The sequence below is a fragment of the Lampetra fluviatilis genome, chromosome 13, assembly GCF_964198595.1.
Source record: "Lampetra fluviatilis chromosome 13, kcLamFluv1.1, whole genome shotgun sequence".
In the NCBI taxonomy this organism is placed as follows: Eukaryota; Metazoa; Chordata; class Hyperoartia; order Petromyzontiformes; family Petromyzontidae; genus Lampetra; species Lampetra fluviatilis.
This window is the reverse complement of record NC_136287.1, coordinates 2,707,320-2,842,451: the sequence shown is the minus strand read 5'-3', so window position 1 is coordinate 2,842,451 and position 135,132 is coordinate 2,707,320. Positions and strand designations below refer to the sequence as shown.

At 48.5% G+C, this 135,132-nt stretch overlaps 5 protein-coding genes and 1 non-coding gene across 11 annotated transcripts; 3 read left to right on the top strand and 3 right to left on the bottom strand.

The window, feature by feature from the left end:
- Positions 1-21,761: 21,761 nt before the first annotated feature.
- LOC144935414 (cholesterol 25-hydroxylase-like protein 1, member 2) lies at positions 21,762-22,966 on the top strand. Its single transcript, XM_078862019.1, has one exon. The coding sequence runs from the start codon at positions 21,921-21,923 to the stop codon at positions 22,857-22,859; it is 939 nt and encodes a 312-aa protein (XP_078718145.1). The 5' UTR covers positions 21,762-21,920; the 3' UTR covers positions 22,860-22,966.
- A 4,874-nt stretch (positions 22,967-27,840) lies between these two features.
- Positions 27,841-41,465, bottom strand: LOC144935413 (ATP synthase F(1) complex subunit alpha, mitochondrial). The gene is made up of 12 exons (XM_078862018.1): positions 41,312-41,465; positions 39,488-39,566; positions 37,589-37,758; positions 35,222-35,395; positions 34,561-34,727; positions 33,772-33,920; positions 32,715-32,866; positions 31,927-32,151; positions 30,579-30,686; positions 29,369-29,513; positions 28,654-28,804; positions 27,841-28,066 (listed from the first exon to the last, which is right to left on the bottom strand). The coding sequence occupies exons 1-12, from the start codon at positions 41,372-41,374 to the stop codon at positions 27,985-27,987; spliced, it is 1,665 nt and encodes a 554-aa protein (XP_078718144.1). The 5' UTR covers positions 41,375-41,465; the 3' UTR covers positions 27,841-27,984.
- A 765-nt stretch (positions 41,466-42,230) lies between these two features.
- On the top strand, positions 42,231-55,299 carry TRMO (tRNA methyltransferase O). Of its 5 annotated transcripts, none has more exons than XM_078862012.1 (7): positions 42,231-42,370; positions 43,295-43,550; positions 44,208-44,368; positions 45,143-45,317; positions 45,927-46,084; positions 52,579-53,055; positions 53,571-55,299. In XM_078862012.1, the coding sequence occupies exons 2-7, from the start codon at positions 43,444-43,446 to the stop codon at positions 53,819-53,821; spliced, it is 1,329 nt and encodes a 442-aa protein (XP_078718138.1). In that variant the 5' UTR covers positions 42,231-42,370; positions 43,295-43,443; the 3' UTR covers positions 53,822-55,299. The 5 variants fall into 5 exon arrangements, with proteins under 5 accessions (XP_078718138.1, XP_078718137.1, XP_078718139.1 ...); XM_078862011.1 differs by having other exon boundaries at positions 42,231-42,562; XM_078862013.1 differs by having other exon boundaries at positions 42,231-42,693.
- Positions 42,511-42,583, top strand: TRNAR-UCG (transfer RNA arginine (anticodon UCG)). Its single transcript has one exon. It is a non-coding gene; the product is annotated as a tRNA-Arg (tRNA).
- Positions 55,300-55,355: 56 nt separating the features above from the next.
- Positions 55,356-76,504, bottom strand: RGS7BP (regulator of G protein signaling 7 binding protein). The gene is made up of 6 exons (XM_078862017.1): positions 75,123-76,504; positions 60,395-60,561; positions 59,246-59,376; positions 58,131-58,281; positions 57,524-57,594; positions 55,356-56,486 (listed from the first exon to the last, which is right to left on the bottom strand). Exons 1-6 carry the CDS (start codon positions 75,240-75,242, stop codon positions 56,392-56,394), a joined length of 735 nt encoding a protein of 244 aa, XP_078718143.1. The 5' UTR covers positions 75,243-76,504; the 3' UTR covers positions 55,356-56,391.
- A 7,877-nt stretch (positions 76,505-84,381) lies between these two features.
- RNF180 (ring finger protein 180) lies at positions 84,382-114,045 on the bottom strand. Of its 2 annotated transcripts, XM_078862009.1 has the most exons (8): positions 113,783-114,045; positions 104,816-104,935; positions 104,276-104,380; positions 102,600-103,532; positions 100,996-101,082; positions 97,991-98,216; positions 96,999-97,136; positions 84,383-93,946 (listed from the first exon to the last, which is right to left on the bottom strand). In XM_078862009.1, exons 2-8 carry the CDS (start codon positions 104,918-104,920, stop codon positions 93,753-93,755), a joined length of 1,788 nt encoding a protein of 595 aa, XP_078718135.1. In that variant the 5' UTR covers positions 104,921-104,935; positions 113,783-114,045; the 3' UTR covers positions 84,383-93,752. The 2 variants fall into 2 exon arrangements, with proteins under 2 accessions (XP_078718136.1, XP_078718135.1); XM_078862010.1 differs by lacking the exons at positions 104,816-104,935; positions 113,783-114,045 and having other exon boundaries at positions 84,382-93,946; positions 102,600-103,452; positions 104,276-104,344.
- Positions 114,046-135,132: the final 21,087 nt, after the last annotated feature.

The window sequence follows — 135,132 nt, the reverse complement described above, 5'->3', positions numbered from 1 at the left end:
ACTGATTTTTTTTACATAACAGCTGACTGTGCATAGCACACGTGACTAAACCTCTGGGTAAACATGTTTACAAACCGCCCTTAAGTGTTTTGGGGCACAGCTACTTATGTAACATTCTCGACATGCATGTTAAAATATAAACATTTCTTGTCAGTACCTCTACAGCACCTCATTTGGGAATCACATTAACAGGTGAAACGCTAGAATGAGACCAGAGTCTTTACCGCTTTACGTTTAATCAACACTCCCTCTCCTGCACCTCACCAATGTCATCATCTGCCCGCTCTCCTCACCACTCCCACGTATTAGCATTTATTGTAGAAAAAAATCGGCAGTAATTTATATACTTTTCACAATTTCAACTTATACCCTTTTTTGTTTACGTATTCATTTTAAGTGATTTGATTACAATTTCCTATACTTTGCACTCCAATAGTTGTTTTGTGTTGTTTGTTGTTGTAACGTTCTGACCCACCTCCTACTGGACACCTGTGAAAGAAAAAAGCTTCATAGCTCATCGGGTTTCTCCGTGGATAAATAAAAATTCTGATTCTGTCTCTTGCCGTCATCACTCCCTGACGTCCACCTCACCCATGTCGCGTGACCTCATCACCCTTCAATGTCCAGTGACATCACCCCCCCCCACCTCCTCATCCTTCTCCTCCTCACAACATCACCCCGATCTTTGCGTGACGCCAGTCCTCCTCTCCCCCAACAACCCCAGTGTCTCTAAGCTCATCAGCTCCTCTCCCATCAGCCCCTTTCCCATCAACCCCTCTCCCATCAACCCCTCCCGTCCATCTCACCATCGTGGCTAAACTAAACCCACCCCCAACTCTCCACCCACCCAGACAAACGCGCGTTGATTCGTGGTAAAACACAATCTCCAGCCCTTGTCAGTCTGCGTCTGGACCAAGGCCTCCCAATGCTGTTTCAGTCATGGGGATTTAACCAAACTTTACCGTATTTCACCAGTGTGGTTAGTCACCGTTGTATGTTGAATTTCTTTCGCACCGTACGTAGCCAACCGTGCTCATCGGAGGTGCTGAGTTCAGTTTGGTAGTTTCCAGACAATTATATTTTTTGGAAAAAGAGAGCGAGCCAAATACATTGAGGGTTTTTTATACGTTGAAAACCAGTTCTCATTTTCTGTTCATATTTCAACCGAAGGTGGTGCTTGGGATTTTTTAGACGGGGTCATAGGCGTGCAACTTTAATACGAGTAACCCGCAGCGAGTGTCACAATCTCGCAACACGCACAGGCGTGTCTCGCTTAACGTGCGAGATACGTTTCCGCGAAGATTGCTGGGTCAGTGAAAACTGGTTAAACGATCATCGTTTTCTCATTGTCCCACATGTTAAATGCTGAGCTACGTTTCAGCCTCAAAGATATACCACTCTTAAACAACATTTTAAACGTGATAAATACAATTTATTATTTGAAAATAAAGTAGTAAAACATAAAATGTAACGCCACACATGAAGAACCACAGCGAAAGATGCCCTGTATGGCCTTAACAGACTGTTGGGGCAAGTGCCGTTAGCGAGCACCTATAAAGGCCGGCACGGCACACGAGGGGTGGGTGGCCAACGCCACACCCAGCCGCCTTTTGTCTCCATAGTGGCGATATTTACACACCGCACTAGCTACTAATTTGAGGCTGAGTTGACCTAGGAGAGGCCCAGGACCAGTTTACATAATCGTCACTGGTATTGGCTGTGAGCAGACATCGAACTGGAGTTCGCCGGGTTCGTAGCGCCTTGCGCGAACCGCTACACTACCGCTCCCCACACCTAAGCCCCCGTGCCGTCCACCCATTACAGTGACACCATGAAGCCCCCTTCCCCCACACGACCAAACACGAGGCAATCACATGACGGCTGGTAAACAACCAGCTGCGAGACACCATGGCGCCCCCTGCCGCCAAGGGACACATTTTTATCGATCAAATCTCTGCTCGATAAGCAAAACATTTTGCTCATTTGACGAGCAAATGGGTCTCAGATGAAATTTCTCTTTGTAGCGAATTTTCGGAGAAAGAACGCTCGTTAAGCGAGCCACACCTGTACTGGATAAAACTGGGTTATTAGAAAAAACATGATATGTTTAAATTTGGTAGCCTTCAAAAAAATTCAGTTCCAACTTTTAGAATTCTAAGTAAAAAAAATAATCATTTACGCGATCTAACCCAAAAAACTCTTTTGTAAATGTTTGGATTACCAAATTTGTATGTTTTAAACCTGATGTCATGAGTAGATTCAGCATCCTCCAAAGCACAGTGCTGCCCATTGTAACCCCAATGCTGCCCGCTGCTGCCCACTGCTGCCCAATGTTGCTCGCTACAGCCCAAAGCTCATGCTTCTCACAATTGCCCACTGTTGCCCAATGCTGCCCACTGCTGCGCCAATGCGTTCAAATACTGTCGAATGTTTCCCAATTCCTGCCCAACATTGTCCACTGATTCCCACTGCCGCTCACGCTCTGGCATTTATTGAGCCCCTTGACAAAACACGTTACCTTGGCGACGCCTCGAGTTACTGGGCCGTGATGCCTTAGCCCATGGCATTGTTTGTTGCGGTTGCACCCGATTCAAGAGCCGAATGGCTCACAGGGCTATACCTAATAAATGAACTTGAACTTGATACACAGTATCATGGCGAAATGTATTCTACACCTTGATAAAAAAAAATATAACAATCAAATTGGCCGGCAAAGAATGTCTTTTATTTAGCTTTTCTGCTTTTTTCATTATGACTGAGACAAGATAACAGTCATGTCATTTCCACGATTACACTTGTTTACTCAGAAAAAAAGCATCTCAGTGAGTCTCATGATGCTGCTTCAGGGAAGCCCTGCAATGTATTTGCAGTAGGGAGTCATGATATCTATGAATATTCCAAATGAGTAATTTGCGGATATTTTTATTATTGTATTTGTCATCTTTTGACCATGATGCTGGCACACATTGTCGTATTCTTGCGAATGATGTCACGGGATCTCTAACGGCCACTGTGAAGCAGATGGCGCGGAGTATTTTTACGGATAATAAAACCCGCAGGATTTACCAGGGCGGCCGCTGGATTTGAACCGTGAACCTCTCTGCAACAAGCTATGAAAGCGCTTCCGCAAGACAGCCCACATCACCATTCACGTGGAGGAGAATGATCCCAGTCATGGAAATGTTGAATTTCCACTGCTGGCTCTGATCTTCAAAGATGACCAATTCTAGCTTGAGCAGCGACTCTCAAAGAAAACCAAACCAAAGTAATTTATTCCGTATGCAGCAAAAATAAAGGTTTAAATTGTGCCTTCGATATTAAAGAAGCGGATTCCATCCACACGTATATCTCTCTCGCCACCTGGTGGCCACACGGGTTTCTCTGCAGCAAACGCTACATCAACAGCAACGAGTTCAGCGAGATGAGCGTCAGTGCTGCTTTACAACTCCACCTGGTGTAATTAATTAGGTAGTGGCGTAACATGGCATCCGTGTGACCTTCGGTGACACAGCACTGTACAGAGTGGTCCAGATGTCTTGTGACCAGCAATTAATTGACTCCAAACTTTTTTTCCTTTGCAAATTAATCTATACTCTTTGGTTCTTTCGGCAAAGTAAAGTAGGTATGGACATTTTTTAAATCTATGTTTTAAATAAACTTTACTTTAAAAAATATTAAGTGTTAGAGCATTAAATGGGCGTCACAAGACATCTGGACCACCATGTACTGTAATGATGTTGAGGAGTGGAGTGCTGACGTCGGGTCACACTCACCTCGGGGGAAATGCCGTCAAGGAAAAGTGACGTCATGCCACCCGGGGTATTTGAGGGGAGACCCGTGACATAGACGGGGTCTTCGCGGTGAGCCAGGAGAGTGAGTGTTAGGGGAGTAGGGGGCTCCGGGATAGAGGGTTGAGAGCCAGGCTAAAGGGCTGCTTTACCCGGCTGGCCGCGTTGGATGAACCCTCGGTCAGTGCTGTGGGAAGAGCCTGATAGCCTGGTAGGGTGTAGGGAACTCCCAGTACCCTTCCCCTGGGGAGATTAGTTCATAACTTTGTGTTAACCCCTTCCCCCGAGTTAGGCGCAAGCCCTTAAATAAAGAGTTGGTGTCAGCCCCTACACGACTGGCTTCAGCGTCCTTCTTACCACGCAACAACTGGTGTTAGAAGTGGCTTCCGTACGCGCGGAAATGTCAAAATCCGGCGCGAAACGGAAGACCATGCCTGGCATACCTCCGGTGGGGGAGGACGAAGCTGCGGCTGGCCTGGCGGTGACCCCAGAGTTCGGGGTCCCAGAGATGCGGCGACTGGGGGAGCCGCGGCGCCACCAGCCGGCGTCTGGCGCGACATGGCGGCCCAGTTGGAGCTGCTCCAGTGGTCGGTGGCGCAGCTTACCGTCGCGCTGGCGGAAGTGGGAGCGTGCACACACGTCGCGGGCGGGGGGACGCGCGATCATCGTGATTTGGCCGACGTCGCGCCTCCCACCACAACTCAGGCTCCCGCCATTTTCGTACCTGCTGCGCCGGAGCAGGGCGCCGCCATTTTTTCCGCAACGCCGCCGGCGGCCGCCATTTTTTATGCGCCGCCACTGGCGGGCGCCATTATTCATGCGTCGCCGGAGTCGGGCGCCATGTTTTATGCGACGCCACCATGACAGGCGTCATGGCGGCACCCATGAGCGCCGCCGCTCCGTCCGTCGCCGTGGACGTCGCGGCGGGCTCGCCGCGGACCAGGGTCGTGGGGGCGGCTGCGGCCGCCGACGCTGATCAGGGGGCGATGCTGCCGTCGCCTGCCGGGGCCGCCGGGGCTCCAAAATCGGGCGCGGGGGCTGCGGCCGCGCTGACGCCGGCGACCGCCGCTACGGGTGGGTGTGCACCGGGGGATGGGGCGGCTCACCTACGGCTGCCTCGGCTGCCCCCTCACGCGCCGTTTGTGGCTAAGGGTGGGGACTGGGCGGACTTCCAGGCCCGCTTCGTGGTGGCCTACCAGTCTGTGCGCTGGCCGGAGGATGAGGCCCTACTAGCTCTGCCCACATGCTTGGACGCTAGGGCCTTGCAGACCTTCTTGGGCATTCCACCAGCGCTGCAGTCCGCCTTTGATCAGATGGCTGAGGTGTATGAGCCACCATCCGCGACGCGACTCAAGTTTACGGCGCGCCGGCGTGAGGAAGGGGAGTCGCCTCTCGCGTTTCACTGCTCCCTCCTTGCGCTGGCTCGGGCCGCATACCCCGACGTGGAGGGGGCCGCGATGGACTCCCTGGCGTTGGACAGGCTGCTGGATCTCACGGGGGAGTTAGGAGTCGCTCTGTCCATCGCGCAGAGTCCAAAATTACGTCGCTGGCCGCCGCCCAGAACATACAAACTCAACTGGCGCTGCGGCGCCCTCCGGCGATGGCGGCGTGCGCGGGTGCCCCGGCACCTGCGGATGTGGTGGCGGCCTGGGAGGAAGAGGCCCTTGCGGCAGCGGCGACCTACGATCGCCGCGGGGTCGGCGGATCTGCTCGCCGGACAGGGGCGGGGCGAGCGGCTCCTTCCCGTTCGCAAGTCCTGGGGCGGGTCACTTGCTTCCGTTGTGGCCAGCTGGGTCACTTTGAGAGGGAATGCAACAACGCCCCCGGAGCCTACACCAAGGCCTCACCTCCCGCAGACATCCCTCCAGCGGCGGGACCTCCCGGGCACCAGGCAAGTCGCGATGCATCCATCGCACGGCCGCTCCCTTCACCTCAGGCATCTCGCGGGGTTAGGGTCCATCTTCACAGGCCCATCTCTGGGGGGTCCGACTCGGGGTCCGCGGGAGTGCGGTCGACGACTGGCTGACCCAGACAGACTCGCCAGTGGCGGGCCCTCACGCATCGCGTGGTGGCCGGTGCTGCCGGGTCCTCGGCCGTGCTGGGGCGCGTGCAGGGGGTCGAGGTACGGATCCTGGTGGATACGGGGGCGTCCGCCACCATGGTGTCTGAGGCCATTTTTCGATTGCTGCCGTGCAGTGTGGGGCCGTTGCGGCTGGTTCGGGGGGCGTGCGTGGCTGCGAACGGGAGAAGCCTGGGTATTTTGGGCCATGTCATTGCATCTGTGGCGATCGGGGAGATCGCGTTGCGGGGACCCGTGTTGGTCTCCAAGGCTTTGGCAGTGCCATATCTATTGGGCACGGATTTTTTGGCCAAAATGCCCGTTCGGATCCTGGTCGACCAGGGGTGCGTTGAAATGCCGTCGGGGAACAGACTGCATTTCCTGCAGTCCCCCTCTGTGGTGGCTCCCTTGGCCGCTAGTGTTCGTGCGCTGACCACGAAATACGTGACAGTCCCACCCGGGTCACAGATCCTACTTCCCCTGAGGCTGCACGGCCCGCTGATGTTGGAGTCCCCGGAGACAGGCATCCTCCTGTCTCCCTCCAATTCTTTTTCAAGGTTCGACGGGCTGGTGGGTGCTTTCACTGCAGTGGCGGCGGGCCAGGATCTTATTTTTGCAGGTCCTAAATTCGGGGCCCACGCCGATCGCTGTCCCTGTTGGTGCGGTGTTGGCTCATGCCACCCCAGGCCCTCCTCCCGACGTCCGGAGGACGCCGGGAGGGGTGGTCGTGGGTGTGCTGCCCGTGGGGAGGGCCGATGCATCGTGGATTGATGCGTTGTGCACCGAAAACACCTCGTTGTCCTCCAAGGAGCGCCAGCGGCTCCGCGATTTCATCGTCAGGTTCGCCGATGTGTTCAGCCAGGGTAAATTCGATTTGGGACGTACCACTCTTCTTGAACACCATATTGACACGGGCGACTCTGCCCCTATTCGGCTGAATTCACACCGCTTTAGCTCAGCGGAAAAAGATCATGTCCGCTCTGCAGTCGATGACATGTTGGCGGCGGACATTATCTCCCCTTCCACTAGCCATTGGGGAGCCCCCCATAGTGCTAGTCAAGAAACGGGACGGGAGTCTCCGATTCTGCGTCGACTTCCGTAAGTTAAACAAGATTTCGGTGGCCGATGCGTACCCTTTGCCTCGCATGGATGATTCCCTCAACGCCCTCTCGGGTGCGCGGTTCTTTTTGACCCTCGATTTGTTTTCGGACTTCTGACAATTGCCACTGGATGAGGCCTCCAAACCCAAGACCGCGTTCCGCATACCCCAGGGGCTGTTTCAATTCAATCGGCTTCCTATGGGTCTTCATTCGGCCCCAGCCACCTTTCAGAGCCTCATGGAATTGGTCCTGGCAGGGCTGTAGTGGGATTCTTGCTTAATTTACTTGGACGACGTCATCATTTTTGGTCGTACGTTTGACGAACACTTGCAGCGGTTGGAGGCAGTGTTCGCCAAAGTGCACGCCGCGGGCTTGAAATTCAAACCCCAGAAATGCCATCTGCTGCAACCATCAGTGAAGTATTTGGGCCACATTGTGAGTCCATCAGGTGTGGCCACGGATCCGAAAAAGACTGCTTGTGTCCGGACGTGGCCGACTCCTACATCTGTCGTTGAGGTTCGTAGCTTTGTGGGCTTCGCATCGTACTATCGCCGGTTCGTCCGGAATTTTGCGACCATTGCGAAGCCACTGCACGCACTCTCTGCCATAGGATAGAAATTTCGCTGGGAGAATAAGGAGGAGGCCGCTTTTGCGGCGCTTCGTACGGCCTTGGCAGACGCGCGGCCTCTGGGGTACCCGGATTTCTCCCGGCCATTCCTCCTCGACACCGATGCCAACGATATGGGCATCGGGGCTGTCCTGGCTCAGGTTGTCGATGGGGTGGAACGAGTGGTGGCCTATAGTAGCCGCGTTTTGTCCCCCACTGAGCAGCGGTACTGTGTGACCAGGAGAGAGCTGCTGGCCATTGTCTTCTTCATCCAATTGTACAGGCCATATCTGTATGGTCGCCGGTTTACCGTCCGGACCAACCATGCAGCCCTGCAATTAACCAGCCCTTGGGTCAGCTGTCCCACTGGCTCGAGGTGCTCCAGGAGTACCCCTTCGATGTCATCCATAGGAAGGGGACTCTGCATGGGAATGCGGATGGCCTTTCCAGGCGGCCCCTGGAGGGCGAGTGCACCTGCACCCTGGGTTCCAGCCTCTGTAAGGCCCCAGTGGATACCGCGGCCCAGTTGTTTGCATCGGCCGAAGCGGCGCCCGCGCCGGGTGTGGCATTGTCTGTGGATTTTGGCCTGGGGCTCCCCCGGGAGGTATGGTCCCAGATGCAGATGGAGGATTCCTCTCTGCTGAGGCTGTGATGCCGTGTGGGGACTAAGGGCTGGAGCTCGGCTCCGTCGGTTGCCCCGGAGATCGCCATTCATGATGGCCTCCTCATGCGTTAGGATGCCCAGTTGGAACGATATTGTGTGGTGGTGCCCATTGGCTTGCGAGGTAAGTTGACCCGGGCCATTCACGAAAAACTTATGCACCTCGACTACCACAAGACCCTGTTGACCCTTAAGCGGGACTACTATTGGCCGGGCGTGGAGGATGATGTGGCGCTCATTTTGAAGGGTTGCCATGACTGTGCGCGGAGGAAGGCCCCAGTTGGTCAGGATCGGGCCCCGCTGCAGTCCATCCAGGTTTCTCGTATAAATGAGCTCGTGGCGTTCAATATCTTAGGGCCCTTCTCTGCATCCCAACGGGGACACAAATACCTCTTGGTGGGGGTGGAATACCTCACACGTTGGCCCATGGCATGGCCCCTGGTGGACCAATCGGCTTCGTCCATCACGGAGGCATTTGTACAAAGGTATGTTCTTGATAAGGGGGCGCCAGAACGACTCTTAACTAATCAAGGGCGGAATTTTTCTTCACGATTACTCAAGGAGGTCTGTGACCTCCTTGAGACGAAGAAGGTCAGCACCTCACCCTACCATCCCCAGTCCGACGGGATGGTAGAAACTTTGAACCGCACACTCACGTCTATGTTGTGCCATTACGTAAGCACGTCCCAATTGGACTGGGACCTGTTCATTCCAGGGGTACTGGCCGCGTACAGGATGGCCCCACATGCCTCGACGGGGTTTTCCCCCTTTTACCTGATGTATGGGAGAGAACCCGAGCCCCTGGTGCTTGTCCAACTGGACCTCGGTGCAGGCAAGAGGGGTTCCTCCATTCCCCTTCTGATGAAGGTAGCGCTTGATCGCCTGTGCGAAGCACGTCAAGCGTCCGTGGAGCGCTTGCCAAAACATCAGGCGAGGGGTCGGTCATGGGAAGAGGGCCAGTTGGCGTGGCTGCACTGCCCTCAGGTGCCAGTGGGCACCTCCCCTAAATTACATTGGCCATGGCAGGGCCTCATTGAGGTGGTTGGTGTCCGCCGGCCTCAGTGTGTCCGGATCCGGTTGGGCCGGCGCCACTGGACCGTGCACCCGTCGCGGCTCAAGCGGGTGGCGCTGCCCGCCTTCTTTGATTCATCCCCAATTCCGGGACGGCCGGCGGTGGACGCGTCCGATGGGCCGGGTCCTGGGGGTCGGGAGGATGTCTCAATTACCTTGCCCTCCTGTGTGCCCCCAGAGCTACCGCCGTTGATGCCGCCGTCGGCGGACCCGCTGGGGGAGGTCCTTGGGGAGGCCCAGTCTCCGTCCGGACCACCGCCGGTTACAGGGATGGACGCCGCAGGGAGCGGTGGGCCGCCGTTGGAGGCGCCTGTTGCGCTGCCGCCGAACGGGTCACCTACGGCGCCTTGCCCTGGCCTCGGACCATCTGGGCCGCCCGCTCCATGGGCCGACACCGAGCGTGGGGACGGCCCAGCGGCAGGCACGCTCTCGCGGGGCAGGCGCATACGCTGAAGGACGGCAGAACAGTCCTCGGCCGTCCCGCTCGTCGCTACTCGCTGTGCCGGGTGGCGGCTACGCCCCGCCCCCCGCCCTGTGTTGCACCGGCTTGTCCTAATGTTTCGTTCTTCTAGCAGCCGGTCGGGCTCAGTTTTTTTTACAGGGGGGGGGGGGGGCGGGTGATGTTGAGGAGTGGAGTGCTGACGTCGGGTCACACTCGCCTCAGGGGGAATGCCGTCAAGGAAAAGTGACATCATGCCACCCGGGGTATTTGAGGGGAGACCCGTGACGTAGACGGGGTCTTCGCGGTGAGCCAGGAGAGTGAGTGTTAGGGGAGTTGGGGTCTCCGGGATAGAGGGTTGAGAGCCAGGCTAAAGGGCTGCTTTACCCGGCTGGCCGAGTTGGATGAACCCTCGGTCAGTGCTGTGGGAAGAGCCTGATAGCCTGGTAGGGTGTAGGGAACTCCCAGTACCCTTCCTCTGGGGAGATTAGTTAATAACTTTTTGTTAACCCCTTCCCCCGAGTTAGGCGCAAGCCCTTAAATAAAGAGTTGGCGTCAGCCCCTACACGACTGGCTTCAGCGTCCTTCTTACCACACAACAATTGTATCGGTGTAACAGCACCTTTTCCACTATTGAACTCATGTTGGTATAACAATTTTATGGGATTTAGTGCCCTCAACAGTAAACTATGACATTTAGTTTTTCAATATATTTCATCATCATAATCAGCCTTGATCAGTCCACTCCTGGGTGAAGGCCTTCACTTACGATCTCGCAAGTACAACAATCCATCCAAACCTCTGAACACGACCTGGTTGGTATTTATGCACGATAAAAATAACAATAAATAAATAAATATTTGCTTAAAAGTAAAGAAAAATTATACTCGGATAGAATTATTCACCGATAGTGGTGCAAAAGCACAACGATAACGCTATAATTTGTCAATAACGCCACTTTCTCAAAGGACAAAAACATAACAATTGCGTATTATGTTTTTGTTTTATTATTTTTGTTTTCCTCTTTTTAACGAATGTGTTGAGTTTTTTATATTGTGGTTAACGTTCAGCCAGTATGAGTATTCATGTATAGCTTTAATAAAACAATAATACTACTGTATTGGTGCTGAGGCATTTTCAAGTTCAATGTTTTCCAGACCAGTTATGAAACGTTTAAAAATACCGAGTTTGCAAATCATTGCTGCTCAGCAGGATTGTAAATTTGTCAATGAAAATAACTTGCAAAGTCCTTTCATTTGTTTGTGTTACTCTCCTAAATTGAGTCGTCGTTTGCCGTTGTGTCTTTGACGTCTCCTATTTGGCCTTTTTTTACGTGAATTTTTTTCCCCACGTAAATATTTTCCCCTTTCGGCCCTGATGATGTGTGGGCATTCATGTAGCTCTGGTTTGTAAGGGATTATTCATAAATCATGCCCATTGTTGCGAAGGGGCTTTGTCTGCCTTAAACTATGTAATTGCAAATAAATACAGCGCTGTGCAAAAATAAACCAAGCATTTTGTGATGTGTAGACAAAATCAAAACTTTTCGGCTGTGTGCTCTCTATTCTCATCTACTACAGTGCAGTTAGATATGTACTGGAAAAGCTTTAAAGGTGTTCATGTCCCCGAGCTCTCAATGTCCTGATAGTGCATTGTCTTTGTGCTGTTCGCCTTTTAGCGTCCTCTGGTCTAACACTGTTTGAGACTTGGCTCTATAGAAAGCTGTCCCTGGTGTGGACCAATCAGTTTCAAAGACAATGCATATGTAGGGCTTGAGTATAGCGAGCCTCGCATCCCCCGCCTCTGTGGCTGTGCGAGCAAGCACAGTACAGTGGGGTGATGTGAGGTAATGCTTGTTGTTGTGGCTTTAGGCGAAGTGGGTCGTTAAGAGTTGAAACAGGTGTCAGGGTAGCCGGGAGGACACAGGCCAGTGATTGGCTGAAAAGGTAATTGGGCATTAGCGGGCGTCGCTCTGGCGCGAAAACAAGGCCACGTGACACGGGGGGGCCAGGGGGTGAGCTATAAGCGGGGGGTAGAGATAATTAGGGAGATTAATTGGTGTGGGGATATAAGCCAGAGCGCAACGGAGAGAAGGGAGTCCTGGACGAGTTGGCGTCGTGGATGGAGCTGCAGTAACGGTGCCTGGAGAGTCGCAGAGCAAGTGATAGTAGGGTAAAGCGTAGAGAGACAGTGTTAGTAGAGTAAAGCGAAGAGAGACAGTGGTAGCGAGAACGCAGTGAGCAACCAGGGTAGCCATGCATCGGAAGGATGCAGAGTAGGAGAAACCGTAGAGACGACAAGCGTAGCGATAGTGAGGTAGAGAGGCGCGGAGCGACGCGGAGCAGAGTGAGGGCACGGAGAGACGCGGAGCGGTGGCGCAGCAGAGAGACGCGGAGCGGTGGCGCAGCAGAGAGACGCGGAGCGGAGCGAGGCCGCGCCGAGACGCGGAGCGGTGGCGCGGCGAAGGTGGACTCTAAGAGGAAAATAAAGAGAGAGAAAGACAACCCTTGTACGAGTCCTACACATATACTACCAGAGCATGTTTTTTTGTTTGCATGTTCACCACAAGTATATGTGGTTAATGCAGATGTAGTGGGTAAGCAGGGAGAGCGAGACTTGCTGGAGGCAACACGTTTTTATTATAACTAAGGGTACATAACACAAAGGGGTAACGGCCCCTTACACCCGATACCCTTAGGAGGTAGCCCCTCTGGACTAATGTGCCCTCACTCTGGTTATAGCTCTACCCTAGACTGGTAAGCTCTGAACCTGACCCTAGCCAGGGGTTTGGGTTCTGCCTTTGGGCTCTTCACTTCAGGTCTTCAGAGTGGTTCTTCAGATCCCCAGGTCTTCAGGTGGACGATGACTACTTGACCCGTTCAGAGGTCCGGCTTTTATACCCGTTCCAGAGTTTCTCCGCCCCTAGCCACACCTTCCTTCTCGAACTCTCTAGGGGGCCCTGGAATGTAACGGCATCCCCCCCCCCCCCAGCCCCCCTCTTGGGGTCTGGGGTCCCTGGTGGCCCAACGGGCCGTCTCATCCCACCTATCCTGTCTACCACCCTCTGTTGGCATATGTCCGCTACTGTAGGTAAGAATCACAGCAGAGGTCGCAAACGGGTTTTGATTCCTTACCCGTACCCGTACCCGGCCACACCAGGGTCGCAAACGGGTACCCGTACCCGGCCGGGTACCCATACGCTACCCGTACCCGAAATGAGTGACAAATGGTTACTTACCGATGACTCACGGCCTACCCGTACCTGTACCCGGCCGCACCAGGGTCGCAAACGGGTACCCGTACCCATACCCGGCCGGGTACGGGTAGCCGGGTATCGGGTAGGGTACGGGTATCGGGTACCCGGTTGCGACCTCTGCTACACAGACATGATTCCTTGCAAAAGGTTTAAGTTTTGTGTTTTAACATCTTAACACAACTGTTTTATTGCCAGAAAGGGTAACACCTATTCTTATATTTTGATACTGGCAAGAGAGGTTCCATGATGTGTTAATGATTGTTAGACAATTCGAATTTATTATTAACAAGTCACCGATAATTATCTGGCATGTATGATATTCTTAAAAAAAAAATAGTGGTCAGCTTCATACATATTGGCTGTCTGCAAACGCTGATTGAAGACGCTTTTGTGCGTATCAATTCATGTCCATGTTGACGTGTGGTACCTTCGCGCAAATGTGGTTTTCATGGCGTAAAAAAACGACCGGCCCTGTGGACGTCACGAGTGCAAAGTTGCGTGCTTAGGTCAGATCGGACGATAGCGGCTGTGGTTTATTGCCTTAACATGCTGGCAATCAGTTCTTCAACGTGGCCATAAGGCTCTCGGGTTACTCTAGGATATGCCCTGGAGTAATCCTTTCGCCCTACCAGCGCGGCAGCACTCCGTGCAAGGAGAGCAACCCCCATCCAAACGTCACCATCGACGCCAACCAGAAGCAAACGAAAAGATAACTTTTTTTGGGGGGTAATTCGGTAAAACAAGAAATAACCACCCCTTCAATATTTTGTGAAGCATCAACATATCTTGGGGCCGACGTCGCTCAGTCTTCTGCATTCCCCGTGCACACCAGACGTATATTTGTGTATGAACGAGGAGTAACGTAGACACTAACGTCGTCCCAAAAACTTGGTAATGGACTATTGACTTATTCATACAGTATGCTGCCCATGCATGTTTTTCATGGACTCCTGAAATTCCTTTTGAAGACAACAAAACAACAACCAGAGTTCACCGCATTGGCGAGATGTTAAATACGTCGCCTGGTATGCAGGAGGTCGTGGATTCGATTCCGATCCTGACGATGTCGAAATATTTGGAGTTTGCATTGTTCTCCCCGCAGCCGCGTGGATTTTTCTTCGGGTCCTCCGATTTTCCCCCTCCACATTTAGAAACGTGCATTTACAGCATTAGACCGCTACACATTTCCACACGATGAGCCACTTCGTTGAGCTATTATTGATCGCCAGGTCGCTTCTTAAAAAAAGAGATTTTTTTGCTCAGTGGGCTTTACCTGGTAAAATAAAAAAGAAACTAGATTTGAAGCTTTCGTGACTGCATGGATTCATACTTTTTGGTTTTTTCGGTAAAGTCACGTAGGTAAAAACAAACAAATAAATAAATAAAACAAATGAAAACAACTAAATTAAATCACGACGTTTCGGGAGCAACACAAGCGTCCTTCTTCAGGTGGGGACAACGTGATTTAATGGAGTTGTTTTCATTTTTTTTTACCTACGTGACTTTACCGAAAACAACAGAGAGTATAAAAAAATCTTAGTTTAATAGTTAAGATGCAGGTGTTTGAGGCAAGAATATATAATGCCTGTGTTACTGAACAGATTCGAGAATTGGACTCCAACATTAAACAATGCAATGCAATAACGTGCACAATATTTCACGCGCGTAAACGACTGTGACCGACGTAGGAAGCGAAGCTGAGTCTCGCTCGAAAGCCACGCGAGAGATGTGTGGGGGCTTTTAGCGTCTTCAAAGTCGGTGTGAGTGTGAATGCTGTGCGTGTTCCAGCAGCGCAACGGCGCTCCAGACGGCGGGGACTGACACGGAGAGACGGCGCCCCGCAGTGGCCACGGTCCTGGCTCTGGGTGTAGAGGACGAGGAGGTTGTGAGTCGCGCTGCTGCTGCTGCTGCTGTGGAGGAGGAGCTGTAGTGCAGGGTGACAGGAGCTATAGTGCAGGGTGACATGAGCTGTAGTGCAGGGTGACAGGAGCTGTGGTGCAGGGTGACAGGAGCTGTAGTGCAGGGTGACAAGAGCTGTGGTGCAGGGTGACAGGAGCTGTGGTGCAGGGTGACAGGAGCTGTGGTGCAGGGTGACAGGAGCTGTGGTGCAGGGTGACAGGAGCTGTGGTGCAGGGTGACAGGAGCTGTGGTGCAGGGTGACAGGAGCTGTGGTGCAGGGTGACAGGAGTTGTGGTTCAGGGTGACAGGAGCTGTAGTGCAGGGTGACAGGAGCTGTATTGCCGGGTGACAGGGGCTGTAGTGCAGGGTGACAGGAGCTGTGGTGCAGGGTGACAGGGGCTGTAGTGCAGGGTGACAGGAGCTGTAGTGCAGGGTGACAGGAGCTGTAGTGCAGGGTGACAGGAGCTGTAGCGCAGGGTGACAGGAGCTGTAGTGCAGTGTGACAGCAGCTGTGGTGCAGGGTGACAGGAGCTGTGGTGCAGGGTGACAGGAGCTGTGGTGCAGGGTGACAGGAGCTGTGGTGCAGGGTGACAGGAGCTGTGGTGCAGGGTGACAGGAGCTGTGGTGCAGGGTGACAGGAGCTGTGGTGCAGGGTGACAGGAGCTGTGGTGCAGGGTGACAGGAGCTGTGGTACAGGGTGACAGGAGCTGTGGTGCAGGGTGACAGGAGCTGTGGTGCAGGGTGACAGGAGCTGTAGTGCAGGGTGACAGGAGCTGTAGTGCAGGGTGACAGGAGCTGTAATGCAGGGTGACAGGAGCTGTGGTGCAGGGTGACAGCAGCTGTGGTGCAGGGTGACAGGAGCTAATGTGCAGGGTGACAGGAGCTGTAGTGCAGGGTGACAGGAGCTACGGTGCAGGGTGACAGGAGCTGTGGTGCAGGGTGACAGGAGCTGTGGTGCAGGGTGACAGGAGCTGCGGTGCAGGGTGACAGGAGCTGCAGTGCAGGGTGACAGGAGCTGTGGTGCAGGGTGACAGGAGCTGTGGTGCAGGGTGACAGGAGCTGTGGTGCAGGGTGACAGGAGCTGCGGTGCAGGGTGACAGGAGCTGCAGTGCAGGGTGACAGGAGCTGCGGTGCAGGGTGACAGGAGCTGCAGTGCAGGGTGACAGGAGCTGTGGTGCAGGGTGAAAGGAGCTGTGGTGCAGGGTGACAGGAGCTGTGGTGCAGGGTGACAGGAGCTGCGGTGCAGGGTGACAGGAGCTGTGGTGCAGGGTGACAGGAGCTGTGGTGCAGGGTGACAGGAGCTGTGGTGCAGGGTGACAGGAGCTGCGGTGCAGGGTGACAGGAGCTGCGGTGCAGGGTGACAGGAGCTGCGGTGCAGGGTGACAGGAGCTGCAGTGCAGGGTGACAGGAGCTGTGGTGCAGGGTGACAGGAGCTGTGGTGCAGGGTGACAGGAGCTGTAGTGCAGGGTGACAGGAGCTGTAGTGCAGAGTGACAGGGGCTGTGGTGCAGGGTGACAGGAGCTGCAGTGCAGGGTGACAGGAGCTGTGGTGCAGGGTGACAGGAGCTGTGGTGCAGGGTGACAGGAGCTGTAGTGCAGGGTGACAGGAGCTGTGGTGCAGGGTGACAGGGGCTGTGTTGCAGGGTGACAGGGGCTGTAGTGCAGGGTGACAGGAGCTGTAGTGCAGGGTGACAGGAGCTGTGGTGCAGGGTGACAGGAGCTGTGGTGCAGGGTGACAGGGGCTGTGGTGCAGGGTGACAGCAGCTGTGGTGCAGGGTGACAGGGGCTGTGGTGCAGGGTGACAGGAGCTGTGGTGCAGGGTGACAGGGGCTGTGGTGCAGGGTGACAGGAGCTGTAGTTTCAGGGTGACAGGAGCAGTGGTGCAGGGTGACAGGAGCTGTGGTGCAGGGTGACAGGAGCTGTGGTGCAGGGTGACAGGAGCTGTAGTGCAGGGTGACAGGAGCTGTGGTGCAGGGTGACAGGAGCTGTAGTGCAGGGTGACATGAGCTGTAGTGCAGGGGGACAGGAGCTGTGGTGCAGGGTGACAGCAGCTGTGGTGCAGGGTGACAGTAGCTGCATTGCAGGGTGACAGGAGCTGTAGTGCAGGGTGACAGGAGCTACGGTGCAGGGTGACAGGAGCTGTGGTGCAGGGTGACAGGAGCTGTGGTGCAGGGTGACAGGAGCTGCGGTGCAGGGTGACAGGAGCTGCAGTGCAGGGTGACAGGAGCTGTGGTGCAGGGTGACAGGAGCTGTGGTGCAGGGTGACAGGAGCTGTGGTGCAGGGTGACAGGAGCTGTAGTGCAGGGTGACAGGAGCTGTAGTGCAGAGTGACAGGGGCTGTGGTGCAGGGTGACAGGAGCTGCGGTGCAGGGTGACAGGAGCTGTGGTGCAGGGTGACAGGAGCTGTAGTGCAGGGTGATAGGAGCTGTAGTGCAGGGTGACAGGAGCTGTGGTGCAGGGTGACAGGGGCTGTGTTGAAGGGTGACAGGGGCTGTAGTGCAGGGTGACAGGAGCTGTAGTGCAGGGTGATAGGAGCTGCGGTGCAGGGTGACAGGAGCTGCGGTGCAGGGTGACAGGGGCTGTGGTGCAGGGTGACAGGAGCTGCGGTGCAGGGTGACAGGAGCTGTGGTGCAGGGTGACAGGGGCTGTGGTGCAGGGTGACAGGAGCTGTGGTGCAGGGTGACAGCAGCTGTGGTGCAGGGGGACAGGGGCTGTAGTGCAGGGTGACAGGAGCTGTAGTGCAAGGTGACAGGAGCTGTAGTGCAGGGTGACAGGAGCTGTAGTTCAGGGTGACAGGAGCTGTGGTGCAGGGTGACAGGAGCTGTAGTGCAGGGTGACAGGAGCTGTAGTGCAGGGTGACAGGAGCTGTGGTGCAGGGTGACAGGAGCTGTAGTGCAGGGTGACAGGAGCTGTAGTGCAAGGTGACAGGAGCTGTAGTGCAGGGTGACAGGAGCTGTAGTGCAGGGTGACAACAGCTGTGGTGCAGGGTGACAGGGGCTGTGGTGCAGGGTGACAAGAGCTGTAGTGCAGGGTGACAGCAGCTGCAGTGCAGGGTGACAGGGGCTGTGGTGCAGGGTGACAGGAGCTGTAGTGCAGGGTGACAGGAGCTGTGGTGCAGGGTGACAGGAGCTGTGGTGCAGGGTGACAGGAGCTGTAGTGCAGGGTGACAGGGGCTGTAGTGCAGGGTGACAGGGGCTGTAGTGCAGGGCGACAGTACCGACTAGAGATTTGGTGGACGACCGAAGCAAGAGACGTGTTGGCACAGGCAGGAGGAGATTCTGTGTTGGCTTGCCCTGTTGGTGATGGGAAGCCAGTGGAGGGAGCAGATGGAGGTGAGCGAATCTCAAACTGAGGATGTGAAACACCAAGTAAGATGCGGGCGATTACCGTTTTTACAAACTTTGGAGTTTCTTGAGGTTTTCTCGATGGAGATCGCATTAGGGACGGAGTTGCAACAGTCGAGGCGAGACCCGATTATGCTGCACGCAAGGCGCTTGGTGAGTTCAGTGGCGATGGGTGACTGGGGTGGCAGTTGCAAGATCTGACGATGAGTGGCTTGGTGGAGCTGTCAAAGGACATGCGCGTTGCTCGTAACAAGAACTCGTCTTTCGTGTTGAGTTTAGTTTGCCCCCCCCCACACACACTCCGATGAGCACGGTTGGCAACGTACGGTGCGAAAGAAGTGCAACATACATACGTTCAATAATGATACAAAAAGTATTGGCAGATTACAACAAAATGCCCGAAACACGTAATACAGAAGGACCATTCGCCAAAATGTCGCCTGTTATGTTTTCTTTTCTTTTCAGAGGCAGCACAAATGTGTAACGTTTTTCTTCTTCTAATAATTTGTGCCAATGCGCCACTGCCAAGCCAGTCTCGCGCACTTGTTTTGTTGGGGCTTTAAATTGGCACGGCACCTGTGCACAGAAAGAGTGAAACCGCTGATTGGATGCCACGCATACATTAAGCAAATTAATGTACGCTGACAAAGGACCGCGTTGAAGCACGAATGGCATCACGTTTCACTTGGGACGATGTGGGGGGGGGGGGTGAAACCGAACTCGATGGCTCTCTGTTCCTCCCTAGACGGGTCGTGTGTCTCGATCTACATTCATCATCGTCGTCAGCAATCGCAGCACGGAGGCCCTGCTTTGTTAATGTTTAAATGTTCCCGACCCTAGCAAAAATAAAATCTAAATGTAAATCTGCGCACCAGCGATAGCACCAATGGCTGGATGTGCAATGAACTCATGGACTCAACCGAAAGTTTAATATTTGCTAAGAACTGTACAGTCGAGTTTTCGAAATGCTAGACGCAGCAAAGCTCGGCCGTGATGAATCTTTTATCATGGAGGGTGACGTGCAAAAACGTTGCGTTGAAGTGGGCGATCGTTTACCCGAAAGCTCATGCCAATCACTATTCACGCAGCCGCTACACAACGCGGTGCCGTTTACACTGCTGTGACACTGGACCCTGAACCCAGAGTTCAACTCCTAGCCAAGGCTAGTCCACGGCGGCGAGCGATATCTGATCGGATCACGGACAACCGCCTTCATCCAGTAGAGGATTGTCATAGGGCTGCAAATATATCTATTCAAGTCGTATTGGTACGTACATAATGTATTTACAGTTCTGATGCCATACTACTTTTGCTTAATTGGAATGTGTGTCGTTCCCACGTAGAAATCGTGATAAGGTTATGAAAATAATGTAGAACTTGTCACGTGCACAGTTTTGGTTTATTATTCATCCTGAGTGTGAGAGAGAGAGAGCGCTTCTGAGGTGCGGGAAACTACCGTAGAGTACTTCGTGTCGGAGGTATGTGCCTGTAAATTATGTAGTCTCTACTGATGGTTAAACACAGCTGGGGGGGAGGGGTTAAGAATGGGAGGGGGGTTAAGCAATGGGGGGGGGGGGGTTAGAAATGGGGGGGCGGGGTAAAGAAATTGGGGGGTTAGAAATGTGGGGGGGGGGGGGTTAGAAATGGGGAGGGGTTAAGAAATGGTGGGGTTATAAATGGGGGGGGGGTAGGAAATGGGTGGCGGTTAGAAATGGGGTGAAGGGGTAAGATATGGTAGGGTTATAAATGGGAGGGGGGAGGTTTTAAGAAATGGTGGGGTCATAAATGGGGGGGGGGGGTTAGAAATGGGGGGGAGGGGTCAAGAAATGGGGGGGGGGGGGTGGTTTAGAATCGGCGACCTCCGGATGACATGTCCAGCGTGCTAACCCTGACATCCCTGCCAAGATAAACCAAACGTCACCAAAGCAAGTTTATTTTAATGACGACACAATTTTACATTGAAAAATACTGTACGTTTAAAGATCAAAACATATTTAACCTTGCATGCGAGATTAATGCATAACCTCGTTGGCAATGGCTGTTGCCAAGATCGCAACTTTTCTCTCAACTAAACCACCCATTGTGCCCATTTGGCAGGGCACGAATGGTCGTTTGTTCAACTCGAATTCGCACGGATGTCGCCAGGGAAACCGCAGCTCGCTTCTGCTTACACATTTAAATCACCTAGCACCGAACACCAACAAACATTAGTCATACGCGCTGATGACAAAATGTAATCATCGTCATCAACCGCCATGGTCAATCCACTGCTGGATTCGTGCCTTCTCCTCCTTGAGTCGTCGTCGTCGTCATCCCTTGGGGTCCTGTGCTGCTCCTGCACGTGGACTTAGCTCGTCGCTCCACCCATCCCTCGGACGAGCCGTCTCCTTCGCATTGCACCTCAGGGTGCTCCAAATGCGCGGTCCCCAGGACATCTGGACCACCCTCTAGCAGGAGCTCAATTCACATTCTATTCATACTCGTTGGTTCTTTCGGTAAAGTCACGTAGATGAATTTTTTAATATAAAATTGTATTTAATTTTTCATTTTTTATTTAAATTTTTCATCTACGTTACTGTACCGAAAGAACCAAAGAGTATGGATCCTTGCAGTCACGAAAACTTCAAATCTATAATTCACATTCTATCAGCGCGTATAATACGAATTGGAACACCAACAAAACCTGCGCACATACAAAATTAATTTGCAAAATACTGTAAACTATCTTGATTTGAAGCTTTCGTGACTGCAGGAATCCATACTCTTTGGTTCTTTCGGTAAAGTCACGTAGATGAAAAATAAAAATAATAATACATTTGTATTATTAAAACAAATCATTCTTTTTTAATTTTTCATCATAATAATAACATTTTATTATTTTTATTATTATTTTTCATCTACGTGGCTTTACCGAAAGAACCAACGAGTACTCTAAACTATACTAAATGTAATGTGCCTACGCACGGTTAATAATCGGCCATGATATATCCACTGCTGGAGGAATGCCTCCCAAAGCCGCCACCACCACCTCTGGTGGCCTGGCAATGTCAATCCACCTGGAGCACGAGTCGATTTCATGGCTTCATAGTCCCAGGATTATAGCTTCGGAACCATGATATTTGCCAGCGATATGCGATTAACTTTAAACGATACCATCCCGTTAAGTGCATTCGTGCACTTTGCAAATAAACACACCGGGAGACGAAACACAAATGTCATGTTTGCTTGCATCTAAATATGTCTTTTTAAACACGTAGCAAAAAAAAGTAGCATCAGCAGGAATATTGTCCGAAAGCAACCCCTGTCGTGACCAGCAGTACACTCAGTGCCCAGCGCACGCACGCAACCATACACCACGCGTCCTGCATTCCACTATGCGAACATCCCTTTATCAGCACAAAGGTTGCAATGGTCAGATTTCTAGCAATCAGGGTCACACCTCTAAACCGATTGTTTCAAGGTCGTTTAGCCAGAAAGAAGGGTGGGGGGAGGGGGGGATCACACAGAGGTTCGAAAGTATATAACGCTCATTCGCTACAGGCATTAGGTCGTTGATCCGCCCTCCCCGCGATGATGTCAGCCGCTCTCGAGTGACGGTGAGCGCATATATAGTAGGTGGTTGGTTGGATGCCCGTTGCTGAGCCACGCCGAGGAAATACGACAAGACGCGCAAAGCCACCGCGCCGTGCGGAGAGAGATGGAATTCCTCAAACTCAACGAAAGCGACTGGCTGAGCCGCTACTACGCCAGGAAATCGGTGCTGCAGCCGGCATGGGACCACCTGCGCCTCAACTACACCGACCAGCTGCGCTCTCCCGTCTTCCCGGTCGTCTTCAACGTCGCCTTCTACGTCTTCTGCTGCCTCTGCTACATGCCCTGTAACCTGCTGGGCAAGCGCTGGGCTTTCGTCCACCGCTACAAGATCCAGCAGAACACTCAGCCCACGAGCACGAACTTCGCCAAGTGCTTTTGGCTCACCATGTACAACCACTGCATCTTGATCTTCCCGGCCGGAGTGGCCCAGTGGTACTGGAGGCCACCGATACCCCTGCCCGAAGAGGCGCCGAACCTCGGCGACTTAATAATGGGCGTTGTGGGGTGCCTGCTCCTCTTCGACTTCCAGTACTTCGTGTGGCACATGGTGCACCACAAGTTCCGGTGGCTCTACAAGACCTTCCACGCCGTGCACCACGAGTTCATGTCGCCCTTCTCGTGGTCCACGCAGTACCTGGGCTGCTGGGAGCTCTTCGTGGTGGGCGCCTGGACCACGATCGACCCCGTGCTGCTCCAATGCCACCTGCTCACCACGTGGGCCTTCATGGCGTTCCACGTGTACACCTCGGTGGAGCAGCACTGCGGCTACGACTTCCCCTGGTCGACGCGCCACTGGTTGCCCCTCGGCCTCTTCGGCGGCTCGCTCCACCACGACATGCACCACCAGAAGCCCATGTCCAACTTCGCGCCGCACTTCAGCCACATGGACAAGATCTTCGGGACCTTCTCCGAGTGCGTGCGCATCCCGGAAGGCGAGAAGCCCATCCAGGATACGCACGCCACGGTGCATTCGTACGACAAGTCCGAGTTCAACTTGATGCAAGTGTTTGGGAAAACTGACGAGGAGAAAAAACTGGCTTGAACCTTTTTGGCTCCGACATCGGCAGCAGCAGCACACCCCACCCACCCCCCTCCCTCCATGAGCACGGTTGGCTAAGTACGGTGCGAAAGAAGGTCAGCATACATACATAGAGGTAGCAGCACGTGATTTGCGGCTATAGATTCAGGGTGAGAAGGAACATTAATTCGGCCTGAGGTCTTCTCAGATTCGGGCGATGACTCGTCCCACGCGTGCACTAATTGGTGAATGGAACACCAAAGGCAACGTGTGCGATGGTGACGATGGTGATGATGGTGACGATGGTGATGATGGTGATGCACCAGTGCTGGACTCCCACCAGATCGGTTCTGTTGAGAAACTGTGTGGGCCGCGTGCGTCAGTTTTGGCGGAGAAAGCACCGACAACGACGACGAAGATGATGAAGATGATGACGACGACGATGATGCTGTGGCCGGCGCCTTTCAATTTCTCAACGAATCTACCTGATTACGCGTTAGCAACCGCGGGACCGGACAACCCAGAGCTGGAATTCATTGCCTCCTCATCCTGGAGCTACGATCCGTGCCACTGTTGCTCAAATGCTCGCAAGAAGTGACCCTTGCTCGGGTTGCTGAGAGGCAGCCTCTTCCTGAAATGCACAGTTATATGACGTCTCGAAAACGCAGTTCTCAGATTGCGTAGGGGGTTGTAAGTGGGTTGTTTTATTCGTGAAAGTGTAAAGTAGCAAGCAGCGCTGCTGAGTAATGTGAATGTTTAAATATTCGATTAAAATCCGAGTGGACAGATCTGATGCCGCACTGCATAGCGGCAGTGAACATATGATGTAGCAATCTCTACTGATGCGATTATGTGAAAATGTGTTCCTTCAGTAAATACCGATTTTTTAAGTGTATGTGAAACGTGTACACAAACGACATTGTTTTTACACCATCAGTACTGGCATAATACTACAAGTAAAATTGTAACGCGTAGGCTTTAGCGATCATTATTATGATTCATAATTTTTTTTAGTTCAGGTCGCGTGAGTAAAATGTGTGTCGTACACCCTCCTCTACCCGATACAACCAATTAATAAAGTTGTCACGTGAACAAATGTGTCAGTGTTTTACTATTTCAGCAGCGCACCAGTATGGGTACCCGATAGTTAAATACGTGTGGAGGGGCGCCACGGTGGCTAGGAGATGTTAACTACCTCGCCTGGTGTACAGGAGGTCGTGGGTTCGATCCCGACCCTGACGCCTGCTATATATTTGGAGTTTTCGTGTCTCGCTCTCTCATCATCATCACGGTGGCCAGGAGACGTTAACTCCCTCGCCTGGTATAGCAGGAGGACGTGGGTTCGATTCCGACCGTGACGCCTGCTGCTGTATATTTGGAGTTCGCATATCTCTCTCCCTGTGGTCACGTGGATATTCTCCGGGTCCTCCGGTTATTCCATCCACGTTTTGAAACACGCGTTTAGAGTATCTGGCTGCTAAACATTTCCCGATGATAAGCCATTTCGTTGAGCGATCATTTGTGGCCATGGTCGATTCTGAAAAGCACTATTATAGCTCAGTGGGCCTTACCCGACAAAATAAAAATATTTAGTTGTAGTGAGTTAACCTAATTACCATTTTAATTGCGCGGTTTAAATTGTTAATGGAGGATAATTTGCCATACAGCGTCCCTGGATGTTTTTTTTAAGGCGCCTTCAAATAAATGAAGTTTGGTTGATGGAGAGAAGGGCGGCTTGCATTTCAGGGGGCTCTCGTCTCCTTACCAAGTCAAAACAACGTGTCTAGTAGTAGCTCGGCAGTTTGCGTTTGGTGGTCACGGAGCCAGGTGTCGTGGACTGTGCCATGTGAGCCTGAAGCTTGGCGAGAGAAAACCAAAACCCCGTTAAAGTTATGGTGACGCGCTCCACCGTGGACTACTGGTGCCATCGCTTCATTGACTTTTGTTTCAAAATGCACGGCAGTGACATCACTTAAACGCTTTTAAAAGGCACACTTTAATGGCAACTTTTAAACAAATACTTTTTCATTAATGAAGCTTCAAAACCTGTCGTCAGAAGGCACGATGAATTGTAAGCTATTGACAGCATTAATATAAATATCGACCGTTAACCCGAGTACAGGCCAACGCAATCACATTTAGAAAGAATGATTAAAAAACTCCTCCACTCATATATGTTGAACTTCTTTTGCGCCGTACGTAGCCATCCGTGCTAATCGGAGGTGCGGGGGAAGGACAACAAACTAAACACAAAAAACAGCTCCAAAGAAATTCGTTTTCAATTTAGATTAACATTACCCTTTGGTTCTTTCGGTAAAGTCACGTAGAAAGCAAATTAATTAAATAATAGAATACGACGTTTCGATTGCAACACAAGCAACCGTCATCGGGTAGAACTAAATTTGAGAGAGAGACAAAACACAGACACACACAGACATACACACAAGCAGAGAGAGACAACACAGAGACACACAGAGAGACACACACAACATAGACACAGAGACTCAATGCCTCTGTGTCGAGGCCTTAAATAGAGAGAGGGGGGGGTGCAGAGGTGGGTCTGTTAGATTAACATTTTTTATATTTCTGGCCCTCAAACGTCAAGTGGCAGACAGAAGGACCCTTCGAGTTTAAAACTACATCCATTGCCATTCCACCACAGCAAAGCACTGTACTAAGAGAATACAGCCCTTTATATTCTGCAGATTATGCTATTGCGCGTTTCCCAACCAATAACATTCCAACTGGGCAGTCAGCATCACGTCACAAAGCAAAGACATTTTCACTTGAAACTCCTGCTGGAGAGCGGTCCTCACCATCCTGTTAAAGAACATGTCACGAACCTACTGCCCTCAGTGACTTCAACAGGGCTGGCTATTCCACACAAGGGGAATGACACTTGTTTTTATCACGTGCCAAACATTTTTTTTTAATGGCATATGGTGACTATCTTTTTTGTATGTGATGGCAAGTCACTAGACAAATTATGGTACACTGGGGAGGCCAGATTAGGGGTTTGGTTGACCCAAACGCAGATTTGAACCCAGATTCTCAACGGTGCCACCTGTCAAGCTCAAACGCAAGCAGCGTGCAACGAAACTGTCAACGGTTACTTTAACGACCCCAGCGGCGATAAGCTCACACGCGTTAGCAGTGGGCGCAGTGCAAAGTTTCATTTGGAAAAGCGATAAAGGATTTATTTGTAGTTTTTCTCTTTCGTGTAGCCGTGCCGTTATTGGGCGTGCACAGCCAGTGGGACACACGCTTCACATCCATGGACTGCAGCGGCTTGGGGCCCAGTTGCGTAGGGGCAGGGGGTGCCTTGCCCCCCCCTCCCGCCTGGTGACCAAAGCTACGAGTTGGTGGGACCCCCTTGACAAGCATCCATGTTTTCAAAAGCAGTTAAAAAAAACTAATTTTTTTTAAACGCTGTTTAAATGTATTTTTCTGAAATGCTTTCATTGACGTTCCACGTTTTACTTTCATTTAATACGAGCGGTAATGTTGGGTTTCCAATAATCAAATATTGAAGGGCCCCAATCTTGATTTGAAGCATTCGTGACTGCAGGAATCCATACTCTTTGGTTCTTTCGGTAAAGTCACGTAGGTAGAAATAAATCACGTTTTGATTGCTACACAAGCAATCATCATCAGGTGGGAAAACCACAGCAAGAAAATACATTCCTGCAGAGGGAGCTGGTAGGAACGTTGGGTTGCTCGGTCAACGGCGGCGTGGTGTATTCCGCAAATATGCCCGACTGAGGGCAGGCACAAGCCAGCGTGAGTAGGTTAAACGTTGAGTTTTATAAGGGCACCACGGGGTGACCAGCCCCCCACCCAGCCCCTCCCCACCCCCACCCAGCCCCTCCCCACCCTCCCCACCCAGCCCCATGCTCCTCACCCAGCCCCTCCCTGCACGACGGACACAATAATCCCCGGTGGGCTGGTGTAACCAGGAGGTTCCAGTAAAATTGTTTTTGCTAAAGTGGGAGAGCTCGCTCGCTCTCCCACTTTAGCAAAAACGTTTATTGTAGGCCCCACCTGACCGATTGCCGCACCCCTTGAGCCGATGATGTCGTTACTACCCGAGTGGGCAGCACTGTTTAATTCGTTGTCATGGCCCATACAAGCCACACCACACTACCGACAACGGAGTTGATGAGTAGAATGGCAAATAGGCATTCACGTATCAAAAAACACCGTTCCGACGGATTAGCGTTCGTCACCCAGTGCGCGGAGCATTCTCAACCACGTGCAGGAGGGATACCTGTAACCCGGATGACAAGTTGGAGGCAGTGGCCTGCACTCCACGATCAGCAAACAGGGCAACTACCGACTCTGAGAACTCGGTGGGCGAGGGGACGACAACTATCAGGAAGCCACTGGAGCCATGCACTTTTAAATCTAGGCCGAAAAATTATTTCTTTAAAACTGCTTTGTGTATTTTGTTTGATGTCCTTCCGCCGCACCTCCGATTAGTACGGTTGGATACATATGGTGCAAAAGACGTTTAAAATGCATTACATAAACCTTGGTATAATTCTGCACGCACAACAATTTTGCTGGAAAAAAGTGTCACATTAGACATGAGTAGGCAGTGTGAATAGGCAGTTGGAGCAAATAATTGATTAAATGTGTCAATTCTATTGGCCAATATACCAATAAGAATAACAAGAGTTTAATATTCTTTGAGTCTTTCGTTAAAGTCACGTAGAATTTTTTTACAAAAAAACTACGTTTCGATCGCAACACAAGCAATCGTCATCAAGAGAAAAAAGACGTCGCGATCGAAACGTCGTAGTTTTTTGTAAAAAAGTTTGTTCTAAGTGACTTTACCATGAGACCCAAAGAATATTAACTCCTGCAGTCACGAAAGCTTTTAAGTCAACATTTAAGAGTGTTTTATATTTATATACGTGGAGTTTTAGAATGGAGCCCAACTGATTTATATCAATGTCACTTAAGTCACACAATCCAACCAACAAAAACCACCAACAACACACGGTTCACTGTAGGTAAAGTTTTATTTTGCTTTCCTTCCGCACATAAATAGTCGGGTCTCATATGACAGACGTGGTGCGTGTCTGAAAATTGGCTTGAGCTCCTTTCGAGGAAACTCTTCGGCAATGTGTTCCACATGTGCATGCGATCAAGCCTCGAATGTGGACAGGAAGGACGTCACGATCTGCTTCAGCTTCACGTCTGTCGCGTCGGAGATCTTACCCTCAGTCCTGACAGCAAGAGAAAAGAAAAGGTTAAAAAATGTTGTGGACGTTATAAGTGTCACCAGGAGATGTGCAACGATTCACGATTTCGGTCCAAGAATCCGTTCCCTGAAGCTCGTTTGTCCCATGCCGTTTGTTACACCGGCGCGATGGTAACATCAGCTTATAATCTGCATGTAATGCTGAATTTCTTTCACAATTGGCATAAAATGTGAATAGATTCTTACGAGCAAATTTGGGAGTGTAAGATCAACAACACTATAACCTCCGATTAACACGGTTGGATGCGTACAGTTTGAAAGAAGTTCAACATACAAACATATAACCCAAAGAGGAAACACATTTTTTACCTTTAAGAATGGAATTTAAAAGGGAGTTTTATTAATTGCAACCTCAACGATTGCTCTGCAATATCAAACAATATTAGTACCACGCCCATTTTGAAGGTCACTCCAAAGACACAATGCACGACAGTGGACACATTATAAGACCGACGCATTAAAAACGACGAGACTCGCTCTCATTCCACACGACAAGAACGCGCGATCCAAATGGTCATCTCAAACGTGAACCTGGCGTCTGTTAGGACCTACCGGATGGTGGCGAGCACCTCCTTCTGCTGGCTCTGGATGTGCAGCAGGAAGGCGCTCTCGAACTTGGTGATCTTGCTGGGCTCCAGTTTGTCGAGGTAGCCACGCACGCCCGCGTAGATTATTGCCACCTGCTCCTCGATGGCCATGGGAACTGCTCGCAGTGCGGAGAAACGAGGGGAGGGGGTAGGGGGGTGAAACAAACGGTAGGGAGTTAACGGCACAGACGGTTGGGGGGGGGGCGTTCCATGCTTGTAATACATATGCATTAATTCCACATCTCCATTTGTTAGCAAGAAGTCCCCTTCACTTTCACAGCACCACAGTGGCGAGATGTTAACTCCCACGCCTGGTATGCAGGTCATGGGTTTTGATCCAGACCCTGGGTTTGCATGTCCTCCCCGTGGTGGTGTGCCTTTTCTCCGGATCCTCCGTTTTTTCCCCCTCCACATTTAGAATTATCATGTGTTTAGAGAATCCGGCTGCTATAAATTTCCACATGTTAAGCCACCTCATTGAGCCATCATTTGTTGCCAGGGCACTTCTGAAAAAGAGCTGGAGAAAGCTCAGTGGGCCTTACCTGGTAATACAAGAATAGTTTTATCGTTTATAAAAAACACAGCATTCCCTGGAACTCTTGAACTCCCCCCGCACGGCTCGGTCCAGCTTGATGGGGGGGGGGGCAGGTGATGCAGGGGATTTGATGCAAGGGACGCACCGTACTGGCCCTGCTTGAGCAGCTCGGTGAGACGCACGCCACGGTTCAGCAGCTGCTGAGTGGACGCGTCGAGGTCCGAGCCGAACTGGGCGAAGGCGGCCACTTCACGGTACTGGGCCAGCTCCAGCTTCATGGAGCCGGCGACCTGGGGCAGACGGGGAACGCGCGGATGTCAACGCACACCGCCCGTTCCACGCCGTGGACGACGTAGAACTTCCGCTCTCACGCGAGCCATGCAAATGTCCCGCGGGCAGCGGCGGTGGCCGGCACCAAGCCTCTCGTCTCCGCATCGGCGAAGTTTTACACGGCACACGACGATCAAAGTGGGGAACTTATGGGCACACAGGCCGGGATTCATCCCTCCTGGCCTGCAATTCATGTTAATCCGTCAATGCAGGCATCTAAGCCGCACCAATCGGGTACTAGAGCGGAATGTCTTTGACATGGCAAGAACACCGTTTATAATTTTTTTGCAGTCAGTCACTTGTGACAAGACAAAAAAGTGACCAAGGTGTGTGTAAATTATTGGCCTCCCTTTAGAGGTATTTGTAAGTCCCTATATGGCCCTCGGGACGGGTTCACAAAAAATTTGCCTCCGTTTACCCATAGCTCGGGCATCACGGCCATGTTGCTAACCACTGCACAATCTTTACTGCCACCTGGTGGTAGGCGACTTGAAGTACCACAACATACCTTGCAAGCGCCACAAGTGTCTCAAATAAAACGTATCGGCGCCATTTGTTGTTGTTAGATGCGATATTCAGTGATGAAATTCCACTACGCCACAAAGACACTGCACTCCTGTTGTCAGATACCCAGGAATCTACTGGATATCTCTGAAAAATAACTTTATAGCTCATCGGACTCCTCCAGTGTAAATAATTCTGATGCTGAGTCCACTGCTGGATGAGGGCCTCCCCATGCCGCGTGGGAGATATTTGACCATCTTTCGCCATGCTGATCAGTGCGGGCTTATAAAGGTGCGGAGCACGGAAGGGACATAGCATAGCACAAATCCATACGCCATCCTCTACTATCCACCACGTAGCCCATCGGCAGCATATACCTCGTGTCTATATTCATGGTGGTCGCCCATTCAAGGCAATAGCAAGATATCCACCATGCCTAGCTTCCGAGAGCCGATGAGATTGGCTGCGATGCGGGTGATTTGGTTGTAGCCGTTGCTCTGAACACATCGGGGATAATTCACCTGCTTCATGGCCTTGGTTTGGGCAGCCGATCCCACACGCGACACGGACAGACCGACGTTGATGGCTGGCCGGATGCCCTTGTAGAAGAGCTCGGTCTCCAGGAAGATCTGTGGATGAGAAGAAACAGCCACCAAAAAACAAATTACAACCTCTCACAACCAACTCGGTATAAACCAACACTTAATTAAAATTCATAACTACCAAATGGGATTTATATACTGAACAAAATATTAGCTATTCCCACATACAGCATTGGAGATTGTAAAGGCCAAGTACTGTTAGTGAATACAGTAATCCCTCGCCACTTCGCGGTTCAAGTTTCGCGGCCTCAGTGCATCGCGGATTTTTCGAACTGATTTAAAGGCCTCATTATACCTGTGCAGTAACACCATCATCATCATCATTCATCATCACATTCATCGAACTGCACAGGTCTGTCATCGTCGTCATTGTCATCGTCGTCGTCGTCATTACTGGAGTCAAGTCTCAAGATACTACTGTCATTGGTGAGTGTAGAACACCATAATACGTATCGTATGAGAGAGAGAGTGAATGTATAATATTAAGGTTTTATAATTAAATAGATTTAAGTAAAATATATATATAAAGTATAAATATACCTATTTTAAACATTCTGGTACCCACACACACATATACGGAAATTCCTAGGGGGCCAATCCTACTTCGCGGATTTTCACCTATCGCGAGGGGTTCCGGTCCCCATTAACCGCGATAAACGAGGGATCACTGTATCTACAAAGGCCAGCATGACACAGAAAGGGGTGGTGTCGCCAGCACTCTGCTTAACATTTCCCATTCCGACGACGTTCATGTATGTCATCAGTTTTTCTTCCGATTCTGTTCTGATGACGTATGTGTACTTTATCGGTACCGAGGCTCCCACAAGGCAATGCGGGGGGGGGGGGGCATGCGGCACAGCTGGGCGCCAGCTATCATAGAGTGCGGTGGTCGTGTTGCTACAGTTCTCTGCGGGGAGTACGATGTCTTCAAAAACAACGGCGCTAAGCCTCTCTGAATAAAATTAACTCCAACCGCTTGCGCGTTCCGGGATTCAGCAGTGAACGGGACCCACCATGCAACTTGCAGAGGTCTCGGAATGGGAAAGGGTTAACAACATCACAGGCAACAAGGTCTCAAGAACTGGGCCCAGCTGTTTCAAGTCAGGGATAATGACCTTGCTCTTTTTGTCTGCCTATGACCAACCGCCTCTTTCTCACGAAAACATGCCCAATGTTTCTGTACAGCGTCTTGAGATGCAGTCGCATTTTGACGCCGTACGCATCCACGTCGTCGTATAAACTTGAGAGGCACACGAGCAAGGCACACCTGTCCATCGGTGATGGAGATGACGTTGGTGGGAATGTAGGCAGACACGTCGCCGGCCTGGGTCTCGATGACGGGCAGAGCGGTGAGGGAGCCGCCCTTGAAGTTGTCGTTCATCTTGGCCGCGCGCTCCAGCAGACGCGAGTGCAGGTAGAACACGTCGCCGGGGTAGGCCTCGCGGCCCGGGGGGCGGCGCAGCAGCAGCGACATCTGACGGTAGGCCACAGCCTGCGGGCGCGACACAAAGATCCCCCACCATGTAGCCTTAACAGACTGTGGCCCAGTACCGGTTAAGATAATCCTCACTGGTGTTGGCGTGAACGGGTGCAACACGCACACACACACAGAGACGCACGTAAAATATTTGAAGTTGTGGAAATGTTTCTTTGCCGTGTACTAGACATGTACCGATTCACCTCCCTAACCCGCTCGCTCCCAGAGATTTGGTGAACGGTCACACAGTTAAATTCATGCACAGTTCAATTCAAGAACCGTTAAATATCTGTGCCCGTTTGTTTTTTCTGTGCTGTTTATACAGCTCTCTTCCAAATGCAAACTTTGTACCTAAAATGTGCAAATATCAAAGAGCTGATCCTTACGCGTGAGCTTAAGAGTTTACATTTCAATCAATTTACTGGCGCATCATTACATGCCCTGTTTACGCTGCGTGCTGATATTATTCACAAACTCAGATAGCCAACTCAAAGCGTTGCTCTCGTGAGCATGACGAAGGGGCCTTTATCTCCATGGGCGACCCCCGAGCTGACGGGGATGAAGGAGTGCGAGCGCACCTGCTTGGATAAGTCGTCGTAGATGATGAGCGCGTGCTTTCCGTTATCGCGGAAGAACTCGCCCATGGAGCAGCCAGAGTAGGGAGCCAGGTACTGCAGGGGCGCAGCATCAGAGGCCGTAGCCGACACCACGATCGTGTAGCGCATGGCGTCTGTAAATCGGCAAAGCCATTAACGGGCAATTAAACTGGACGTCCGTCTACAGGCGTCTGACCATGAACAAGAGGTAAGTGGGCTTGGGGAGTACGAGACGCTCGAAGGGATGATGGCCGGTGGTCAAGACTACGCATTTAGAATCAAAATGCGTTTATAGTATTTGGCAGCTGTACATTTCCACGTGATAAGCCACTTCATTGAGCTATCATTCGTGATCGCCAGGTGGCTTCTGAAAAAGAGCTGCATACAGCTCCCTTGGGCCTTACCTTGTAAAATTAAAATCATTTATAGTTTTAGTTTTTACTCATGTCTGAGTAGCGGCCAAAGGAGGGAAATGTGCCAGAGTACATTGACTGCGGAAATGGTGATATAAAATAAGCCCATGTGCAGGATACAGATGGATGACAAACATTGCAGCACAGTGAGACGGCAGCGAGAGCTTGGGGAGGCGTTCATCCAGCAGTGGATTCATCGTCACTGATAATGGTGCATCGCTACAGCTCATCGAGACACCCTCTTAAAACACACAGTGCCAGTTAGTGATATAAGTAACAAAAGTCAGCTCGTCATGTGATAGATTACAATGACATATTTTCAGTAGATATCAATATATACGACTCATCATCATCATCAGGTAGTATTGTGTGTTTGTCCACATGTTGTTGACAGGAGTGATATTTCGATGCCTTCTCTGCTGTTGTTATTGTTAGTCTCCGTTATACCCATCTACATACGAATACGTAACACGCGACTGCCGGTACATAAAAACAATTGTGACCGAGCGACCGATGAAAGAATAAGAACCAGAAACGTTATCATTTTATCTGAACGGTGGGTTAGCGAGCATTATTAGTCTTATAGGAGTCGGCGGTCGTGCAGCAGAGGTTGTGGGGAGTTTTACCGGCGTCTGTGAGCCTCTTCACCAGTTGGGCCACGGTGGATCGCTTCTGACCGATGGCCACGTAGATGCAGTACAGCTTCTTCTTTTCATCCGTACCCTCGTTGAATCGCTTCTGGTTGATGATGGTGTCAATAGCAATGGCCGTTTTCCTGCAAGAAACAAGAATAGTGTGTAGCACAAATAACATTTTCAGACCTTGTGTCCTTAACAAATTAAGACTCATAACTTTTCACCCTCTTTAAAATCATGAACAGTATAACCATTTTTGAAGTCCTATATGTATGAATGTTGAACTTCTTTCGCACCGTATGTAGCCAACCGTGCTAATGGGATATGTAGCCATTTACAAACGAGGCAGGCACACAAGCAAGTTTTCGAATAAAAATATAAAGATTGCCCTAAAATCCTTGCAAAAAAATCGAATCACTTCTGCTACGCAGAGGAACTATGTATGGCCTATAATGCAAAGAAGGCCAGAAACAAAAAGATATAGCGTTTGAACTATGCATGTACATTTTAAAGTGTGCCAACAATGAAAGAAATAGCACGCTTGAGGAAAGATTAATTTTCGTAGGCTTTGGCAGCACTCACTGCCGTGACCGTTAGGAAAAGGAGCGGTGCTCCCATTTGGCCCAGTTGCTCGTGGCAAGATGCTGACGCCTGCTCATCTCTGAGAGTAACGGCCGTGGTTGTTGGCTGCCAAGCCACATTAAACGAGAAGCATCGCCCCTCTGAGAAAGATAAACAGTGGGAATGTCGAAGAGCCCAGAAGGGTTCCTTGTTACACACCCGGTCTGCCGGTCTCCGATGATGAGCTCGCGCTGTCCACGGCCGATGGGCACCAGGCTGTCCACGGCTTTGATGCCCGTCTGCATGGGCTCGCGCACGGAGATGCGCGGGATGATGCCCGGAGCCTTCAGCCCCACGCGGCGACGCACCTTGGCGCCAAGCGGACCCTGTCGAAAACGAACGCCAATTTTTTTTACGACTTGTTCTGGTCGGCGTTTGGCCAGGCCCTCGGTCAGAAACTCGACTTATTCCTGAAAAAACAGGGCCATGTTAATTCAAGTAAAGCCAAGTTATTTCGCCTACTTTTATTTTAATGATTTTATTTCAACTCTACGTGAGCCCGCTACAAAGTACCGATCACAGAACAAGAAGGGGGTAGGAGGGCAGGAATTCTAAAAACAAAAGCCCGAGATCGGTGCGGCAGGGGGGAGATTGGGCTCACTGCCCCACCCAAGTGGGGGGCCTCTAGCAGAGAAGTGAAAGTTCATATGGGGGGGGGGGGGGGGGGATTAAAGGTAAGGGAGGAAGATATCTAATATAAGAGGGGACAAGGGCGTCAGGAAAGAGGGGGGAGGGGACAATGGTGTGGGGGGAGGGATTTCGTCTACTTCTTAATGAAAACTAATTGAACGTGACAGCATTTCTCAAGCGGTGCCCTGACCTTCCCATCGATGGCGTTTCCCAGGGCATCCACGACGCGTCCCAGCAGTTCCTCTCCGACCGGCACGTCCACGATGGCCCCGGTCCGCTTAACCACGTCGCCCTCTTTGATCAGCTTGTCGTTACCGAACACCACCACGCCCACGTTGTCGGGCTCCAAGTTCAAGGCCATACCCTGCGAACCAAATCACGAAGCTCTTGTCACCATCTGCCATGGTCAATACATTGCCGGGTGAAGGTCTCCCCAAGTCGTTGCCATGGTCTCACAATGCTGCAATAGTCCACCAAGCATAGGCACACAAGATTTTCAGTCGACTTCCCCCTGGAAGCCGTTCATTCCTTGGCTGCCACTCTGTCGCTATTCTTGATCATCGGTCATCACCCTCTTCTAGCGACGTATTCCTCCTCAAACCCACTTACTGTTCAAAACGGTTTAAATTATGCCATTAACCTTCATATGCTCGAGCTGTTCCTTTCTATACCTAATATAAGAAACTGCCATCACACAACTACTTTTTGAATTATGTTAATGCACCTAAATATCAACACTCGGTGGCACAACTGCCCAGATGCATTGCAGTGTGTTTGTGACGTCAAACATAAATTTATGTTGAACTTCTTTCACACTGTACGTACGTAGTCAACCGTGCTAATCGGAGGTGTAGGGGAAGGATAACAGATTAAACACAAAAATCAGTTTTAAAGAAATAAGTTTTCAATCTTTATTTAAAAGTGCATAGCTCCAGTGGCTTCCCAATGTCGAAAGGAAGAGCGTTCCAGACGGCCGCAGAAGCACATCTGAAAGCGCACGATGCAGTGACCATCTTTGTTCGATGGCGTGCCAAAAGCCGCTGCTGCGAGGTTAACCGGGAGTTGTTGTGATGGTTTATGCTCCTTGACGAGATGGAAGATGCCAATTAAGTAACGCAATGTAACATTGAGCCGATACAATCACCTCGCTACATTTGAGCACCTGGTTTAATTGCAGGCGATTGAAACCAGGATTTAAACCCAGGATCTGATTAGTGCGCGGCCAATTCCTCTGATGCAGTATAAGCCTCCTTGAGTCGCCCAGCAACGAGAAACTCTGTGGCCCTGTGATCCACCTCACTTACGCGCCGGCTAACCCTATGGGCAATATCCCACCTGATCTTCTTTAGACATCCTGGCTTTGCCTTGTTCTTACGCATATTTTATAAGATAACGTTTTTAGTTTATTTAAAAGTTCAAGACAAGAATGGGAAGGCAGAAGAGTTCATCCGTCCCTGTTAAAAAAAACATTTCAATAAAACTACGATAAATTGAACTCCGAGAACTTGGTTATTGCAAGTAATTAACATATAAAGACTTTAAATAGTTGAGAAAATTAATTACACTGCCATTGATTTACCTATTTATTCAAGACACTTTCAGATTGGGCATGCATTGGGCCATTTTAAACCGGAGCAAACCGGAGTGCTCAGAAAAAAAAAATCTGCAACGCATATAAGAAAAAAGGTGTGCAGCAATGCATTTACTAACCCACTTGCTGTGCTGTCATCTCCTTGCTAGCTCGCAACTCAGCTGAATTGAGACATTTTACAACTATGCGATTCACAGACCCTTGCCTCTAAAGCAGTGGTTCTCAAAGTGTGGTCCACAGACCACCAGTGGGCCACGATAGTCATCCAAGTGGTCCCGTGGGCTGTGATGCAAACGCAGGTTGATCCGGAAATAATGACAATGTTATTCTTGGTTCTTTCGGTAAAGTCACGTAGAAGGGAAATAAAAAAAAATTGCTGTGGATTTCACACCTGATGATGATTGCCCGTGTTGCATTCGAAACGTCGTGAGAATTTTTTATTGTTATATATTTTTATTATTTTATTATTTCCTTTCTACGTGACTTACCGAAAGAACCAAGAATATGAATCCCTGCAGTCACGAAAGCTTTAAATAAAAAAATGACAATGTTGATACGTTTTGTTTTGGACATGAATTAATATTTGACTTACGAAATTTAATTTAAAAATGAAGTTAGGTAAACTACCCTGATTAAATAACCCTCGCCCTACGATCTAAATGACACCTCTAGAAAAAAACTTATAGCTGAATTGAAACAAATACTTTTTTTTTGTTCTAGTTATATTAATCATTTTGAACTACTGGTATTTAGAGAGATAGGCGAATGCCTTGGGTCACCAGGAGTGGGCAGCTGTGTGGTCTGCGGAAATGTTTGCATCGGCTAAGTGGTCCACACGCCAAAAAAAATTGAGAAACACCGCTCTAAAGCATTGAATCACTATGCCCGGGGTAATTGCCAAAGTTCCGGTCGAGGTCTGTTTCTGAGAGCTCAAGCCACGACTCGGCGCATGTCGCATCGTCATACCTTCAGGCCGGAAGAGAACTCCACCATCTCCTCCGCCTGGATGTTACTGAGGCCGTATACACGAGCGATACCATCTCCGATAGACAGCACACGGCCTGTCTCCTCCAGCTCAGCTGACATGTCCGTTCCCAGGATCTTATCCTCCAGGATTGACGACACCTCAGCCGTGCCTGGGCAAAACAACATTTCCAATAACGTTACAAACACCACTGCCCCGCTGTCTCCGGGGCTCATTGCTGTTGATGCGAGGTCCCAGTGTTGCTCTCTCCTATGTTCCTACTTCCTCTACCACTCCTCCTTGTTAACTCTCTCGTGTTATTCTTTTTCCAAAGCTTCTTGAGAAACGACAATATTTAACTTCGACATAGAAGTGTAATGTATGACTTACTGTTAGTAGCTCAGCTTATTGGAGAGTATATTGAGTATATTGACGATATTGGATGTAGTTTATATTTTAGTTTTTTACGTGGTGGTTTGGCTGCTGCAGCTCCTTACTATTAAAATGTCCCTCCCTTTTCGATTTAAAGCTTTCGTGACTGCAGGGATTCATCTTCTTGGTTCTTTCGGTAAAGTCACGTAGAAGGGAATAAAATAATAAAAATAAAACATAATAAAATAATTCTCACGACGTTTCGGCCACAACTCAAGCAGCCGTCCTCAGGTGAAAACTAGGTCTGTCGGGGAGACAGCGTCTGAATGAAACAGCACACGAGCTTGGAGCATATATATAAGCTGGGTTGGAAGGGGGGGAAAGGGCGGCTGCTTGCGTTGTGGCCGAAACGTCGTGATAATTATTTGATGTTTTATTTTTATTATTTTATTATTTCCCTTCTACGTGACTTTACCGAAAGAACCAAGAAGATGATTCCCTCCCTTTATTACTGCTAATCCTACTTCCTCCCTTTATGACTGCTAATACTACATAATACACGAGCATAATATGACTTTGAGACCTCCCCACCACCTACACATTCCATATCTGCATTTTCCATAAATATGCTAAATTCCTTTTTTGATATGTAAATTCCTTTGTCAAGGCGCTATCCTCTTCTAACCCAGCTTATATATACGCTGCCAAGCTTGGTGGTGTTCATTCAGACGCCGTCTTTCCGACAGCCCTGTTCTTCACCTGAGGACGGATGCTTGCGTTGTGGCCGAAACGTCGTGAGAATTTTATTTTATTATGTTTTATTTGTATTATTTTATTATTTCACTTCTACGTGACTTTACCGAAAGAACCAAGAAAATGAATCCCTGCAGTCACGAAAGCTTTAAATCGAAATTTAAATCGAAATTTAGACTATATTTAAATAAAAAAGCTGTCGTTGATTAATTTTAAACTCTCTATCCAATTTGTGCGATGGTAAGTAAGCATGCTTAAATCAATATTGGAAGGCTTTGAGTAGAAAAGCTTACTTGGGCAGCCAAATCAGTCTATCATAGGTTTGGGTTGATACAATAACTACCACTCTGTGGCAATTTAAGTGGTAAACACATTTGTCAGACTTGTCACTGCCATGGGAATCTGTAATTTCCACCAGTGACTTTGTCCTACCAACGTTGTAAATTAAAGGACTCTGACACCTACATTGAATTGAAATGTTTGGTGATGTATTTTTCACTAAGCCTGAATTCTGGTTTAGTAATTCAGTCCAGTCTGTGAATTAAACTTGTCTGGGAGAATTCGAATATTATGTGCTCTAGTATAAAGAGGTAACTCAAGTATAGACTCGAGTTCTGTGGTTTAAAGGAAATAGTGCACAAGCTTCCTGATGGAAAGCCACACAAACGAAAAGCTCGAATACTGTACTCCAGAAAATAGGCCAAGGTCATTAGTCCCAATGCCCCTTTGCTTTGACATGGTCACAGGCACGAAGGTGAAACCAGCACTGCCCTTACCGATCTTCTGGAAAGCAGCAGCAGAAGAGTGGACATCTCTGCTGGCCACAAACCCAGCTCCCAGCGCACCCCTTGCCACCTGAATCGCAGCCACGAGCAGTAAAATAGTTAGCTATACCAGTACAGTACAAGACATAAGCATTTCACAAGGCAAATGGTTCCCGTTTTTGAGCGATGGGTGACACTAATCTTAGCTGTCCTTTTCGTGGTGACAACTCCACATGACTATGGCAGGTACCAGTTATCCTATAGGTTAACCGCCGTTGATTTCCCACACCAGGTGCATAAAGGTTTTACTCGGCAGTATTTATTTAATTATGCAGTGATTACATAATGCTGGCAGTGGTTATGGCAATTACGTTGATGATATCGGTCATGATGATCGTTAGAACAGTATCACAATCGTGATGTTAATGGTGATAGCAAAAATTGTGGAAATGTTCACGGAAAGCCACCATTTTTGCATAACAATCTAAATCTGTCAAACAAGTGAAAATTACACGTCAGGTGTTTGACACAACTGTCCACTAACCAATGACCTTAACAGCGACATACCAACAACCACTACTCCAGCCAAAATATAAATTGTGAATGAAAACCGTATCACAACAATAATAATGCAATTTCCGTCTCACGCGGTCCGACATTGCTACCATCTTAAAAAATACACATCCACGACGCAATGACACAATTTCGCAGGCTTTTCAAAAAGGTCACACTGTATGAAACATATGCATACAGTATGCACATGCCGTGTACATATAATCACCAGGCGTGAGCCAAAGTCCCCTATGAAGTCAGAGAGGAGAGCGAAGGGCATTTGCCCCTTCTGACCTTCCCAAGAGCAACACCGTGGCTCTTGCCATTCATTTCACACAACAACAAAAAACTAATTTTACATAATGAAACACTCATCACATTACGAAGCAGCACACCACACACACACAAGTGAACCGTGGCAAGGCAGCTTTTCAGATACAACCATACGTGTCATTCTAATCCAAAGCCCGGCGAATCCCTTGATTAAGACAATGGCGATAGGGAGCTAAAATCCAACGAGGCCAAATCCGTGGCCACGTATTATGGGGCCTTGGGCTGGCTCAATGAAGGTCAAGGGACCATCATCACACCTCGCCATCGCTTCCTTCCTTCTGTCAGATCCCGTAGTTGTTGCAAGGTCGACATCCGACATGCATGGACCACTGTTTTGTTAACGTCCTTTAGACTTAGCAAAGACCACCAATCAAACCCAATGAGACCACGAGATGGTCACGACCAATATCAGTGGTGTCACCAAAACCTCGCCGTCGCTCCCTTCCCTCTGCCAGACGCGTGACCTCCGAATTGTCTAATCTTTAAATGCAGCCGTGGTCTTGCAGTCTTATAAATATCATTAATCACGAACCGACCATCTGAGATTACAAGAGAATATCAACATCAACACGAAGCATAAGATGTTGATATTATATTGTAATCCCTTCCCCCTGTCAGGCATCTGACCTCCAAAATGTAATTATTTTCACGGCGAATTAAAAGAAACGGCGTCACGAGATTAATCCTAACCAAACCCTGACATTACAAGAACAATTATCACCGCCAAACGCCACTGATGCCCCCCACCACCACCACCACCGCCACCAACATCGCCATCGCTTCTTCCCCTTTGCCCGGCTCGACGCGACCTCCAAACAGCGGTACCCGGTCCGCTCCGTCACAACCACGAAGCGCTTCAACACGCGATTTCACCTCACTCCATTCATTCGTTCGTTGTCATTCCCACACCACCACCACCACCACTCTCTCCTCGTGTTTCTCTCCCCGTACCGAGCGGCATGAGTGGCGGGCGAGCGCCCTTGCGACGGAGGACGAGAGCCGAGCGGTGAGCATTGCGGCGCGGGGCTGGCGACCAAGAAGAAGATGGAGGAGACTGAAGGCGCGTGAAGGGCGCCCGGGAGACACCGCCACGCCCACGCCCCGCCCACCACCTCCCACGCCCCGCCCTTCACCTCCCACGCCCCGCCCACCACCTCCCACGCCCCGCCCACCACCTCCCACGCCCCGCCCCCACGCCCCGCCCCGCCACAGACGACGTCACTCAGCCCCAACACCACAGCCGCCATCTTACTCAGGGGGGACTGTCGGCCACTCCCATTGGGAACGCGTGGAGGTTGTGTTCCATCCCTCCCCTCCTCCCCCCTTCGTGGGGGTGGAGAGAGGGGTGACGGTGGCTGCGACGTGGATGTAAAAGCTCGGTGGGGCGTGTTTCGTCGGCGACCGTGTGGCCTAATGGATAAAGGCATCTGACTTCGGATCAGAAGATTGCAGTTTCGAATCCCGCTCTGATGCAGGAGCCGTCACTCAGCCCACACCACAGCCACGGCCTAACCCCGCCATCTTACTCGGGGGAGACTCGGCCACTCCCATTGGGAACGCGTGGAGGTTGTTTCCCCCCTCCCCCTGACAGCGTCATCGATTTGCGGCAGGGAGATGTGTGGGGTGGGGGGAGTAATAACCACCCCCCTTACCCCCCTAGCAAAGATGGCGGGCGAATTGTCATCAACCCTCGGTGACGTCATTGCAGTACTCGGCGGTGTCGAGGTAGGGGGGGGGTACCGGCACCGCGACCTCCAAATCCGTACAGCGGTTAAGCGATGAGCGCGTGGTCGTCCGGGCGCGTGAGCACCTCCGATTGGCGGAGACGGCGGCGGTCACGTGCGTCCCGCGTTGAAAGGGGAGGGGGGGAGGCGGCGACTTATCAATAGCACGAAATGTAACGTCCCTGCTGAAGGTGACGTCGCCAGAGCGTATTTTAACTCAAATAAATTGGCGCGGCGCGTCGTTGCCTTGGGTGGCTTACGGAGTTGTCGCCGAAGCGGTTAAAAAGTGGGTGCTTTGTGTGTTTGTCTTATTTAGCACCTCCCCCTCCAGGCGTATCGGGACAATTGTACTTTTTGGGGGGTACGGATAGGTGACGGTGGCTGCGACGTGAATATTAAAGCTCGTTTGGGGCGTGCTTCGTCAGCGGCCGTGTGGCCTAATGGATAAGGCGTCTGACTTCGGATCAGAAGATTGCAGGTTCGAATCCTGTCACGGTCGAACATTCTTTTAAGTGTCATTTTTCTCGCACTCCCTTTCCCAACACCCCCCCCCCCAACGCAATACATGGAGTGTAAGGGGCGAACGTATTACGGAGCTAAAAACCAAACGTAAGTTCAAAAACAACGTGGCCACGGGTGCCACGCGTTGACTTGCCGACAAATCGGCCTCCCCCCCCCCCCTCTGTACTTGAACGATTTCGACCAGATGAATTTATTTTTTTATTTTTCCAAAGTTGGTGGGTTGGTTGGTGCGCGTTACATGCCCACCCCAAACACCTGTGTGGGTTATTTACGGCGCAGGTAACGGCATTCACAGTGCTGCTGCTGTTGGCATTCACAGCTGCCACATGTGTCCCCCCACGGTCTGGCCATTCCAAGATCCATCTCGCTTCAGCGCCCGAGGTTCGTCTCGTTACTAGCATCCCTCTCCTTTGGCTGCGATTCCAACACCAGCCGTCAGCCAATTCATCATCCCGTCTTGGCCCCATGATGTGCCCTGGCCAAGCACACTTTCTCAGCGGTGAATATAACATCTGGAGTGAGTACTGGGCCACTTTTTGGGTACGTCAACAGCAGTTGTGCTATGGAATGTGGAATTTATACCACCAATGTTGGACAGTTGTTGGAATCGAACCATGCACAAACCGAAGCAATGCTGTCCTTACCTTGTGATTGATCAATTTAATGTACGAAATGCATTTGTTCGCAGGCGGTGAAAAGCCACAAGCTGCTACCTCCCACTGCAAATCGCCTTGCGTGCAAGACGGCTTATGAAGTTGCATCGCGTTTCCCAGGGACTCCCAACGATTACGGAACTCTGTGACCGGGCACGGAGAGGTGCAAGAGCAGGGCCCAGAGATGACGTCTCCTGTGGGGAAGACCGACCAACATTTCGTGGGCAGGGACTCGACTGCACAATTGCTTCAACAAATGGCTGTTTTGCGTGCGGAACTAAAAAATCTACGGTAAGTCCCTCGTAAAGTCGTCTTGCCCGTGAACGTCACCCACCGATCCCTCCACCCACGTTGTGGTCTCCCGTCGACCAGACCTTGTGTCGTCTCATCCACCCGGTGTTCAACCACCACACCGCAGGTCCTCTGGGCAACGCTTCCTCCATCACACTGCTGCACTTTCGAATGTTCTTTAATCGCCTCTTTTCCAAGTTTGTGTAACCTCGCTCGGTAAAAAAAAAAGTATGAACGGTTACCTGCTACAATTTTAATCATGCGGCGTTACGTTGGCCGTTTGGCATTTTTGGGCCTTTGGATCTGTGTTTGGTAACTGCAGTAAAACAAATCCATCTATCACTTGAAAGTTTTGAGGATTTGTCATGATGCTGGTATCTAATTGTAACTTTCCAACCCACCCATACTGGACATCTGTGAAAAAGAGCTTCACAGCTCATCGGATTCCTCCAGTCTAAATTAAGATTCTGATTAATTTTCATTATCTAGATGCCATTTAATGATGTGTACATTTTGGTCACAACTCTTATTTCTAGTGGACTCAATTGTTTTAGGCGTGCCAGGAATACAGAGATTTCTACATTTCATAAAGATGATGTGGCTGCACCCGCACTGGTAAGGGTCAAAACGCATTGCACCCTACGTCCCCGTGAGCAGACTGCAGTTGGATCAGGCCAAACGAGTGCACCGCAAGGACGTGGAGGGAATCAAGGCCACGCTGCGCCAGGAGGTGTCCCCAGCGGTCGGCAACGAGACTGAGGCTCAAGTGGCAGCGCCGAGACGCTCTCCGTCTCCAGGTGTCTCCTCCCTAGAGACAGGTACATCACACCTGCCACATGCCTGCCACATGCCAGACGAGATTCCCTAACGGCAATCGCAAAAATAACACGTTAACGGCACGACTCGCTTTAAGTGCATCGAAGAGCGTTACTCAGAGTGGTGTAGTGAATGTAGTGCTTTGGAGGCAAGGATCATATACGTTTATGAAACTCCCAAACCCACAGAACTGTGGTGACCAGTTGATGGCAGTACAGAAAGTTGGTTGTGAACCCCCTTTGAATCTGCCTCAAATGAGTACCCGATGCGGTGTGTAAACATCGCCACTGGGGAGACAAAGGCGTCCGGTTGTGGTGCTGGCCAGCCACCCCCTCGTGTGCAGTGTTAGCCTTCATAGCTGCTCGCTAACAGCACTTGCCCCAAAAGTCTGTTCGGGCTATACGGGGGATCTTTGTCTTTGTGTACCTCTCAAGTGTTAACTCCTCGTTTATTGGTGGTGAGTTTTCTCCCAGTGTCCCACATTATCTCTCGCATGCGAAACGTCTTGAAACTCAGTGAAGCTTTCCGGGATAAATAAATGACGTTTTAACAGTGAATAAAACAACCAAGGAGATGTTGACTAAATATCAACTGGATGGCACATGTGATAACATCGAGTGATGTGCCGATACAGCACCTGACATACTATAAGGGAAAGGCAACAATGGAGAGAGAGTGGCACCCCCACAATTATGGCGGTGAAGGGATAGATGCTGATGATATCAATGATGACGATGATTTCCATCGAGGTAAACGGGCGATTATATTATGTGTAGGAAATCTTATGACGCGGCCAGTTGGCTACGTGGAGTCATGTTTCCCGACCAAGAACGGAACACCTCGACAGCCCTCTGTGTGCGCGGCCTCGCGGGCCCGCGTCCGTCTGGACAGATCCGTGTTCAGCAACGCGGAGCACTCGCTCGCTGGCCTCCAGCACTTCTCACACGTCTGGTACAGCAGCCCGCGACACCCGATACAAATGCTTACTGCCACGTGACAAACATTCCTCACTGTTGGTGCCCGCTTGGGAAAGTGCACCCCCGAGTGTAATCGTTTATAATTTGCAGGAATGTTTCGGTATACTGCTGGACAAGAGCCTTCCCCGCACCATATGGGTAGTGGCCGTTGACCATACTTCACCACGTTGGTCGGTATGGGTTGACCAAGTTGGGGAAGGCCCTGGACCGGCACAGATATCATTCGCCACTGATGTTTGCCATTTCTGGGAATCGAACTCGGAACACCGGGGTTCATAGCGCAGTGCGAAAAAATACTCTTTAATCGTTCTTAATTTGCAGGAATGTTTAAATACATTGCTTGATGAGAGCCTCTCTGCACCATACGGGTAGTGGGGTTATTTGATCATACTTACCCACACAAGTCGGTGCAGCTTGGTAAGAGTGTACGGATTCACTCCCTTGGTTGCAACTCCTTTGTTAGTCTCGACCACCTGCCACCATCTTTCCTATCGACACGTGCTCAACAGTGGTGTATAAAATACTTCATCCCTGCCTTTACGTGGTTGCTTAAGTGCATCCTCCGTGCTGTTGTGTCACACAGGATCCTGTTTGTGTTCCACAAGAATGGCCCCTCCGCAGCTAAAGCCAAGGTTAAGCCTCCCAGGCTAAACGGGCTCAAAGTCGGAGTGTTTTCAACGAGGAGTCCTCATCGACCCAATCCCATCGGACTTTCCCTGGCCAGGCTCGAGAAAATTGAAGGTACGGACACAGCTAGAAGATATGTGTGTCCCATATACATAACTAGCTTTACTACCCGGCTTCGCCCGGGACTTGGATTCACCACGCCCTGCCGCCTTTGTCTCCCCAGAGGCGATGTTCACACACCACACCAGTTACTCGTTTGAGGCTGAGTCGACCTAGGGGAGGCCCATGACTGGTTCAAATAATCGTCACCGGTGGTGGCCGTGAGCTGGAATCGAACTCGGGTCGCCGGGTTCGTAGCGCAGCGCGCCAAGCACTACGCATGTGCGGGTGACATGACAGATGTGACGTCACAGCTCACTTTCCGTGCAAAAAATATGCATTATTGCGCCCCCCCCCCCCTCCCCAAAAATACCAAAGTCTATCTTTATAATTTTTGCATGGTGTACAGTCTGGAAAGTACCCACATGACAAATTTCAAGTTTGTTGCATGTCGGGAAGTACGCTAAACATTTTGAACAGACACACATAATCACAAATTTCCCTTTTATATGTATACTAGCGGAAGTACCCGGCTTTGCCCGGGTGAAAAATATATTTCTTAAAAACCTTACATATATATACACAGATACTAAGGTATTGTCAAAGCCCGGTGGGCTGTTTGTACATTTCTCCACCAACAAATATATAAGAGGCTTTCACAAGTCCAAAAAGTTGTAGAAAGTGGGGTAAATAGTTGATGTCAAAAGGTTTCCGAAAATTGCGGTCTCCCCCCCCCCTCAAAAAATATCTTTACCCCTCATAGGTATATATACTAACAACACCTTACATACAACAGAGGAAGTAGTATCTATTGACTCTGTAGTAGTATCTACTGACTGTACCGTAGTATCTACTGAGCCAGTAGTAGCTACTGACTGTGTAGTAGTATTTAGTGACTAATAACTACTGACCATAGTAGTATTTACTGGGCCTACAGTAGTATCTACCGACTATATACTCGTAACGACTAACTGTATAGTATCTGCTGACTATAGTTGTATCCACTGACTATAGTAGTAACTACAACATCTATAGCAGTATCTACTCACTCTATAATAGTATCTACTGACTCTAGTAGCTACTCACCGTGGTAGTATGTACTGACTGTATAGTAGTATATACTGACTGTAGCAGTATTGACTGACTTTAGCGGTATATACTGACTGTTTTAGTATTTACTATAGCGGTATCTACCAACTCGATAGCAGTATCTACTATCGCTACAGCAGTGTATACCGACTGAGGTCGTACCTGCTATCACTACAGCAGTGCATACTGCTGTGTTGGTACCTGTTATGATGACAGCAGTGCATATTGTGGTGGAACCTGCTATGATTACAGCAGTGCATACTGCTGTGGTGGTATCTGCTATGATGAGAGGAGTACATATTGTGGTGGTGGTACCTGGTATGATAACAGCAGTGCATATTGACTGTACTCATCATTCACCCTCACCATTCACCACTCACAACTCACCCTTACCACTCATCCTCACCACTCACCACTCCCACTCACTATTCACCATTCACCCTCACAACTCACCACTCACCAACCTCCCTCACCAATCTCCCGCACCACTCACCCTCACCCTCACCACTCACCCTCACCACTCACCCTCACCACTCACCAATCACCACTCACTCTCACCACTAACCCTCACCACTAACCCTCACCACTCTCACTCACCACTCTCCCTCACCACTCACTCTCACCATTCACCCTCACCATTCAGCCTCACCACTCACCCTCACCACTCACCGTCACAACCACCACTCACCCTCACCACTCAACTTCACCCTCACTACTCACCATTCATCCTCACCAATCACCACTGACCAATCACCACTCACCACTCTCCACTAACCCTCACCACTCAACCTCACACTCACCCTCAAAACTAACCACTCTTTCACCACTCACCCTCACCACTCAGCACTCACCCTCACCACTCACCCTCACCACTCACCCTCACCACTCACCCCTCACCGCTCACCACTCACCCATCACCACTTACAACCGCCACTCACCCTCACCACTCATCCTCACCACTCACCCTCACAACAACCACTCACCCTCACCACTCACCCTGACCACTCACCACTCATCCTCACCAATCACACCCTCACCAATCACCACTCACCCGCACTGCTCACCCTCACCACTCACGCTCACCCTCACCACTCACCTCTCACTAATCACCACTCATAACCGCCACTCACCCTCACCACTCACCCTCAACACTCACCCTCACCACTCACCGTCACCACTCACCCTCACTACTCACCACTCATCCTCACCAATCACACCCTCAACAATCACCACTCACCCTCACAACTCACCCTCACCACTCACTCTCACCACTCACCACTCACCCTCACAACAACCACTCACCCTCACCGCTCAGCACTCACCCTCACTACTCACCCTCACCACTCACCACTAATCCTCACCAATCACACCCTCACCAATCACCCCTCACCACTTGCCACTCACCCTCACCACTCACCCTCACCATTCACCCTCACCACTCTCCCTCACCACTCTCCCTCACCACTCACCAGTCACGCTCACCACTCACCCTCACTACTCACCACTCACCCTCAACACTCACCCTCACCTCTCACCACTCACCCTCACCCTCACCACTCGCCCTGACCACTCACCACTCATCCTCACCAATCACACCCTCAACAATCACCACTGACCCTCACCACTCACGCTCAACACTCACCCTCACCACTCATGCTCACCACTAACCCTCACCAATCACCCTCACCACTCACTAATCACCGCTCATAACCGTCACTCACCCTCACCACTCACTCTTACCACTCACCCTCATCACTCACCCTCACCACTCACCCTCACAACAAACACTCACCCTCACTACTCATCCTCACCAATCGCACCCTCACCAATCACCACTCACCCTCACTGCTCACCCTCACCGCTCACCACTCAACCTCACCCTCACCACTCACGCTCACCCTCACCACTCACCTCTCACTAATCACCACTCACAACTGCCACTCACCCTCCCCACTCACCCTCACCACTCACCCTCACCAATCACCACTCACCCTCACCACTCACCCTCACCATTCACCCTCACCACTCACCCTCACCATTCACCCTCACCACTTTCCCTCACCACTCTCCCTCACCACTCACCCTCACCACTCACCAGTCACGCTCACCACTCACCCTCACTACTCACCACTCACCCTCACCGCTCACCACTCACCCTCACTCACCCTCACCGCTCACCACTCACCCTGACCACTCACCACTCATCCTCACCAATCACATCCTCACCAATCACCACTCACCCTCACTGCTCACCCTCACCGCTCACCCTCACCACTCACCACTCACGCTCACCCTCACCACTCACCCCTCACTAATCACCACTCACAACCGCCACTCACCCTCACCACTAACCCTCACCACTCACCCTCACCACTCACTAATCACCTCTCACAACCGTCACTCACCCTCACCACTCACTCTTACCACTCACCCTCACCACGCACCCTCACAACAACCACTCACCCTCACAACAACCACTCACCCTCACTACTCATCCTCACCAATCACACCCTCACCAATCACCACTCACCCTCACTGCTCACCACTCAACCTCACCACTCACGCTCACCCTCACCACTCACCCCTCACTAATCACCACTAACAACCGCCACTCACCCTCCCCACTCACCCTCACCACTCACCCTCACCAATCACCACTCACCCTCACCACTCACTACTCACCCTCACCACTCTCCCTCACCACTCTCCCTCACCACTCTCCCTCACCACTCTCCCTCACCACTCTCCCTCACCAGTCACGCTCACCACTCACCACTCACGCTCACCACTCACCCTCACTACTCACCCTAACCACTCACCCTTACCGCTCACCACTCGCCCTCACCACTCACCCTGACCACTCACCACTCATCCTCACCAATTACACCCTCACCAATCACCACTCACCCTCACTGCTCACCCTCACTGCTCACCCTCACTGCTCACCCTAACCACTCACGCTCACCCTCACCACTCACCCCTCACTAATCACCACTCACAACCGCCACTCACCCTCACCACTCACCACTCACCCTCACCACTCACCCTCACTACTCACGACTCATCCTCACCAATCACACCCTCAACAATCACCACTCACCCTCACCACTCACGCTCAACACTCACCCTCACCACTCATGCTCAACACTCACCCTCACCACTCATGCTCACCACTAACCCTCACCACTCACCCCTCACTAATCACCACTAACAACCGCCACTCACCCTCCCCACTCACCCTCACCAATCACCACTCACCCTCACCACTCAATCTCACCCTCACCACTCAACCTCACCCTCACCACTCAACCTCACCCTCACCACTCAACCTCACCCTCACCACTCAACCTCACCCTCACCACTCAACCTCACCCTCACCCTCACCAATCACCACTCACCCTCACCACTCAACCTCACCCTCACCACTCAACCTCACCCTCACCACTCAACCTCACGCTCACCACTCAACCTCACCCTCACCACTCAACCTCACCCTCACCACTCAACCTCACCCTCACCACTCAACCTCACCCTCACCACTCAACCTCACCCTCACCACTCAACCTCACCCTCACCACTCAACCTCACCCTCACCACTCAACCTCACCCTCACCACTCAACCTCACCCTCACCACTCAACCTCACCCTCACCACTCTCCCCCTCACGACTCTCCCCCTCACCACTCTCCCCCTCACCACATGTTAAGGGTGATCCTAAAGGAATCTACAACCTTCGATGATTCCTTTGCGTGATTCAAAGAATCGATTCCTGGCGCATAGGAGGTTTCCATTTTTAATTACAGAGTTTTATTTTCATTGTTATGTTATGTTTTAAAGTTTTCAGGAGTTTTTAATTATATTTTAGCCCCGGTCAACGCCGGATATTTCCCATTCGTAGCAGTTTATATCAACTCTATAACCAACTAATATTAAACGGAAATAAGGCGATTCTAAATGAATCTACAACCTTCGATTCCTTTTCGCGATTCAGAGAATCGATTCTTGGCGCGGTCGGGTTTAGAGTTTTAATTACACAGTTGTATTTTCATTGGGATGTTATGTTTTAAAGTTTTCAGAAGATTTTAAATGTATTTTTCCCCCGGGCAACGCTGGGTATATCGAGTTTATACCACAAAGTCGACGCCTGACAGACTTGCGTGTCGAGGCCTAGTACCGTGCAGAGCCTCCGGCCTCGCCTAGATTGCCCACCCGGCTGAGGCTGGGTACTGGGGCCGTTAACCCCCCCCCCCACCGCGCTACAATAATACTGTCTAATCTCTATAATTTTATTATCTACCGACCCTATAATAGTAATTGCACACATTGGGGTGGGGGGGAGTGAAGAGGACGTGAAACTTTGATGAATTTACCTCAGAGTCGCGTGTTAATGCGTGCGCATATTTTTAACGGGAATTAAAAATGGCGTCCACCCCGCAGCGAAGTTGTTGCTACCCGTTGCCAGGGGCAACCGCCGTGGTCCGCGCCGGTCGGCGATATTAAATAAATAAATAAAGAAAGCTTTAAATAAATAATTAAAGCGAAATCACACTAAATCGATAATCGGTCCGATTTAAAGTTTAGAGACGAAAAATCGGAAATGCCTAAGTTTACCGCGGGGCCGGGGGCGTGCCCACCTGCAAAATTTAATCTCGGCGAACCCCACGGTCCGAGAGCTACATCCCCCGCAAGGGAGCGTACGCAGACGGACGGATAGACAGACAGATAGACAGACAGACAGATAGACAGACAGACAAAAAATGAATTATATAGGTTAGATATGTCAATCCACTACTGAGGGTTATTTGACCAAACTTCACGATGCCGATTAGTGCGGGTTGGTGAAGGCAGGGAGCGTAGTTGTGGGTGCATGGTTCAATACAATGGATATCGCTTCCTGGGCCTAAGTTATCTGCAATTTAGCCCATCAGGAGTCACTAACAATATACTCTGGATAGCTGTTTCCCATCCAAGCTGTCTGTCCAACATCAAATCTGCTTAGCTTCCCCGATATGATGAGATCAGGTGCATTTTGGTCAGAAGATACAGATACAGCAGAATGGTATTCAGCTGTGTGTCATGCAAATAGGCTCACCTGGTTAGTACCTCATCGAAGTCATTCATTCTAGCTTACTTAACAGATTGCATATTGTCGGTAATTTGGGTGAATTGTCATGATTTGCGGTCACGATTCGATTCAAGAATCAATATTTTTTGGACATTGTGGTAAATGCTGCCCCAACTGGTAGCAGCAAAGGGTCACGTGAACCCAAAGCATGCAACATATACGAATTTATAATAAATTATTATAACGTGCACGATTTGAGCGTATGAACTGATTAATCGATGCATCATTGCATGCCTGGTTATGTTGTTTGCATTTTCGATTGTGATTGTTGACTGCATGTTTTCTTTTATCATAGGTGGAACACTTTACCTGTCTGGAATTGACATGATCGACGGCACGCCGGTTTTGGACATCAAACCGTATATACCGGAGTACGATGTGCCCGTTAAAGCAGTCGACGGTCACACAGCGGCAACGGAGGACCCGGAAGCGAGAGATGCCAGCCCTGATGGTGAACATCTTCGAGTATCCGACTGCGTTGACAGTGACAACTATGGTAACGTTCACTCATGTGGCTCAGGAGAACCGGTTGTGACTGCCGAGGAAACGGGTGGTTGCTTAGTGGACGCAAGTAAAGAGCCTCTCGCTCGCGAAACCCTCGAAGCAAGAGAGAACTCGCGTGCGAGCGCTGTGGACCCTGCTACGCCGTCTTCCGAGCAACAGAGTGCGGTGGCATCCTGGGTCAGAGAGGCGCCTGTCAAAAATTTGGCGGTACGCTTCACGCAACACGCCGAACAGGAGCTGCAGCAACTGGTCAACGCTGCTGACAAAGGTGAGAGGTGGCCGCTGCAGGAAAAAAAAACCCTTTAATTTAAAAGCTCTGCAAGCCAAGCCTACGATATCTGGTGTTCCCAGGTGATCTATTGATGTACTAATCAGGCTGCAACCTGCTGAGCTGCCTGCCTACCTCCCGCCCTCCAATTTCACTCTTCTCTCACCCTTAAGGATTTCTGTTGAAGCCCCCAGTCACCCTTCACTGATTGGAATATTGCTCATTCTCCTCTACTGTCTGTTGGCTTAGAATTCCCTTCCCCGGCTATCTATGCTGTCAATTCTTTGCCCCCCCACCCACCCCTGTTTAAGACCAGGGTCAAGACCTTTTTTTATTCCTCTCTACCTATGACCAACTGCTTTCCTCTCAACTATAAACATACCGACCGTGAGATGCGGTCGCATTGGGATGCTACGTAAATCCAAGTTGCATTCTATGCAGCTTTGTACGCATTTCATTTTTAATACGCTTCCCTCCGTGACGCAGCTTGTGTGAACGTCCACCACTGCTGGCAGGGCGCTCTGCGCTCCGCCACTTCGGCTCCGCGGAGGAGGTGCGGCGCGCGGCGACGGCGGTGCTGTCGGCGGACCCGCGCTCCGCTTACCGGCGACGCTCTTGCCAGGACCAGCTCTTCTACTTCCACCTGGACGGCCTGCACCTCACGTGCTGGTTCGGCGACGGCTTCGCGGAGGTGCTGCGCACGAGGCTCACCCGCCCCGAGGCCACCGCCACTGCCGCCGTCCCAGAGGGAGAATCGAAGGACTAGCGGTGCCCCCCCCCCCCACCACCGGTGCTCCTCCCCAACCCCCCAAACGTTACTCCCCAAGGAACCGGTGGCGCGAGACACGGCTCGTCTTCATGGTAGACGCAATCCAACGAACAAATGGCTCTTCATTTGTGGATAATTATACAAATGATTAAATAAGTAATCATTCAATATCTTATTACATTTTAATTGTACATAGGTTGTGTGCCTCAGGCTGTTATATGTGAATCTCCAGTTTCAATGATAAGAAATGACTGTAAAGTTAAGGTCAAGCGTTGCTATTACGGCGCTTTTGTGACGTTACTGTGATGTCGCTCCCAAGACATTTGGATGTTGATGCAGTTGACCTTGTGTGAAACCACGACAGGTGAACGTTATTTGCTGTTACCTTTAGAAACGAGTGGAACAAATTAAGCGGAACAAACTAAACAGTAAATGAGATGGGCAATCCAAATGAGAGAAAATATTTCAAGAATTTAATGTTGACTCCGAAAATTAAAGAATGAATCAAATATCAGTGAAGGTGGGGGTGAATCATCATATAAGTCGTTGAAATGTGTAAAACTTACATCAGTGACATCACAAGAGTGCTTTTATAATTGTATTTACTCTAACTTTTGGGGGGCTTATTTTAAAAAAAGCGAAGCCTCAAACTTCTGTTTAAAATAATAATAAAGTGTCCCTTGAGAGGTTTAACAGACTGCTGGAGCAAGTTCTGTTAGCGAGCACCTATGAAGGCCGGCACAGCACAAGAGGGGGTGAGTGACCAACACCACGCCCAGCCAACTTTGTCTTCTAGTGCTGATGTTTACACACCGCACCGGGTACTCTTGAGGCTTAGACGACTTATGTCTTTCGAGGCTTGGACGACTTACTAGACGCCCAGGACCGGTTCAGATCATCGTCCCTAGTATTCGTCGTGAGAGTAAATCTAACTCGCGACGCTGGGTTTGTAGCGCAGTGTGCTAACCACTACACAGCCCAGGACACACAGCATAGGTATGCATGTACATACGTAGCTGCAAGGTAAGAGCTGCTTGATGTTTGAGTCATGTATGTTGAACTTCTTTCGCACCGTACGTAGCCAACCGCGCTAATCAGAGGTGTGGGAAACGGTGTCATCTCAACACTGTCATCTCAATAGGGTCAACAGTGTCAATCCCAGACACTGTTGACTGGAATGTAGTTTGACTTCTGTTGACTGTAAGAACCCACGATCGCTGCCGTCTGCGAAATGACATCTACGTTTCCTGGAAGTAAAGAAGGAAAGCCGTGTATTCAAATAAGCAAAATCAAAGTGTTATTTGGAACCTTAGTTTAGAAACAAAGCATGACATTTATTTAAGGTAGACCTTGGAAGACGAAAATAAGTGATATAAATATGTATGTAAAGAAAGGTAGAAGGAAGCAGCAAACATTCGTAAAAAGACTGCGATTCTGGTAAATTCCTGGACATTGCTCAATTATTGGTAAACTATTGTAGGTATGGTACATTCCCAAATGTGAAACTGAATATCCATTGGCATACTAAAACAGTACAAAGGCCCAAATAAGTAGTTTTAAAAAAAGGTTGAAGTACTTTAATGTTTAATGGTAAGAGAGGAAAACCTGTATCATGTGTTTAATATAGTTTAAAAAATAAATAGGCTTGTCGTATGATTGCACATATGCTCAGTCTATGTTAGGCTTGTTTCAACAACACAAAAGAGTTGCCAGGACAGCCCCTCTTGCCATCCGTTAGCCAACACACCCATGCCCTGTCTGGGTGAAGAGAACAGGACGGAGTAACATTTATAGTCGAGAAACAAACAAATAAAAAATATCCACGGACTGTACATTGAATATTGCATATTGCAAGTACATTAAATCTCGTTAGATGCTTACACAAACATGCAGTGGGAGAGTGTAGATGATTGGCATTCACATTTTGGCCCAACTTGAAACATGCTCGAAGCCAGTAAAAATGTTGATTACTGTAATTTTTGATAATATTGTTACATGTGTGTGTGTGTTTAGGTTTTCTTTTCTGATATGAACACTTACAACCGTGTCCGAAAAGTGGCCTTCAAGGTTCGAGCTGTGTAGACGCACGTTGACCCAAGTGCTGTGAACCCAGTGAATGAACACAAGACCTCCGGACCTTTACCCTTGATGCGACGACACATCCTCTACCAAAAAGGCACCAACTGGATCCACACATACGCAACACATTTCCTTTTAAAGTTGAACTTTTCCATGATTTTAAAACGCCAGATTTCCAAGTTCCCTTTCGATGGATCCACAGGTACTGTTTTGATAGAAACTTAATCATTTAGTCGGTGGGGGATCAAATTACACTCCCAACTTTCGTCAACGGCCAAAGGTTTGATGTATTCGGCTAAACGCGTGTGCAATGCATATTCTCTTGAACGATACGGTAATTCCATTCGTGTTCAATGTTCGTCATTTGGAATTGTTTTTGTATACATTGCCTGATGATGATAGCTTACATATGTTTTGTATTTATTATTTGTAAAGCGTTTTTTTGACCTGTGACCTGTACAGCGTAGGCCTGATGTGTGCCGCCCAGCCTAACTGGCGAGCAGACAACACAGCCTTAGCAGTTTTCTCTTCCTCCGCCTCAGTGGTGGGTAAGATGGTATTAGGCTGAGTAGGGCACTGTCATCTAGAACAGAGGAGGAAAACAACTGTTATTCAATAACAATATGGTAATGGTGCTTTAATATAATTTGACCGTTTGTAAAACATTATGGCTGTACAGTCGTGACCTTGACTTTTAGTTTGTCAAAAATGCAATGTTCAGATTCATCCTTAATGATCACCTTGTAGAGGTAATTGAATAATGAATTCAAATCTGGTGATTATGTTTTCTTCTGCAGAGGAATTATTTATCAGAATGTACATGGCTCAGCATTACAACTCGTTTCTGTGAGTAGCTACATTTTACTGTTAAAATAAAACTTAATGCTTCCTAAACCACCAGTGCTGCTTGTATTTTGGAACCCATGAAATAGCTATTCGTAACCCAGAAGAGAGTATACGAGGTCTTTTTTTATGTTACATTTAAACAATTATCATTTAAACTTGTAACCTTGCCACGTAGCTTTCCTGCACTTTCCATGAGAGAATAACTTGGAGGCACGAGGAGTCGCAGACAAGCGGAAAAGGCAGTCACTCAGTGAACTGATGCTATTAATTGCCAATGCTCTGCAGTCCTCCATATATTAAGTTCTTTTCAGCCAATTAATAAGTGCTTAGAGATGTGGGAGGAAACCGGAGCGTCCAGAGAAAACCACCGCATGCAAAGGAGAAACACTTCCATAACAGACGTAACAGGTGGAGTCCACATTTTCTGTACCGAGCCATGGTACGGGTCCTCGACGCCCACGGGAAAGGGAGTTTCAAAACATTTGTGATCTACCAACCATCGTCTCCACAGTGCTGGATTACAGCTGCCACGTGCGTAGCCACCACTGCCCGGCTACACATTCCTCTAAGTAGGTAGTGATTTAAGTTCGTTGCTTTAGTAATTAAACGCACTTATGAATATCAGAAAATGGGATTATGTAAATTCTCGATACCGCACTGATCTTATTCCATTGATCTGCCTTGCCTTAACCTCATGTAAGGGAGAGGAAATTAAAAAGGTTTTAGTTTGCCAATATTTGCCAAAACAAGGTAAAATGCAAGATCTTTGAGTACCTTGGTTTTTAAGTGGAAGTGGCATTGACTCCCTGAGTTTACTGAGCAGAGCTTTCATCTCTCTCAGATCCCTGTAAAAATAAATACATTCAGTTTTAGACACAACTGAGTACTGTAATGTCACATTGAAAGTATTCTAGTGTGTGCAATGTACAGTATGTGCAGAAACATAATTGTGCCAAACAAGCGTCAAGACATTCTTTAAAAGATTTGATAATTGTTTGCAATCCAGAAAGACAGATCCTTTGTTGATAAACCAGGTAGAGCCCATGGCTAACAGTCTAACTTTGATGTATGCGTGTTTTACATGCGAGCTTATGCATTGTAAACTTCCATGTATAACTTTTGCTCAAAGCGTTCCAATTTGTGTCTGTTCAGAATAAGGGCTTTGTGTCTCTGTCTCCATCTATCTATATCAGTGTCACCATGTGTGTTTCCCTTTTTACGCCCATCTGCACAGGGCCCAACATAGTGTCCATCTGACTTGTGTTTAATGTATAACAACTTGCATAACCCCTGGAGTCTTCTCCAATTGACGTGTTCTCAAAGTGCATCTAGTTGATTTTTTTACTGCTCCTAACTGCTGCTGCTGTGCCCGCAACCGCACCTCTGGGTGTTGTGGATCTCCATCGGCGTGGTCCAGCCGATCTCGGCGAGGTTGGGCGTCTGCGACGCGGCATTCTCATCGAGGATGGGCGTGTGTGACGCGTCCTGGGCCCCGCGCTGGCCACTCACCGGCGTGCCCCGAGCCTCCCGGCCTGCAACGCCGACCACCAAACAAAGATTCCCCCGTGTAGCCTCAACAGGCTGTTGGGGTGAGTGCTGTTAGCGAGTAGTGCCCTATGAAGGCCGGCACGGCGCACTAGGGAGTTGGTGGCCACCACCACGCCCGGCCGCCTTTTGTGTCCCTAGTGACGATGTTTACTAGACACCGCACCAGGTACTCATTTGAGTCTGAATCGAACTAGGGGAGGCCCAGGACCGGTTCAGATATTCGTCACCGGTGTTGGCTGTGAGCAGGAATCAAACTCAGGTCGCCGGCTTCGTAGCGCAGCGCTCTAACCACTGCACTACCCCTCACCACGCCAACCACCACCCACCATCGCCACAAAAATTAGCTGCTCACCCCGAGCTCTCATTACTCTGATAGTGCTTGTCTTTGTGCTGTATGCCTTTTGGTGTCCTGGTCTAACACTGTTTGAGAGTTTGTTTTTTGTTTGCATTCTGACCACAAGCATTGTGGTTAATGCAGACATGATTCCTTGTAAAAGGTTTCAGTTTGGTGTATTAACATCTTAACACCTGTTTTGTTGCCAGTAAAAAGGGGAAAACCTATTCTTTTATTTTGGTACTGGCAAAGGAGGTCCCATTATGGTGGTGAAATGTTAACTACCTTTGCCTGGTATGAAAGAGGTCGGAGTTTCGATCACGACCCCTGGCACCTGGATATTTCGGGTTTACATGTTCTCCCCGTGGTCGCGTGTCCTCCGTTTTTTTACATCTACATTTAGAATCAACATGCGTTTTAGAGTATTTGGCTAAAATACATTTCCACATAAGCCACTTCGTTGAGCTATCATTTGTGGCCAGGTCGCAACGGAAAAAGAGCTATACAGCTCGGTGGGGCCTTACCTGGTAAAATAGAAAATAGTAATAGTTTATCCAGGAGTGTATTGATCATGGCTGATGATAGTTTGCAGCCTGATCAGTCTAATAAAGTACCTTTCCCTTGCAGCTGGAAGGACTCCATGAGGCAGATGGACTTGAGCATCTCTGAGATGTACATTTCCAGGCAGCCGTGAAACTGGATGTAGAGCCTGTATATGTCGTACTGGATCTCTCCTTCCTCGGGCCTGGGATGGGGCAAAGGGGAACGGCCGAACAGGAGAAAACAATGGACCCAGGTTGGTTAAACTTCGGCAGTGCTGGTTTCAATGTTTGACCGAACACACGGGCCAGCGATTACGAGTAGGGGCATATCTAGCATGTCACATCGGTGCAGAGTGCACCCTTAAAATATCCCAACAACCACCACAACTACACTACCACTATCAAAATGGCCATTATCACCACCATCAACTAAATCACTCCCACCAACATCACCAACACCATAACTATCAACACGACTACCCTCAACGCACTTACCACTACCATCACCACTACACTTACGCCACCATTTACAACCACCACCATTATCAATAGTACCACCACTCCCCACGGCATTAATGTTGTGATTGTGCATTACCACTGGCAAAAAGGGATTTACAGGAATTTGAATCCCAGAGGTGTCATGGATTTTGATTGTTGAGCTTGGCCCCTGACCAACGTGGGTACCTCTTGAGGGCAGCCATGTTGGTGAGGGGCGGCCATGCTGATGAGGGGCGGCCATACTGGTTTACTAACAAAACAAATACCTGATGAGGGTGGACACGTCATTGTGGGGTGACCATACAGGTGCAGCAACACACCACGACTACCTGTTGAGGTTGGGCATACTGGTGTGCAAACGCAACATGGCTAACTGTTGAGTTCAGCCATACTGGTGTACTAATGCAACACGGACAGCTGTTGAGGGTGGCCACGCCAGTGAGGGGTGGCCATACACACACCACACCTGTCAACCCACACGGTTTACCCGTATTCTTGTACAGGGAAATTTAGTTTTCAGGTCAATACGGCAAACAGCCGTTTAAAAATGGGCAAAAAAAAGTTTCGTCTATGTGTGTTTCTCCTTTACGATGGGAGTTTGTAGGATGAACGTTGAAATTTATAAGGGCACAAGGTAACCAATAAGGTCTGAATTGCTCCGTAATAAGGTAGGCACTGATAAGGAGTTGACAGGTGTGTATAAAGGTGCACCAACACGGCTACCTGTTGAGGGCCGCCATGCTGGTGCACGTGTCGGTTGCCATGGACGAGCACTGGCCCCGCGAGCGGCGCAGTTGGAGGCGTCCGGCGAGGCTGTCGCTGCTCGCGTCCCCGATGGAGATGACGAGCTCGCGGAACGTGGCGACGTGGGTATGGAACTCCTCCACCATCTGTGCAGCGGAGGTGAGGCGGAGTGAGCCATGGAGGAGGAGGAAGAAGAAACCAAACAACGTTACCAAAAACATCCTGGCTTCACGAATCTGCCATTCCCAGGATCGTAACGAGCGTAGGGGCAGGGGCTAAATCTACGAGTTGGGGCCCCCTTGACAACCTCCATTAGATGTATTTTCAACAACAGTGTTAAAGAACAAAAACGTATGTAATGGTGTGATTAGACAGGAAGAGCCGCCGATATTTCATAGCCTGGGTGCGACCGTGCGAGACATTCAATATTGGGGCCCCACCTGACTAATCGCCGCAACCCCAAGCTGATAGTCACTACTACGCTACTGGCCAATCCATTGTCTCCCCGAAGCGACTGTGAAGTTGTGGGATTTTGCTTCTAGTTTTAAATATTCTGGCCTCCTGCTGCACTTACGATAAGGGCAAAGAGTGGAAGTGGTCGGGGTTGGCAGAGTAGTATCGTGGATAAGTGTGGGGAACACAGTATGAGTGGTATCCATGTACTCCTGTTTCCTTATAACCACATTCCTGCAGAGGGAGCTGGTAGGAACGTTGGGTTGCTCCGTCAATGGCCAGGGTCAACGGCGGCATGGTGTATTCCGCAAATATGCCCAACTGTGAGGGCGGGCACAAGCCGGCGTGAGTAGGTTAAACGTTGAGTTTTATAAGGGCACCACGGGGTGACCAGCCCCTCCCCACCCAGCCCCACCCCTCCCACCCCCTACCCAGCCCATCCCCACCCAGCCCCTCCCTCCCCACCCAGCCCCTCCCTGCACAACCGACACAATAATCCCTTGTGGGCTCGTGTAACCAGGAGGTTCCTACCAGTGATAAACTTGTAGTGATGTCCAACAAGGAATTGGCAGAACATTCTGAGACTATATGTTAATAAACCAAGCAGTTCCATCAATATAAAAAAGCCAAAGTGTCTCTATTACAATATATAATTCACAATTACCATTAGTGTCGTTGTGAATATAACAATACAATGAGCAGACTGTCTCCGTCATACGAATATTTTATCTGTGTCTCCACATGACAAATAAAATAATATTTTTCAAGGCCCCTTCGGCCCCACGTTCATTCGGGGAGTTCACAATCCCAGCAGCTTTGACCCGGTACCAACAACACTCTGGGCCGGGTTAGACTCACAGTGCTTCATCATGCTTTCTTGTGACAAAAAGTGATAAACCGCCAGATATCATAGGCAAGGACCATCTATAAAATATATTTGTATGTGTAATGACCGAAACATTACCACAAGCCATATGCAGCCAAACGGCAATTAAAAAATAAACGAAAGTCTCCGATTGCAAGAAAGGGGCCTCCACGGTGATTGGTCGGGAGGCAGACTTTTAAAGGGATTGGAGAATAAGGTGGTTAAATTTCGATTTAAAGCTTTCGTGACTGCAGGGATTCATATTGTTTTTTTCGGTGAAGTCACATAGAATGGAAATAATAAAAAAATAATAAAACAATAAAAAATAAAACAAAAACAATATATTGTAATAGAGACACTTTTATTGTTTTATTTTGACTATTTTATTATTTCCCTTCTACGTGTCTTTACCGAAAGAAGCAAGAATAATAAGGTGTTTGAACGAGAAAACAGGATCCGTTAAAGGGAACGGACAGGGATTGGCTAAAGGTACAAAACAAGGACAAGAAGGTTCGAGAGGGGGGCTGAGGGATGAAGAGGTGAGAACACGAGGAGTGGGGACGGACGGAGGAAGTCTTTAGTAGGGTCCCTGATTGTGGAAGTCTTTAAACAAAACAGGCTCTTATTACTTTGTTATCGGAGTCGTTATATATGTATGAGAAAGACGTGGTTCGCTTATCAATTGTATTGCTGTATAAATGTTTTATTCGTAATGCGTGCGTGCCCGTGGGGACTTATACAAACACCCAGTCGTGTTACATCATGGCACACTCTTGCAGCGCTCCAGTACCACAACCAAACACAGCTGCTCTTCGCAAAGCTGACGAGACACGTTTCCTCTCGTCTTGAATCAATGCTGCTGAAATTAAGCACTCCCAAGTAGCCAATGGCGGCTGACGGATCGTGCAATAAACACGTGGAGAGACGCGCACGTGATGGAGACGTCTCGTCTACCTTATTTATATTTGTTATTTATATTTAACGGAAAAAAACCCCACAGACACGAACGAGCGGCTACCCGTCCATGAAGGCGAACTAGGGCTCTCCCAAGGTGTGGCAGATTAAGTGCCGAATTCGAGGAGAAAAAAATATATAGACACAAAAACAATACAAATAAAATAACGGAGATGTCATCATTTCAATTCCCGTGCGCGTACAGAGAGAATTATAGTTCATTTGTCAACATTTCTGAGAATGTATTCGTTGGGCAGACGGACGAACAACCCAAGTAATTATGCCTCTGTTTAACAAACAAATAAATACGCTTAAAAAAAACACATTAAACGTAAAATAGGGGGCAACATTTTTCTCATTTTACCAAAAACCTCAGCCGAGATCTGCCCTTGGAGGTGGGGGCGCCGATTGCGCGGCTTTGGGGAGTCCCGTGAACACACTCCCCACAATAACAAAGACAAAGATCCCCCGTCTAGTCTTAACAGACTGTTGGGGCAAGTGCTGTTAGCGAGCACCTCTGAAGGCCTGCACGGCACACTAGAGGGTGTGTGGCCAGCATGACGCCCGGCCGTCTTTGTATCCCCAGTGGCGATGTTTACACGCCGCACCAGGTACCCATTTGAGGCTGAGTCGACCTAGGAGAGCCACAGGACCGGTTCAGATTCCCGTGAACGGGAATCGAATTCGGGTTCGCCGGGTTCGTAGCGCAGCGAGCTAGCTGCTACACTACCGCTCCCCACAATAACAAACGGCACCATTAACAGCAGCGGCAACAACACCGCCAACAACAACAACAAGAACCAAAAACATCCCCTTGCCAATTCCCTGGCGTTCATAGCCAGAATGTCCCCTTATGAACGCTCCCCAGGGGCCATCAGCCACTGGGGTCAGAGCGGTTTGGATGAACTCTTCGATGCAGTGGCCGGACGGAACGTGCGCCGGTGGGCACGGCGGCGTTGCTGACGAGTGTGCAGGCGGTGCAACTGCACCGGTGCACCACGGAATGTGGAGGGAGGGGGTAGGGCCCAAGGGGAGGGGGCATTTGACTGCTTGCACAAAGGGCCCATGCCAACCCACGCAAACGCCATCCGAATAACGATAATGGGAGACTTGCAGTATTGTAAGCAAGAGTGGAGAAATAAAAACGTAACATACTTTCGCAAATAAAATATGGTAATGATGAATTAGCCTTTAAATATGAAAGAGGCAGCGGTTTAAAATCCGGGAAGATTTATGAGCAAATTAAATGTATATTTTAAAACACGTGCGTTCGTATTGTCTGTTTCTAGTGGATTCAGTAGCCAGTGAGGGAATGGTTTGTAAAGCCGATGCGATATTTTTTTCAAAGTGCGGGCGGGCATCACGGTTGAAAGAATAATCTCCATAATTTGACATTTACTTTTTGCAATTTGACATATTTACTGGCACGTCTCAGATCGAAAGGGTCTATTTTTTTAAGACGGGCAAATTGAGGGTAGTTCGATCTCTCGCGATATCCGAACAAAAGACGTCCGGTGTGGAGATGTAACCAACCAAGTTTAAAATAGGTACCGGCTTCTAGAAGACGTGATGTCCGTGACACGAGCCAAGTTAAATATAAAACGGCAAAGCTGTGAACAAAGAGGTGGTGCAAAAGTGTCCGAGTTGAAAAGGGATACAAACCGTGACAACTTTTACCGGTCGGTTCCAATGATCGTAATTGGCGTGCCTGAACCGATTTGTTTTGGCTGTGCCCGGTGATGGAGGGTTTCTGATTACACATATTTTGTCAGACGGTGATGTCGCCTAACCCCAAACATCTACTATCTGTAATCATAACATTGGCTGCGGAAACCTACGGGCAAAACAAAGTATTACTGTAATTAAAGATAAGCTTGCGTCCAATTAAAAGTTGTCCTTACTAACAATGCATATACCTGTTAACACCATTATTGCTCAGCGTCGATAATTACTAAGGAGCCCCACTTTGTGGGGAACATCGTCATTGTCATATTCGTGTCTGGTCTCTGTCATAAGAATGTGGACTTTCCACTGCTGACTCAGGACCACCAATAGATATGAGCAACGTTCCACAATCGTCTTAATACGCGTGACCTATTTATTCAGCAAAGTCCGAAGATGATTTTTCAGGAGATTTCTGCATTATGACGTTTAGGCCAACATGGATTTCAATGTAAGAAGCAGAAGATTGGTAGGCGAAGAACAGTGGCCCAGAGGCTAGGGATGGAGACAGAATTCCACGTGTTGTGTTTTGTTTAATGGCATACAAAAGGTGCAATAGCAGTCGATTAATTCTGGAAACGCCATGTGCTCTGCTGGAACAGAAGCTTGCACAAAGTGTTTTTTTCAGTCCAGTGTTAAACCTGCATGGTCAGCCACCATGGCGAGATATAAACTACCTCGCCTAGTGTGCAGGAGATCGTGGGTTCGATTGCTGTATATTTGGAGTTTTCACGTTCTCCCTGTGGTGGCGTGGATTCTTTTCCAGGCCCTCTGCTTTTTCACTCCACATTTAGAATCAACGTGCGTTTAGAGTATTTCGCTGCTAAACATTTTCACGTGATAATCCACTTTGTTGACCTATCATTTGTGATAGCGATAACCCATCATACACACAAGCTGAAAACACTTTTAAGGTTTGTACAGATGGGTTAACGAATCCACTTTCTGTACTGCCATTCTTTCAGCAACACATCGCCCAGCAGATTTGGGAGTTTCACAAATCTATGTGTGATCCCCCAACCCTTTTCTCCAACGCGCTGGATCACAGGACGTGCGCCACCACACACGTCTCATAACAGAACGACGTATGATTATTATTATTATTAATAATGATCATACGAACGTACGGCAAGCAATCCACTGCTGGATGTGAAGCCTCCCCCACACCATGTTGGCCATCGGGGTCTCTGAGCCATGCAAGTTGGCAACGAGGTGGGACCCCAGGACCTTTTCAGTTATCATTCATGACTGATCTTAGTCGTAGCAGAGAATGAAACTCGGGTAACTAACCGGGTGCAGGAGAGCTGACCGCTCACTGTTCCCGACAACTACGTCGGTATGAGTATCACTAATTGCCTACCCATGGTGTAACAAAGCAAAGCGACATATTATTTTTTATTAAAATCCACTCACGTTCTTCCAGAACATGAATAGTGCACGGCGCGTGTAATATTTATGAGGCAACCTTTATGAATAAACCTTGATTAGTAAGGAGAATTTGTTTTTCCTTTACAGAACATTGAGGACTCGGTCTAGCAGACTCACTCACCACACTGCAGGTCACAATAACACACTAACCCACTCGCTCACCACACTGCAGATCACAACAACACACTCACCCACTCACCACACTGCAGGTCACAATAACACACTCACCCACCCATTCACTCACCCACCCACTCACCACACTGCAGGTCACAACGACACACTCACCCACCCACTCACCCACCCACTCACCATACTGCAGGTCACATCAACACACTCACCCACTGACCACACTGCAGGTCACAACAACAACACACTCACCCACCCACTCACCACACTGCAGGTCACAACAACAACACACTCACCCACTCACTCACCACACTGCAGGTCACAATAACACACTCACTCACCCACCCACTCACCACACTGCAGGTCACAACAACAACACACTCACCCACTCACTCACTCACCACACTGCAGGTCACAATAACACACTCACTCACCCACCCACTCACCACACTGCAGGTCACACCAACTCACTCCCTCGCTCACATCACTTCTCTTTCCTCTTCTGCCCAAGCACTGCTCCACTTTGGAATTCCCTCCTGCGCCTCTTTTTCCCCGGCTCCGAATCTACGCCGCTATACTTTCGCACGCCTGTAAACTGTGCGTTTAAGAGCCATATGCCAATGGCGAGGTCTGCGAGCGACGAGATGGTTTCACGAGAAAGAGTTCGTGTAGTTCTGCCATTCCTCCGTTAAGGTGGCTTACTATGTATAGGCAGGGCTGCACATAGGCGAGGGTCGGATGGATGCGGGGCCTGGGGCAACTCACACCGCGTAGGCCTCCCGACCCAATGAGACTCTTTGACTGCCCCCTTGTGACTCTTTGGCTGCCCCCTTGAGACTCTTTGGCTGCCCCCTTGAGACTCTTTTGCTGCCCCCTGGAGGCTCTTTGGCTGCCCCCTTGAGGCTCTTTTGCTGCCCCCTTGAGGCTCTTTGGCTGCCCCCTTGAGTCTCTTTGGCTGCCCCCTTGAGACTCTTTGGCTGCCCCCTTGAGACTCTTTGGCTGCCCCCTTGAGACTCTTTGGCTGCCCCCTTGAAACTCTTTAGCTGCCCCCATGTGACTGTTTGGCTGCCCCCTTGAGACTCTTTGGCTGCCCCCTTGTGACTCTTTGGCTGCCCCCTTGAGACTCTTTAGCTGCCCCCATGTGACTCTTTGGCTGCCCCCTTGAGACTCTTTGGCTGCCCCCTTGTGACTCTTTAGCTGCCCCCTTGTGACTTTTTGGCTGCCCCCTTGTGACTCTTTGGCTGTCCCCTTGAGACTCTTTGGCTGCCCCCTTGAGTCTCTTTGGCTGCCCCCTTGAGACTCTTTGGCTGCCCCCTTGAGACTCTTTGGCTGCCCCCTTGAGACTCTTTAGCTGCCTCCATGTGACTCTTTGGCTGCCCCCTTGAGACTCTTTGGCTGCCCCCTTGAGACTCTTTAGCTGCCCCCATTTGACTCTTTGGCTGCCCCCTTGTGACTTTTTGGCTGCCCCCTTGTGACTCTTTGGCTGTCCCCTTGAGACTCTTTGGCTGCCCCCTTGAGTCTCTTTGGCTGCCCCCTTGAGACTCTTTGGCTGCCCCCTTGAGACTCTTTGGCTGCCCCCTTGAGACTCTTTAGCTGCCTCCATGTGACTCTTTGGCTGCCCCCTTGAGACTCTTTGGCTGCCCCCTTGAGACTCTTTAGCTGCCCCCATTTGACTCTTTGGCTGCCCCCTTGAGACTCTTTGGCTGCCCCCATGTGACTCTTTGGCTGCCCCCTTGAGACTTTGGCGGCCCCCTTGAGACTCTTTAGCTGCCCCCATGTGACTCTTTGGCTGCCCCCTTTAGACTCTTTGGCTGCCCCCTTGTGACTCTTTAGCTGCCCCCTTGTGACTTTTTGGCTGCCCCCTTGTGACTCTTTGGCTGCCCCCTTAAGACTCTTTAGCTGCCCCCATGTGACTCTTTGGCTGCCCCCTTGAGACTCTTTGGCTGCCCCCTTGTGACTCTTTAGCTGCCCCCTTGTGACTTTTTGGCTGCCCCCTTGTGACTCTTTGGCTGCCCCCTTGAGACTCTTTGGCTGCCCCCTTGAGTCTCTTTGGCTGCCCCCTTGAGACTCTTTGGCTGCCCCCTTGAGGCTCTTTGACTGCCCCCTTGAGACTCTTTGGCTGCCCCCTTGTGACTCTTTGGCTGCCCCCTTGAGGCTATTTGACTGCCCCCTTGTGACTTTTTGGCTGCCCCCTTGAGACTCTTTGGCTGCCCCCTTGAGACTCTTTGGCTGCCCCCTTGAGACTCTTTAACTGCCCCCTTGTGACTCTTTGACTGCCCCCTTGAGGCTCTTTGGCTGCCCCCTTGTGACTCTTTGGCTGCCCCCTTGAGACTCTTTGGCTGCCCCCTTGAGACTCTTTGACTGCCCCCTTGTGACTCTTTGGCTGCCCCCTTGTGACTCTTTGACTGCCCCCTTGAGACTCTTTGACTGCCCCCTTGTGACTCTTTGACTGCCCCCTTGAGACTCTTTGGCTGCCCCCTTGAGTCTCTTTGGCTGCCCCCTTGAGACTCTTTGGCTGCCCCCTTGAGGCTCTTTGACTGCCCCCTTGAGACTGTTTGGCTGCCCCCTTGTGACTCTTTGGCTGCCCCCTTGAGACTCTTTGACTGCCCCCTTGTGACTCTTTGGCTGCCCCCTTGAGACTCTTTGGCTGCCCCCTTGAGACTCTTTGACTGCCCCCTTGTGACTCTTTGGCTGCCCCCTTGTGACTCTTTGACTGCCCCCTTGAGACTCTTTGACTGCCCCCTTGTGACTCTTTGACTGCCCCCTTGTGACTATTTGGCTGCCCCCACGAGAATATTTGGCTGTCCCCTTGGGGGCAGACGTTTTTAAAAAGAAAAACACTTAACTCTTGCACCAAATTTAACGTAGAGATAATTGCTTATCTCGGGGAATGGGGGACACCATGGAATATCTTGGTGACAACAAAATCTACAGTCAAACTGCATTGTTAAATAATAACCGGGGGGGGGGGGGGGTCGAAATATACGCAGTTTATTCCATCACCTATTTTGTTTATTGAAGTCAGAATGTGTGTTGTCATCTGCTGTTTATCGGCTGCTGTTTGTGGAGTTCTGCGCGTGATGCGGCTCGTGAACTGTTTTGATCAAAGACAAAAAAACTAAAACTAACCAAATGTCACTCTTCTTCTTGGAAAGGTTGCCGACCCCTCGCTCTAATGGATGGCGAATGCAAACGTCCTCGGCAGTGAGTGCACCAAAACAAGCACCTTGCACCTCTATCGGCCCATACATAGTTAATCGGACGGAAGCGAAAACCTTGCCCACAGCCCCACGCGATACATTAGTAGGGTCACAGTTCACTCCCCCACCACTCTCAACCCCGAAGATTCCATGAGGATGATCGCAATCTCAGGGGCACTCGCTCGCGTTGAGTTAAATAATCTAATTCGATGTCATCACACTTATACACATCTTGTTGTTGTGCCCTAATTTTGATTCTGCTGTACCGAGTATATATCTAATTTTAGTTTTGCTGCGTGAGTGAAAATGTATAATCGAGGCATCATATGAGTACATTTATGTATCATTAAGTAGATCGATTATCGCATAAGCAACAATACGTCCGCTCGTTGTACATGTAAATACTAAAGCCCCCACATTTTTCAGTTTGTCCCTTCTCAAAACTGAGTAAGGTTCTGAGCTGCCGATGGAAAAATTGCAATTTTGCTGTTTAAAAAGACAGTTATTTTCCAGGTGTTTGTAATTCTTCTGCTGGATGAAAGCCTTCATCACACGCGTGTTTGTCACACGAGATTGTTTGACCATACTTCACCAAAGAGATCAATGCGGCTTGGTGAAGACTTGGCCCAGGTGAGGTTTAGTTTCCACTCGCCACTCATTTTAGCCACCATGACCTTGAATAAATCTCAGGTGGGCTGGGTTTATCGCGGGAGACACGACTGCACTGGTTTGACCTCATGTAGAAATGTTATGGCGTTCAATGTTGTCTATCATAAGTCTGATTTACATTTTGAATAAAAAAATAATAGTATCCATCTTCAAAGCAGTAGATGTTATGAATGAAAACACGAATGTCTTTTTTGATACTTGGTATTGGATCGATCGCTAAAAAGGGGGATGTGTTCAAGCCCCAATTACACGGCACCTACAGGAACTCTGGGTCATAGGCATGAGCATTAGAAACTCAATCCCAGCTGACCGTTTCAAGTTTCATTTATTAGGTATAGCCCTGTGAGCCATTCGGCTCTTGAATCGGGTGCAACCGCAACAAACAAAAAAACTAAAACATGAACAAGAAAACATCTTAAAGTGACTGTGTGCAAACAGAAAATCCAAGAAAAGACAGCAAAATATTGCAGAAAAAGCACATAGACCGTGGCTTACTCCATGCAAAGGCTGAACCCAGGTAAAAGCGACCAGCATAGATGGCACACACTCACACACACACAGGTGTTCGCTCTCATCTCCACACACGTACAAACATACTTTAATTACATTTACGGCCCTTCGTGAGTCCACTGCAGAATCGTCTACTCATTTTGCGTCGGTAATAGCATTTCCTTCACCGTACTGGTCAGTACAGTTGTAAAATGGTGGGGGGGGGCAGACATCGCTTGCTATGGCCAGGAACCACACTCAGGTAGTCAGGTTCAGAAAGCAATAACAGATGCATCCGGACTCCCCATGCTACTTGCACCTTTCAGAAGTAAAGACAACATTTGGCAATTGTTCTTAATGCCACGATCGTGGTACATCAAATATCGTCGCATCCCGCGTATGTTTGAAAACTGTTATCCCTTACCAGTCCGATTTTTAATCGGCAATTGGACTCACGTTGCCATCGATTGACTGTGATCACGTAGGATTACTAAAACATTACTGAAAATGAAATGTCATAACTTCCTTAAATAATGAATGTCCAGCTTCCCCTTACATCCATGATCAATGGAGCTCCCATCTATATACATTATTTCTGTACATCAGCACACGGCTGTACCCATAACCAGGAGCAGGCGGCGTCCACTTTCTGCTGTCTTTAGGGTCGCACTCCGCGGGAGGCTAATTACTCGCTTCATTGATAATGCAGCATGACACTGAGCACGCTCGAGAACACGAGGCTCGTCCTGTCCTATGAGTGACGTAAATCTCTGTCTCTCTCTCTGGTATGCAGTGTTTTGAAAGCAACTTTTTTACGTTGGTTTTCGCATTTTGTAAGTAGATGCAATTATATTTTCGTCAAATTTCAGCTCTTCTAAGAACATCTCGGAATTTAAACCGGGCACTCAGCTGTCTATTTCTTCGAGAATATCTCAGAATTTAAATCGGACACTCAGCTGCATATCTCTTCTAGAACATCTCGGAATTTAAATCAGGCACTCAGCTGTCTATCTCTTCGAGAACATCTCAGAATTTAAACCAGGCACTCAGTTCTCTAGCCCTTCTATAACAGCATCAGAAGCTACTCTATAATTCTCGTATGTTAGTATTCGGTACAAAGTGAAAAAAAAAATGTGTTCCATAATCAATGGGGTGGTCGCTCATCTCCACGAGTATCCCTGATCCGGTCATGGAAATTCCACATTCCCATTGCATAATACTTTCACTCCATAGGACAACCTCTGTTGGGGTGGTCGGTCTCCTCGATGTTACTTCCTCCCGGGCAGGTAGATGATTGGCCTTTCTGATTGTGAGTGGAGAATTTTTTTACCACAGTTGTCACCGCGCCTAATCATACCATAGAGAGGATTGATGTTTTCTGAGGGGCCACCATGCAAACAACATGCAAACAACATGTTACAAAGTGACCGCAAACATCGGAACCAAACGCAAAAAAACAATGCAGTATTTACTTTGCATGCAAAAGGTCGTACGATTGTTCATTATTTAATACGATATGCTATATAAAACAGCAGTAATATAGACATTCCCTTTGTAAATCCACTGCTGAACGAATACCTCCCCATGACGTGTCGGTTGTGGGGGGTCGTTAGTTCGACTATACTTCACCACGCTGGTCCGTACGAGTTCGCGAAAGGGGTACCCCAGTCACGTTAGCCCGTGGCCAGGCATCGAACCCAGGCGCGCGAACCACTGCGCCACTTTTCCCTCCCCCCTCTGTATACAACACATTCCTCCTGCGGAGGGAGCTAGTAGCAACGTTGGGTTGCTCGGTCAATGGCCAGGGTCAACGGCGGCGTGGTGTATTCCGCAAATATGCCCGACTGTGAGGGCGGGCACAAGCCGGCGTGAGTAGGTTCAACGTTGAGTTTTATAAGGGCACCACGGGGTGACCAGCCCCTCCCCACTCAGCCCCACCCCTCCCACCCCCCACCCAGCCCCACCCTCCCCAGCCCCACCCTCCCCACCCAGCCCCACCCTCCCCACCCAGCCCCTCCCCACCCTCCCCACCCAGCCCCTCCCCACCCAGCCCCTCCCCACCCTCCCCACCCAGCCCCTCCCCATCCTCCCCTCTCCACCCAGCCCCACCCCTCCCATTTTTGGATGCACAACGGACGGACACAATAATCCCCTGTGGGCTGGTGTAACCCGGAGGTTCCTACCAGTAAAATATTACTTGTAATATAATGCCGGAGATTGAGCGACGGGCAGGACGAATCGCTGTGTCTATGCAGGGGGGCAATGACTCGTGTCGTGACTGAGCACAGCTGCAGTACACCTCCGATTAGTGTCAAATTCCGATATTGCGCCTCGCTCGGGTCAATCATCATCATCACCACCACCACCATCGTCTCCAACGCACGCACGCACGCGATGTGCTCGCCGCTCTTGTCCGTGAGCGTGGTGGCGAGCGAGCGCGGTAACGTTTACAGGTGCGGGTTTTACAGGTGCGGGGATTACCTGCGGCACGGCAACCCACCCCCCATACGCCTCCAAGGCGCGGCCACACCACTTGGCTGGATACGTGCCATCGTTGTTTAATGTTGTTGTTGTTGTTTTGACTTAAAACTTTCGTGACTGCAGGGATTAATATTCTTTGGTTCTTTCGGTAAAGTCACGTAGATAGAAAAATAAAAAGTGAATAACAGCATCAGGCTACAGTGTTCATTATAGACTGCCAGTACGCTCACCGAGATTAATAACCATTGCTACAGTCGACATTAGACTGCCAGTACACTCACCAAACTAAATAACCAGGCTACAGTCTACATTATAGATTGCCAGTACACTCACTCCGATGAAGAACCAGGCTACAGTCTACATTTGTGTTTTTTTATTATTTGTATTTTTGTTTTTATTAACTTTATTTTGTATTATTATTTTTTTTATCTACGTGACTTTACCGAAAGAACCAAATAATATTTTTGTTGTGAAACTTTTTTTTGCAAATTAACATTCACATTGATTTTCTTGCTCAAATGAGCATTGATATCCCGTTGTTCAACTCCCGTTTACAGCTCCGCAGAGGCGGTGGTTGAAATTCCACATTACTATGGTGGGGGGCGAGTCTATCCATAAAACAACCACTTCCACACAAAGTGGTACTCGCTCTTTTATATCGATCCCCGGACGGATGATAGGCTGAGTTGACCTCCCAAACTGGGTTTTATTGAACTTGCAACCTTCAACTTGCGAGCCGCTCGCTCGCTTTACCACTGAGTGACCTGATGATGGATTCCCTTACTTACCCGGGAGGACCTCACCGACTCGCCAGACTTTTTCAGGAGGGCCCTGCGAAATTTGGGATGTTTGTCCAAATTCCAAAGCGAAGGAAACGTGAGTAACCTGGAGAGAATCCACCACGTGCAGGATGGGAATAACCCACAAACGTCACCGCAAAGACGTTCTTCACGAACCCACTTGCTCTACTGCCATCTCATGGCCACCTCGCATGCAGCCCCAGCCGGGGTTGTGAGCATTTCACAAATCTCGACGCAGTCCACCAACTCTCGCCGCCACAGCGCTGGATCGCAAGCGTGTGCCCACCACGCCTCCTCGCCTAACGATTTATTATTTGGGGGTCAATGAACCTCAAGACTCTATTTCAGGAGCGTCCTGCATGGGGGATGTTTGGCCAATGCCAAACAATAATGAGAGTTTGAATTCGTGCCGGAAAAATGCCCACTGTTAACCGGAGAAAACGCACCGCGGATACGAGGGTGTTCGCGCTCATAACTCCGAACCGATGGATTTAATAACTTCTCTACCGCCATTCCCTAGCCACCTCACAGCCTATAACACCTGTTATTCCCCGAAAGTCTTCCCATCGGTTAATCCCGCTGTAAATGGTTATAAACGATCCCCTGGTGCGGAGCGGTGGTTCAGTGGTTAGCCGCAAACTGCATTTGCAAACCCACACGTACCAGCGTGGTGAAGTATGTCCAAACAAACCCGCACGACCTATAGGGCGTGTGGAGACCTCAATCCAGTATTGCATTGAGAAAAGGGCTGTAAATTGTTATCACATGTAATTATAACTACGGTATTGTTAGATCGTACTAATTGGGGGAGTCGTTATTGTCAAAGCACAGCTGGGTAAGGGAGGGCCTTTGCACGCCATATCCGGGGTGTGGGGGGTTATTTGACCATACTTCACCACGCCGGTCAGGGCGGGATGGCGAACGCGGGTAGCAAACCCGAAGCGGAGGCATGACGATGTTGCTCCATTGCTCCCACTACCCTTAGCCACACGAAGCCTAGAACACCTGTTATGCATGGTGGTCGCCCATCAACCCCCTGGCTTTAGCTTCCGATCAACTCCTATTAGCTATTATTTTAAAATTGTATCTTTACCAAGTAAGGCCCACCGAGCTATACTATATCTCTTTTACAGAAACGACCAGCTTATCACAAATGATAGCTCAACGATGAGGCTTATCAAGTGGACATTTATCGCAGACAAATAATCTAAACCCGTAGAAAAATCCACGCGACCATGGGAAGCAAGAGAGAGACACGCAAACTCCAAATATACAGCAGCAGGCGTTAGGGTCGGGATTAAACCCACGACCTCCTGCATACCTGGCGAGGTAGTTAACATCTCCTAGCCACCGTGATGATGAGAGAGAGAGACACTGCAAACTCAAAATATACAGCGGGCGTTAGGATCGGGATCGAACCCACGACCTCCTGTATACCAGGCGAAGTAGTTAACATCCCCTTGCCACCGTGGTGCCCACAGATGATTTGATGACAGTCGTGAGGTATTCATGAACCCTACCATCTGGCATTCTTCCACGTCGCCCTTGGTCATGTCAACGGCACCGTGGCCTTGGGACGGAGGCTTGCGGACAGAGGGTCGGGGCCGCTGTGGTCGGCAGCCATGCAGTGCAGACGTCATGCAGACGCATCTATGAGGAGGAGATGGAGGTGGAGGTGCAGATGCAGGAGACGGCGACGGAGGTGCGGCTTGAGAAGCGACCGTCACTGACGGGTCTCTCTGCAACAGCTTGGTCGAGCGTGGCAACCTTGAGCAGGTGGTGGCTGTGGTTGCTGTGGTTGTGACGGTTGTGGCAAAGGATGGTGTTGCTGGTGGTAGAGATGTCCAAAAGAACAGGGCTCCTTTAAGGGACACGTCCGCATCACCCCAACGCTCGCTGCAGCATCAGCGACGACACCCAAATCGCACCTTCTGCATGACCGCCTCCTTCTCTTGCTGCTGCTGATGATGATCCTGCTGCTGATGATGCTGCTGCTTCTGTTTGTCGCTGCTGCTGCTGCTGCTGATGATGATGCCGACGATGATGATGCTGCGGCTGTTGCATGAGAGGCAGCGAGGGTCGACTGCAGGCGACTTGGTCGGGACGGCCCCAGGCTGGACGAGTCGCTCGTGCAGTAGCGGACGCAGCAGCAGGAGCAGCAGCAGCAGGATCAGGAGCGTTCAGTGCAGCTTCTTTATCAGATGTAATCCGGGCCTTGATTACTTTACGTGGCTGCCCCGTTTAATAGTCATTTAATATCGCCGTTACTGCGACTACTACTGCTGCCACCACCGCGCCGCTTGCTCTTCACGTTATTGTTGAAACAAATCTCTCCCGTCCAGCCCGTCACGTCTTCCGAAAGATGCAATCCACGGCGCAAAAACCATTTGTTGAAATGTACTCGGGACACCACGTTTCCTTCGCGCTGCACGCGCCACGCGCACGGCTCATATATATAATAGAATAGATACACGGGCACACACACACACAGAGCCTACGTTTCGCTCGGGCGTATTCACACGCACATTCTTCGATCATAGACGTGGTTACAAAAGAATATAAAAATAACAACAACCGTTCAGCCTAAACGCCACCCTCACCTACTGCTGCTGCTGTTGTTGTTGTTGCCGCTGCTGCTTCTTCACTGAAGCCACGTCCATTATACTGCTGCTGCTGCTGCTGCGATCGCCAGGGATGAGGGTGGAAATGAGAGAAAGCATTGGACATGTGCAGCAGCAGCAGCGGCGGCAGCAGCAGCAGGGGAGAGAGCGATGGAGCGAGCTGGTCGAGGAGGAGGCGGAGACGCGTGCTGTGCGAGAGATGATGTCGGAGGGGCTATGCCGCTCAGCGCGCCGGCCGAATGCTAATTCTGCCGGAGTAGGCTCGACCCCAACCCCGACACACGCACACACACGCGCCCCCCTCTCTCTCTCTCTTAGAGGGGGGTTTCGTTTTTTTTTGGGGGGGGGAGGAAAGAGGTTGGGGGTAAAAGAAGGTGAGATGGGTAGAGAGTGAAGAAGAGGATGATAATGACCGTGGTGGTGATGGTGATACGGCGAGAGGGGGTCGCGAGGATTACCTATGAATTTGGAATTAGTGAATCGTGATGATAATGATGATGTCAAATGAGATTGGGATATAGAAAGTTATTCGGATGATGACGATGGTGATGATGATGTGAATTGTGCATTACGGAATTGGTGATGTGTATTGCACATTACGGATAAGATCATGATGATGATGATGATGTGAATTCTGCAATCTGGATATGACGATGATGATATCTGTCGTGCATTGAGGAAATTATTATTTTGTGAAGAGATGATAAGATACAAAAAAGTTGTCGTAATGATGATGTAAATTACGCATGATGGAATTGGTGATGTGAAGAGATGATAAAAGAGAAAAGTTATTGGAATGATGAATTACGCATGATGGAACTATCGATTATTTGAAAATAAACTGGGATTTGATGATTATGCATTATAGAAAAATCATTATCGCAACGCTTTATTACCCCTGGTGGCGATAATGATGATGATCATAATAACGATGTTAACAATGGGTATAATGACCATGATGTTCACAATGATGTTCATAACGTTTATGACCATAATGATGTTATCATGATGGAGTTGTCTGTGGCGATAACGACGTTCAAGATGGCTTTCATGATAATGATGATCAATCATAATGATACGTGATATTGGTTTGTGGAAACAAAACACCGATCGCATTTAATGCGTTATTACGAGTTCTCCATCCATCTTGAAGATTAAATAATAGATGAGTGAGCACTAACATAACGTGTCATCACGTCACATGATATATATAGTTCAATGTAATGCACTACACTACGGCGGGTTGGAGAGCTCTTCATCCAGCAGCGGATCGACCATGGCTTCACTCCACGACATCTGTGACGATATTTTGGTTGTCGTCGTGACCCCCACCCTCCCCCAAACCAGCCCCACCCCTGTGCTCAAGGGAAGGGGCGCGAACTTAAACAGAAACAAAAAGGCGGGGCCTAAAATAAGAATAATAAGCGTGTCCTAAAAAGGAAAGTAGCAGCGTCGAAAGAAGAAGCGGAACCAATGGGGCGGCCTGATTCAGGCAAGGGGTGGGACCTTAATCAGGGAAGAGGCGGGGTCTAAAGAGGAGTAGGTGGGGCCTAAATCATGGAAAGGGCGAGGCTTAAAAAGGAAAGGTGCAGGGACTTAGGAAATGAGCAGGCCCGGGCATAAAGAAGGGACAGGGCCTGTAGAAGTTGCAATTCTCTGTTGAGTTAAAAGTATAGAGTCAGAAAGGCCACCCCACAGGCCAACACGCAAACTTCGTCTCAGTCGAATGGGGTTCACAAAACCACACTTAGTGACCACCTCCCTCGGCAGCTGTGCTTATGATCATCATCATGCACAACCATGTTTGTCTCAATCCACTGCTGGATGAGGCCATGTTTGCTTGCGGTGGGGCAGGGTGTGTGTGTATTATTGTGGCCTTGTGTGTATATGGTGGGGCTAAATGTGTGCGTGGTGGGGCTGGGTGTGGTGTGGCTGCTACTCTGGTTATGTAAGCGGAAGGAGCCACTCTGCTCCTCGCCATTAGCATTCGCCTCGTAATCCGAACAGAAGCTGCTGCTGCCTCCCGACCCAAACCCCCAAAATCCGAGTCGTCGCTCAGCCTCTCCAGCCTGCCCTGCTCTCATTCTCACCATTCGTTCAGTCACTTATTCATTCATTTTCTCATTATTCACTTAATGGTGAATAAATTACTCAACTTACTCCTTTACGTATTTATTCGCTCACTGGTTCCCCCCTTTTTCATAATTCGATACGTCATTAATTGCCTCGTTAATTAATTAAATCATTAATTGATTAATCAATGCACTAATCTCTCAGTCATTCGCTCATTGACCACTTAGTGGTGTAGCTTCAGTCATTCTGTCGTGCATTCATTCACTCCTCTACTCATTTGCTTTTTCACTTTTCCATGGATTCACTTGTTAATTTTCTTATGCGCGCTCATTCATAAACCTTGTGATTGACTCTGGTGGTGTGGTTGTGCATTTCTCTGTTTGCTTTGCAAAGATACAAATCAAATCGCCTCCTGTGCTTCAATGGGCCTGGGCCGAAGGAAAGGGAAAATTCACATTCCGATTGTGGAATCCAGTCCGCTCCACGAGACAAACCGCCGTTGACCAACCCACATTGTGGCACTCACTCGCCTGGTATACAGGAGGTCGTTGGTTCAAATCCCAACACTGACGCCTGCATATTTGGAGTTTGCGGTGTCTCTCTCGTGTGGAATTTGTTCTGGGTCATCCGATTTACCGCTCCACATTTAGAAACAGGTTTTTAGAGTATGTGGCTGCTATACATTTCCACGCGATAAGCCACTTCATTAATCTATCATTTGTTATAGCCAGGCCACTTTTGAAAAACAGCTACATAGCTCAGTGGGCCTTACCTGGTAAAAAAAAAAAGTTTAGTTTATAGTTTATCGACACCCTCTAGGGTTTGATTGGCTGAATCGAACCTCAACCTGCATTCTTCCAAGTTCACATCAGCAGTTGAGTTCATCCCACATACGTGCAGTCGCAGGTGGTTGTTGTCAATTCCAGTGATGCACAATAACTACTGAAACGTAGCACAAATGTCTTCCAAAATACGCGTATTCCAAGACGATATATTTTTGTGGACTTTGACGTCGCAGAGGGTCGATCAATTGGCTTCACTTCAAGGGCATTCTCAGCCTAAAAGTTAAAACATCGGCGCTCTCAGTCTCGCGCCGAGCACTCGCAGATCAACCATGGCCCATCGTCGGTTGACCGAGTAGTTCGCCTCCCGGGGGACGTGACGCTAACGCCAATAGGAGGCGTGGACAAACATCCCACGAGCCGATGACTCTTGACCGCTGTCAATCAAACTGCCGGATGAGTGGCTTCTTCGCGCCGTTACGGGTGGGTTTTGTGGCTCGGTTTGTTCGACCATACTTCACCACGCCGGTCTTCGCGGGATTGGTGAAAGCGGGGGAGGGGCACATGTGGGAGGCACGGAGGTGATAAAAGTACGGTACAACACCGGGTGAAGGAAGACACTCCCCGTAAAAGGACACGCGATGTGACATTTCATGTAACCTGGACAACAACGCCATCCGCTGGTGGCTGGGAGAAGTCTTTATAAAATTCATGGGGATGCAGTGCCGGATTAAGTTAGTGCGGGGCCTGTAGCATATGCTATAAAGGGCCCTAAAAAAAGCACATACATATTAAAACACACATTTTGTACTTGCATAGCAAATAAATTGTATTTTTTCATTCGCTATACAGCCAGATAATACGACAAATCGCTAGCCTTAAACACCCAGTCGTTCGTAAAAGTTGAAGGCGGTATAGTACTATAGTAATAGAGCAAGTGCAGAATCACTGAACCGGAATTGATTGCTTGAAAGCATTTAGCGTGGGGCCCTTGAAAGTGCGGGGCCCGTAGCTGCTACATATGTGCCACGAGGATAATCCGGCACTGTGGAGATCCAATCTCTCATCTCAACCTCGAGATGTGGATCGATCCTTCTCTGATGGTCGGACAACAACAGCCGTGTTGAACTTCTTCAAATCAATTTTCAGATTGTTTGCAAGCAAGATATAGAATTACATGGTACCGCTTATTGTAACTAGCATCAGTACAGAACGTTCGTCATCGTCATCAGCCGTGGTCAATCCACTGTTGGATGAAGGCCTCTCAATCCTCAATCCGTCACCATCTCTCGCGATGCCGACACCTGCACACTACAAGGAGATGATTGTATCGCTCCGTCTCCTTGGCTGACGTCTTACAGCTCTCGGACGCATTTCTATTCCTCGGCCGCTGGGATATTTTAATTTTAAATTACAGTAATCTAAAAATAAGTGCGTACAATTGTATCTGAATTAACAGCACAGAGTGGTAAGATTGCAGGAAGCCAGAACACGTCAATCTAAATAATTTCCCCTGCGGCTGATTACATAATGCGGAACAAAGATCCCTTTAAAGTATTAACAGACTCTGGGGGCAGGTGCTGTTTGCGAGCACCTATGAAGGCCGGCACGGTGCACGAAGAGGTGGGGTGGCCAGCACCACGGCCGGCCGTCTTTGTCTCCCTGGTGGCGATGTTTACACGTCGCACCCAGGTAAACCATTTGAGGCCGAGTCGACCTAGGGGAGGCCCAGGCCTGGTTCAGAGACTCGTCATTGGTGTTAGCCGTGAGCGGGAATCGAACTCGGGTCGCCAGATTCGTAGCACAGCGCGCTAACCCCGACGCCACCGCTCCCCACGTAACACACCAATTAATCGACATCTGAAAAAAGAATCAGACAATGCAATTACTTCACGTATCCGTCTCTCCACATGAAGACAATCAAAGTATTTCCTGCACAATCCACGCTCAGCCGCACAACCTTCTGCAGAGAGCGCAATAATTTCAGCAGCGCTTCTTCAAATCCAAGCCAAGCGCTGATGATGATCGCAGAGGCAAAGTTCACCGGCATTGATTCAAGCGAGCCTGACTGCTGATGAGACACCGGCTTAGTGTTTCGCTTTTGTATTTCAATCAGTGCCGCTGAAATGATGCACTCCCTGCAGGGTTGTGTAAGGGGCCGTCCATAAATGAAGTCACGCACCTGGGGGGGGGGGGGGGGTCAGACATTTGTGACGATGTGTGACGAGGGTGGGGGGGGGTTTGAGAAATGTGACATCACATCAAAATGCGCAACTTTAAGTAATTATAAACACGTTCTATTTAATTAAATAGACTTTTAAATAAATGTTTTCTCCTACAACATCAGAGTGCAGCACCACATTAAATACGCACTACAATGACAATAGTTTAAAGAGCTTTAAAGCATGTTTTATTTTGGGGGGGGGGGGGGGCAGAGCTTTGTGACGTCATATTTGAGAGGGGGTCTGACATTTTGTGACGCCGTGTGACGAGGGAGGGGGGGGTCAAAAATCGTCCAAAATCGCGTGACGTCAATTATGGACGTCCCCTAAGACGGACTTTTATGTTTTTCGTGGAGGGACAGAGGTATGAATGAGACATTGTCCGCTTATTAATTTTGCTGAAATTTTGCACAACGACGCTCAGAATTATTTAGAGTTATATTTATATGAGAATCTACGAACTATTTTTTTTTATTTGAGCAGGTAAATTCCACTGAGCTATGTAGCTCTTTATCAGAAGCGACCTGGCCACAAATTATAGCTCAACGAAGTGGCTCATCATGCGGGAATTTATAGCAGCAAAACACTCTAAACGCGTGATGTTGATTCTAAATGTGGAGGGAAAACCCGAAGAACTCGGAGAAAAATCCACGCAACTGCGGGGAGAGAGACACGAAAACGCCAAATATACAGCAGGCGTCAGGGTCGGGATTTAACCCACGACTTCCCGTCTACAAGACGAGGTAGTTGATATGTTGCGACCCATCGCCTTTCCAAACGTTCTTCGTATGGCCGATGTTGATATTGACTGCGAAGCAACAGCTGTCATGTTACATTGAGCTGGGTGAGCCAGATCATTGCGTCAGCAGTGGCAGAGTGCATGATGAATCGCTGTGATGACGTCTTCTTGGTATTATTAAGAATCGGGAATTGAGTCGCGTTATTTGTTCCGCGGTCTGTTCTGGATGACAGCCACAGCAGTCGCACGCCGCCTGAGATTCGTGCATCAAATCTCCGCATTTGCTGCCGTTGCCACGGTTTGTGAAGTGGATGCGGTTGAGGGGATGTGGTCCCCCGATCTTCACGTAATATCAACGCCGGGTGATTGTGCTTTCTTGTCGACTCGATTTCGGCGTTCCAAGCTTCGTCTTCGTCGTCTTTATATCAAGAATTTCACGGAGCGCTTTTGTCCAAGCGCTTTACAAGAATACAAAAAATGGTACATTCGTTATTGGCTGATGGGGAAAAGGGATGCGATTTGAGCGTTAGGGAGGGATGATAAGGAAGGGTTATGCTCGGAAAATTGGGGGGGGGGGGGGGGGCGAGGTTAGGAAGGAGAAGGGGGAGGATGGCTAAAAGGTTTTAAGGAGGACAGGAAGTAAGTAGGAGAGGGATACGCTCTTGAAAAAAGACGGGTCTCAAGGGAGGAACGAAACATAGTTCATGAAGTTGTCTGCGTGATGTGGAGTGGGAGTTTATTCCAATGGAGGGGAGCCAGGAGGGGAAAAGGAGCAGAAACGTGACTGAGCACAGGGAGGGAGGGGGGGGGGGCGCTTAGTAAGGGACAATAGATATTGTGAACGCAGGGGCCGAGATGGGACATAGCCAGAAATAGAAATAAGAGAAGCGAGATAGCCCCGCTCACTGACCCTTGGGCTACACCCATCTCAAACCGTGAAAACTCCCTGCCTTAGCAGCGCTCCCACCATATATTCTCAGCAGCTCTCCCGCTATATTTCTCACCTGATGACGATTGCTTGTGTTGCGATCGAAACGTCGTGATATTGTTATCATTTGTATTATTTGTTCTATCTACGTGGCTTTACCGAAAGACCCAAAGAATATCAATTCCCGCAGTCACGAAAGCTTTAAGTGAAGATGTAAGCGAGATAGGGTGGGCCAGTCGCATGTTTTGACGGTTTAAGCGCGTGAGTCCCAAAAGGGATCGTAGCGCGACATCACGGAGCAGCATCGGCGGCTGAGGGACCTCGCTGAGACCCTCCTTGTGGACGGGGAGTCGCGTGTTTCCCACGATTCGTTGCGCCTCCCGGAGAATTGCGGCGTCAGATGCATATTAAACTTCTTTCGCACCCTACGTGGCCAACCGTGCCAATCGGAGGTGCGCGGGGGGGGGGGGGGGTAGCGCCCTGCGACAACAACCACACACACGGGGAAGCCAGGGAGTTGGGGTCGACTCGAGGGTTCCAGTGATGGACCACTGCATTGCAACGTCCGGTTGGGCATCAACAGGTGGAGTGGTGTGGGATCATTCTGCTCCGTATCGATGCTGCGCGGCAAGGCCGTCGCCATGGAGTCAACATTGGGGGGGGGGGTGACCAAATCTTCCAGGGGGTGTAGGGGGTCCCCCCCCCAGAAAAAAAAATCGAAATTTGAAAACGAATTTTCTGTCTAAAATATTTTAAAAAATCACTAACACATGGGATGGACTTTTTATTAAATGTTTCAATAATGTCTAACAGTGTATTGTATTACATTGCTCTGTTTTTACTTTTTTTTACCTTTTCTTGTTTCATTGTATGTAATGGCAGAGATTAGGGATTCATAAAGTACAACCATAACCGCAATCATATAAACATAAATCTATGCATTGTTATATGAAGACAAGTCCAGATATTGTGGCCAATGTTTAGCAAATTGTTCTTTTTATTTACATAGCATAGAAATTATATAAAAAAAAATTGTTTATAGCAATATATTGGAGGGGGGACATTTTGAGCATATTTGAATGTTGAGGGGGATGTGTCCCCCCCCAATATATATTATAATTACGGCCTTGCTGCGCAGTACTCGGCTACGGAGTACACAAGGGGGGACCATTGCTGATATTCATCATGATGATGATGATCGCTGTAATCTCCAGTGAAACTTCGGACAAAATTGTCAAAAATGTTCCCGCTTTTCGACATTCCTCCTCTGGTTTTGCTGATAAACCAAATCCATTTGTCCCGCCCTTACTGGACATCTGTAAAAAAAAGAGCTTCATAGCTCATCGGATTCCTCCAATGTAAATAAAGATTCTAATACTTATTCTGAATCGGTATATTCGCCCACGCGATAACTTGATTTGATCACAGGAACAATTGTACATAATACCTACACGGTCTAAGCCAAACGAAACTCATTGTGAATCGGTGATCCCTGGATTTAATACATTATAACAGCGATGAAATCATCGAAACACAAAAGCAATCTTGTGAACTACAAGTCTACTTTTGGGGGGGGGGAATGTCATGGCATGTGATCATTCATATCCCGTCGGACAACGGAGCGACGTAGTTATTTCGGCCCACGCGGCATCGACAACCTCGCGCCGCCAGTTGCATTAATAATGCAGAATGAAAGTAATGCATTAAGTAACGGCGGCTCGTGTTACAGCGGTCAACGTTGGACCCCCATTACAGCCGGAGCCACTCTCACCACGCTCAACAATTGGCACACGCTAGGTCTGGGAGTCACTCTCGTACACCTCTCAACGTGTTCCGACTACCGTTCAAAAGCCTGAATGCATTAGCTGCCCCCCCCTCCCTCCCCCGCCTGTCAATGTACACGTGCGACTACGGCAATACTACTTGTAAAGATGATGCACTATAATAATTATTTGTAGTATATAGTTGCATTGTTATTATGGCATTTACCCTGGAGAAAATCGGTCAAGTTAAACAAAGGGTTTCCGCACCGCCCCCACCACCGCCCCCAAAACTTTGGGATAAAACCAGCGCTAAAAGGATTCACCGTGGCGCCCAAGGCGATGGCGTTGTGTACCCCTTGCAGTCACCTGGCAACGTTCTTGTCGCCTATTGAGCACTCCATTAAGCACGTTGTGGAAAGCGTTCCAAATTCCACGCGCGTGTTGCAGCATTATTTTGTCGTCCTCGGTTAATATAACGCCACTGCGGTGACGTCGCTGCAGTGTTCTTGGCCGTGATTGTTAACAGTTTTGATTGTCAACTCCATATATATAAAAGGCAAAGTTGTGATTGTGTGTTTGTTCAAAATGTTTAGCGTACTTCCCGACATGCAAGAAACTTGAAATCTGCCATGTGGGTACTTTCCAGACTGTACACCACGCAAAAATAAAAAATACACTTTTTTGCGGCGGGGGGGGTGGGCTCAATAATGCACGATTATTTTAACCGGTCCTGGGCCTCCCCTATGTCGACTCAGCCTCAAAAGAGAAACTGGTGTGGTGTGTAAACATTGCCATTGGGGAGACAAAGGCGGCCGGGCGTGGTGAATCAAAGTCCCGGGCGAAGCCGGGTAGTCAAGCTAGTCTATTATAAAAGCCCGGCGTTCCGTTTGTCCGTACGTCCGTTTGCCCGTCAACTAAATTATAAGAGCCTTTCAGAAGGCCTGAATCAAAAAAAATATAGAAAGTGGACCACCCCCCCCCATATATAGGGGTAAAAAGTTGATCCAAGCTCCAAAATTAAGATTGATCCAACAAGTTTCCCAAAATTGTCGACCAGCCCCCACCAAAACAAAATGTCACTCCACCTCCCCAAATTTGTTATTTTAATTTTGTAGGCATATATGCCTACACACCCTACATACAATAGAGTCCTGATTCGTTTTGTAGGCAGGAGCTAGAGTAAGGCGGTCGCAGGCTGCCGACATTCCAGTTATGAAAAATGATTCTATACATTATCAGCCGTTTGATGTCTGCGCGTGCGTCATCTGTTTTAAGGAATTAACTGGAGGCATCCCCGACAGCGAACGGATGAGTGTGCATTCGCGATCCTTACACCAAATTCCATGATACAAGTGGCTTAGCATCCATAAATTTATGAACTGCCGTCGTCACGTGTGTAACTCACGCCGTGCTTGCTTTATTGTCGACGACTCGTTTCCGCTGATGGGCCCTGAGCCGGCGATGGGAATTTCACATCGCTGTGGTGCGGGAGGCAAAAGCATTGCGACTGCATTGCCACGGTTCACTGCCTCCGTGTTCCCTCTATTCGATTCCTCGCGACCCACCACGGCGTCTCTTTACGAGTTTGCAAAACCTTGAGACCTCTGCTGACACAATGTTTGACTTAAAACTTTCGTGACTGCAGGAATTAAAATTATTGGTTCTTTCGGTAAAGTCACGTAGAATTAGTTTTTTTTAAAATAAAAGCAAAAAAGCCACGACGTTTCGATCGCAACACAAGACCGCTTGTGTTGCGATCACGATTAAGTCGTGACACGCCGCATGCGCCTGATGGTTGTTGAACACGCCACGCGGGACGCACGCGAGCGGGCTCTCTACGTCACGTGGGGGGAAACACGGACGCACACAATCTCCATCGTGACGTGTGCGTCACGTGGCACGTGTTTAGCGATCATCAAGCGCGCACAACTACTTAATTCGTACTCGTAGTTTTTTCGGTAAAGTCAAAAATTAAGAGTATGAATCCTTGCAGTCACGAAAGCTTCAAATCTAGAATTACTTAATTCGTATTTGACCAGCAATGCGCACGTCCATCCGTCTCTCCCACCAGCAAAGCCAGAAAAACATGTTACTTTTTTTTAATAACACAGTATGAAATGAGGTACATTGGAATATATTGCATTATAATCAATTAATGTATTTAATTTAGATGGGAGGAAACGGGAACACCAAGAGAAAACACCCAATGCTCCATATGCATAGATTCAGGAATCCGTTCGTGCACAACCATTCGATGCCCACCTGGAGGAAGCAACGTCTTCCGATTCAAATTAGAAACGCAGCTACCCGTTTTGAAAGAGAGTATCATCCGGTGCTTTTAACAGACACCCAGCTACCCTGACGAGGGACCCGTGCCATATGTTCAGGCAGAGGTTTGTGGGCTATTAGTGGTTGCGTCTGTTTGTCCTCCCTCCCTGAAAACATTCATTGGTGAGCGTCTTCTCTCCCCGCCGTGTCGTCCACCAGCCAGAGCGGAAATCGGTACCACCTAAGGTCGTGGAACTTTTGTAATACCGATGTATTTATTTGGCCGATACAGGTGAATTACGTAACCCCACTGATTTCAGGTGGTTTTCGCGTAATACCCTGTTGTTGGCCACATAATGCATGCTAACCGTGGCGTGGCGGTCAGGTGATGGGAGTTTCACTTCCCCACCCCATCCTTGGCACCACGGTGGGGAGATCTTAACCAACTCGCCTGCTGTACAGGAGGTCCTGGGTTCGATCCCAACCCTGACGATGCCTGTATATTTGGAATTTGCATGTTCTTCACGTGGTCGTGTGGATTTTTCTCCAAATCCTCCGGTTTTATTACCTCCATATTTAGAAACACGCGTTTACAGCATTTGGCTGCTATACATTTCCACATGATAAGCCACTTCGTTGAGCCATCATTTGTGGCCAGGTCGCTTCTTAAAAAGAGCTACATAGCTCAGCGGGCCTTACCTGGTAAAATAAAAAAAGAGCTTATAGTTTATAAAGAATCTGGAACCGCTAAAGTTATGCCCACTTCTGGCGAAACCAACGAGTGAAATATCTGGTCCGTCGTGGGTTCATAGCTACCGTTCAAGGATCCACGCACACCACGCAGTTATCTGCCCAAATCTCAGGTAGCGATTAACGCTCTTGGATACATCAACGGTCGGCATCGATGCACATACAAAGATCCAACGTATAACCTTAACAGAATGTTGGGGCAAGTGCTGTTAGCGAGCGTCTATACAGGCCGGCAGGGCACACAAGAGGGTGCGTAGCCAACACTAGATAAACACACACACCCCATAGCCCAGCTAATACCGCATTACATCATCGCGAGCCACAAGCTCTATCCACGTGGTCACCATCTCTGATGGTTGTGCGATGGCACAGTCCGTCTCACGTCTGCACATGGACTCATCTCTAGAAACGATTTCATTTGACCAGATCAAGCCCCACTGAGCTGTCAGCTATTTTTCAGAGGCGACCTGGCCATACCGTGATGATAGCTCACCGAGGTGACTTACATTATACCATCACACGTGGGAATTTACAGTAGCAGCTGAATCATCTCAACGCATGTAATTTCTAAACATGTGGAGGGCAACACCACGCGCCCACGGAGAAGAACATGCACACCCCGAATACACAACAGGCATCGTCAGGGTCGGTATCGAATCCACGCACCCTCCAGGCATGGTGAGATCTCGCACCCGCGGCGCCTCATCATCATCATCTCATCGCTCCAAGGACGTAATTATAATATATATTGGGGACACACACACACACACCCCCCCCCCCCAATATTTAAATATTGGAGGTTAAAAAAGAAAAAACAGAGCAATGTAATACAATACACTATTAGATATTATTGAAATAAATAAATAAGTAAAACCCGTCCTATGTGTTAGTGAATTTTAAAAACATTTTAAGCAGGAAATTATTTTTCTAATTTAGATTTTTTTTCTGGGGGTGATACCCAGACCCCCTGGAAGATTTGGTCCCCGCCAATGTTGACTCTACGGCCTTGCATCGCTCCCACCTCCACACTGGTTGCCTTCTCCGGTGCCATCTCCTTTGGCTTCCGTCAACAAGTCTCGCCTATCGGTCATCATGCCTGCTGACCATAACGGTTCCTGCCAAAAGCCACTTTAGCTCCCTTAACAGTCGACATGACGCCGAAAGCAGCGCTCCACGAGCCACGTGCTTCTTTCTCCCCTTGTCCTCTGCGTAATTCCAAGCATCGATCTCTCCACGTGTACTTGCCCACTTATCAGCCCCCCCCCCCACCAGTTTGTCAGTGCTCACGTTAACAACCAATATGTTTAACACGTAAATCAAACTAATGACATCTTACACAGCAGTGCTATCGCTCCGTATTGGGTTTTTTTTTCTGTTGCACCTTTCGTAATAAAACTGCAACGACCCAAACCTTGAAGCTAGGCAAAGGGTTAACGCAATGCCGAGCGTAATGCAGTGGAGGACGCTTCATTGCGATAGAACCCGTGGGATATCATCTAAATAGACCTCAATTAAAGTGAATGGTCTTCCTTTAATTGGTCTCTATGAAAGCGAATGGAGGTCGCTTAAGGTACAGCACCACACTTTAGCGTGGGGGGGGGGGGGGGTTCCTTAATTTCCCAAAGCGGCCAAAAACGTCACACTTAGACGTGTTGTTTTGAAAGCAAAGTGTTTATTTTACTATATCATGCAACTCCAAGTTGTTTGCAAAGGGTGGCAGTTTTGTAAACGTATTACTAAGAAAACGACATGTGTATATGTACTGCCCAAGGCGTAATACTATGGGGACAAAAAAACAAATACGGGACTGGTGTTAGCATTGGCGCACACAGCCCAAACCAGAAACAATAATGGCTACGACGTTCATCATTAGCGCTGCCTTTACAGCAGAAATAATAGTCGAACATTTCTGGAAATGGCGCGTATTCACAATAGAAATTTTGTACTGGCAACATGAATTTGCCGTGAAAGCTTTCACGAGATTAAATTATCCGATAACGGTGGCATGATGGCACGGAATAAATGTGCGTAGCTGATTGCAGTAAACATCGAATCGTAGCAACAAACACTGGATAACCTGTGTAGTGTCAATGGTAAACGTGGACAATTCAATCACTTAAAAATATATTCCTACTTTTAAAAGATACCGTACATTTATTGAAATGTGTACGCAAGAATAATGTAGCATTTATGCCGAAATGTATGCAATGTTACCTTTATGAACTGATAATACACAAAACACATGACAGTCGAGATGAGGCAAAATAAAACGATAGAAAAATAATAATCGATCCACGGACTGAATGATGCTCCCAAATTATACCAATTCATCAAATTTTGAGGCTGGTTAAATCATTACACGCCGACTAAAATGGTGCCATAAAACACTTATGTACTTACTGAAAGTAAACCATACACGCAACCTAATGGTACTAAAGCACTCTTTGCAACTGCTGCCAGACCCTCTACCGAATATATCAAAATCAATATACGCGTAAAATAATTACGTGGCGTCACGGTGGTTTGCAAGTCATAAAATAACAGACAAGTGTCCGCAACTCGGCAGCATTTGTTTAACTTGCTGATGACATTCAGAAAAAGAGAAGAAAAAATCACCAGAGGTTGCTTCGACAAAACAATGCGTCTCAACATCATCATCAGCAGCCGTAAGCTATTAACTGTTGCATGAAGATCTCTCCCAAAGCTGTCGCCGTATCTCATGGTTTGACGATGGCAGATGCACCACCTGTGCCCCCAACTGTGCCAACTTGCTGTGTTTTAGTCGCCCGGCGCTCCGCCCGTTGTGAGCGTCACTCCTCTGCCCTCCGTTGTTGCTGGAGGACGACTGCCTCCATCTGCCCAGTAGCAGCGTCCTCCACGAGCCTGTCCTACCCGCTACGCACACTTAAACACACAAGCTACGCACCACGTTGCCTTGTTGACATACCCAATGCTGCCTATGCAGGGCTATATTGAGATGATGCAGTTGACCCACATGGGTGGATTATCTATCTGGAGTGTGTAAACACACAAAAAAACATAACAGGACTTCGAAGCGTCTATTTCCATTATGAGCTCGTTATAATCAGCTATTCATTCGCAGGCCGTTCCAAGTCCACTAAAAAATAAAGGGTACTATCAGCTCTGTTGTATACACTTGCAAGGCATGTCCGCTTCGTTTCGTTATTTGAGGCATTTTATATATAAACCACAAATATCTGTTCCTTCCTTCAGCTCATTAGCAATGATGGGGCCAAACAAATTGCCATTATTCTTTCTTTAGCCAGCATCAACGATTCGTTCACTCTCAATCCTTTTCTCTTCTTGAACTTGTACCGCTGCATCTATCCACCTTGTTTGTCCATCTTTCCCCAACTTGCCTTTCCTTACACTTTTGTTGTGTGGCATCGCCAAGAGAGGGCCCTCCTGTGCGGGCTCATTGCAGGAGTTGTTTTCAACAGACAGTTTTGGCCACCCCCTTCTTCTTTCGTATGGCTCAGGGGTTGGCAACATGCGGCTCTTTAAGGACCGCATTGCGGCTCTTGAAATAACGAGTTTTTTGTTTGTTATACATCCCGAATTCGAACAAAATGTCTCTTCTTGTTATTTTGGTTGCCCATGCCTGACCATGAGAGTCCAGTTTACCATGGAAAGCCCAGTTTATCATGGGCAGGGGTCGCAACCCGCGGCTTATTACGCACTGCTTCGTAACGATATTTATTCGGGGTTGTCTCGGATTCACGTGCATTGCGGCCTCTTGAAATATAGAATTTTTCTTACCAAATTCGAAATGACTCTACTTGTTATTCGAGTCGCCGACATCTGGAATGGCTGATGACGTAGATGCTGAGCAACGACTACAATTTCACATTCAGGTGGTCAGGCCAGACAACCGCATCAGCAGCCACCCTTATATATTCCCCGTCTCAGTGTGGTCCAAAGGGCTTATTGAACCAAATATAATTCCTGCGATAGATTTCATGGAATCAGAGGTTCCAATTGAAGGGCGTTATCTATGTACTTAAATCTTCCATAAATTGGACGCTTAACCTATTAAATTTGGAAACCACCTGCAATTTGGGAATTAAGAAATTACACGGATCATAATTGTTCGTTGCACACTTTGTGTGGTGGACAACTGCTGAGCAAGCAAAGGTTTATCATTAGGGCATTCTGCAGCAAATAATTGTAAAATAAGTCTATTTTACTGTGTATATGTGTATATTTATATTCACCCTCAATACGAACTAAACATAAAAAAATATACATTTCAATATATTGCAACTAAACTGCAAGCCAAAGTACAAAACATCCCATGGCTGGGTTAAACAATGCAACTCAACAACTGCCACCATATCCATGCACATATAAGTTGAAATTGTGACTGCAGACTTCACTCCCTGTGTTTTGTAAACAAGAGGTCACATAGCAAACATTGTGCTGTGGACTGGAGAACTCGACGTCTGAATGTGCTCTGTATGATTTTTCTCGGGGACAATCCATGCTTACACAGATGCAGGGACTGCGTGTGTCACGGACAAATCCCAACCACCCTTCAGACATGCTGTGCGCATAAGCCCTATCTTAATAATAAAAGCCTACCGCATAAGTAATCACTATGTTTATATTTGTAAATAAGGCGGTAAACAGCTAATATGCTTCACCAAAACTGCACGGTTGTATCACGTAGTCCTTTACGTAATCCAATTAACAAATATCTTGTAGATATGTACCTAGGCTGTGTGTTCTGGGGTGTCCAGCACGACTTTTGAACTTCATTAATGAGAAAATAGACTTTAAAGCTAAGGTCACGTGTGCCATTATGGGACTTATACCAGTCTTCAATTTTAATTCAATGTTAAAACAGCCACATCAGCAGAGTGCTATCTATTGTAATGATCTTGAACATTTGTATTTTTTCTCATGAATGAAGCTGCACACTCAAAAGTCACCGGTGAGTGAAGTGTTTGCAAGCCTGGGACATCGCCTTGAAATGTATCTACAAGATCATGGTGCCACGATGGTGAGATATTAACTACCTCGCCTGGTATGAAAGAGGTCGTGCATTCGATCCCGACCCTGATGCCTGTATATTTGGAATTTGCATTTTTTCCCCGTGGTCGCGTGGATTTTCTCCAGGTCTTCCGGTTTTTCCCTCCATATTTAGAAACACGCATCTAGAGTATTTGGCTCCTATAAATGTCCACATGATATAAGCCAGTTCGTTCAGCTATCAGTTGTGGACAAGTCGATGTTGAAAAAGAGCTGTATAGCCGAGTGGGCTTTACCTGGTAAATTAGAAAAATAGTTCAGTTTGAGATAATGTTTTTTTTTTGTTTAAATTTCATTTGAATAGGCTCAAGCAAAATCATATTAAAATTAGCAAAAGCTTCCAGCTAAAACCCACGGGAAGAATACTGCAGCGGCATGACCATTACTCCACAAAACGGGGTAGGCCACGAGAAGGCTGTCATCTTCAACCACCCGAAACCATGAATGCCCATGACTCACGCAAGCCTCCCGGCAATGCTCCCTCAGAAATTAAGGCCACGAAGCTCCTACCTGCCACAGGTACACGAGTCGCAAACGCGCCCAGAACCGGCCGCCAAGATCCACCCCGAAAAACCGGCATGGAAAACCGTTTACTCAATGCAGGAAGCGATGTAGGACTTTCGAAATATTTTTGGCGGGCCGCACGCGACCGCACACCTTAGCGTTATCTCATAAAGATGCGTTAAAATAGTGTGCGTGTCGACCGACTGTCGATACGTGCTAAAATCAGAAACACAGTGTTTCCAGGTCGAATAATATATTCCCTCTTTTAGTACCCGATTTGTGCGGCCAAGATGCTTGCAAGACGACAATCATTGTTTTCGGGGCCGTTTCAAAGTATTAGGTCTCACGTAGCCGCACAAAATAAACCTGGGGGGTGGGTACGGCCCACGGTTGGGTGGGGGGGTGACAAGGGGTCCCCCCCCGCCCCCGCCCCCACCGTTGCCTGACCCTAGAATATGGAGGTGAAGAGCAGGTAGCAAAAGCAGCAGAAGGTGACGAAGCCAATGAGCCAATTGATGGAATAGACGTAGATGATGATGCGGTCCATGTCCAGCCAGCCTCGGCTCTGCTCCTCATCCTCGTCCAGGCGGAAGGCGTGCGGGAGGTGCCAGCGCAGCTGCGTGCCGGGACGCCCGCTAGCTCCTGCAACTCGGAAGGTTGTCCACGATTAGCGCTGTCAGGCGGTGGCACACGGGCGGCGTTGTGGCGCTGTGGGGTGTCCTCCCGAGCTGCCTCCACGAGAGGCGCGGAAACAATTCCTGCCTTGCGCGATTTGATGAACCGTCACGATTCGGGGTCACAATTCCATTCTAGAATGTATTTATTTTTTTTCGTCTCGTTTGCATAAGACATGTACCCCACGGATCAATTCATAGACTTAAGCTTATTCTTACACTCATGACATGCACCGAATGATGCGTAAGAGCATCAATTATTTATGATTTGTGCAAATGATATGCTAATGCAACATTTATGCTAAGGATCTGCACACGTTTTATGCTAATGCCGCATGCATGTCAGAAACGATCATTTGTATTTGTTTGTATTGCATTGTTTTTCAGTACCCTTTGGGTATATCGCAATATGAATTTCAAAACTGACCATGAATCGCAATCATTTATCAAATCACGAGGGGTTGCAAAACATTTACATACTTTTCTGCGTGCAACATAGAGCTGCTTGTTGCTTGGGGTTCGCAGCGTTCTTTAATCAACGAACCGGAATCACACAAAATCAGAAAAGCCCATGTCGGCTGTTTCTTAATGGCAGCTTTGGATCTTTAAAACGCACGCAAAAAAACACAAAACACAGTATTACAGCGTGTGCTCCGTTCATTGCCCTGTCATTTATTGAGATTTACGCCCAGGATCACGATAATCCGTTTGCAGCGCAATCGTTTTTCCCGCTATAATCTCCATTCCGGATGAAAAATGCCACTCAGGAATAAGGGTCACGGTAAGATTCTCTCTCGGTTTCCCCGTGACGAGAAAATCGCAAGTCAGGAGGCTAATGCTCCTAGCCGACAAGATGAGCTCTCACAGTAGTTGGCACCACTGCCGTGTCTTGCCACGTCTCACCCTGTTGTTTTCGGGCTAACTAATTCATTCAGACACCGCCTGGTTTGAGACAGTGACCCAGGACAGCGGCAGTTTCGTTCCAGCATTTTCACATCCGTATCACAGCAATGACAAGTAGTGATAAGATAATTGGTTTTTTACCCTTCTATCTGGCAACAAAACTGACACCTTTTTACAAGGAGTCATGTTTGCATAGACCACAATACCTGCAGTCATAATACAAACAAAAGAACATAACTCTGATAATGTGCACTGTCCTTGAAGTTGATTGGTCCACACCCGAGACAGCTTTCCTTAGAGCCTAGTCTCACATGGGTTGGACCAGATGACGCCAAAAGGCGCACAACTCAAAAAGGTGTCAGTTTTGTTGCCCGATAGAAGGGTAAAAAACCAATTATCATATTTTTACTGGCAAATGAGGTTCCCATAAAGTAGTGATAACTTAATAAAACCATCCATAGTCTTCGACATTTAAATTATAGGCGTTTACAGGTGACTGCTAAAAACTTTTGCAAACGAGATTAGATTGTTACTCCGAATCTATTACTGTCATGCTCTGGGCTATTGCGCACACAAGTAATAACGTTAGCGTCTGAGCCACTCGCCATTTAGTAGTTCCGCGAGTCTGTTCATTAGCTAAGCAATTACACAAACAACGTTGTGCAATGTTAGGTTAGATCTGTCGCTTTCACTTGACATTGCACTGCGAATGCTAAAAGCTGATGCATATTACACTCCTATGCTGCGGTGCAACAAAGCACTGGTTATAATTACAACGGGACTGAACGCTCTGCTACAATATGCTGTAATGAACTACATGATCAAAATGGCGAGTATGAAATTACTGCAGTCCACAAGACACAGACCTTCGTTCAAGGGAATATATGCAGGATGGTGTACGTCTATTAAAGGCGAATCTAACAATTAAGTGAACCAATGTTCCATTAGAAAGCTCATTTTGCCTGGCGTATGCATGCCCCACTATACAGATCAAAGCAAAAGTAACTGCTGGGAAATAGGATCTCATATGACATGGATAGGAGGTAATGTATTTCTCTTCGAATGCAACACTATTGAAAAATAATGCAAATATTGACGCACACAACCCACGGGCAGTAATTATCAGGGTGGGCGTTTTTTAAATCATTTGTAAAAGTATGGCAAAATTACCTGTAATGCGCAAAGCTATGTTCTACTAGTTTATGCGCTTACACCGAGCTCAGTTCTACCTCGGCCTTAGTATGCTATAAATATTTCCATTCAGTCGAGCTGAATGAAAGAGTTTAGTCGAAGCTTTGAAGTAAATTCATACATAATTGCTTTTTGAAACGGAAAATTTCCATCGGTAAACAAAGGTAAGCTTTGTCGTCAAATCGACAGGACACATCTCGCACACACGTGGACGAGCGCATAATCGTGCACGAGGACCTGTCGGATGTAATGCGTGGAGGAGAGACTCAAATTCAGCTTTGATATTACGAGTTGTGTCTCACGTAAAATATGCAGAAATACACGTACAGTGGCACTGCTTGTGTCCCGTAATGAAAATCTCAAGATTGGAAAATTCCCTAAAATTAAACAGCAAATAAAAACAATCTGTATCTGTCCCAAGGTAACCACTGTTGCTCAAGTCTTTATGGTCAGAGAAATATTAATAGAATTCTCACTGTGCGGGGTCACAATTCGAATCAATAATGTACTACTTTATAAATCATTGGTACTGTTTAGTTTGCACTCTCAAATTGTTCTGTTTCGTTTGAAGAATGATGTCCTCTCCAGTATTAGCCAGTTCCATGCATTCGATTTTGTCGGTGCTGCTTCGTTCTCTCACACATGATTTGAATGACGTATCGTGAGCATAAGAATCAAGGCAGTGTTACATGCCTAATAAATATGGAACCTTCAATCCGCGAACATCTTCCAAAACTACGACTGATAATTTATTCACTGAACAAACAACTGTGAGGTGCCAACAAGGGCTCATCCACTGCGTCATTTAGCTCTCTATCTGCCCCTCTCGTGGGCTGAAATCTTAACTACAGAACCACCGCATGCCCTGTGTGATGTGTGCAGATCCATCGCACAAGGCTGGCGTGGGCTGTGCGACAGTGCCGTACCTCTCAGGGAGGCCATGATCGTGCGCAGTCCCCCCTGCCTTCCCGGGAGGGGCCAGTCCGGCCCGTGCAGCCTTAGGTCGGAGCGCTTGCGTGCCACATACGCTCGTGGGAACAGTAGCTTTGCCGCATCGTCAAGGGCTGCACAGACCACACAAAGACAAAGATCCCCCATGTAGCCTCAACAGACTGGTGGGAAAAGTGCCATTAGCCAGCACTTATGAAGGCCGGGGCAGCACACGAGAGGGTGGGTGGCCAGCACCACGCCCGGCCGCCTTTGTCTCCAGAGTTGCGATGTTTATACACCACACCAGGTGCTCATATGAGGCTGAGCCAACCTAGGGAAGGCCCAGGACCGGTTCAGATAATCGTCGCTGGTGTTGATCGTGAGCAGCAATCAAACTCGGGTCCCTGGGTTTGTAGCGCAGTGCGCCCACCGCTACACTATCGCACGGACCACACACACGCACAACAACAGCCCCTGATTAGCCTCACAGAAAAAGAGCTGTTAGCAAGGATCTATGGAGGTCAGCATGAAAAATTACCATCTTCATCAAACTGCCTATATATAATACATAGATAGGCATGCATATAGACATACAACAACCAACGTTAACCACTAAGTGGCAGTGACGTCACCACGACACTTGTGCCATGCTAGGTGCACTTTGAGACCACGTGAAGTGCCGAAGGCCCGCTGGCAAGAGGTCAAGGAACAGACCCAGATGCCAAGGATTGACTTGGATGACTGGCAGATGCACCAACTGTGCTTCCCACTGTGCCAACTTTCAGCCATATACAGCCGTAACAGCTGTTGGGGAAAATGCAGCTAGCAAGCATCTACAGTGGAGTACGTCAAGCACTGCTGTGTCCGCATACACAAAGGATGCAAAATCTCCGGACACAATCTACCATTGAGGTTCACGACCTCGAATCGTGACGACGCATCGAATCGCCCAGAGGGCAAATCAAGCTGTCCCTATGGTCGCCGTTACCCGGCTGGTAGGTGACGCGGCGGATGAGGACGCGGCAGAGTGGGCACGGCGTGCTGCCCGGGTTGTCGCGCGCCAGGCTGCGGAGGCACGTCTCGCAGAACACGTGGCGGCACGGGTGGCACAGGTAGGGGCTGCAGTAGACGTCCAGGCAGACGGCGCACGTGTGACCCTCCATCTCGGCGTTGCCTTCGCTCTCCTCCGCCGTGTCCCCGTCGCGATGGGCACGCTGGGAGACGGGAAGCGCCGTGCGTGCAGCGGGCGCGGCGGTCATTGCGCGACACGTAGGGACACGCCTGGGCAAGGTGGCTCGAAAGCCAGTGGTGAATGACAACATTACATTACATTTTATAGCTTATGAAGTGTCGAAGAAACGTAATGCTATGCTGCTTGAATGTACCTCGGATCAAAATATTAGGGAGAAATTAAATGGAAAACAGCATCTTATTTCAGACTCCACACGTCTCCCATAAATCCCAATACAATCATTAAATATTTTACCACTCTCCTATGCAAGGTATGCAGCCATCACTTTCACAATATCAATTCCGTGTTTAGAAGTAAGAGGTGCATTATGGATGAGAGGGGTATCAATAATCGATCACCTTGTGCTGCTGAAATTATGCACTTCCAAAAGGCTGTGTGTCTGATGGGTCACATAAAGAATCCTTTAAATATTTAAGTGGAGAGACAGACGTATGAAAGGGACATATATTGTCTGCTAATTTATGTTATTTATATATTCCACGACGCTCACAATTATTTTTAGTTATTTACTGTATTATATAATGTTGCATAAAAATAGGAACCACATCGTAAAAAAGGGCCCTTGCTTGTAAGATCGGCCGTTTAATTGCATTTATTCAAGCAAACCTGACTGCTCATGAGACAATGCATGTCGAAAATGGTCCAGCATATTGCTTGTATTTGAAACAACGATGCTGATATTATGCACTTCCAGAAGGCCGTGCGGCTGATGGGTTGTATAAGATATTTTTTTATTTGTTATGCGGAGAGACGGATATACGAAGGAGACATGTTATCCACTTAATCATGTTTATGTTATACATATTTGTTAATTGATAGTGCAGTGGAGTGGTAACGCGCTGGTTAGCACACTAAACTCCAGTTTGATTTCTAGTCACAGCTACCATCAGTAGCGAGTGATATCAGACCTGGTCTTGAGTGCTCTCAACACCAACCCACACTGACCAGCGTGGTTATCGGTTTCACAGCGCAGTGAGCTAACCAAAGCGCCACCGCCCCACTATTACTATAAAAGAATATCAACTAAAAGCACACTGTTTTTAGATATGTCCATATTATAATGCTACCTAAGTTCAAGCAGTATAACATTACATTCTTCCATGTTGCACAATATGTATAATGTAATGCTGAACATGTGTGTTTTGCACATTGGTGGTGTGCTTATCAACACATGTTAATGTACATACGATGTGGATTAATCATGACTGCTTCCATTTAGGTTTCAAATCGAGTCAGCACAACAGCTGACAAAGCCTATCCAGTTCAGCGCTGCTGCCTACTCCCATTAAGGCCATTCAATCAATCAAGTCCTTGAGAGTGAAACGTGCCCCCCCCCATTAGTGCATTAAGATATAAGCAAACTGGTTTCGTTCATCGCAGTTGCTGAGCAGAGGTCCAAAGGTCGGCAAGAATGAGTACTTGTGATAGCGTGGCAGAAAACAAACACATTGAGCGTGGTTATTGCAACGTGGGGAAATAGTTGACGGGAGTACGTTCAATAGTCCAGCGGCACGCGGAAAGAAGTAGGAAGAGAATTGTTACGTCCGACGATATGGCAAATTAACATGGTGTGTGCGGACGAGAAAAAACATTCAATTTAGTCGGAAGAGTCGTTGATATCGGCAGACGTATAGAGGGGTTAGATTAATGAGAACAATGACTGTGGTAGCTGCAGTAAAAGAGAGACAAGGAAATAAACAAACAATGGCGAGAATGACTGGACTGCATTCTTCGAGTGCAGGGTTAACCCATCGAGCTAACTGCTTGGCAATGAATCCTCACATCAAGCAGACTGAGGTAGCAACTGAGAGCTCCCCTCCATATGTGGCAGCGAAGCCACGACACTTGTCAATAGTTTCCCCCAGCAAGTGGACGTGACATTTAGAGCGCCGACTCAAGCGCGCAAAATTTGAGAACTACTTTGCATGGATTGCCATCATATTATATTGATCACAATAATGCTTTAGAGAAAACACTTCGGATCACTCTCTCGCTAACGCACGGACACCACTGTGCTACCGAGCGCATGCAATGCCAGTGATTTTCAGCCGCGACCTGAAAGGTCATGATGGTTACAGCCACTAAGGCTACAGTTAGATAAGAAATCAATTATCCTGAATCCACTTTCAATTTATCTTGGGGTGGACAATTATAAAACCAATTCATGGCGACTTGAATGGCACCATTATGTACACAGCTTTAGGCCACACTTAAAACAGCAAGTTAGTTCACGCTGCACTGCTCAGTGTACACGTCTGCAGGTCAAGCGTTATCGTTTTAGCTGCCCTATTCTCAATTATCATTGCTTAAGAGATATCGCACCATGTGACATCTAACAGTGGATTTGCAGTACTTTGTGTTTTCACATCCACCTTTGTGAAAGTTAAAACATCCTCCTGATGAATTCATTCAAGAGTTGTACTGCTTTAATTCAAAGGACTATAGCCATTGGGCATGCATTGATGATTCACCCTCCACCAAAACGGCAATGCAACGTCGCAAATTGATTCGAGAATGTTTGTCTTGATTGTATTGTCTGCTTTAATTGCTTTGTTAGACATGTTTCATTCGTACCAAGGGAATATTTGTATGTGCCCGTAAATATACGAATCTTAAACTCACAACTTGACACACGTACAGTGAACGTGAAAATATGTTTCAAACGATGAATCAATGAATGGACAGATCGTTACATGCCTAACCATGAGCTGTAATCCCACCGAGCCGTGTAGGAATCTGACCTTTCCTCTGTCCGTATCCTGCTTTTTCTGCAACCATCGATCTCCTTTGCGCCGATTTCTTCCAACTCTCTTCATGCGACTTCTCTCCTGCATGGAACATGTAACATATGGCAATGCCCCCTCAGTGCCATGTGCCGTATATTCTAATGCCGTGCCTACACTGTAAGTAGTTATCCCCCAACAACATTCACGTAGATCATGGGACCTCCTTTGCCAGTACCAAAATATGATAATAGATTTTCCCCCTTTTTTCTGGCTACAAAACAGGTGTTAACATGTTAAAACACCAAACTGAAACCTTTTACGAGGAATCATGTCTGCATTAACCACAATAATTGTGGTCAGAATGCAAAAAAAAAATACTCTGATAATATATGCATTGTCCTTGAAACTGATTGGTCCACACCAGAGACAGCTTTCTTGTGAGCCTCATCTCAAACGGTGTTAGACCAGAGGATGCCAAAAGGCATACTTTTGGTCTAACAATGAGACGAGGCTCAAAAGAAAGCCGTCTCTGGTGTGGACCAATCAGTTTCAAGGACAATGCACATACTGTCAGAGTATGTTTTTTGCTTGCATTCTGACCACAAGCATTGTGGTTAATGCAGACATGATTCCTTGTAAAAGGTTTTAGTTTTGGTGTTTTAACATCTCAGCACCTGTGTTGTAGCCAGAAAAAAGGGGAAAAACCTATTATCACATTCACGTAGTTTTTGCTCTATTCTCAACCAAACTGGCAGCAAAGCACATGTAATTTACAGCCATGTCCTCAGTGGAGATCCACTATTTCAGATGCACATTTAAACCACTTTAAAAGTGTGGGGTATCATGAGTGTAATCATGAATCAGCTTTGTTACTGGTGTATAGCATGTTTAATTAATCAATACATCTTTATTTACGTTCCAATATCGCCCTCAATAAAGAGGGCATCAGTGCACATTACAACAGAACGGGAACGGTACAGGGGGGCATACAGCAACAGGAATGAAAACAGAAGCCCGTCATGACCCCAGCGGCTAACACTGACGGAGGAAAATAAAGTGCAACCGTGCGCAATGAATAGTATCAGAAAGGTGTGTGGCGAATAAAAAGTATTCAAAAGTAAAGGAACAATTTTTTTCATTTAAAATTTTTGATTTTATGGCAAGGCGAGTCTGAATAGATGAGTCGTGCACAGGCCACGGAATTAAGAGACACTTGGCGTGTTTCGGATCAGGGAAAAATGTTTAGGAAAAAATGCAACGGTGTTTGCCATACTCGGACAAATTGACTTCATCAACGCATTAAAAATACCAAGCGACCATTGATTTAGCCCATAAATAATACATATTTTCGAAAACTACAGATGATTTACATAGCAATCTGTATGTATTATTTTTTAAATGTTACTGTATGTGAGATTGTATTTGCCCAATTTGTGGAACTACCCATTAGTTACTTTCAATAATACGTCATAAAAATGTATTACATCTAAATTTATAGCTACATAAATCACATTACATTAATTAAATTACGCTAACATTTTTCGTTAACGCAAGCAGAATCGTTTTTACATGGGTGAACACTGAACAAGCACAACGTTCCAAGAGGATAAAACAAATACCTCGGACTGCACACGTTCCTTCGCGTCAGCCTCCAGGAATTCACGATTCCGTTGAAACTCCAAGGGCAACCGTGGCCGCTCAAGGGCAACAGAAGGCTGTGCTTCATCTTCACAATCAGACTCGCTGCCAGAGCCACTGCTGCTGTCGCTGAACAACATCCGTGCTGCCACTCCTGATGCCGACCCAACAGTCCCGTCCGCTCCGTCCGACCTCCTGAGCGTCATCCCGTCATCGTCATCGTTCCGCGCCCGATTCCGGAGAGAGCCGGTCACGCCACACATGGCGGAGCAGGACAGAGTCCGCCGAGTGTGCGTGTTTTCCTGATCATCTTCCAGAATGGCCGATCGTTCACCATCAGCAGGCTCCCTGTGAAAGTGAGCCAGCAAGCTGGACATGCAGGGAGAGCTCCCAATTTCCCTCTTACCCCAGACCGCCGTCGCGCTCCGCGACCGCCTGTAAGCAAGGGGAGAGTAAACGGCAGGAGGACTCCCGCCACTGTTTCTCAGGTCCAAGCTGAAGCATTTCCTGTGCCTTCTGACGACATGTGTGGGAGGAGGTCCTGTTGCCGGGACCGACGCCTGAAGAATCTTCTCGATTGTGCACCTCTCAGCCTTGCCCTGCTCAGTCTGCGGCATGCACAGAGAACGCTGTAAACAGGCTTCCAAGCTCGTTTTGCTGGGAAGTGACTGCGGTGGCTCGGTTAAGGGGTCCTTCACAGCCGGGCACAGGCCCCTCCGAATGAAATCGGGCTTCGACTGCACGTCGATTAAGTTTGGTGGGGAAGTCACTTCGTAGTCCACTCGGCTCTTGCAGATTTGCACAGCGGGGACCATGTACTCACCGCATAGGCATCTGGAGGGAATTACAAAATTGAATGATCCCAAACGGCCACCGCAGTGTGGGCAATGAAGCTTACCCTTTGTCCACTGACCCTGCAAGCCGGCAGAATGGAAAACAAATAGTCACAATGCATAAATTGTCAGCAGGGCTCTGCTATTCTCGTACACGAACGCTTGTTCCATAACGCACTGCAGCTTTTGAAAATTGCCACCATCAGCCGCAGAGGTCATGTGAGTTATGACTGTAATGTACAAAAAGGATGGTCATCAACTTAAAAAAAACACATATTCAGTATGTGTTCAACAGAAGTGCACATGTGCAGGTATGAGATATGTGCATAATATTTACATTTCAATAACTTTTCCCCCATACAATTTCATCATGTTACTGAGGAATACCAGAACATTTTGCTCTATGCAGAAGCACAGAAACGATGGTTTAAGTGCTGCCTCTATCACGTAAACACGGTGAGTGTTATGAAAACGCAAATCAGCATTTTCATTATCCGCGAATACAGCACGCTTGTTGTGAAAAACACTGGGGAAGTGCATAAATGATTCATCGTGGTTTGTTGACAAAGGTATTGTTTGCTTCATAACAAATATCTAAAATAGAATATTTTTGAAAGCCACATGTGAGTACATTATATAAATAAAAACAATCAGTACAAAGAGATATCCCTTAAAGGTCTTTATTAAAATGTGGTCTATTCGAGTTAGAGTTTTGTTGGATTATATTAAAAGACTTTACTAACATGTTTTTGTAATGTAAGCGCATATCTAGCAAATATGGTTACTTTCCTAAAGTGTGTAAAGTTTGAATAAAGCGTAGATACCCTGTCCATTTCTGTCGTCAGCCAGGAGGGGACGTTCTCTTGGTTGATGTACCAGATGGAGCTCTCGTCCTCTCTCTCGCACTTGCCTTCACAATCACGGGGGTTCTGTAAAGATTTGCCAATGAGGTAAAACTGACCTTGCGCCGGTTTCAATACAAACACTGCCAAGTAAAATCATCTGGCACAATGAATGGTTCATAGATTTTTAGAAACCGGCAAACATTAAAACATCAGTATGCGGTAATTCTAGATTTGAAGCTTTCGTGACTGCAAGGAATCATCTTCTTAGGTTTTTTCGGTAAAGTCACGTAGAAAGTAAAATAAAATAAATAAAATAAAATATTTTATTTTTGTTTTTATTTTTGATTTTTGATTTTTGTTTATATATTTTTTTATTTTATTTTTATTTTATTTTACTTTCTACGTGACTTTACCGAAAAAACCTAAGAAGAGTATGCGGTAACTGTGATTTGGCCATAGCCTTGGCCAGTATTTACATGCAACTGTGGACCATGGTTTTAGGATACATGTGGTCGTTACCAGCTGTTCTCCATGCGAGCTCAGCAAGTTGCTTGAGTCCATTAGTGGCCGTCGGCATTTCCAACAGCGAAGAATTGCTGTCTGAACCACAGGGTGCCTTCTCATGTCCTGAATGATCAACTGTAGAGAACACACTGATAAATAACATATTGTACAGGGCAAAGAACATATGGCAGGCAGGAAGAGTTACACAAACCTGCATCATTTTATGTATCGCGCAGTTTCTTTTTTTATTAAGCCCAATAGATGTTGATGCTGTTGAGATGTTGTAGCATAACAATTGCAACACAGCACCGGACAATTTCACCATCACAAGATTTACACATTCTAAAATTGCATTTTCTGTTCTGGGATTCATTTAGGAGCCGCACATACTAAATCACAGGTGACACATGGATGTCTTAGTACATACAAGCTGCCCCGAATTGTCCTCCTTGAAGTCACATGTCAAAATTAGGACAGAGACAAAGTCCCAAGGGCATATGGCATTTGCAGAATAAACAAGACGGGAAAACTGTTTATTTAAAGATCGTGTTTACATTACCTACATCAATATTATATGAGACCAAATGTGAAAACAAGCATAATTCTGAATTTCAGTCAGAGTACGATGTCTGTAAGGCACATGCATAACAGTTTCCATGGTTATATTCAATACTTAATCTGGCAGTATTTACTGGTCTCATTAAAGTTGCAAAATGGCAAATTAATTCCATTTATAACCGTCAATGACCACTTTTTTTGCCAAAATGGAGTGCAAACTAAACCAATATACGATGCCTTCACTCAGGGGATTTTTTTTGCTCTAAAAACAATTACACCGACAATAGTACTAATTTGAGATGAAGTAAAGTTAAATGACAGATATGAATCCACAGGCCTTGATAGTGCAAAGTTAACTCGATCACAGGGACCTATCCTAAGCACTTGACATGTGTCTGGCACATTTCAAGAATGTGTTACTTCAATGTACAACCCTCATAATTACATTTCAAGGTACCAAAAAAAATGACGTTCAACACTCTATATGTTAAAAGCAATTAACACATTACATTAACATGCAAAGATTGCTCAATCGAACCCAATTTTCTTTACTCAAGACAAGGTAAGAGCCGACAAAATACACAAGAAATCTTTTGAAATAAATCTCTAGGTCACCGTACATTGACCAATATTATGGTAATACGTATATTATTTAGTAGAAATCGACCTTTAAATTACTGATGTTTGCTATAAGATATAACAAATCCTGTGCATCAGTGTTTGGCAATAAACCCGAAACATGAGCCAGTGTCAAAAGGATTGAACCCTGATCCCATTTAAGCTGTCACATAGGCATCCACACTGACCACTATATTACCGAAGCTGTATCACACTGTTGCCATTAAAATGTCGATTCAAATTAGCTGTTATACGCATGTAAAAATCAACAAGTTATTTGACAAAATGCATGGGTAATGTTGGCATGTGGTTAAAACCATTGGACTAACAATGACTCAGTATTGGCCCAACATTTCATGTTTACTTGGATATGGTTGCTTTGTGTACATAAAACCCCATTTTCATTTGATAGATTGCAATCATTTGCAATCTATCTAATGAAAATAGATTGCAAATCATTTGCAATCATTTGCAATCTATTTCATTGCATACGAATAGATGGCAAATGATTGCAAATTGCAGCTTTCGAAATGCACGAAAGGTACAGCATAATTCAAAGCTTTTGTAGACTATTGTGGCATTTTTGCATGTTTATTGAAGCACATTTATCAAACACTCCCCATGGAAACAAAGCCAGTGCTTTATAAAGGGAATAAAAATAACGTTTTCAAAATCCATTACAGAGAGGTTATTCAGCAAGAGCAAATTTAACTTTTGGCTACGCACAAACAGGTAAGTCGACAGAGGAGAGGTAAGCACGGAGTTGTAGGCAAGCTCCAGACAACCCTTATGATTGAAAGCAGTTAATTTTCAACATTGCAGGTTTGTGGATGGCTACACCATCCAAAATAGTGAACATTCAGGCTACGGCTATTACAGAGAGCCCCTAACCTCCTAGAAGATCACCGACACAAAGTATGCATTTGTAATCATGAACATGTAAACATTTAAATATTCAGATTCCAACTTCAATCTTATCCACATTATGCTGAACGACAAAACCTATTAAATAAACTACTGAGATTAGAAACAAAACGTGTATGCATGTACAGCCAGACACACACTCTGTCTTAGCCATGTCTTGATAGATTCCAGTTGAAGGTTTTGAGATAAACTGCATATGTAAACCCAAATTGTATTGTTTATCGCCAAATCACTGCGTTTAAACCACCAGAGGCAGCTTACATGTGTGTCAAATGCCTACAGAGGAATGCACATTCCAAAGGGTAGAATTCCAAAAAGCCTTTCACATCTATCACTGCACAGCTACCTTTTAACATGTGACAGCTGGCAAAGGGGTGAAGGCAACTTCAAGGGAGTATGTGGATCTGTTAACACCATTGAATAAGCTTTCGTGTAAACAAGCATATGTCCTCTCAAATTGTGTTGAATGTTAAAATATGAAGCTGTTACATAACACTTATAAAAATGCTAATCTTGAAAAGCCTCACTTAGTCTTAAAGCAATTTTCAGCAGTTTTATGCAAGAGCACGTTTGGGGGGGGGGGGGTTATATTTCTATAATTTGCATATGAGAGGAAGCCTGAATACCCTGAGAACATCCACCACACATATGTGGGCATAGATTTTAAGAGTCCTCACTCTGCACAGACAGGTTCAGGAAACCATTGGAACGCATTCTCCTGGCCACTTTGCAACAGCGGGTGTGTGAGTATTTCGCACATCGCAATGCAATCCACCAAACCTTACCTCCAAAGTGCTGAATAGTTAAGTAAACAGTCGAGCGTATGGCCAAATTTTCCGGAATTTGTCCGGTCTTGGTAGATGAGCAGGGCTGCGCTTGGATAGTGCTTGTGTAATGCGAGCGTATGTGGGTTCGCCGCCCCAGCCCCTAAGCCAATCAGGCACCACAAAGCATCGGGGGCAGGGTCTAAGGGCGGAGCCGGGGGGTGTTAAGGGAGGGGTATTATCTGGAAGGTTCTTAAGGGGTGTGGCGAAGGGCGGAGTCTGGGTGACGTGGAAAGGGGATATAAGGGGGAGCCGGAAGGGGCTCAGGGTCAGTTGGTGGGAGCTGGAAGCTGGGCCACGTCGGGAGTCTCCGCGAGCCATAGGCCACGTGGCGACGCAGAGACGGCTCCCAGCACGCCTTCTGCCAGTGGTGCGCGGGAGCGGGAGGGAAGCGCGAGAGCGGCGCGGGAGCGGGACGTCAGTTCTACGGCGTGCTGCGGAGTGACTGGGAGAGCGGAATGCGAGCTGTCCATAACGAAGAAATAAAGAGATGGTGACACAGTCCCTTGTCGTCGACCCGTTTTATTACAATTGGGGTCAGAAGTGGTTCTTGACATGTCCAAGCATCTCAAGAAAAAAATTCCGCCTACGCCGTCTTCCGACGACGAGCTCACCCAGGACCTGGCGGTCCCGGGAGCGGGGGGCCCGGACGGGGCGGCTATGGGCGGCTCTGCTAGGGCGCAAGAGGTGGTCGCCGGGGCCAGGCCGTCTTCTTCCCCGGACGCTGACGACGGCTGGCGGCACGTGGAGGAGCAAATCGACTCGCTGCGTGCCGTACTGCTCAACTTGGGGATGCTCATCGCGCCAACGACAGCGCCGGGACGTCCGCATGGCACGCTGCTGAGTGGGGAAGATTAACTCGGGCAGGAATCTGTCGCCATTGCGGCCTCTGCTGGGCTTCCCGCCATTGCGGCCACGCGGCAGGACGACGCCATCGTCGTCCTGCGGCGGGAAGCCGCCATTTTGATGGCACCGCATGATATGCCAGCGCGGGGGGTTGGACCTGATGGGGGCAGCGGCGCGGGGCGCAGCCATCGTCTGCTGAACTTGAAAGAGTTCAGCGCAGGAGGGGACTGGAGCGCTTACGCGTGGCGCTTTCAGTCCGCTTTTCGCTCCGTTCGGTGGACGGAGGGGGAGGCGTTGGAGGCCTTGCCTACGCTCCTCGACGATGTTTCTCTCGCGGTGTTCCGCTCCATTCCTGCTGAGAAGGCGACGCTATGGGAGGCGTTTGTCGAAATAGCCTAAGTGTACGAGCCTCTGTCCGATACTCACCGAAAGTTCGTGCAGCGGCAGCGTGGGCCGGAGGAATCTCCCATCGCCTACCGTGGCGCCCTGGTGGCGCTTGCGATGGCTGCCTACCCGGACGCCAAGCTCGATATGCTCGAACCACTTATACTCGGCAAGATGTTGGAGTTGTCTAAGGACCTCGCCATCCCGATGCTGGTGTGTGGCCACGAGCCGCTTACTTCCCGGTTGGCCGCCAAGTGCCTCGACGCCCAGTTTAACTTGCGCCGTTGGGCGCAGATGGCCGCTTGGATGGGCGACCCTGCCGTGGACGGCAACCCTACGGGATGGGCGCCATCACGGGTCGTCCGCGCTCCGGACGACGTGGGGACTGACGACCTCGTGGCCGTGGCGGGCCACTGGGTTCCGAGGAGGGGGACTGCGGTGCGTTAGGATGCTTCGTCGGCGCCGCTCAGGGACGTCTGGGGGGCCGACCGGCGGGCCAGTATGGCGTGCTTCCGATGTGGCCGGCTGGGCCACTTCGCGCGAATCCCGCCGCTGCAGCCGCCATCGTCGTCGAGTTGTGACCCTAGCCAGGCAAGTCGGTATGCATCAGACACCCGGCAAGCTCTGTCACCTCATGCATCTTCGACCGCGCATAATTCGTATGTCCGTGCCTCCAATGGGGCCGTCGGCAGTTCGCCTCGTACGGTTACCTAAAGGAGAAAGTTAGCTCGTCGCGTGATAGCAGCCACGACGGGGTCTTCTACGGTGCCGGGCTCTATTCAAGGGGTGGACGTGCAGATATTGGTGGATACGGGCGCATCGGCCACTATCATCTCCGATGTCATATTCCACCTCCTGTCCATCCCCGCTTTGCGCGTGCGGCCGGCTTTCGATGCGTGTATTGCTGCTAACGGGGGTAGTATGGACATTGTGGGTCAGGTCGAAGCGCATATTTCAATTGGGAACATGGCGGCTTCGGGGACGGTCTTGATTTCCAGGTCACTGGCAGTGCCTTATCTGTTGGGTACCGATTTTCTCGGTCGAATGCCGGTTAAGATCCTCGTGGATCAGGGCTGCATTGAGCTGCCTGCGGGACGTAAGATATTTTTTTTCGCCATCTCCGTTGACCCGTTCCGCGCCGGACGTTTCGGTGAAGGCGCTTGCTGATGTCTCGGTGGAAATTCCTCCGGGCTCATAAATGCTCGTCCTGTTGCGGTATCGTAAACAATTTCGCGGGATAGACGCGGCGGTGGGCGTGCTGCTGTCCCCGTCTAACACCGCTAGCAAGGGGCTAGCGCTGGTTGGGGCCCAGACAATTGTTCGGCCGGGTCAGCCCCGTTTTTGCAAGTTTTGAATGGGGGGGGCGGAGGGCGTGTTGGTTGCGGCCGGCACGGTTTTGGCTCAGCCGTACCTATACGGTAGGAAATTCATGGTACGCAGGGAAAATGCCGCCTTGCAATATTCTTTGAAAATCGAACAGCCCTCTGGCCAGCTGTTGCGATGGTTGGAGACGCTGCAGGAATTCTCGTTTGACATTTAGTACCGTAAAGGTTCTCGTCATGGTAACGCGGACGCGCTCTCCCGCCTGCCGCAGGTATCCTCTTGCGCGTGCGCCTCGGGTACTAATCGGTGCACACGCCCCCCTCAGCCCCTTCGGCCAGTCATGTCCGCGATGGCGGATTCCCCGGACCCGACCTGTCCGGGGCCGGCTCACGGGGTGTTGAACTTCCCGCGTTCGGTGTGGGTCCGCGAGCAGCTGTTGGACGAATCACTCACCTCGTTGCGGAGTCAGGCGGGCAAGCCGCAGGGGTACTCGTCTACGGACACTTTTCCGAGAGTGGCCCTCCGGGACGGGTTGCTCATGTGGAGGGATGATTTGCTGGGCCGTTGGCTCCTTGTGGTCCCGGTCACGCAGCGGAATGAATTGGTTCGGGTACTGCACGCCGAGAAGTTGTTACATCTTGGCGTGCAGAAAACCTTGCTCATGTTACAGCGAGACTATTTTTGGCACGGCATGATGGCTGACGTCGCCAAGGACATTCAAGCCTGTCCCGAGTGCGCTCGACGGAAGCCACCGAGACAGCGTTATGTTCCTCCCTTGCAATAGATCCAGGTAACGCGTGTTAACGAGCTGGTGGCCCTAGACATCCTTGGGCCCTTTCCCCCATCCGCCCGGGGTAACAAATTCCTGTTGGTAGGGGTGGAATATTTCTTGTGGTGGCCGATGGCTTGGCCCTTGCCCGATCAGTCGGCGTCGTCCATCACGGAGTACGTGATGGACAAGGGAGCGCCCGAATGGCTGCTTACGGACCAGGGCCGCAACTTCTCATCTAAGCTGTTGCGTAATGTGTGTGACGCATTGGGCACCAAGAAAATACGTACTTCGCCCTACCACCCGCAAACGGATGGGATGGTGGAGCGGTTGAACCGGACCCTGTCGGCTATGCTGTGCCATATGGTTAGCGAAAAGCAGGCCGATTGGGATCTGCACATCCCTGGGGTGCTCTCTGCCTACCGGATGGCACCGCACACGTCCACTGGGTATTCACCGTTTTTTCTCATGTACGGGCGTGAGAACGTGCCGCCTGTTGATGTGCAGTTGGGTGTGTGCAGTTGGGTGTGTGCGCAAAGGAGCCCGCGCTGACTCTCCCCGAATACATTCGCGACACGGTTCGCCGCGTCACGGACGCGCGGGATGCGGCGCCACGTCTAAAACCTAGGCCCATAATGAGGGGTGTGCTCGGCGTTCCCAACGCGCATCGCCATGGCATGTGGGGGACTGGGCCTGGCTCCATTGCCCACAGGTGCCGGTGGGGACCTCTCCTAAGCTGCACAGACCTTGGCAAGGTCCGGTGGAATTGATTGAGGTTCCTAGTCCCCAGTGCGCACGCATCCGGGTGGGGTCGCGCCATTGGTATGTCCACGCTTCCCGGTTGAAGCCCTTCTTTGCCCCTTGCGTCGGTTCGTCATCCCCAAAAGTTGCCTTGCCGGTGTCTGATATGTCCGGCGTGCCGCCCCTCTTGCCTGTTCAACCTCCGAAGGTGCCTGTTGTGCCTCCAAAAGGTTCGGCGACCTTGAGCCAACCTGACGCAGGGGATCCTGCACCGGACGGGCCTCCACCAGCGGCGATGGATGTCGATCCCACCGCTCTTCCAACCCCGCCGGGATTGCAGTCGGCGAGGGCCCCTATTCTCGTGAAGGATGGACTGGCGTCCCGTACTAGATCAAAGTCCCTTCCCTTCCGTTGATTGCTACCGTTTTTATTGTTGTGCGTTGTTCTTTATTCTGATTGTCCGTTACGGTGTTACTGTCGCTCGCATTGTTGTCTCGTCTCGTCTTGATTTAGCCGGGACGGCTAGTCTTTTACACCGGGGGGGGGGGGGGGGTGATGTAATGCGAGCGTTTGTAGGGTTTCGCCGCCCCAGCCCCTAAGCCAATCAGGCGCCACGAAGCATCGTCGGCAGGGTCTAAGGGCGGAGCCGGGGGGCGGAGTCTGGGTGACGTGGAAAGGGGATATAAGGGGGAGCCGGAAGGGGCTCAGGGTCAGTTGGTGGGAGCTGGAAGCTGGGCCACGTCGGGAGTCTCCGCGAGCCATCGGCCACGTGGCGACGCGGAGACGGCACCCAGCGCGCCGTCTGCCAGCGGTGCGCGGGAGCGGGGGGGAAGCGCGAGAGCGGCGCGGGAGTGGGACGTAAGTTCTGCGACGTGCCGCGGAGTGACCGGGAGAGCTGAACGCGAGCTGTCCATAATGAAGAAATAAAGAGACGGAGACACAGTCCCTTGTCGTCGACCCGTTTTATTACACTTGTTTGGGAAAACGCTACACCTACAATAGGAGTTATAGGCTGCTGTGGGCAGCGAAGTGCAAGGAAATCCATTGTCCTACCGTACTGAGTATGGACTTATGTCCACGCTGCCAAATATACTCCACGACCCCGGTTTTTTTTCACATACCAGAGCAGAAAAATAGCTCAGTTCGCCTATGGTCACTCAAATCTATGCTCCATACTCGCAACAAAGTCCAACAACAACAATGCCGGTTAACAGATCTCTGTGCAGACCAATTCCTGCCACGCAGACACGGTGGTGGCAACCTCGGCGGAGAGGCGGCCTCGTGCAAAGCAGTGAAGATGTTTGTTCTTCATGTGCCAGGGCGGTCAGTTCGCGTGGCCGTGAGATTGACGAGTGGCGGCGTGAGAGCAGCCGGCAAAAAGGGGAAATGATCGCCGTTTAGTTTCTCCACACAAAGCACAACCCAGCATTGAGACACCGAGTTACTGTGGCTGCGATTACCTTCCACGCACGCCGTGGCATTTGGAGATTAACCGACTGTACGCGCCATAAGGGTCAATTTAACAACAAAAAACCAAATCCCAATTGTCAACATTGGTAAAAAAATCATCCACTGCCGCGTATAACTGTAGCTGGTTCCCATGGAGATGCAAATAATTGCCATAAAATAAGAGATTTCAAAGGGCCCCTTACAAGTTGTTGTCATGTCTCCTCTGGATATCTCCACATTCGTGGTCACTGCGAGTTCTCGGTAAAGGAGGCCGAGACATTGACGTTCAACACCGCACACTCGACCGGGACCTGCGAGGGAGGTTGCCCGGCAGGTATTGCAAGCGAGACCGAGGCTGACCGAGGCCCGCTAGGCCCCGACCCTTTCGACTACCTTTCACCGCATGCAAAATACAGCAAACTATCAGCGCGTTAATCACGAGACCAAAGATAACACGCACACGGCAAGAGCATGAACTGCACCAGAGACGTGTTGCTATTACGGAAAGCAACATAATTTATGATTACAGTATAACAAAACACTGACCGTGATCGGACGGATGACGATGGGAGCAGAAAGTTGAAGCGATGTATCGCGACCTGGGCTCACTATTGACACGGGTGCGTGTACGTTTAATTTGAAATGTCAATAACTAGCAGCTTTAGATCGCTTAATTATTAACTTAGACGAGACAAGGATCGCACATCTCGGCTCAAGCGAGGAATGCGAGCGAGCGGTATACGCGCTCAGATCAGCCCCGTGCCATCACAGCCACTCCTGCACCCTCGCATATAATTACAGCGTTTTTATATTAACGTCCTCGATTTTTTTACATTACAAACACATCGTTTTACAGTTGAAATTGACTTGACGTAAATCTAATATAGTTTTTTTTAGAGAGAGAAAAAAATCGAGGACTTTAAAGTGTGTATTATGATGTAAAGTTTCATACTCGAGGTTAATATATTGTGGATGAAAAAAAAACTTGGCAACAACTCTTTACATTAACATTTAATTAACGCAATTAATAAGCAGCAATTTAGAAGAGATAAACTATTTATCGTGATAAACTAGATTATTTTCACAGAGGACTGTACATGTAAACAAATGCGCTCCTAGTGGGCATTTGTAATGATGGCTTCGGACCTTGCAATTTGTAAATACCATCATCCTGACATCATGAGTTTTGAGTTCATTTTGTTACACAGGTGATCCCGTTTAACCAGTTTGCCCAGGCTATTTTACACGGTGTTTGGCATTACTAAGGGAGGTATCATCTGCAACTAAGACCATTGTAGTGGACGGAGAAGCCACATTAAACACATCACCAATGCCACTGTCACCATCGGCAGGGGAATGGCAAACTACAGTGCCTTTCTATAAATTTTGATTGAAAGCTTTCGTGACTGCAGGGATTCATATTCTTGGTTCTTTCGGTAAAGCCACGTAGAAGGGAAATAATAAAATAATAAAATTGTCACGTTTCGACTGCAACACAAGCAATTATCATCAGGTGTGAAATCCACAGCAAATCATCATCAGATGATGATTGCTTGAGTTGCAGTCGAAACGTCGTGAGCATTTTATTGTTTGATATTTTTATTATTTTATTATTTCCCTTCCACGTGACTTTGTCTTTCTATACTTTACTCATCTTATATGTACAACCATAAATGATTGCTTTGCACCCCTAATTATTGCTTATCACGTGCTACGTGACAGATGGCTTCTTCAAATTAATAGTGAGATTGTGAGCGTGTGTGATTTTGTGTCTGTGGTGTTGGCCAGTGTTGTCGTGCCAAGCGCACATTGCGCCACGAACCCGTCCACCGGGGTTCCATTCACAGCCCACAAACAACATCGCTGGCGAAAAAATATCTGAACGGGTTGCAGGTTGACTCACCTTTTAAATGAGTATCGGGTGCGGTGTGTAAACATCATCACTGGGGAGACAAAGGCGTCCGGGTGTGGTATTGGTCACCCACCTTTATAGTGAACACTTGCACCAAGAGGCTGTTTCAAGGCTTTACGGTCACAGTTCCTATGATCGCTGTTACATTGCTTTTATGGCTTTATTTTGGTGATTTCGAAAACGTGTTTTTGGTTTGGCCATATTTGTTTGTTGTAGTACGGAGTTAGACTGATGGCCTTAATCTAAGTTGTCTTGTGGTTGTTGTTGTTTGACTTGCATCCCACTGGGATTTTTGCACAGAGCGTTGGTGTACGGTACTTTTTCTGCAATATTTTGCTGTCTTTTCTTGGATTTTCTGTTTGCACATAGTCACATAGTCACTTTAAGATGTTTTCTTGTTTATGTTTTTGTTTGTTGCGGTTGCACCCGATTCAAGAGCCGAATGGTTCACAGGGCTATACCAAATAAATTAAACTATTTTGTTTTATGTTACTAGGTAAGGCCTACTGAGCTGTATAGCTCTTTTCCTGAAGTGAGTTGGCCACGAATGATGGCGCAACGAATTGGCTTATTACGTGTAAATGTATCGCAGCCAATTTCTCTAAACGCGTGATGTTGATTCTAAATGTGGACATAAAAACCCCGAGGACTGGGAGAAAATTCCACGCGACCGTGCGGATAAAGCCATGCAAGCTCTGAGTTTAATTAAGTGGCTTATCGTGACAGCTTCATTAAGTGGCTTATCGTGTGGAAAGTTATAGCAGCCAAATAATTTAAATAATGTAATTTGTGTTTTGTGCAGGTGAAAATCTCCGTCTGTGACTGGATTTTTGTGACGCTATTTGATTTTAAGCATTATTTCTTGTTTATCCAGCTTGCAGGAAGTTGTGTTATGCAGCTCGTGTAAATAATTTGTTGTTTTAGCTCTTGTGAACTTTCACTCTTCCCACCCTGCGATGACCTTTGACCGCCGCCACTGTCAGCGGTTCTTGGGTTGTGGTCATCCAGGTAATACAGCTGCTTAGCTCAATGGAGATCTTTCCAGTCTCAATAAAGATTCGGAGGTTATTTATTTTATATATATGTATTTGCAACAAATATATATTTGCAACATTTTGGCTAGCCATCGAACAAAGACGGCCACTGCATCGTGCACTCTCAGATGCGCTTCTGCGGCCGTCTGGACCCGGAGAAAAATCTACACGACCATGAGGAGAGAAACATGCAAATATATAGGTGTCAGGGTCGGGATAGAACCCAGGACTTCCTGTATACGAGGCGAGGAAGTTAACATCTCGCCACCGCGGCATCCCTTTGTCGTTGGTCCTGGCCACACCACCAACCCCTTTGTGCGCCGTACAGGACATTATAGCTACGTATTTGCGGGCAGAACTCCCCCCCCCCAAAAAGGCTATATTGGGGGAACTCTGTCTTGTGTCTCCCACGTGGTGTAACGACCTCGCCTGGTATACAGGAGGTCGTGGGTTCGAGTCCGAACCTGACGCCTATATGCTTGGAGTTTGCGTCTCTCTCTCTCTCTCTCCTCGCGTGTCACGTGGATTTTTCTCCGGGTCCTCCGGTTTATCCCTGCACGTTTAGAATCAACATCACGCGTTTAGAGAGTATTTGGCTGCTATACATTTCAACATGATAAGCCACTTCGTTGAGCTATCAATCGTGACCAGATCATTTCTGAAAAAGAGATACATAGCTCAGTGGGTCTTACCTGGTAATTTACATATACTAGCTTGTTTGCCCGTCCTAGGACGGAAGCTGTAATATTTACGAAAAAATGTAGCAGAGTATAATCGTATCTTGTGTAAATTTAATGGCAGTGAAGCGTACATAAAAGTAAGTAATCAAACACTTCACTGCAGTTCACTGTAGCACTGTATATAACTGACCTTCAATTTGTTCAAATTCACTGCTCTGATACTTTATTCTCTTCTGCTTTCGGTCGCTGGGGTTGAAATAAATTGGAATTCGATACAATATCTGGAAAATCACCGATACATTTCTATTTTACCATAATGTCGAAGCATAAATTAGACTTGCCTTTTGTCTCAAGCGCTGAAGAAATAAATAAAGACATCAAATCCACTTTGTTGCCGCGTATAATTATTCATTAGATTAACTTTCAATAAAGAAACGTCAAACTTAAAGCGAATTTGCGAAAAAAAATATTTCCGCTCGACCTTCTTCTGCCTGAGTGTAAAAATCCACCCGCTCATGAATATTAATGACGGGGGGGGGGTGCGGCATATGGAGGAACGTCACGTGCGTTACACACAAACAGACGTTCTTGGCTCATTATAGTAGTAATATTTTTAGTTTAAATGTGTATACGTGTATTTTCCACGTGACACATAAGGGCACTAATTTTACATTGACAGATATGTATTGTGTGTGATCCACGCGACACAGCAGAATGTCAGTCTCAATTTTGAATCGGCACTCTCTAAGTAACGCGTGGGACGTGTTTAGCAATCACCAGGCGTATTGAGTATTGTGTACCGACTTAATGTGTGTGTGTGTGTTGAACAAGGACAGATTGGTAAACATGGAACAACGGCGTGATGTGGTGGGTCATGAGGACTTGGGTCTTAAGAAACCCCGACTTAATAGTACAGGTTACATCAGTCACTTGCAGGACGCTGTCGAGCCCTCGTGTGTTTGGGTAGCATAAGAAGCACAGTGATTCGTTTAAGCTGCCAAACAGAGGAATAAGCTTAATTATAGCTGGCGTGATTGTTACTGCCAAGGCCAGCCAGATTAGACCCGTTTAAACCCTGAGACAAATTATCCACTGTATACCCGTGCGTGTCGTTATCGTTAAATTTCTCCCACATTCATTCATTCATGTTGTCAGCCTTGCTGTGCACGGCGCACTATTCTTGGCAGCTGTAATCGATTCAGAAATCGATTCTTCACTCCGTCTCCCTCTATATATACACATACACGTACACTACTTGGAATCAATTCCCGTTCATCATTGCTGACAAGTTAAGGTCGCTTGGGTCTTGCAAGAGGACGTAAAGAGGAGCAAGTTGGCTTCTGAACATTGACAACACAGACGAACGAAGCATGTCATGCCACGGGCACATTACAACAAGCGACAGACCCCCCCCCCCCTCCCCCACCAAGCCTTAACTAACGTTGTTTAATCACATCATGTGAATGCTGCTGATAATAATGTAATTTGTATTGTGACCGAATACTGAAAGAATATCAAAATGATGTGCAGGGCAACCACACACAGCACATTACAGACAGCAACATCAAATGATAAACCAACATTTATTTGAAGGTACGCGTTGGGCAGATTGAGCAGGAGTGACTCACACCATGCAATGTCATTGATGCCCTACATTGCCGACATGACAAGCAAACGCATTGACCTTTGCTTGTCACAGTTGGGCCAATCAATAAGAGTATGTCGTTCATACTCCCAACAAAAGAAAAATGGATGAAACTAAAAGCATAGAGTAAGTAGGGCGGCTGCATGATAGATACATGCATGGTTACGCACGAAAATGCAAGCACCATGCAATAAACATAGTAAAATACATTCCTGCGGAGGGAGCTGGTAAGAACGTTGGGTTGCTCGGTCAATGGCCAGGGTCAACGGCGGCGTGGTGTATTCCGTAAATATGCCCGACTGTGAGGGCGGGCACAAGCCAGCGTGAGTAGGTTAAACGTTGAGTTTTATAAGGGCACCACGGGGTGACCAGCCCCTCCCCACCCAGCCCCACCCCTCCCACCCCCTACCCAGCGCCACCCTCCCCACTCAGCCCCTCCCCACCCTCCCCACCCAGCCCCTCCCCTCTTCACCCAGCCCCACCCCTCCCATTTTTGGATGCACGACGGATGGACGGAAACAATAATCCCTTGTGGGCTGGTGGAACCAGGTGGTTCCTACCAGTATTATAGCACATGATTAATCCACTCCGAGATGTAGGCTTCGCCGGTGTGTGTCGTTCATGGGGGTTGTTTGACCATACTTCACCAAGCTGGTCAGTGCAGGTTGGTGAACAGATGCCCACGACTCAGTCCCAGTCCTAAATCAAACTCAGATCACTCACTGGGTTTATAGGGCAGTGACACACACATTATTGCATCATCACAGTCATGAGCATACTGTGCTGTCAGCTTTCAAGTTCACATTTATATTCAAACAAATGCCCTTCATTAACCAAAGTTGTTTGGAATATAGATAGGATACATAGAATTGTTTTCACATGTGCCTTATATACCTGGATATATTAGACATCTATCTAATAGTATGGCGTGTGAGTGACGGAATAGTATGCATGTTCAAATATTGTCCAGTCTATGATTATATATAGACAAATTCCAAAACCTCAAATAAAAAATTTGGGACTGAAATATTGGACTTTTATTATTTTACTTTTGAACCTATGAACAACGAAATACCATGCCTGTATGATTCTTTGGTGCTGAATCCAAATGTAACATCTGACGACTCACATTTCAAGGTATTTTTGAGAAGAGTGTGACTAACACCAAGAGAGAGAGAGAGAGAGCGAGCAGGTGACGTCTGTTACTGATTGCGAGTACATACACGCATACATTTGGTTTGCAATACATTCGTCCAGCCCTCACGTCAATGCACTTACGAAATAATGCATTGCACTTATTCCACTCTATGATTAGTACACCATGACTGATGGTGCATCAAAATAAGGGTGGCATGAGATCGGTATGACTTTGTCAGTATAATCGAACCGGGATTATGAATAGGCAGTAAGCTCACGCATTATACCGAAGCTCTTTAATGCAATATAGCACGCAAAATGGAACTTAATAAGAACACATTTTTATTAATGTATGGTAAACGTCATTAGCATGTGAAATATTGCAAACAGAATGACACTAAATTACAGTCATACAATGTCTACTATACCTTCCATATGTAAGCTAATAGCAGTACGTTGCCTGTGATGTTTACAGGTTTCAATCAATATTCCATGGTGACGTCTGGCTCAGAGTACATCATCACAAACGAACACTGCCACATCGTTGTGAACATCGATTTTAACGATACGTAAAATATTTAACGAGTGGGAATCAATCGTCCAATTAAATCACTGTACTTGTAAGCAGGTGAGAATTACGTCTACGTACATACGTACCTGTGTTGAACTTCTTTCGCACATTACGTAGTCAAGCGTGCTCATCGTAGGTGCGGGGGGAAGGACAGCAAAACTAAACACAAAAAGCAGTTCTAAAGAGAAACATTTTCAATGTATATATTAAAATGCATAGCTCCAGTGGCTTCCTAATATCAGAAGGAAGAGCGTTCCAGACGCCGCAAAAGCACATCTGAAAGCGCACGATGCAGTGGCCGCCTTTGCAAATATATATAAAAATATATATTTATATATATATATGAAAATATATATATTTGCTAAAGTTAAATAATAACTTCCGAATCTTTATTGGGACTGGAAAGGTCTCCATTGGGCTAAGCAACTGTATTACCTGGACGACCACAACCCAAGAACCGCTGACAGTGGCGACAAGTCAAAGGTCATCGCAGGGTGGGAAGAGTGAAAGTTCACAAGAGCTAAAACAACTACAAATTATTTACACGAGCTGCATAACACAACTTCCTGCAAGCCGGATAAACAATAAATAATACTTAAATCAAATAGCGTCACAAAAATCCAGTCACAGACAGAGATTTTCACCTGCACAAAACACAAATGAGATTTTTTTTTATTATTTGGCTGCTATACATTTCCACATGATAAGCCACTTCGTAGCTATCATTTGTGGCCAGGTCGCTTCTGAAAAAGAGCTATACATATTCTTGGTTCTTTCGGTAAAGTCACGTAGAAGGGAAATAATGAAACAATAAAAATAAAACATAATAAAATACAATTCTCACGACGTTTCGGCCACAACGCAAGCAGCCTGCTTTTATTTTATTATATAATATTTTTGTATTATTTTATTATTGCCCTTCTACGTGACTTTACCGAAAGAACCAAGAATATTAGTCCCTGCAGTCACGAAAGCTTTAAATCGAAAAAAAGCAATACAGCTCAGTGGGCTTTATCTGGTATGATAAAAAAATAGTTTTGTTTGTGATTTGCTTACCTTTCCTAGACTTTGCACTCCTATCGTGTTTTTGCATTTTTTGTTGTAACTTTCTAACCCGCCTCTGCTGGACATCTATGAAAAGAGCTTTACATCTCATCGGATTCCTCTGATGTAAATGAAGCATCTGATTCTTATAAACACATATTTTCATCAGCGTAAATGGCCTTTCAAACGGACATAATGTCACGTATCACAAATTATTGAAGCAAGAAAACCCATGACCGTTTCCGAACCTCTGCATGGATCTCATTTTCCCAGGTCTCTTTAAAAGGAGACAAACGGAGAGAGACATGCAGAAACAGAGATACGGAGACAGACACAGCCACATGGAGACGATGACAGAAACACAGAGACACACACGTGGAGACACGGAGACAGAACAACTTGCAGCCCCACACCTACAACACCTGGCAAGCCTTAGTGGGCACTAACATAAATATAAACCAAGCACACAATTCCACACAACTTCTGAAATCCCGACAACATCGGGGGCGCATTCATGACGATTTACGTAATCGTTTAAAGACTATATACATACACTGAACATCACGAACTGCACTATCAAGGCCTTCATTGATAAAACGCAAGGTGGTGGTTGGTAGTGGCGGTGGTGGCAGCAGTTGGTGGGTTAATGGGTGAGTGGGCGGGGAGGGAGATGCCTGGAATTCCTGTACGAAAATGAAACCTCCCTGAGAGACCGCAAAGCCAAACGGCAGGGTGGATAATGCAATACTGTATTATTATGTGTCAATCTTGGAGCGAGACACACTCCGTGGGGGGGGGGGGTATGTACCTCTAGCATACTCACTCGCCGTATGTATCGTGTGTTGTGCATAGTGTTGTATTGCGCGGGCGTGAATGATAAATGAAGGAAATGACTCAATTTTAGAAGCTGGGTCTGCTTAGCCTAATAAAATGTCACGAGTGGTGTTTTTTTTGGTTTAACATTATTATAGTTTTTTATTACACTTTTTCGTTCTCACCATACATGGAAGATTGCTTATTTTGGGCGCATTGCATGCTGAATAATTAATCAGAGACGTTTGCGCTTTGGAAGGGAAAAACATGGTTTCTGTTTTTCCACTCATCTTGTATAATTACGTTTTACAATACACCACAATAATGTATTGTTTTAGACCCGACTGTCTAAACCTGGGCTGCCATGCTGGCGAGATGTTAAGAACCTCGCCTGGTATACAGGCGGTCGTGGGTTCCATCCCGACCCTGACACCTGCTGTATATTTGGAGTTTCCATGTTTCTCCCCCCATGGTCGTGTTGATTTTTCTCCGGGTACTCTGGTTTTTCCTTCGACATTTAGAAACATGTGTTTAGTATATTTAGATGCTATAAATTTCCGCATAAGGGGCCGTCTATAAATGACGTCACGCGATTTTGGACGATTTTTGACCCCCCCCCCTTCGTCACACGGCGTCACAAAAAGTCAGACCCCCCCTCAAATATGACGTTACAAAGCTATGCCCCCCCCCCCCAAAATAAAACATGCTTCAAATCGCTTTAAACTATTGTCATTGTAGTGCGTATTTAATGTGCCGTTGCACTCTGATGTTGTAGGAGAAAACATTTATCAAAATTACGTAGAACGTGTTGTCTATATATTTTTTAAGTTGCGCATTTTAATGTGACGTCACACATTTCAAACCTCCACCTCCCTCGTCACACATCGTCACAAATGTCTGACCCCCCCCCCCCCTAGGTGCGTGACGTCATTTATGGACGGCCCCTAAGCCACTTAATTGAGCTGCCATTTGTGGCCAGGCCACTTCTGAAAGAGAGCTATAGCAGTCAGTGGGCTTTTCCTGGGAAAAAAATAGTTCCTTTGTTTAATTGACTTGTATAAAATAAATATATAGAATATAAATAAATGTTTTGCCATACATATCTGCATTCTATTTATATCAGAGGCAGTTCGTCGATTATAATAGTTTAATTGTCGTAATTGACTATTTTTGGTTATTATTGATTACACGAGATTCGCTAAAATGTCAGCGGTAGGGCTGAACGATTTAGGGAAAATATCTAATTGCGATTTTTCTGACAGATAATGCGATTTGATTTGCGATTACATTTTTTAAAGTCAAGCTTCAGTTCAATATTCACTGTGTAATAGATTTAAAACATGTGATGGAGCATTACCACATGATACCATCGAAATATGAGCTGCTCTATATATTCTAATGCAAGGATGAGCACTTAAAATATATGAATTGCTTCCAACATGTATTTATTAAAATGTTTTAATTGAAATAGAACAATCAAACATATAACAATTGTTAAGTTAAATAAATAAAGTCACTGTATAATAAAAAATAAAACAATTCTAATAAGAAAGTAATAAGACTTTTTAAATCGAAAAAAATCGCAGCCTTTGCGATTTGCTAATTGCATTGTTTCATATTCCGATTTCGATTTGAAATCGATTAATTGTGCAGCCCTAGTTCAGCGGACCCAATCTGCTGCCTCATTGAAGGTGGGAAACCTCCAACAAGCCACTCCCAGTGTGTCACGGACGATGCCAATAACGTCATCAAGCCCTGCCCATCACCTCCAGTCCAGCACCACACGCGGGAACAGGCAAGACTTAAAACAAATTGCTATCCGATGAGCCGATAAATGGAATCGATTAATCGATAGAATCGTCAAACATTATAGTATATATATATGTTTATGAAATAATAAAATTAGCTTAATTTAATGCGATAATTATCCATAGTTTACAGCCTTGTGTAAATCGAATCTTGGATCAAGGACTCCCCACGCCATGTTAGTCATGGGAGTTTTCTGACCCAACCTGACCGTGCCAGTTGGTGTAGAATGAAGGGGGTAGGGGTGTCGGGGCCGTGGACGGGTTCGAATATCGATTCGTCACTGATGTTAGCCATGGACAGTAATCAAACTCGGCTTACTGGTCATCATATAGCATCACACTGCTTTTAACCCCTGCAACCAACTGCTCTCTCCCATTAACAATAAAAGTAGTAGTAGACTTTTTGTTGTTGTTTGTTATCCAGGTGAGAAGCCATTTGGAAAATCAGTCTCTTTTGTACGTGGCCAGCGGTGTGGTGCATTGCAGATCAAAGACAAAGATCCCTCGTGTAGCCTTAACAGACTGTTAGGGCAAGTGCTGTTAGTGAGCAACAATGAAGGCTGACATGGTACACGAGGAGGTGGGTGGCCAGCACCACGCCCTCCTAACTTTGTCTCCCCAGTGGCGATGTTTTTACACACCGCACCAGGTACTCATTTGAAACCGAGTCGACCGGTTCAAATAAATCGCTACCGGTGTTGTTGGCCGTGAGCGGGGATTGAACTCGGGTCGCCTGGTTCGTAGCGCAGCGCGCTCGCCGCAACACTACCGCTCCCCACGCATTGCAGAGACAAATCAACAGAGATACATTCAATAAAACATGGGAATTAGACACCATCGGTCATGCATGAAAAACGTAACAAAACTGTTTCAATAAAAATGACCAGATTATTGTTTTTTATTTCATTAAGGTTTACATTACTGTACATGTAAATGTTATGACATTTTGGCACATACCATTGTAGAACTATGCACTGAGGCCTATATATATAAAATCCTGCAAGAGGGCTAGGACATGGCAGCACTGCAGCAATGGATTCTCGAATCTTACCGTGCAGAGCTTTTTTGACCGTGAGCCCCTCTCGTACGAAACGAAACATTAACGCGGAATTGGTCAATCAGCTCCAATGCGGCAGAGTAACTCTCTTGCAAAAGGAGTTGCGAGACTCGAGAGAGGCTTTCCTGGTCTAAGGGGAATTCTTTACACGCGTTAAGAACGTTCTCCAAAAACATCTTAACTCGGCACGGCGTTCCAATGTGCCTACGTGCGCTCGTCCCCCCAGCGGTATTTCACGCAAGGCGAGTGCCGCGTGAGCTGTGTCTTGTCATTGAAGTGCCTTTCGCAAAACAACTCCATGGAGGCCCTCTTCAGCAGACGGGTATGCACGTTTGATAGACGAGAGTCATTGCTTAGAGATGTTGGGAGAGATATTGGGATTTTTTTTATTTTGGAGGTGGGGGGAGGTTAGGATGTCGAGAGAGAGAGAGGGGTCCCTGCAGAACCTTCGTCTGTGCAGAGAGATGGGCGAAGGCTCTAGAGACATAAATATGGAGAGAGTCAGCCATGCAGAGAGACAAGGAGAGATACATACGCAGAGAGAGAGTTCATAAAGATCGGTGCGGATTAAACGTGGGGGACGGAAATGCCACAACACCAACAGGGAGAGAGAGGGACAAACACAGAGGGACAAAGAGACAAATACAGACGTGGAGGGATGTGCCAAGAAACAAGCTGACCGGCAGACAGAGACAAGGAAATCAATACAGAGAGGCGTGGAGAGAAACGAGGAGTTCGAGACACGCACAGACACGGAGAGGCATGCAGAGAGACAGATAAAAATGGAGAGACAGGGAGTCAGGGAGAGATATGGAGAGAGACGGAGATAGATTTGTTTATCAATAACTGCACTGTAAATTAAAGTATTTAATTCCTCAATGTTGGTAGGGTCGCAGTGCCCGGACTAAATAACTTTACAAGGGGGCAGGGGCACCTTCCCAACCTCAAGTCCAGCATCCTGGACCACCATGGATCCTAGCAAACTCAGTGCCTGGAACAATGTCACCCTGAACGTATCTATGTACATACCGCACGGAGCCAACCGTGCCCATCGGAGGTGCGGAATGCCCCCGTTTCTCGTCACGTCTCGGAAGCTAAGCGGGCTGGAGCCTTAGTCGGCACTTGGATAGGAGACTGCCTGGGAATAACGACAGGCGATTGTAGGCTTGGGATGAGCGGTGTTGTTCGGAGATAGCAAGTACGGCAGTGGACTCTTGAAAATATGCGCGTGGTGCTTTGAATGTCACCTCTCATATGCCTCGTGGGGTGTTCTCCGTGGTCCAGTTTCCTCCCACATGCAGGCAAACTCTGAGCAATACAATTGGCCATACATGCCAATTTCTTTCATGATGGTCCCCATAATTTCATTGTATATAGCGTTATTCCTGCTAATTGCATCCCACAATGCTGTACATTCCCTCAAGTCGAGCATCTAGGACCTCATTGCTGTATTTATTTTAGAAGGGGGGCAAATCCTATATGGAGCTACTACGAAAGCAAGAAAACTTCTCAGATTTGTTTTTAATTAACAAAATAAATATCACCAAAAACAAGGCACAAACCCAAAAAAAGTTCACAAGAGAGAAATGAGTTAATTAAGTCTCAACATCCCAGATCACACTCCCAACTTCTCACACAAGCCAGGACACATTCACAGACTCACTTATAAGAAAGTGACCTATCTAGTCATCTTTTTTGATAAAAAACAAAACCTAATTATACATACGAATCAGGAAATATGAATGCGTTCATATGTCTGAATGTCAAGCATAGGCATGAACCCACGGAGCCGTACAAACTGTTCCTTATAAACTTTCTCACACGAAACGAACATTGGTTATGAACATCAAAAGAAAAAAAAAACACGGGTCCAAAAAAACAAACGGCCCAGGGTGTGACGCTTGGCTAATGAGAATAAAAAACACGTTTTAAAGTTCAGCATATAATATGACGTTCCAGTAGCGTCATTGTCAAATGTTTTATGATATACGTCACTCCAATCACATCGCGAATGCCCCTTGTAGAATTGTATGTCTGTTGGAAACTTCAAACTAGTGTCAGACAGTCCAAAGTTAGGTATACAGCCTCGGTGTACGGCTCCTACATCACAGCTTTGTTGTTAAATTTGGCCTGTCGCTGGGTTTTTAATGGTTGCAACCCGATAAAAACTAGAACAGGCTGATGCGCACATCTCCTTCGTGAATGGAAAATTAAAGGCAGAACCCACAGCTGTGTGCGATCATGGCCATACAACCCAAACTACGAACCATGCAGCAAACCCATAGAGAGACATACACACAGAGAGACACGTAGAGATGCATCGAGACCCATGGTTCGGTTGCGGCCATTCAACCCAAACTATGGACCGTACCGTAAATCACTGAAGTCTGCGCTCCTTCAAGGAGGAAGAGAAAAAACTACGTTCTCTCCTGAAGCCCTCTCGTCGTGACCAGCAGACCTCCACAATGGCATTTAGCCCCTGGACATTTTGCCATACGCAAGGAATAAAATAGAATGGCTTTAAAACTGTTTTCGGGTTGACTTTTTACTTTTGTAGCGTACATTTTTTAATGTTTCATCGCAAATACTTTTAAATATTATTTCCAGCTCATGCAGTTAGACGACCAGCCACACAGACGAGATATGCACTTGCACGCATGGGGGGATACGTCCACATCAGTTATTATTCATTAAGGTACTAAGCCACGCCAATGGCACCACGGTACAAGCCGGCACACCAATCTCTTAAGTTCATCGCATTACCACGCACTACATCGTTACATTTTAAAAGACTAAAACAGCTTTGAAAAATTTATTTAGTTTGACAATATTGGCCATAAAAGGCGACAGACATCTGGGCCGTGGTATTCGTGAGTTGTGTGCAAGAAATTCGTTAGCGATTGCTTTATGGGATCTGAATTTTCATGAAAACACAAGTGTCATCAGACCGACGGATGTGCACAACACTTCCTGGGTTTTAGCAATAATTAATCCATTAGCTCCCTCAATAGAAGTACACCCATAATTGATTTCTGATATATATGTAATAAAAGACTCGGACGCTTCTCTCTGACTCGTGTCCTTTATTTGGGTTCTCAGCTTTTCCCTCACGGCACTCCCTCATGGCACTCCCCTAGAGACCCTCTGCTTGCAGCCCCAGGCTGCTGTCACTATTGTAGCCTCCTTCCTCTCCTTGCAGACCCGCTGCTGAACTCTGTGTGCAGACTCCCGCTGCCGAACTCCCCTTGCAGACCCGCTGCTCCCTGCAGCCTCCTCGCTGCTCCTGCTGCTCCGGGGTCGGTCACCGTTGGCCGACGGTGCCGAACCTCGTTCTCCATGTATGTGGCGATCTCGCCACTCACTCACTCTCCGCCCTGCGTGGCCTCACTCTTTCCCAGTCTCCAATCACTTCCCCTCCTCTTCCGGTTTCTCCCCTTATAGACCTGAACCCTCTCCCCCACGTGACGTAACTCCTCCCCTCATGACGTCACATCCGGAAGGTCGTTTACGCCCGCATTACACCACCCTCCCCCGTAGAGAAAATCCAGCCGACCTCGGCTGAACAACAACTCCAACAAGTAATGCGAGTGAAAAAGACCGAATACGTTAAAGGACACGAAGCATACAACAACAATACAGAAACAAGAACACAACACAAAAGTTAACGAAATGTGAGGGATTTCGAGCGAGTGCAGGTCGCCGGGCCGTCCCGGACGGTTGGCGGCCCTCCCGCCGAGCGGGAACGTGGCAGGGTTTTGAGAGCGACAGGATAAAGTTCATCTGTCGCTATTGGAGGCCTGCCACCGTCCTGGTCCCGTATTCCTGACGGCCCAGCGTCAGAGGTGTCCCGCAATCGCGTCCGCAGCGGGGTAGGAAGGGCTGCAGGTCTCGGAGATTCCGCAGCCGTGGTAGGCACCCCCCAAGCGGAGCCTCCTCCCTCCTGCGGCGTCACGGCTGGCTTGTCTGTAAAGGGTACGACAGGCGCTTTTGCAAGGTCAGCAGGCACAGGCAAGGGCGAGTCGGCAGCAACAGACCCCGGCAAGGCAACCTCAGGAGATGACGCATCAGGTCGAGGGGCCACGTATGGTTTCAACCGAGATGTGTGTACGAACCAATGCCGAGATCCAACCCGAACACGCGCCGACTGTGGGTTGGGAACCTCGATGAGGCGAACCGGCCCTTGCCATGGTTTATGTAATTTAGGAGAGGTACCTGGCCGCACCTGTGGGCAATGGAGCCAGGCCAGGTCCCCCGTTTTCCAGGGGCACTCCCCCTTTGAACGTCGAGCACACCGCTCGTTCCGGGCCTGGGCTTTGGCCGTAGCCATGCGGGCCCCTTCCCGCGCCTCAGTGACACAGCGAACGTTGTCCTGAATATAATCAGGAAGAGGTTTAGCAGGTCCCCTCGCTCCGGTTCCCAACTGCACATTAATTGGCAGCACTTTTTCACGACCGTACATAAGAAAAAACGGCGAATATCCAGTAGCCGCGTGCGGCATCATCCGATACGCCGAAAGCACCCCAGGGATATGCAAATCCCAATCTGATTGTTTTTCACTGACCGTGTGACACAGCATGGCGGACAGGGACCGATTTAGCCGTTCAACCATACCATCCGTTTGTGGGTGGTAGGGGGATGTCCGTATCTTCTTAGTTCCGAGAGCCGCACACACTTCCCCCAGCAATTTCGAAGAGAAATTTCGGCCCTGATCCGTGAGAAGCCTCTCCGGCGCCTCCTTGTCCATAACGTACCCAAATAGAAAGGTGTCTGTAATGGACGCCGCTGACTGGTCGGGCAAGGGCCACGCCATCGGCCAGCGGGAGAGGTACTCCACACCTACTAGCAAATACTTATTTCCCCTAGCGGATGGCGGAAAGGGTCCCAAAATATCTAACGCCACCAATTCATTAACTCGAGATACCTGAATAGATTGTATCGGCGGCACATATGGATGTTTAGGTGGCTTCCGGCGGGCACAATCGGGACACGCGCGAATGTGACCGACGACATCTGTCGTCATGCCGTGCCAATAGTAATCTCGCTGCAGCGTCAATAGGGTCTTCTGCACCCCCAGATGTAAAAGTGTGTCGCAATGCAGAGTCCTAATCAATTCGTACCGCAATGATGCCGTTACAACAAGACGCCAGCGTTCCTGTATCCCTTCCCTCCACATCAGCAATCCATCTCGGAGAGCGGTTTCCGGCACACCCCCCGCACCGAGTCCCCCACTTGCCTTCACAGGTCGCTTACGTAACGTCACCAAGGAATCGTCCAACATTTGTTCCCGAATCCACACAGACCTTGGGAGACGCAAAATCCCATCAGCCGGTCCCCCATCAACCGGTCCCGGCTCAAGCGGAGCTTCAGGCACTTCAACTGCCAGCGCGACAGGCTGAGGGGGGTGCTGAATCGGTCCACACCTATGCGTCCCCGACGCACACGCGCAAGGGGATCGCTGCGGAAACCTGGAAAGCGCGTCCGCATTAGCGTGACGCACACCCTTCCAATTGTGAATTTGGAAGGAAAATTCTTGCAGCGTGTCCAACCACTGCGCCAACTGGCCGGATGGTTGGTCCATCTTAAGAGCATACTGCAAGGCCGCATGATCCGTGTGAACAATAAACGACCGACCGTACAGATACGGTCGAAATTGGCGGAGAAAAAAAACAATAGCCAAAAGTTCCCTGCGAGTGACGCAGTAGCGGGTTTCAGCGGGAGACAAAACCCGACTACCATACGCCACCACGCGTTCCACACCACCTTTTGACTGAGACAACACCGCCCCAATGCCAGTGTCACTCGCATCCGTATCCAGAATGAAGGGATGTTCAAAATCCGGATAATCCAACGTCGGTGCCGCAGCCAATAGATCGCGCAGGCTTCGAAACGCCGCCTCCTCTGGCGGTCCCCAAGCAAATTTGTGTTCTTTTCCCGTAAGGAGATGCAAAGGCCTCGCGATCGTAGCAAAATTTGGAACAAACCTCCGATAATATGAGGTGAACCCCAAAAACCGACGCACATCCCCCACCGTGGCCGGGGTTGGCCAGTCACGGACGCACGCTGTTTTTTCCCGATCCGTGGCCACCCCGTCCGCACTAACAATGTGCCCCAAGTATCGTACGGAGTGTTGTAGTAGGTGACATTTTTTTGGCTTGAATTTCAAGTTAGCAGAACGCATCCTGGTGAATACAGCCTCCAACCGCAGTAAATGCTCGTCAAATGTGCGGCTGAAGACGATAATATCGTCTAAATATATCAGACATGTCTCCCACTGCAACCCCGTTAATACCAACTCCATCAACCTCTGAAAAGTGGCAGGGGCCGCATTCAACCCCATCGGAAGACAGTTAAATTGGAATAACCCCTGCGGCGTACGGAAAGCAGTCTTCTCCCGTGAAGACTCGTCAAGGGGAAGCTGCCAAAAGCCCGAAGAGAGATCTAGCGTTGAAAAGAACTTCGCCCCCGACAAGGCATCGAGAGAATCGTCCATACGCGGCAGGGGGTACGCATCTGCTACCGATACTTTATTTAATTTACGAAAATCTACACAAAATCGCAATTTGCCATCCTTCTTTTTAACCAAAACAACAGGCGCGCCCCATGGGCTGTTAGACGGAGATATTATGTCCGCAGCCAACATGTCATCCACTGCCCCTCGAACATGCTCTCGCTCAGCCGGACTCATCCGATGCGAGTTTAACCGAATAGGGGCAGCGTCCCCTGTGTCGATATGATGATACAGCAACGAGGTGCGTCCCAAGTCCAAATCGTCGGAGCTAAACACATCAGAATAACTCGATAATAATTTACGAATCGCACAACGTTGTTCGCCGGAAAGGGCAGAATTCTCCCCACACAATTCAGCGATCCAGCGATCATCTGCAGCTCCAGGGTGTGAAACACCTCCAACAACACCCCGGCTGGACGGATCATCATGAGCCGTAAACGCCGTAGTGGCATGTGCCACAACGGTACCGGCCAGCACACACACGCTTTCGGTACTCGCGTTAAGCACCTGCAAAAACGGCTGCTGATCTGGCCGGACAATAGTTTGCGCCCCAACCAGCGCCGATCCGCAGAGGTGGGACAAAGTCATTGTTATGCAAGTCCAAGTCGAGTCGCAAGTCATCAAATTCATGACTCGAGTCTGACTCGAGTCCAAGTCACATGACTCGAGTCCACATCTCATAGGTGGGACAAAGTCATTGTTATGCAAGTCCAAGTCGAGTCGCAAGTCATCAAATTCATGACTCGAGTCTGACTCGAGTCCAATCACATGACTCGAGTCCACACCTCTGCCGATCCGCCCGTAATAGTGGCGGACGGCGACAACAAAACCCCAATAGCTCCTTGACGACCAGGCACCGGCTTCCGATATCGTAAGGGAATGAGCATCTGTGAGCCAGGTGGAATATCAACAGATACTTCGGACAACGCCTGCACCTGGGCGACAGGAGCAGGTCACCCCCAGGCCGACGGTAGAAATGCAATTTTACGGCCCTCCGGTAATTCAATGCAGTTTTCATTAATTCGAATTAGAATGGGCATTTTGGCCAGAAAATCAGTTCCCAACAAACAAGGAACCGCAAGGGACCTCGAAATTAACACAATTCCCGAGGCCGACACTCCCCCAATAGATATGTTAGCGTGCACCTGGCCCACAATGCCCATGCTACCCCCGTTCGCAGCGACGCAGGAAGCGTAAGCCGGACTCACGGCCCCTGGTGGGATGTTCAAAAGATGGAATATTACATCCGAAAAAATGGTCGCGGACGCACCGGAATCCACCAAAATACGTACGTCCACCCCTTGGATCGACCCAGGTACAGTGGACGAACCGGTAGCGGCCGCGACAACCCGCCGAGCCAACTTGCGCCACTGCGTTACCGAGCGACAAGGCGCAGTCAATGGCCTCCCGTTATTAACAACACCCGGATCGCATGACAACGGCGATGAGTGAGGTGTCAAGCCTTGCCGGATGTCTGGTGCGCACCGACTTGCCTGTGCTGGAGAATCCTTCCTTGGAGCGTCCGCTGTCAAGGCCTCCTGCTGGGGCGGACCAGGAACGCGGGCCCAGCAGTCCCTGGCGTAATGGCCCTTACGCCCACAGCGGAAACAATCGATGTCGTTGCGGCGCGCGGCGGGCACCCCGTCCCGACGCGGCCGTATCGGCGGCGCAGCCCGCGGCCCCGGCCCACCGCGGGCCGGCCACGGAGCAGAGGCGGCTGACAGCTCCTGCGGGCTGCTCTCGTCAGGCACGTACACTGCCTTCTTGGGGTCCCAACCCAAGGCTCCCCCCTCGACGATGGGCCCACCCGTCCACGCCGTAACTTGTTTCCAGCGGCGAAGGTTAAACTGAGCGTCCAGACATTTAGCCGCAGCCCGGGATGTGAGCTTCTCATGACCACACACCGGCATAGGAATGCCGAGATCCCGGGACAACTCCAACATCTTCCCCAGGATGAGAGGTTCCAGCAGGTCAGGCTCCGTCTCCGGGTAAGCGGCCATAGCCAGCTCCAGCACCGCGCCCCTATATGCCACCGGTGACTCCTCGGATGCTCGTTGTCGTTGAACAAACCGGCGATGGGCATCATCCGGTGGCTCGTAAGCGTCTGCCATTTCGTCGAACACACCTCGCAATGTTTTCTTCCCTCACGGCCACTCACTCACGGCACTCCCCTAGAGACCCTCTGCTTGCAGCCCCAGGCTGCTGTCACTATTGTAGCCTCCTTCCTCTCCTTGCAGACCCGCTGCTGAACTCTGTGTGCAGACTCCCGCTGCCGAACTCCCCGTGCAGACCCGCTGCTCCCTGCAGCCTCCTCGCTGCTCCTGCTGCTCCGGGGTCGGTCACCGTTAGCCGACGGTGCCGAACCTCGTTCTCCGTGTATGTGGCGATCTCGCCACATCACTCACTCTCCGCCCTGCGTGGCCTCACTTTTTCCCAGTCTCCAATCACTTCCCCTCCTCTTCCGGTTTCTCCCCTTATAGACCTGAACCCTCTCCCCCACGTAACGTAACTCCTCCCCTCATGACGTCACATCCGGAAGGTCGTTTACGCCCGCATTACATATACATACAGACAGAATACATTTTCACGTTGGATGACAGAGTTTTGGTTTTGGCAAAAAAAAAACCCCAGCTAGGCATGTGTGCTGGTTTGAAGTGATAATCAAACTTTAATCACCAAAAGCTCAGACGTAATTATATGTGAGCCAGCTGTTTCAAAAACATCGGCTGTTACGTCATGCCTGTGGATGCGTGTGCGGTTGTGTAGTGTGGGGAGCGGTGGTGCAGCGGTTAGCGCTACGCTGCGCTACGAACCTGGCGACCCGGGTTAGATTCCCGCTCACGACCAACACCCAGTGACGATTATCTGAACCGGTCCTGGGCCTCCCCTAGGTCGACTCAGCCTAAAATGAAGACCTGGTGCCGTGTGTAAACATCGCCACTGGGTAGACAAAGGCGGTCGGGCGTGGTGCTGGTCACCCACCCCCTCGTGTACCGTTTCGGTCTTCATAGGTGCTCGCTAACAGCACTTGCCCCTACAGTCTGTTAAGGCTATACGTGGGATCTTTGCTTGTGTAGTGGTTAGCGCGCTGCGCTACGAACCCGGCGACCCGAGTTCGATTCCCCGCTCATTGCAACACCAGTGGCGATTATCTGAACCGGTCCTGGGTGTCCCGTAGGTCGACGCAGTCTAAAATGAGTACCTGGTGCAGTGTGTAAACATCGCCACGAGGGAGACAAAGGCGGCCGGGCGTGGTGCTGTTAGCGAGCATCAATGAAGGTCGTTCTGGCCTTCATAGGTGCTCGCTAACAGCACTTGCGCCAACAATCTGTTGAGGCTATACACGGGGGATCTTTGTCTTTGCAGAGCGCCGGGCGGCTAATACGCAGCAAGCTGGCACAGTGCGAATCACAGGTGGTGCATTTGCCAGTCATCTCAGTCGTTGAAGCCATAGAGCTCCTGGTCTGTCACGTGGCCTCAAGGTGCACCTAGCTTGGTACAGGCCGCGTGGTAACTTCGGCACTTAAGTGGCAAACGGCGATTGTTGTTGTCGCTATGGTTCTTGAATGGTACAACAAATCTGCCAACCTGCGTTGTTGGTCATGGCGCTGACTGGATGGTTATAGGGTTAGAGGATGGGCCGTGCGAGTGGCTGGTTGGTGAGGGTTAGGGGATAGAGCGTGCTAG

What these genes read in the sequence shown, in the direction of transcription:
- LOC144935414 (XM_078862019.1), top strand. Translation starts at nt 21,921, where the DNA reads ATGGAATTCCTCAAACTCAACGAAAGCGACTGGCTGAGCCGCTACTAC.
- LOC144935413 (XM_078862018.1), bottom strand. Translation starts at nt 41,374, where the DNA reads ATGCTCACCGCTCGGCTCTCGTCCTCCGTCGCAAGGGCGCTCGCCCGC. An exon ending in ATCGGAGACCGGCAGACCGG is followed by an intron (nt 33,921 to 34,560) that starts GTGTGTAACAAG and finishes TGTTTCTTGCAG; the next exon opens with GAAAACGGCCATTGCTATTG. An exon ending in TCTCCATCACCGATGGACAG is followed by an intron (nt 30,687 to 31,926) that starts GTGTGCCTTGCT and finishes TCTCATCCACAG; the next exon opens with ATCTTCCTGGAGACCGAGCT.
- TRMO (XM_078862012.1), top strand. Translation starts at nt 43,444, where the DNA reads ATGACGTCTCCTGTGGGGAAGACCGACCAACATTTCGTGGGCAGGGAC. An exon ending in TGTCTCCTCCCTAGAGACAG is followed by an intron (nt 44,369 to 45,142) that starts GTACATCACACC and finishes TATTATGTGTAG; the next exon opens with GAAATCTTATGACGCGGCCA. An exon ending in CAGGCTCGAGAAAATTGAAG is followed by an intron (nt 46,085 to 52,578) that starts GTACGGACACAG and finishes CTTTTATCATAG; the next exon opens with GTGGAACACTTTACCTGTCT.
- RGS7BP (XM_078862017.1), bottom strand. Translation starts at nt 75,242, where the DNA reads ATGACGTCTGCACTGCATGGCTGCCGACCACAGCGGCCCCGACCCTCT. An exon ending in AGCATGGCGGCCCTCAACAG is followed by an intron (nt 59,377 to 60,394) that starts GTAGCCGTGTTG and finishes GCCCCATCCCAG; the next exon opens with GCCCGAGGAAGGAGAGATCC. An exon ending in GAGATCCACAACACCCAGAG is followed by an intron (nt 57,595 to 58,130) that starts GTGCGGTTGCGG and finishes TTATTTTTACAG; the next exon opens with GGATCTGAGAGAGATGAAAG.
- RNF180 (XM_078862009.1), bottom strand. Translation starts at nt 104,920, where the DNA reads ATGAGAAGGCACCCTGTGGTTCAGACAGCAATTCTTCGCTGTTGGAAA. An exon ending in GCTCGCATGGAGAACAGCTG is followed by an intron (nt 104,381 to 104,815) that starts GTAACGACCACA and finishes AAATCTTTACAG; the next exon opens with AACCCCCGTGATTGTGAAGG. An exon ending in TGACGACAGAAATGGACAGG is followed by an intron (nt 103,533 to 104,275) that starts GTATCTACGCTT and finishes GCCGGCTTGCAG; the next exon opens with GGTCAGTGGACAAAGGGTAA.